The sequence below is a fragment of the Schistocerca nitens genome, chromosome 9, assembly GCF_023898315.1.
Source record: "Schistocerca nitens isolate TAMUIC-IGC-003100 chromosome 9, iqSchNite1.1, whole genome shotgun sequence".
Classification (NCBI taxonomy): Eukaryota; Metazoa; Arthropoda; class Insecta; order Orthoptera; family Acrididae; genus Schistocerca; species Schistocerca nitens.
This window is the reverse complement of record NC_064622.1, coordinates 12,724,120-12,839,890: the sequence shown is the minus strand read 5'-3', so window position 1 is coordinate 12,839,890 and position 115,771 is coordinate 12,724,120. Positions and strand designations below refer to the sequence as shown.

Here is a 115,771-nt window from a genome sequence, read left to right as displayed (position 1 = left end):
GATGTTTGGAAACGGGTACAAAAGGCGAATACGAAAGCTTTGGAAGGGCAGGAAGACGCAATGAAGCGGAAAGGAAGTTTACCACAGTATAGAGTGGGGCAGTGGGTGATGCTGTACAGCCCCTATACGCAAAAGGGAAAACGAAGAAGTTCCTCACGAGGTATCAAGGGCCATACCAACCTGTTGCAACCACATCTCCCGTTAATATAAACTTCAGCTGCCAACTAGAACGACGATAGTACACATTGGGCGGTTACGGTCATTTAAGGGTTGCCCGGATGTGATTCCATACGTGTCACAGGAAGGAAAGAGGAAGAAAAAGAGAGTGAAGAGAGGTGCTAAGCGCAGAGGAAACCAGGAAGATAGAGTACAGCATGAAGTGCCGTATGCTTTACGATCTAGAAAGTAGTGGACTATTTGGTATTTTTTTTGTTTTTGTTTTCGTGTCATGTATCATTGGGTTGGCGTGGAGTAATTGGACATTGTATTTTATAAAATGGCTCTGAGAACTATGGGACTTAACATCTGTGGTCATCAGTCCCCTAGAACTTAGAACTACTTAAACCTAAGGACATCACACACATCCATGCCCGAGGCAGGATTCGAACCTGCGACAGTAGCAGTCGCGCGGTTCCGTACTTAGCGCCTAGAACCGCTAGACCACCGTGGCCGGCTTGTATTTTATATGTGATTTCGAGTACTGCGAGCCTGCTAGGGGCAGCAGTCTTTTTGAAGAGGGGGGAAGGGCGATGGTGATTCCTGTCCTCAGGTTACTGAAAAGAGAAATGTAGCGTCTGATGTATGTGGAGTGTTGATGGAGGAGAAATCAAACGCATTTCTGGAGAAATAAATGCGTCGCAGAAAATGTTGCGGTAAAGCCGTAATAAATATGTGTTGAACGATGTCTGAGTCTTGTTTAAATTCTTAGTTATCGCCAGTGCTGGGTCAGGAAAGTCGTGTTTATTGCACCAGTTCATATAATGTAAATTTAAGGATGAAAGTAGTCACACAATCGACGTTGAGTTTGGATCAAAAATAGTGAATATGGGAGGAAAATCTGTGAAGCTGCAAATATGGGACACATGAACGGTGCAGTTATTTTTAGCCAGGGGGAAAGGAATAGACTGTCCAAGGAACATCGTGGAACCAAAATTGAGCTTGCAATGGGTCGGGATGTATTAGATCTTCTCCACCTACAAGAATTTGGTAGTAGTAGCAAGTTGTTCTGAGCAAGGAGTGTTTACGGAAGGGAAACGTATAGAGCTCGAGGGGAGCGGAATTTTAATCAATCAAACTAAGTGTAACATAATAGCACCAACCTTCCATCTGCCAGCGTCAGTTTCGGGAGTCACACAAATGAATGTTACGCAGCTACAGCTGTACTGGCCAGAAGCCACTTTAGAGTTTTGACCTTGTTAAATCGAACTCTGGCGCCAGGTCTGTTGAGATACGTAAACTAGTTCGTTTTAGAGCAGGAGGGGCGCGTATCAGCCAAACAGTTTGCTCAACATGTCGCTCAGTATAGTGAAAGGCAACGGCAAGAGTCATCGCAGCCTTAACTTCGTTATGTGTTGTTTTCTTTCTGATCAGGCGGAGAGCCACTTCTCAGAGGGATCCGGGGGTAGTCCAAGACCCAGTAGATTGGATACCGAGGGTGTAGGTAAGGGGTTGAACGAGCATTCAGCGGAGTAGTCATCCATTAAGGAATTTTTTATGTTTTTCCCCTCATGTCATACGCTTACGAGCACTAGCCCACATCTAAGTTTTCTAATAGTAAGTATGTAACGCCAGAAATGCATATCCTCCTATTTCCATCTAATGTACTATGATTTTTTTCCTTATTTTGTTACCTGAAGATATGACATTTCTGTGTCTTTATATATTGTAATTGTTTTACTATTTATATATGCATTTATGTCGATGTATAATTGGTTTGTTTTGTAAATATTATTTGTATTTTTACGCTGGGTCATGCCTAGGGAAAACTATGCTATCAAACCATTACATCGATAGGTCGTGTGGAGAACCAAAGTGTTTACGATCTTTGAGAGTGTGAACTCGGCCGCGCGGAGCGCAAGCAGAGGAGAGTCTGGCTGGAGGAGGGCAGTGGAGCAGGTGTGTTGTGTGACGCTCCCGCGAGTTGCCGCGCTTTCGGGGTTTGGCAGCGTGTAATTGCGCTCGACTTGCTATGTTAGTTTCTGACATGGTGTCGCGGACGGGAAGCGTTAGCTGGCACACATCAAGAGCCCGTTTTGGCTGGAGACCGTGTCGAGAAGAAGGCGCGCCAACATCCAGCTTCTGCAACAGCGACGGCCGACAATGAGTGACTGTCGCCAACTCCTCGATCGACGACTTCAAACCTTCAATCAACCAACAAGGAAGACTGGTAGCACATAAAGTTTTAGAACTGTATGGCAGACCTCAGCTTTTCAAACTGTTAAATTTTTCTCACTAAATTACAGCAACGTAGCATGAACCTTTGTTGCTCATTGTCCCAATTGCATTACCAAGCAGGGTCCCTTCCTTTTCCAGAATGAACCCGAGTGTCGTTGAAATTAAAACGCCAGCATTAAAGTAACATCATTCCATTTCACTGCTTTAATTTCAAAGCTCAGTCAGAGTATTCATAGCTGGCTACAATATTTAGATTACACAAGCACAAATTAAGAGTGCGAGTTTTGTTACCGTATTTTAGCTTACCTGTGACTGCAGCTCAGCTTGGTACATACTAAATTTTACTATTTTAATTGTTCAGAATCATTTAATTCAAGTTCAAAGTTAAATCTCTTATTTCTAAATTGTGTAGATTCAAGTAGCTTTTGAAATTATTGTTGAGTTACCCCAAGACTAACCGTATTTTACTGAATTTCGATGTGCTTCAGAAACAAAGCTCACTATTAATTTCAGTCCCTAAATTAACTTTCAATTTTCCGGTTTTATTAATTCTTTTGCTAAATTAAGTCAGAGTGTAGCGAAATTTATTACTTCTGACAAACTTTCAGTTTTCACACTACACGTGTCAGCCTTCAGTTGCCACGCTTATAGAGCTAATTATATGTGTAATAATCTTTCTCTTTCAGTTACTATAGTAATTGTCCATAAGACTGGCGACCGTAATTTCCCCCAAATCTCAAATATCTAATTACCACTAGTTAATTGTTAACATAATGGGCGCACATTTACTTTCTTTATTTACTTTACCCCTTTTCAAAATTAATTTCCACCAGTTTCTTTTTGCATTTTTCCTTTCATTTAGATGTAACCCTTTCCTCCCTCTTTACCGACAGATTAACTTCAGTGACGATTGCTTTTCCCAAATTTCCATTAGGTACACGCGGTTCATTTTTTAACTGTCATTAAGGTCGATAAGTGGGGAGGAGGTTACAAGTAAGTATGTCATAAGTGCCAATCCAAACAAGTTTAAGAGTTAGTTAAAGGACGACCCGGGGACTGGGTCTTTCCGAAGAGGGGCATAATGTAGCGGCACCACCGTTTAGAATAGGGAAAGTTAGTTTTGTGCGATATTCAGAGTAGGGTCTTTCCGAAGAGGGAAATAATGTAGCGGCACCACCGTTTAGGATAGGGAAAGTTAGTTCTGTGCGATATTCAGAGCACGGGTTACAGCCAGGTGCGTACGGGATTGCAGTCAGTTACGCATACCAGCAGTTGTGAAGGCAAATAGAGACTGCGGGGGTGTAGAACTGCTGGAGAGGCCGCACACAGGTTTCCGTGGCGCAAGTCACAGGTAGACGAGGACCACTGGCCAACCTAAGTGTTATGCATACGTGACGCGAAGCGGTGTGTTAGTGAAACAGAGGCAAGCAGCCGAGTATAAATAGGTATTGTTTTTTAAAGAGAGTCATTCAAGTGTGGCAGCTCTCCTGGATGGTGGGGCGTGTCACACCGCCAGGCTACTCGCAGCAGCAGATGGGGCGACAGCGACCCAGACCTCGGCGGGTCATTGGTTCGACCCTCTGAGGCTGACGCAGGTTCCGCAGCCAGCCAGGGTGGGCCACTCTTCGGCACGCTACCGTGGGCTGTTGCCTCGGCTCCTGACTCATGCCGGAGACTTCTGAGGCGAGGGTCACAGATTTGGACACCAGATCGTGGGCGGTCATTGCCACTACATTCTCAGCTACGCCAGCGAGGAAGAAGCAGCAGCAGGGACGGCCTACAGCTGCCGGAGGAGCAGCGCGGAGTCAACGGGGATGGTGGGTGCTGAGTCGGCTGCTGGCGCAGCCATCCTGACATCGTCGGAACTAGGCGGGCCGGCCGAGGCCGGCACAGCACAGCGTTGCATTGCACAGACCGCTGGGGTGCTTCCTGAGCATTGCAGGGCCCTGTGACACAGACTGAGGTGAATGGAGCACATTTGGAAAGTTCAAAAATGGTTCAAATGGCTCTGAGCACTATGGGACTTAACATCTGAGGTCATCAGTCCCCTAGAACTTAGACCTACTTAAACCTAACTAACCTAAGGACATCACACACATCCATGCCCGAGCCAGGATTCGAACCTGCGACTGTAGCGGTCGCGCGTTTCCAGACTGAAGCGCCTAGAACCACTCCGCCACACCGGCCGGCTTGGAAAGTTTTTGACGAATTTTAATACGGCACCTCCTGGCACCCACCCACTACATTTGGCGTCTGTCACCTCTACAGAGGCAACAGAAATGTTCGGCAGTCAGCTTCAAATGCCGGTCCTCTAAATTTTCTCAATAGTGTTTCTTGAAAATAACATCGCCTTCCCTCCACGGATTCCCGTTTGAGTTCCTGAAGTTACACAGGTAACACATTTTGTTCGAACCTACCGGTAACAGATCTAGCAGCCCACCTCTGAATTCCTTCGATGTCTTCCTTCAGTCCAACCTGGTATGGATCCCAAACACTCTAAAATACGTCGCACCAGCGTCGTCTATGTGGTCTCCTCTACAGATGCACTACGTTTTCCTAAAATTCTCCCAATAAACCGAAGTCGACCATTCACCTTCCCTGCCACATTTCTCACGTGCTCGTTCCATTTCATATCGCTTTGCAGTGTGACGCCCAAATATTTAAACCACTTCACTGTGTCAAGCACAACACTACGAATGCTGTATACAAACATTACAGGTTTGTTCTTCCTACTAATCCGCATTAACTTACATTTTTACAGATTTAGAGACAGCTCCCATTCATCACATCAACTAGAAATTTTGTCTAAGACGTTTTGTGTCTTCCTAGACTCACTCAATTTTCACACCTTACCGTACACCACAGCATCATCAGCAAACAACCGCAGATTTCTGCCCACCCTGTCCACCAAATCATTTGTGTATATAGAATATAACAGCGGTCCTATCACACATCACTGGGGCACTCCTGACGATATTCTTGTCTCTGATGAACACTCGCCGTCAAGGACGATATAATGGGTTCTATTACTTAAGAAGTCTTGGAGTCACTCACTCGAAATAGACGACAGAGGGATAGAGAAACAATTAAAATCGCTCAAAAGAGGAAAGGCCGCTGGACCTGATGGGATACCAGTTCGATTTTACACAGAGTACGCGAAGGAACTTGCCCCCCTTCTTGCAGCGGTGTACCGTAGGTCTCTAGAAGAGCGTAGCGTTGCAAGGGATTGGAAAACGGCACAGGTCATCTCAGTTTTCAAGAAGGGACGTCGAACACATGTGCAGAACTATAGACCTATATCTCTTAACGTCGATCAGTTGTAGAATTTTGGAACACGTATTATGTTCGAGTATAATGACTTTTCTGGAGACTAGAAATCTACTCTGTAGGAACCAGCACGGGTTTCGAAAAAGACGATCGTGTGAAACCCAGCTCGCGCTATTCGTCCACGAGACAGAGGGCCATAGACAGGGGTTCACAGGTAGATGCCGTGTTTCTTGACTTCCGGAAGGCGTTCGATACAGTTCCCCACAGTCGTTTAATGAACAAAGTAAGAGCATATCGACTATCAGACCAATTGTGTGATTGGATTGAAGAGTTCCTAGATAACAGAACGCAAGATGTCATTCTCAATGGAGAGAAGTCTTCCGAAGTAAGAGTGATTTCAGGTGTGCCGCAGGGGAGTGTCGTAGGACCGTTGCTGTTCTCAATATACATAAATGACCTTATGGATGACATCGGAAGTTCACTGAGGCTTTTTACGGATGCTGTGGTATATCGAGAAGTTGTAACAGTGGAAAATTGTACTGAAATGCAGGAGGATCTGCAGCGAATTCACGCATGGTGCAGGGAATGGCAATTGAATCTCAATGTAGACAAGTGTAATGTGCTGCGAATACATAGAAAGATAGATCCCTTATCATTTAGCTACAAAATAGCAGGTCAGCAACAGGAAGCAGTTAATTCCATAAATTATCTGGGAGTACGCATTAGGAGTGATTTAAAATGATCATATAAAGTTGATCGTCGGTAAAGCAGATGCCAGACTGAGATTCATTAGAAGAATCCTAAGGAAATGCAATCCGAAAACAAAGGAAGTAGGTTACAGTACGCTTGTTCGCCCACTGCTTGAATACTGCTCAGCAGTGTGGGATCCGTACCGGATAGGGTTCATAGAAGAGATAGAGAAGATCCAACGGAGAGAAGCGCGCTTCGTTACAGGATCATTTAGTAATCGCGAAAGCGTTACGGAGATGATAGATAAACTGCAGTGGAAGACTCTGCAGGAGAGACGCTCAGTAGCTCGGTACGGGCTTTTCTTAAAGTTTCGAGAACATACCTTCACCGAGGAGTCAAGCAGTATATTGCTCCCTCCTACGTATATCTCGCGAAGAGACCGTGAGGATAAAATCAGAGCCGGCCAGAGTGGCCGAGCGGTTCTAGGCGCTACAGTCTGGAGCCGCGCGACTGCTACGGTCGCAGGTTCGAATCCTGCCTCGGGCATGGATGTGTGTGATGTCCTTAGGTTAGTTAGGTTTAAGTAGTTCTAAGTTCTAGGGGACTGATGACCTTAGAAGTTAAGTCCCATAGTGCTCAGAGCCATTTGAACCATTTTTGATAAAATCAGAGAGATTGGAGCCCACACAGAGGCATACCAACAATCCTTCTTTCCACGAACAATACGAGACTGGAATAGAAGGGAGAACCGATAGAGGTACTCAGGGTACCCTCCGCCACACACCGTCAGGTGGCTTGCGGAGTATGGATGTAGATATCTGCGAACTTACTCCATATGCTCGTACCTCCTTCAACAGCATGCAATGCGGCACCGTGTCAAATACTTTCTGGAAATCAAGAAACCTGTATCAGAGGCTTGCCCTTCGTCCATAATTCGCAGTATATCACGTGAGAAAAGGGGAAGCTGAGTTTCGCATGAGTGATGCTTTCTAAAACCGTGCTGATTCGTGGACACAAGCTTCACAGTCTCAAAACGTTTATTATATTCGAACTGAACATATATTGAAGGATTCTGCAGCAAGACGATGTTAGGGATGTTGGTCTATAATTTCGAGCGTCCTTTCTTTTACCCTTCTTATACACTGGAGTCGCCTGCACTTTTTTCCAGTCGATTGGGACTTTGTGCTGGACGAGAGAGTCACGATGAACGCAAGGTATGTAAGGGGCCACTGCAGAAGACTACTCTTTGTAAAATAAAACTAGGATTCCATTCGGACCTGGTGGTTTGTTTGGTTTCAGATTTCCCAGCTGATTCTCTACACCAGAGGTGCTTATTAGCATGTTGCCCATACGGGAGTCTATCGGATGGTCACATAACTGTATGTTTGTACGACTCACCAGTGTGAACGATTTCTTGAAAGTGAAATTTAAAACTTCGGCTTTCGTTTGCTATCTTCAACTGACACACCAGACTGGTCAACAAGGGATCGAATGGAAGCCTTAGACCGGCTTAGCGATTTTACGTAGGACGAGAATTTTCTCAGGTTCTCTGCTAGATCTTTTGCTAAGGTATGACGGCAGTAGTTGCTGTATGCTCCGCGCATAGATCTCTTCACAGACGCACGAAGCTCTACTAACCTTTGCTTGTCATTACTTGTGCATTCTCTTTTGATTCGTTGATTGGTTGGTTTAAAGGGGGGGGGGGGGGGGGGGCAAACTGCTAGGTTATCGGTCCCTCGTTCCGATTAAAATTATTCCACAAGGGTGGGAGTAAAATAATCGAGACATACAAAACACAGCTGGAAGAAAGGAGAAAACCAAAGGAATGACATAAGGGCAGCAAACACTAAAATGGACAAAACCAGACACGAAAACCTTAGAGAGACGCAAGACATATGTAGAAGAGATCAAAACAAGAGAGCAGATTACCATGGCTGGCTGACCATGAGAATAAAAAGGAGAAGCCAGCCACTCTGCAACACATTAATACCTCCATCCTAAAAGCACTAGGGTGGAGGACACAGAGGGACAAAGGACGTGTGCTAAAACTTAGATCAAATGATAAAACCCACCCTCACGATTAAAACGTAAAACTAAAGCTGCTGTTGAGGCACTGTCGCTATACACCGAAGGTAGGGTGCTAGGAAAGCTAAAAGTCTGCCGCAGAGCAGCTAAATGTGGGCACTCCAGCAATAGGTAGACGACCGTCTTTTGTGAACCACAGCGATACTGAGGAGGGTCCTCACGACAAAGGAGGTAAACATGCGTCAGCACGTAAGGCCAATGCGGAGTCGGCAGAGCACGATTCCCTGCGACAGGACTGCGTGGAAGACTTCCACACATTCTTAGTCTCCTTAATGACGCAAAGTTTGTTGTACGTACTGTTATGCCATTCCATCTCCCAAAGCCGAAAAACCCTGTGGCGTAAGATAGAATGCAGGTCAGTTTCGGAGAGTCCCATCTCCAGAAGCAGTTTCCGCGTAGCCTATTTGGCCAGCCTGTCGGCAAGCTCGTTGCATGGGATTCCGACGTGTCCTGGGGTCCACACAAACACCACAGAACGGCGGGATCATCGCAGGGCATAGATGGACTCCTGAGTAGACGCTACCAGAGGATGGCGAGGATAGCACTAGTCGATAGCTTGTAGGCTGCTCAAGGAGTCAGTACACAGGAGAAATGACTCGCCAGGGCGCGAGTGGATGTGCTCAAGAGCACGAGACATGGCCGCCAGCACTGCAGTGAAAGAACTGCAGCCATCTGGCAAAGAGTGCCGTTCAATATGTCCTCCATGAAGATATGCAAAGCCTACATGACCATCAGCCATCGAGCCGTCAGAGTGAACCACATCATGGCCCCGGTACATGTCGAGAATCGAGAGGAAGTGCTAGCAGAGAGCTGCAGTGTTAACGGAGTCCTTAGGGCCATGTGAAAGATTCAGAAGAATCTGTGGCCTAGGTGTACACCATGGAGGTGTACATGTATGGACCGCGAGGAGAGGTGGTAATGGGAAGAACTCCAGTTCAAACAGAAGGGACCAGACGCGAACTGCAACTGACCTGGACCGCCGATGAGGGAGATGAACCACCGTCGTTGGGAAAAGGAGACGGTAATTTGGATGTGCAGGAGAACTATCAACGTGTGCAACATAACTGGCGGGCAGTTGTGCACACCTAACCTTCAATGGAGGGACTCCAGCCTCCACCAGGACACCGGTCACCGGACTCATTCTAAAAGCTCCTGTTGCTAGGCGAACGCCAGTGCACGTGGACTGGGTCGAGTAAACGCAACACTGAGGGCCCTGGCAAACTATAAACCAAGCTCCCATAGTCAAGGCGGGATTGAACAAGGGCTCTGTAGAGCTGCAGCAGCGTAGAGTGATCTGCACCCCAGTTGGTGTTGCTCAGGCAGCGGAGGGCATTCGGGAGCTGCTAGCACTTCCGCTTAAGCTGGCGAAGGTTAGGTAACCAAGTCAATCAGGCATCGAAAACTAGTCCTAAGAATCGACATGTCTCCACTACAGTGAGTGGATCGTCATTAAGGTAAAGTTCTGGTTCTGGATGAATGGTGCAACACCGACAGAAATGCACGACTTTGCAGCTGAAAACTACAAATCGTGGGCTAGAGCCCATGACTGCGCCTTGTGAATGGCTCCCTGTAGGCGCCACTCAGCAACACCAGTACTGGAGGAGCAGTACGAAATGCAGAAGTCATCCGAAGACAAAGAAGGTGCGACTGACAGCCCTACAGCTGCTGCTATACCTTTAATAGCCACAAAAATAGAGACACACTCAATATGGAGCCCTGTGGAACGCCATTCACCTGAATACGGTGGGGGGACTATGGGAGGCACTGACTTGGACAGGGAAAGTATGGAGCGACAGGAAGTTCTGTATAAAAATCAGGAGCGGGCCCCAGACACCTCACTCACACAATGTGGCACGGATATGATGTCGCCAGGTCATGTCGTTTGCTTTACGTATGTCAAAAAAGATGACAACCAGATGTTGACGTCTGGAAAAGACTGTTCGAATGGCAGACTCAAGAGACACAAGATTATCAGTGGTAGAGCGACCCTGGCAGAAGCCGCCCTGACATGGAGCCAGTAGGCCACGTGGCTCCAGGACCCAACCCATTTGACAACACATAATATGTTCCAGCAGCTTACAAAGAAAGATGGTGAGGTTGGTGGGCCTGTAGCTATCCGCATCAATCGAGTTTTGACCAGGTTTGAGCACTGGAATAACGGTGCTCTCTCTCCATTGCGATGGAAAGGCGCCATCGCACCAGATCCGGGTGAAGCTGACGAGGAGATGTCACTTGCAGTCAGACGAGAGATGTTTAATCATCTGACTGTGGATCTGATCCAGCCCAGGAGCTGTGTCGGGGCAATGTGCAAGGGCACTGAGGAGCTCCTTCTCTGTAAATGGGGCGTTATAGGGTTCACTGTGACGTGTAGTGAATGAGAGGACTTTCCTTTCCATCCGCCGTTTGAGGGTACCAAAGGCTGGGGGGTAGTTCTCCGATGCACAGGCTCGAGCATAGTGCTCAGTAAAGTGCTCGGCTCGTGGTCGTGCGGTAGCGTTCTCGCTTCCCACGCCCGGGTTCGATTCCCGGCGGGGTCAAGGATTTTCTCTGCCTCGTGATGACTGGGTGTTGTGTGATGTCCTTAGGTTAGTTAGGTTTAAGTAGTTCTAAGTTCTAGGGGACTGATGACCATAGATGTTAAGTCCCATAGTGCTCAGAGCCAGCCCAAAGTGCTCGACAATCGCATTTGCGTCGGTAGATAACACGCCATAGATGTTAATATCAGGGGCGCCTGTTGGGGTCTGGTACCCAAAAGGGTCTGATCTTCATCCAGACTTGGAAGCTGACGTATGGTACCCAATGGTAGACACATACCTCTCCCAACACTCCTGTTTCCGCCGTTTTATAAGCTCGAGAACCCGGGCACGGAGCCGCTTAAAGGATATTAGGTGCCCTAGGGAAGAGTGCTGTCTATGTCGCTGTAGAGCTCGCCGACGCTCTTTAATTGCCTCAGCGACTTCTGGCGACCACCAAAGGGCTGTTTTTCGCTGGGGACACCATAAAGAACGAGGGATCGTGTCTGCCGCCGCAGAACGTTCGTTGTAGTGACCTGCTCAACGACAACATCAAATTCAAATGGCTCTGAGCACTATGGGACTTAATTTCTGAGGTCATCAGTCCCCTAGAACTTAAAACTACTTAAACCTAACTAACCTAACTAACCTAAGGACATCACACACGTCCATGCCCGAGGCAGGAATCGAACCTGCAACCGTAGGGGTCGCGCAGTTCCAGACTGTAGCTCCTAGAACCGTTCGGTCACAACGACAACATCGATGGCACCACGTGGGGGAGACTCAGCGGTGACAGCTGAGGTGAAGGCTTCCAAGACTGCCTTGTTTAAAGCCCGTCTGGGTAGGCGTCCCTGGGCATGACAACGGGGGAGTGACAGGAAGATGGGGAAGTGGTCACTACCACACAGGTTGTCATGTGCTCTTCAGCGGATAGATGGGAGAAGGCTAGGACTGCAAACCCAGAGATCGATGGCCGAATATGTGCCATGTTCCACACTGAAATGTGTGGGGGCACCTGTATTTAAGGGGCAGAGGTCGAGTTGTGACAGTAAATTTTCGACCTCCCTACCTCGGCCAGTAAGCATGGTGCTACCCCACAAGGGGTTATGCACGTTAAAATTTCCCAAAAGTAGGAACGGTTTAGGGAGTTGATCAATCAGTGCAGCCAATACGTTCAGGGGCACTGCACCATCTGGAGGAAGACATACGTAGCAGACAGTTATTTTCTGTGTTGTCCTTATCCTGACAGCCACAGCTTCAAGAGGGGTTTGAATGGGCACAGGTTCACTACATCCTGAGTTCAGGACATAGACGCAAACTCCACCAGACACTTTATTATAGTCACTACGGTTCCTGTAATATCCCTTATAGCCGGGGAGAGCAGGGCTCCACATTGCTGAGAACCAGGTTTCCTGGAGGGCAATGCAGAAAGCAGGTGTAAAGCTAAACAGTTGCCGTAGCGCAGCCTGGTGGCGGAAAAAACCGCTGCAATTCCACTGGAGGATTATGTGATCATGAGACTGTGAAGGCATGAAACACTCAATGAGATAGTCTACGCCCAAGTGTCACCTGCTGCCACCAGATGAGTACCTATGAGATCGACATCCATTGTGTCTGAGGGCCCACCAAGATCTGGGTTCTCACCGGATGCCTGAATCTCCACCTTATCCTCAGACCTCAGACACAGAGCTAGTAGGTAGTGGTGGGTGGTGTTCGTTGCCAATGCAGTGCCTTGGTTCTTGGGGGTCTTGTTCTTTTTAGGTTTCTCTAGCTGCTCCTTAGGTTTGTCCGGCTGGGAGGGCTTCACTGATTTCAGTCTCAGGGACTGAGGAGGACCGTGAAGCACTATGACCAGCTACCTGTGGTTGCTTCAGCCACTGGCGGGTGTCAGCTTTGCCACAGGTAGGAATCTGGGAAGGGAGTGACACAAGGAATCCCTTCCTGGCCAGAGGACCTGTAGAAGACTTACTCTTCTCCGGCTGAGAAGTGGGGACTGATGTCCACCGTCCCCCATGATTTGGAGGGGGGGGGGGGGGAGGGGGGTGCTGCTGCTGGAGTAGGGTGTGCAGAGCAACAGGAGGAAAGTGCCCCCCTCCCACCCCACAATCAAGGGGGCAGGTGTAGTCTGATGGCTCTGAGACCCGACTGTATGTGGCAGAATGGAAGATGGTAGAACCGTCGTCATAGCGGCGGCGTAGGTTGACGTCTATGCAGAGGACATAGCCTCTCATATTTTCTCTTAGCCTCAGTGTAGGTCTGTCGGTCCAGGATCTTGTATTCCATTATTTTTCTTTCTTTCTGGAGAATCCTGCAGTCTGGCGAGCAAAGCAAATGGTGCTCTCCGCAGCTGACACAGATGGGAGGCAGAGCACAGGGAGTATTGGGATGTGAAGGACATCTACAATCCCAACAGGTGATGCTGGAAGTACAGCAGGAAGACATACGGTCGAACTTCCAGCAGTTAAAGCACAGCGGTAGACCATCACCTTGACCCTCTCGGGTAATGTGTCACCCTCGAAGGCCAAGAGGAAGGCACTGGTGGCAACCTGATTACCCCTCTGACCCCGGTGGACGCATCTGACGAATAGGACACCTTGCCGCTGTAAGTTGGCATGCAGCTCATCGTCAGATTGCAAAAGAAGGTCCCTGTGAAATATGATACCCTGGACCATATTTAAGCTCTTATGGGGCATGATGGCAACAGAAACATCCCTCAGCTTGTCACAGGCAAGTAGTGCCCGTGACTGGGCAGAGGATGCTGTTTCGATCAAGCCCGACCCTGACCACATTTTGGACAAACCCTCTATTATATCCACAGATTAACACCGATGTGCGAACAAAAATTTTTATTAGGTGGAGCAAGGCCACCGCTTAATTTTACAAAAAGATAAACTTTCTTCGAAAACAAAGGCTTCTTCTCCTACCAAAATTTTATAACAAGCCAAAGAATATGCCGCCTTATTGAATTGAAATATTAGCAACTGAACTGAATTTACGTTCCTTTGTCAGGTTTTCTCTCAATGCTTTCCGGCAGATGCCGAGGAAGTGGACAGGCGCAGACTCAGGGGTCGATGGCCGGCGTAGCGAAGACGTGGCACCTGGACGTTCTGGCCGCATCGAAGTATCTTCCACGCAGCAGTCTGCGGTGGGTCGAAAGACACCTGTTTCCCTTTCTTCCGGCTATTTAACATGGCGGCTCCAGTCTTCCTCCGTTGATTACGGAGTGATGACTGGCGGCCATTGGCGATCCCTGACTGGTGAATGGTGATATCATAGTGTGACCATCCATGCCAGAAAAAGGCTCGTGCGTGCGTGTAGTTAGTGGCTGATTGAATGTTTGATGGGAACGCCTCTAGTGCCAGCTGGCGGAATGTGCCGGCCCTAAGTTGCAGGCGCCGCTTAACTCTGCCGTGGTAGCCGACCGTTGCGTTTGTGTGGCTGTGCGCACCACGGCGTCCTCCACCTCCCCAAACTTGTCCTCTAAATGTTCCACGAAAAACTGAGTTTTTACTGACAAGAAAGACTCCCCATCAACTCTCGTACATAGGATGTACCAGAGTAAATAAGCTTTGCTGCCATCCTTAGCTTGGCATTCCTCCCATGGTGTGACTGGGGAGAGGGGGGGGGTGATTTGGGGTTGTATTTCTTAGCATTGAAGTTAGGCCTTGACCGCTTAGAGACCGGTGGTGTATCAACTCCTAGGCATACATGAGGAGTTAATGGCGCAGGCACCAGCAGAGCTATCCCTGTGGTCAGGGGGCTAGAACCAATAAGGTACATAGCGGCCCCACCACAACAGACTGGCTACTGTGCTGGTTATTAGGTGCAAATGAGTTAAGAAGTCAATTATTGTTGACAGCGGAGAAAGTGATACTGCACGGAGGATGGAGGAAAATGCACCCAGCAGGGTGACCTTGCCCAACAGCTGGAGAATGAGCGGAAGTGCAGATCCACGTTGCCAAAGGATGCGAGAGGTTTCAGCACATGATGGACACTACACACCAAGTAAGGCGCCCTTCCCGAGTTGGCTCGCTCTTTGGGAAAATTTTGAAAAATGGAGGTCAAACTGTACGGGGGACGATCACATAAAGTCCAAAATGTGTGAGACTCGTTTTAGTCACCTCTTAGCACAGGCAGGAATACCTCGGGCCTATTCTAAGCCCCAGACCCACAGCGGGGGTTCTCTTTTGAACCATGAGCGCAACAGCCTGTTTCCTCAGAATCTTACGAATTTCGTTATTAAACCATAATGGGTCTTTTCCATCCCTTTTCGACTTACTAGGCACATAATGCTCCAGACCACAATTTACAATCTGGTTAAACTTTGCCCATAATTCCTCTACGTCCAAGTTACTGGAACGAAATGATGTCAATTCACTGTCTAAGTGAGATGCTAACAACTGCTTATCTGCTCCATCTAGCACAAACACTCTCATAGCCTTTTGACTGATTTATTAACTTCCGTAACCATAATTGCTATAATGACATCATCATCGCATTGATTTAGAATCTTAATTGTTTTACACTGCCAAGGGACTGTAGATCTTAGTACGTGACATATATCTGAATTTGATATGCCCACCTGTTCAAGAGAAAAAGGGGTCATAACAGACAGACAGAAAAATGGACAAACAGAAATATGGCAAAAAATATTTTTTCATGTTAGATAATTACAAATTACCAATTTTCAGAAGTTTTCCTTTACCTTTACCGTGAAACCAGCTTCTTGCTGAATTTCATGATTCATGGTCATATACCAGTTGATAAGTAAACACTGTTCGGCCTTTTACACCTGTCTGACTACCACCCAGTTATTAGTCAGGATGAATGGGCATAAGCAGAGGGTGTATACAAGCAACACACAATATCCTGTTGCAGAGCATGCTTTACGCCATGACAGTCACGACCTCAGTGCCTGTTTCACCACACGCGCCACCTGGACTCTTCCCCCAAACACCAGTTTCTCACAACTCCACGGGTGGGAACTAGCACTACGAAATGTCCTTCGTTCTCACCACCCCCTGGCCTTGATTTCCATTAATCCCTTCCGTCTCAGCATTTCTTCATAGTAACTTGTGGTATACACCACTTCTAACAAACACCGAACAACGTGCTCCAGTACGCGGCCGCCAAATACATCGTTGGCCGCACTTCTCTGGGCGGTCCGCTGCTTCCATCGCTGGCTGCACTTCACTGGGCGGCCCGCTGCTTCCATCGCTGGTCGTCTTCACACGCACGCTCCCTTACGTGACTGAGAAATACATCGCTGGCCGCACTTCTCCGGGCGGTTCGCGGCTACCATCGCTGGCCGCCTTCGCGCGCGTGCGTTTGTCAGCACACAGCAATTGGCTACGCCAAGAAACATTGCGATTGGTTTTCCCTGGAAAACAGCGACCCCAGCCGACGGCTCCATTTACTAGCAAGCCTTATATAAACCAGGCCGCTGCCGCAAACGACAGTTCTCATCGGGAAGTGCAGTACGCCGTGTTCCAGCTGCTTGTGGATGACTTGCCGCACCACTCGAGGTTACCTGGCTACTCGGCGGAAAATCTTTCGACTTCACTTGGAGAGACTGAACTTCACTGGACTTGGGAATAATTACGGAACGTGCACCCCACCATGCACATTCGGACATTGGTATAACCAAACTTTAATTCTGCATTACTTCTGAGTGTGAGCCTGGGTAGACGCTTGGCTAACATAATTGTTAAAAAGTGATTTGTGATTTAATAAACCAGACTGAAGAGGTTATTGTGTTATTCCTGGTTATAACATAACTACACCTTTCTTCATTCCATTTTAGTTTTCTACATCTTTAATTTTCTGACTTATCTATTTTTCGCCGTCCCCCCTCCCACCTTTGTTGCATACAATGAACTTAGCTTTTCACTCTTAACTTGTGTACGTTGTTTTAGTAGCAATCTCTGTCTTATTACCCTGTCTTCCACCTTTAGGCTCTGAGATTTTCAAGTCTCGTCTAGTGCAGTCCTCAACAATCAGTCTCCTTCTCATCCCATCCAGTAAGTCTCCTCTAACTCGGGGTTCTGGGTGACTTTTCTAAACTGTTCCCCTTTCCCTAAACCTCTCCAGCCCTTTTCCCTCACCCCTCTTCTGCCAGAGGGAGGCACTGGCTCCAAAAGTTTGTAAAAGTTAAATTCTTTTGTGTGTATGATCCCCTGCCACCGCTTGGTGAGTAGACTTCTTTATCTACCCATTTCTATTACACCATCTGTAATTTAATAATTTTCTAAAAAATTTAACACACTGACTGCCATGTGGCCACTGGCAGTCAAGTCAGTCTCACCCGTAAATGCCGTGTGCTGGTACAGCCTTGAAGTGAAACATTAATCACTGAGCATGTGACAGTGGATGTGTTAAATGAAAGAGGGAAACATAAGCAGCTGTGAATACCATGTTTTATATACAACTGATAAAATAGACCACTTCTCAGTTTCCCAAACTGCAGCTGCCACACTGTAGTCACATGGTGCCAATCAATGACCGAAAAACACTAGTCATGATACAGAGTTGAAATAAATGTAACTTAGTGGCATGCCAGCAACTGATCCTACAGAAATGTGGTGATTTCTGTAAGCACCTTGGTGTCAACAAAACTGTAGTTGCAGGTGGAAACCCAGCTTATATACCACTTGCCTCAATTCCCAGAGAAAGAATGGAATACAAATCCCAATAAATTGTATGTCTGTAAAGCTGTGTTGTATCAAAATAGATTACACGTTCCATTTTTCAATGTAGCTGTAAATTTCAGCTTGATACAACACTTTATTATGTAAGCTGTGCAACTTGATAAGCCACTCTGAAGTCCTGGTCAAAATGGTAGCACTGCTGGATTTGTACCCAAGAAAGAGTGGTGCATATACAGCAATGGCATACACGTCGATACTAGTACAAGTGGAGAATAATCACACACCTGACAACTACCAGTAATTAATACTAGCTGAAATTTGGGCCCACATGACTTATTATCCACTGCCAAATTTTAAATATTACTCCCTATAGAATTGCTTTGTACACGGCACCCCATACACAAACTTGCTTTGTGAGCACATTAAAAAAGCTCCAGTTTTTTCTGTCCCATTTACGAGTATGGTAATTAATCATCTTCCGGCCAGCAACCTCACAACAGCACTCACAGAGACTGCTGTACCACTGCAAGTAGAATACATCATCTGCAAATAGCAGATCAGGTTCTGATGAGGACACTCCAATACTCCCCAACTTCTGAGGATGGTGGAGGAGGAGCTGGATGCAAAAGAGTACTGGGGAATGTTTTTAACTGTCTTCCCAAATGCTTCCAGTGCTTTAAACGGCTTATTGGACAACAGCTTTCTCTTCCAACTGTTTGACCAGGAAGTCAATGTGTCACACATACATTTCCTCAGGACATACGTCCAAGGAAGAACATCCCAAATGTGAACTGAGGACTGGATCTCAAATAGCAATAACAATGTTGGATCAACACCAGGGACAGTGCTGAGGTTAAATGTTTACTTTCTTTGCAGTGCAGGTATTTTTTCTTCTTAAATGTTAAGTTCCAGATTCTAGTCTCATACACAGTAAAAAGTCTGCACACAAAATCAGCTTCATTCTTTTCAGAGTGGTCCAAATGATGCATTTCCAAACTTTTTATGATCAGCATTCATCAATCTGTCATAATTAGTTCAAATGGCTCTGGGCACTATGGGACTTAACATCTGAGGTCATCAGCCCCTAGAACTTAGAACTACTTAAAGCTAACTAACCTAAGGACATCACACACATGCAAGCTCAAGGCAGGATTCGAACGTGTGACCGTAGGAGCCACGCGGTTCTAGACTGAAGCGCCTAGAACCTCTCGGCCACAGGGGCCGGCTCATAATTAGTAATCCATGTAAAATTAAGTATGCCCTTGCTTCTAATACGTCTACAGTGTCAGCTTTTCCATATACCTCTTATCATCAACCATCCGACACCATATTGAGCACATTGTTGCTTTCATCCATGTTTGTTGTTTACGGACATACTTTGTGTGGACTATTTTCGAGAAAAGTACAGCCGTGTTTAAATTTCGTCATTCCATACCTGAAACTATATCTGCAAATCTATATTAATTTTGATTGTTGATTAATTGTATATAACATAAATATTTTAATGGCATGGTATTCCAGTTTATTTGCTTGAATGAAACACACAGAACTGAACTACTTTAATAAGTTTTTATCCAGCCAGAGCCTGATTGAGACTGGTACAGCCATTTTCCAATTTTGCAGACAACCAACAGTACACATACACAAGCTATTATTACAGTAGGGTGACCAACCCCAAATGCATTTTAATGCTACTGTAGCGACCTCTTCTGTTTCCATCTAGTGTAATTGCTTGGTCAAATGTGACATCATTTGTCAAAGTTCAAAAATGGTTCAAATGGCTCTGAGCACTATGGGACTCAACATCTGAGGTCATCAGCCCCCTAGAACTTAGAACTACTTAAACCTAACTAACCGAAGGACATCACACACATCCATGCCCGAGGCAGGATTCGAACCTGCAACCGTAGCGGTCGCGCAGTTCCAGACTGAAGCGCCCAGAAACGCTCGGCCACACCGGCCAGCATTTGTCAAAGTGTTTGTGCATCATGTAACTGAGGCAGGATTTGTGCACCAGCCTGATACACATCTAGTAGTATGTGGGGAAACTGCCTAAAAACAACACACAGGCTGACCAGCACACTGTCCACGATGCTCACCGCCCCTTGTCCCAGAAGCAGACATTTTAATGAGCTCAGCTATCCGGGCAGGTACTTTAAAGACTTATATAAACAGAGCTATTCTACAGATGATATTGGCATCTGACTTATATTAGTATGCAAGAAGGTGAAACACAACAAAAACATTGCTGTGTTGACATATCTGCATTAGGCATGGAAGCTGTCCCTTGTAAGAAAAGACATCAGAGAGCAATTACACATTTAAATGTTCCTTTTATTGTAACATTCAAAAAATAAAAATAAATCTTACAGTTAAAATCATGCCATAAATTACCATTAAAGCCAGTAGTAAAATATCTTTGACTCCACATTGACCACAAACTCCAATGGAAGCCATATGTCACAGAAGTTACCATCTACATCTACATCTATACTCCGCGAGCCACCTTACGGTGTGTGGCGGAGGGTACTTATTGTACCACTATCTGATCCCCCCTTCCCTGTTCCATTCACGAATTGTGCGTGGGAAGAACGACTGCTTGTAAGTCTCCGTATTTGGTCTAATTTCTCGGATCTTTTCGTTGTGATCATTACACGAGATATATGTGGGCGGTAGTAATATGTTGCCCATCTCTTCCCGGAATGTGCTCTCTCGTAATTTCGATAATAAACCTCTCCGTATTGCGTAACGCCTTTCTTGAAGTGTCCGCCACTGGAGCTTGTTCAGCATCTCCGTAACGCTCTCGCGCTGACTAAATGTCCCCATGACGAATCGCGCTGCTTTTCGCTGGATCATGTCTATCTCTTCTATTAATCCAACCTGGTAAGGGTCCCATACTGATGAGCAATACTCAAGAATCGGACGAACAAGCGTTTTGTAAGCTACTTCTTTCGTCGATGAGTCACATTTTCTTAGAATTCTTCCTATGAATCTCAACCTGGCGCCTGCTTTTCCCACTATTTGTTTTATGTGATCATTCCACTTCAGATCGCTCCGGATAGTAACTCCTAAGTAATTTACGGTCGTTACCGCTTCCGATGATTTACCACATATGGCATAATCGTACTGGAATGGATTTCTGCCCCTATGTATGCGCATTATATTACATTTATCTACGTTTAGGGAAAGCTGCCAGCTGTCGCACCATTCATTAATCCTCTGCAGGTCTTCCTGGAGTACGTACGAGTCTTCTGATGTTGCTACTTTCTTGTAGACAACCGTGTCATCTGCAAATAGCCTCACGGAGCTACCGAAGTTGTCAACTAAGTCATTTATGTATATTGTAAACAATAAAGGTCCTATCACGCTTCCTTGCGGTACTCCCGAAATTACCTCTACATCTGCAGATTTTGAACCGTTAAGAATGACATGTTGTGTTCTTTCTTCTAGGAAATCCTGAATCCAATCACAAACCTGGTCCGATATTCCGTAAGCTCATATTTTTTTCACTAAACGTAAGTGCGGAACCGTATCAAATGCCTTCCTGAAGTCCAGGAATACGGCATCAATCTGCTCGCCAGTGTCTACGGCACTGTGAATTTCTTGGACAAATAGGGCGAGCTGAGTTTCACATGATCTCTGTTTGCGGAATCCATGTTGGTTATGATGAAGGAGATTTGTATTATCTAAGAACGTCATAATACGAGAACATAAAACATGTTCCATTATTCTACAACAGATTGACGTAAGCGAAATAGGCCTATAATTATTCGCATCTGATTTATGACCCTTCTTGAAAATGGGAACGACCTGCGCTTTAATACATCTATATACAAGTTACTTATCTCTTTCTTTTTGGTGTGCCCCAGCTCAAGTTTAAGTAGACTTGTTCAGAGTCAATATAAAGAGCATAAGAGTGTGTCTAAGACAATGAAACCTACACCAACACACTCTTAGCTGTGCTAAATGAGCCTCCAGTACAACTGTGTTTCAAGTACTTAAAGTGTATTTTTTTTTTTTTACTAAAACAATCACCCTTTACACAAGATCAGTACCTGCATAACACTTGTCCTTATATGAGCATGTGCTTCATGTCCTAATATGAGCTCAAAAAAAGCATTTTCTTCTTGTTTTGGAATGTTCAAAAACTGATTCATTTATCAAAAGAAGTTTATCTGCATAAAGAACATTCAGTAAAATTATGAAACAGTATTGACAGCTAATTCTTATCTTCAGGAGGTGAAATATTCAGTATTGTTGCTACGCACTTATAAATGTACATGACACTATCCCAGTTTTCAGAACTAGCTTTCATCCTTGGAAAGATGAGAGGAAATAGAAATAATGCAATGAAGTTCCTCAAATCCTCCATCTTTCCTCTTAGAGTATCCTGACTGCACTGATTCTAGAAAGCTTGTGATCATATATGGAGAAAAATCAAACTATTACTGTGATTAAATTCCTATTCAAAATACAAAAATAGATGTATAAATAACTGAATTATTAGTCAGACAAGTCTGGAGCCCTGTAGTTGTGTTATCACATGTGTACGTAAATAGATGAAAACAATTTCATTCTCAACCACATATCTACGTAAGCATGCTCTAATGTTACATTTCCCTTTGGACAATATTATCAGCCCTTTCACATTTTCTTGCTTTGCTTGTCTGTTTCACTGTAGTTGCAAAGTGGTATTGTCGACTGTTAACTGTTCGTTAACTCGTATATTGCAGAAAACTATGTTATCTGTATATATCAGGACTTCAAATGTAGCAGTTAGTAGCAAATATTAACGTATATGAATTATGGGTAAATGAATTGCCCATGCACAATAACGAAAGCGAACAATGGCTCTTGCTAACTGTATGTGGAAGAACTATTTTATTTGAAGTGATAGTTCGTGCATACCTAGACAGAGACAACAATTGCTGAAATGATCACTGATTTCCAGTGAGATGAGGAATTTAAAAATGTTGTATAACACTGGGTGAAAATTAAAAACAATGGTTACTAATCTGAGCTCAAATATAATTAGGCATCTCAAACAGAATGACTTCCTTAGTGTCAACCAGCATGTATTCCAAAGACACTGGTCATGCAAAACCCAATTTGCAGCTATGTAATACATTGCCTCTGCTCTGATCATTGCACAGTTTTTTTCATATTGGTATGACTACCAGCCAGCTGTCCACTAGGATGAATGGCCACCACCAAATTGTGACCAAGAGCACAGTGGACCACCCTATGGGACAACATGCAGCTGAACATCGCATTCTCGAGTTCAATGGCTGCTTCACAACATGGGCCATCTGGAGTCTCCCCTCCACCGTCAGCTCTTCTGAACTGTGCAGCTGCGAGTTATCCTTAAAATGCATTCTCCGCTACCGGAATCATCCCAGCCTCGACCTACGGTAACTTACTGTCCCTACACACTCTGCCCATTAGTTTCCACCCCCTCCATCCCACCACCTCCTTCTAATTCATGTCCCGTCACCCTCAAAGTGTGCTGCTCTGTCAACACACCAACCAGTCTTTCTCCCTTCCCTGCTCTGTTCCTTTTCCACTCCCCATACCTCAATCCCTCCCCCTCCCACAATCTCCCAATGCTGTGCCCCTGGCAGTCTTGTCCTGCCATCATCTAGTCCCTGTATGCTCGGCCAGGCTGGGCTGACTTCTCATCTGCCAACCGTGCCCTGCTACCCCTCTGCCTTCCCCATCCCATTCCAGACTGCTGCTTCACAACACAGCTGGATTCTGGGCAGAGCAGCTGAAAGTAGGGGTCACGTGTGTGTGTGTGTGTGGTGCACTTGCTCGCATGAATGTGTGGGCGTTTCCCTTCATAAGAAGGCTCTGACCGAAAGCTCAGTGTGTAGCAGCCTTTTCAGCATGCCTGCCTGCAACTCGATGTGTCACCTTTACAGTGAGTAGCAATCCATCCTTTTCATAATGTTGATATTCCGAGCTGGACTTCCCATTGTTCAACTTACACTTTTCTCAGACGACATCCTAAAAGTTGTGGTTGTGGTAACCAGGTAGAGACAGTATTTCTCAATTTCCGAAAAGCATTTGACTCGGTACTGAGGCAATCGTTATTAACAAAAGTACGGCCCTATGAGCAATCAAATCAAATTTGTGGCTGGATTGACTATTTCTCGGTAGAGAGGATGCAGCACGTCTCTTATACGTGTGTCACTGGTAGAGATAAAAGTAAATTCAGGCATTCCCCAGGAAATTGTGTAGGAACTGTTGCTGTTTATGTTATATATTTTTGACCTGTCAGACAATATTATTAGTGACCCTGTAATGACACAAAACGTTAACACACATTCAAAATGCCCATAAATCCAAGATGTTAACAAACAATACAATTTCCTTTGTTTTGTTTGTGAAGTTCTGAAATAATTCATTTTGAAGTATCTCAATATAAATGCCACTCTACTGTAAACATAAGTTAGTACCATCTGTTAGTGGTAAGGGGAACAACTTGTATAAATGCTTTTATTTTGTCACTGCAAAGTTGTAATTTTATTTTTTATTGTTTTTATGATATGTTTTCTTAAAGCCCTAAATAATATGCGCACAGAATACATAGTAAAAAAATAATCCGTATGCAAGCATTATTGTTAATGTTTGAAAGAGAAATGTCCTGGGTATGCTAACGACTTGTTTGTTGCTGGAAGAGTCAAGCAATCACAGTCTATTGCTAGCAATGAGTGTGTCAGTGTGCTTTGAATATAACTGCATGTGGTTGTTGTGTCCACAAGAAAACATGCAGCCCAACATATGTGATGTATCGAGATGATGAATGAAGACGTTTATCGGCACAGATTATTAACTGTAAACCTCCAAAACTTTCTAAAGCATAGTTCTAAATTATTTTTTTGAACTTTTTTGACTTTCATCAATTAAAGTGATTTCAGTGAAGTTGCCTTTTCTTGAATCATTATTTTAACCAGTCATAATGAAACATTAGTTATTGCATTGAAATGAATATATAAACTTGCTTCACTATGAAAACTTTTCTACTGATATGTGAAATGGTTATTACATAAATACAATCCTGGAGGATGTTCAATCACCGACCATACCTATGTCAACCTTCCAGTTTTTTCCCTCCAATTTCAAAACTGTGTACACCAAAGTAAAGTACTCCCACTATGTATGCTTACAAAATGTTCATCGTAATACTGGTGTCAGGAGTCTGATACGCTCACGGTCATTAATCCTATTTACAAACAGTATCTGAATAGTAGATCCCAAAGGCAGAGTTAGATCCCCACACCTTTTGCAGATGATGTCGTCATGTAAGATGAAGAAAGTTGCAGAAATATTTACTCAGATGTTGATGACATTTCACAGTGGTGGAAAGATTGGCAGTTTACTTCAAACATTGAAAATTGTTTGATTGGTCACTTTATGAAAGCAGAATAGTAGTATCTTTTGTGACCAAAATTCAACGAATCATGTGTAACACAGCATGTGCTTGCCACACATGTGCACTTCTCCCATTCACTACTGTGGATGCCATGGCCAATGACCAGTCACTGAGGGAAGGTCCGGGGCTTTGTTCAGCCTGGTGATGTCGGAGTGGCCTTCTGTGAATCTCCTAATGGGTAGTGGTCTGGACATAAGGGATCAATCTCGAGAAAGACTAATTTTCCCGTGGCAGCCAGTATTTTCTGACACCCATTGAGACAAAACTTCTGAAAGTCCTACCAGGAGAGAGCATTTTACAGAAACTTTGTCAGCGGAGCAGGAAATGGCCAATGAAGATGCCTACACTCTGATCTTGATTGGCCAAAAGGATTAAATGTTAAATAATTCTGCACAGCAGTCGGAGACGGTGAAGTTAGAGTGTCAGTCGGCATACCACGTGGTGACGAGTTGTGGGCCCTTTTGGGTGCAGCTCGTGTATTGAAGTGGTTATCATTTTGGAAATCGGGAGTTAAGTGCCCCACCCTGGTTAATGAAGTTACGTTTGCCGTATGGAGAGCCCACGAAGCATCGAAACGTGCATTGCTATAAGGCGGTGAGTAATTCTGCTCGGGTACTTCCCCGCTATTCTCAGTGAGTGTTGCAGTTCGGTGACTGTCGACGTGTGCGGTATAAAAAGGCCTCACAGCAGACTGTGAAACCACTAGTTCGCCGGAGGAGGTGTCAGAGGCATGCGACAGAATTGGCTAGGTTTACTAGCAGTCAATAAATAGTACTTGTTTCTGTGCAAATTTTAGTGGGGTGTTTTTGTGGGGCAATCTCCCTATCAGATGTGAAATACTTTCTTGTTTTAGTGTTGTGGAGATTACTGGCAAAAGCTGTTAAAGTCCAGTTACAGGTTGTGTACAAAGTGTTAGTGGTGTACATGTTCTAGTCCAGTTACAGGATATTGGAACATTCATGAGAGTAGCTAGCTACAGCATTTCAGCAGTCAGAAATTTAATCCTGACTCAAAGGTCAAAGCAGGGCTGGTGACCCATACAAACTGGTGCAGTACGGACACTGTGCAGTGGATTAATCTGAGTTTGCCAATAAATGTTTCCAAATAAATCTGCACAGCAGTGTGACACGTAATTCGTCTTGTGTACCACTCAGCGTGAGTGCATGCAGATCACGGTGATGACAGCAACTGGGGCTCTATGCCACACCATGTGAGCACAGACAACAGGCAGGCAAGGGGCACTTTGAGTCTGACTATTTGTGAGAATATGAAATGGAATGACGACATGGGCTCAGTTGTAGTGAAAGCAGGTGGCGGACTTCGATTCACTGATAGTATAGTGAGAAAAAATGAAGACAGTCTACAAAGGAGGCTGCTTATAAAACACTCACGTGCCCCGTCACAGAACATTACTCGAGTGTGTGGAAGCCAAACGAGAGTAGCACAGGCACAAATGCTGGAAAACCTGAGCTGGAAGACTCTCAAATACAGGTGCCAGCTTTCTTGAAAATGCCTTCTTACAATTTAAGAACTACCATAGATCACTGCCATGAGCTGACAGTAAATATTGTATCCTGTACACCAAAGGAGAGAAAAAATTAAATGCATGTCATCTTTAACTATCAATATAACACTATCTGTCGCATATGCTCACAAAAAATTCATACAATAAGATGTCACACACTCACATATGACATTTAAAACATATTATATGGCAATATAGAACCTATGGTGTCACTTAGCGTAAACACCGACAAAAGTCACTGAAAATAAAAATACAACACGTGACATTGTTATGTTGACAGTTAAATATAAAATACATTTCAAATGTTCTCCTGTTTGGTATACAGGATATCTCATGATGGACTGATACCTACAACAGGTTGTGGCATGGAGCTCCTAGAGCAGTGAACTATGACATTTTAAAATTTTTTCAAGCTGTGGGGTGCCCACCTTCAAAAAATATATTCTTTTTCTGCTAAAAACCACTGTGAAGTGAAAAATTGGGGAGTACACTAATACCCCCTTTGGGTATTGCAAAGATAATATTAGATTAATTACAGTGGCATAGAGACATTTAAGCACTCATTCATTTTACACTCGGTATATTAACGGAACAGGCGAAACCCTAATATGTGGTACATGTGAAGCACCTTCTGCCAATCACTTCACAATGGTTTGCAGATGCTGGATGCAGATGCACATCTAGGTATATAAACACTCAAAACAAGCAAAGACGAACTCTGAAAAGCAACTGGTAGATTTGAACAGAATTCCGGCTGTGCACGTTAACAAACTCACAGCATGCAGGTACCTGACTGCAATACCTCTAAACATGTCCACTGCACTTCGGGATTGATCAAACATCAGGAGGGTGGTGGGAGGGGGGAAGGAGTACATATCTACATCAATGTGGACAAGGCATGCCAGTACACTTACACACGTCTGCAACATCGTAGGAAAAACACCGTGCTCAATGATTAAGGAATTGTCCAGTATTTGAATCACATGATTTAGGAAATCCACATTAAATTTACATCTTTCTATCAACCACACAGTATAAACAATCGAATAAAGTGATAAGAATCTCTCTCTTAATCTGGTTTGTGGTCATTAAATATCTCTTCTATGACTAAAGGAGTATCTACATACAAAAAAAAGAAACTGTACCCATTACTCAAAATCACTCTTTTCCTTCCACACACTCAATTTTTTAATTATTAAAATACTTGTGTTTTGCCACAGAACTCAATAAATATAATATGCATGTATGCATTCAGCTCAATTGCATAAATGACAATCTTATATACAACAATAAACTGCAATTTTCAGTATAAAATCAGTCTCATTAGTTTCCTGGTGACATAAGGCACTCTGAGGGAAAATTATTTACAAGGGACAGTGTTTTCTTTTCAAAAATAGAAGAGTTCATAAATTACTACTATATACAAGAATTGCGTCTTCATCTGTGCCATAACTCAGCCTCGCATTGTTGAGAGACGTGAAAGGAATGGCACAAACACCTGAAACACACAAGTTCATGATGGTTTATACATGGCTAACACAGTATATGTTTTTCATTGATATAGAAAGAAAGTTTTCAATTATATCTCTACCTTATGCCTGTAGACCACAAGATAAAAAGAAGTACATTCTGTTATATAAATAAACTTGCAAAATATTTTACAGAATGCCCAACAAGGAATAACTTAAGCCAATCTGGAAACTATTGTTTTTTATGAATGTCACCAAGTAAATAGCAAAACAGACCATTTGCAAATTGTGAACGATGTTATGGAATGGAACAATTTTGAGAAAATTTGTCAGTTCAGTACAGATCATCTGCACGTGGTGGCTTTACACTGGAGAGCAATACAAACAAGTAAACTTCTATTTTTTTTGCATGTTATTTCATTGACCAATGACCTCTTTATATTCTTTTGTCATTTGGTGACCTTTTTACATTTTCAGTGATTTTTTTTCAAGTGCATTTATATTTGTCTACACTGAGCAATCTTTTTTTAACTGTTTAACCACCCCTATCTTTGTTTGCTGACCTTTTCCTCTGTTTGGTTAGCTTACCTAGTATACTATTTGGTAAGTGACCAAAGACTTTAGTGGCAGTATAATTCACCCCTTTCTGTGTCAAAGTTAGATTTAATCTTGAATTAAACAACAACAAAAATAAAAAAAGTACAAAGCAAAAGTTTGCCAAATGAAGGTAAAGTGGTCCACAAATGACATAAAAGTATCATTCAATAAGAAAAAAAGCTAACCAAACAGAGGAAAAGGTCAGCAAACAAAGATAGGGGATGGTTAAACAGTTAAAAAAAGATTGCTCAGTGTAGACAAATATAAATGCACATGAAAAAAAAATCACTGAAAATGTAAAAAGGTCACCAAATGACAAAAGAATATAAAGAGGTCATTGGTCAATGAAATAACATGCAAAAAAATAGAAGTTTACTTGTTTGTATTGCTCTCCAGTGTAAAGCCACCACGTGCAGTCATTTAAGAAACACAACATTTCGACAGCATGCATTGCCATCATCTTCATTTCAAATGACACCTGTAAAATAGACATCTTTGGTACACTGTACCTCCTTTTGTATTATTACTGACCCCCATCACTTGCCCCCTACCTTTCTACACACCAGGTAAGGTAAAGAGGTAGGGGTAAACACGATGGCCATATGCCGGGCACGAACTCTGGTCCCTCAGAGTTTCTGCCACCCCCACCGTGCACAGAAGTGGCTCTTGGGTGATGTCTTGAGCTAGCTGAGTGCTGGGCCCCCACACTTTACTGAGAGCGAAGCCACTGTCTCTAATGATCAGGCTGTCAGCCACTCATATTTTGTCAGCCTCCTTTAGGACACAGTTCCAAAATGATGAGGTCTATCTGAGTATTTCTGTTTGTTCACATTTCATTGAGTCCCGTGTAGCTATGCAGCATCACACTACAGCAGATCTTATGGTTTGGCTGAGTTCAGTGTCTCTCCTGTGCTCCAGTTCTTCAACTGTCCACACAGTATGTCCTCTATACATCTCACCGCAATTACACGGAATATGGTAGGTCCCAGTTCATGGTGCTCCCAGTCATGTTTCCATGTGCCCAATAGTGCACACATTTTCGGAGGAAAGCAGAAAACGCATTTAATGTTACATCGGGCTAAGATTTTGCCGATTTTGTTCAATAATTTGCCAGTACTTCAATTGCCAATGCTTGTCAATACTTTTTGGTATATATCCTCCTTGACATGTTTTATTTGTTGGGCCTAAACCTTCTACCTGAAAGTATGTAAGGTTTGTTTCTAGCCCTAGTCATTCTTCTTGAATACCTCTTCGAGATGGCTGAGCTCCCATGTCAGTCTTCTTTCAAACAATACTGTGTGGATCCTGTGTACCAGCGAACGTTACACACCCTCGTGCTGAGGATGTAGATGACAGCTGCTACAGGAGCCCAATGAAACATGAACATATGAAAGTGCTATGACATACCTCATTGTTTTGGGACTGGTTTCTAAAGGAGGCTGTTAAAATATGAGTGGCCAATGTCCTTGTCAACAGAGGTAGTTGTTTCGTTCTCAGCATACTGCAGGACCCAGCACTCAGCCAGCTGAAGTCACATCATCGGCTGAGGATCACTTCTTTGCCCAATGGGAGTGACAGAAGCACTGAGGCATCAGAGTGTGCACCTGTATTTGGCGATTGCATCCCCTCACCGCTTTTCACCATGGCATACAGTCAGGTAGTGGAGGAAGAGGTGGGGAGCAATAAAAGTATAATAGGAGACATAATGTAGCATACAACTTATTTTATAAGTATCACCTGAAGACCATGGCAAGGTACACTGTCAAAATATTGTTTTCCATAAACGTCTACACCTGCCTGGACATCCGGGAGAAATACAAAAAGTTAATGGGCCAGGAAAGCTTAAGATCTCACACAAATAGTTTCCTTCTTTGTTTATTCATTCACTCAGCCATTTGACATGTTGCAGTTGGCATTTGTTGCATCATTACACGTACGCCTTGTCATTTTGGTATATAGAACAGATTACTGCATGACATGTAGATGATGTTTCAAGTGTTTTAGGTTCTTCTTTACAGTTTATGACTAATTTCCTTTATCAAAACTGAATGACAGATATTTCAATTTTGTGCTTTTGGGTGCATCATACTTTTGGACCTTTCTCCAATATTTCTCTGACTGTAAGCCTAAAGGTATTAATATTCTTTAATTGGCCAATATTGTTTGGGAGGCAATACATCTACATACACTATGTGATCAAAAGTATCTGGACACCCCCAAAAACATACATTTTTCATATTAGGTGCATTGTGCTGCCACCTACTGCTAGGTACTCCATATCAGCGACCTCAGTAGTCATTCGACCTCGTGAGAGAGCAGAATGGGGCGCTCCTTGGAACTCGCGGACTACAAACGTGGTCAGGTGATTGCATGTCACTTGTGTCATACTTATGGACAAGAGATTTCCACACTCCTAAACACTGCTAGGTCCGCTGTTTCCGATGTGATAGTGAAGTGGAAAACTGAAAGGACATGTACAGCACAAAAGCGTACAGACCGACCTCGTCTGTTGACTGACAGAGACTGCCGACAGTTGAAGAGGATCATAATGTGTAATAGGCAGACATCTGTCCAGACCATCACACAGGAATTCCAAACTGCATCAGGATCCACTGGAAGCATTATGACTGTTAGGCAGGAGATAAGAAAACTTGTATTTCGTGGTCGAGCAGCTGCTCGTAAGTCACACACATCACACTGGTAAATGCCAAATGACGCCTTGCTTGATGTAAGGAGTGTAAACATTGGACAATTGAACAGTGGTGGTGGTGGTTGTTGGGATGTTTAAGGGGGACTAAACAGCTAAGGTCATCAGTCCCCCAATTGAACAGTGGAAAAATGGTGTGTGGAGTGATGAATCAGGGTACACAATGTGGCGATCTGATGGTGGGGTATGGATATGATGAATGCCCAGTGAACGTCATCTGCCAGCGTGTGCAGTGCCAACGGTAAAATTCGGAGGCAGTGGTGTTATGGTGTGGTCATGTGTTTCATGGAGGAGGCTTGCACCCCTTGTTGTTTTGTGTGGCACTAACACAGCACAGGCCTACATTGATGTTTTAAGCACCTTCTTGCTTCCCACGGTTGAAGAGAAATTCGGAGATGGCTGTTGTGGTTGGCAGGAGAGCCAACACCGTGTTACTAGAGGAGGCTGAAATGCACGCGTTTTAGCTCACACAGGCTGGCGTGAGGTCTGGAACAGGACAAGGAAATTAGAATTTAGAAAAACGGACGTAGCTGGTGGAATACTTAACTTTAATCCATTAATGATGAACGTCGGTCTTGACTGTACATGATTCACAATATCAATAGTAACTGATAATGGCGCCTTGCTAGGTCGTAGCAAATGACGTAGCTGAAGGCTATGCTAAACTATCAACTCGGCAAATGAGAACGTAAGTAGGCAGTGAACCATCGCTAGCAAAGTTGGCTGTACAACTGGGGCGAGTGCTAGGAAGTCTCTCTAGACCTGCCGTGTGGCGGCGCTTGGTCTGCAATCACTGATAGTGGCGACACACGGGTCCGACGTATACTAACGGACCGCGGCCGATTTAAAGGCTACCACCTAGCAAGTGTGGTGTCTGGCAGTGACACCACAATGGCGACTGCATCTTACAATACGATCGAGCACCTGTTCATAATGCACGGCCTGCGGCAGAGTGGTTACACGACAATAACATCCCTGTAATGGACTGGCCTGCACAGAGTTCTGACCTGAATCCTATAGAAGACCTTTGGAATGTTTTGGAAGGCTGACTTCGTGCCAGGCCTCACTGACTGACATAGATATCTCTCCTCACTGCAGCACTCCGTGAAGAATGGGCTGCCATTCCCCAAGAAACCTTCCAGCACATGACTGAACATATGCCTCCAAGAGTAGAGGCTGTAACCAAACCTAAGGGTGGTCCAACACCATGTTGAATTCCAGCATTACCGATGGAGGGCGCCAAGAACTTGTAAGTCATTTTCAGCCAGGTGTCCGGATACTTTTGATCACATAGTGTATGTACATCCTGATGTATGTTACACTTTTCTCATAACAACTTGTCCTGTACTGAATTACTGTTAGTTCCCAAAAGTTTCTTGTTTCATACCAATACACCTCCCCATTTTTCTGAAAGAATATTAGTGCGTACAGAAGGGGGGGGGGGGATGGAGGGAGAGGGAGAGGGAGAGGGAGAAGGAGAGAGATAGAGAGAGAGAGAGAGAGAGAGAAGCACTTGTCTGTATTATACGTACCTCCTTCATATTTTTTGAGCTTCCCCACAGTTCTATTTCTCATGACATAATGAATTGAAAGCGAGTAAGGACTTCAGTATCAACAATTCCAACAACTTCCATAATGCGTAGCAGACTTACTTCTGCTATTGATGTGCTGTGTCCATCTTAATTCATCACTGAAGTGGAGATACAGAAACTTTACACCCAGAATAGAATAGAAACTACTTGCTCAAGTTTGTTCTTATTGATTTTTAGCACTTCCTTATTATGTTTGTGTAGTTTGTTTTTAAAGGTCATGATGTTTGTTTCTTTTGTAATTCAGTATCATTTTATTACTTGTAAGCCAATCATTTAATCTACATAAAACTCTTTCAGCTCCACGTGTTGCAGCTTCTACAGTAATCCTCTTAATTAAAATATTGGTATTATGTGAAAATAGTATGGATTTGTGTTGGATATTATCAGTAAGATTATTAATATAAATTTTAAAAAAATATGGCCCAAGAACATTTCCCATGTCTCACTAGTATTTACTTCTCTTTTCATATAACATTTATATTTTCTGATACCTGTTCATTACATATGATTTTATCATTTGCATGCAGTGTCTCTCGTCCCACAGAATTTTTTTCTTTTCCCGAAGAATCTTATGATTAATTAAACTGAAAATGTGTGATAAGTGACAGATTACATCAATTGCTGATTCTTGCCTGTGAAGTGTATTTAGTACATAAGTAACAAGTTCTTTTGTGGCTGAAGAATTGAACTTATTTTTTAGAATCCACATTGACTTCTGAATAGGATATTCTGTCGCATAAATCAGTTTTTTAATCTGTTACACAAAATACACTCCTGGAAATTGAAATAAGAACACCGTGAATTCATTGTCCCAGGAAGGGGAAACTTTATTGACACATTCCTGGGGTCAGATACATCACATGATCACACTGACAGAGCCACAGGCACATAGACACAGGCAACAGAGCATGCACAATGTCGGCACTAGTACAGTGTATATCCACCTTTCGCAGCAATGCAGGCTGCTATTCTCCCATGGAGACGATCGTAGAGATGCTGGATGTAGTCCTGTGGAACGGCTTGCCATGCCATTTCCACCTGGTGCCTCAGTTGGACCAGCGTTCGTGCTGGACGTGCAGACCGCGTGAGACGACGCTTCATCCAGTCCCAAACATGCTCAATGGGGGACAGATCCGGAGATCTTGCTGGCCAGGGTAGTTGACTTACACCTTCTAGAGCACGTTGGGTGGCACGGGATACATGCGGACGTGCATTGTCCTGTTGGAACAGCAAGTTCCCTTGCCGGTCTAGGAATGGTAGAACGATGGGTTCGATGACGGTTTGGATGTACCGTGCACTATTCAGTGTCCCCTCGACGATCACCAGTGGTGTACGGCCAGTGTAGGAGATCGCTCCCCACACCATGATGCCGGGTGTTGGCCCTGTGTGCCTCGGTCGTATGCAGTCCTGATTGTGGCGCTCACCTGCACGGCGCCAAACACGCATACGACCATCATTGGCACCAAGGCAGAAGCGACTCTCATCGCTGAAGACGACACGTCTCCATTCGTCCCTCCATTCACGCCTGTCGCGACACCACTGGAGGCGGGCTGCACGATGTTGGGGCGTGAGTGGAAGATGGCCTAACGGTGTGCGGGACCGTAGCCCAGCTTCATGGAGACGGTTGCGAATGGTCCTCGCCGATACCCCAGGAGCAACAGTGTCCCTAATTTGCTGGGAAGTGGCGGTGCGGTCCCCTACGGCACTGCGTAGGATCCTACGGTCTTGGCGTGCATCCGTACGTCGCTGCGGTCCGGTCCCAGGTCGACGGGCACGTGCACCTTCCGCCGACCACTGGCGACAACATCGATGTACTGTGGAGACCTCACGCCCCACGTGTTGAGCAATTCGGCAGTACGTCCACCCGGCCTCCCGCATGCCCCACTATACGCCCTCGCTCAAAGTCCGTCAACTGCACATACGGTTCACGTCCACGCTGTCGCGGCATGCTACCAGTGTTAAAGACTGCGATGGAGCTCCGTATGCCACGGCAAACTGGCTGACACTGATGGCGGCGGTGCACAAATGCTGCGCAGCTAGCGCCATTCGACGGCCAACACCGCGGGTCCTGGTGTGTCCGCTGTGCCGTGCGTGTGATCATTGCTTGTACAGCCCTCTCGCAGTGTCCGGAGCAAGTATGGTGGGTCTGACACACCGGTGTCAATGTGTTCTTTTTTCCATTTCCAGGAGTGTATGTTCAAAGATTTTTTGTATTACTGGCAGAATACTAACTGGTCTGTAGTTTTCAGGTACTGTAGAGGGACATTTCATGTGGCTTGGGACACCCTAGCAAGTTTTAAATGCTTGGTATACAGACTTCCTGTGCGGCTTGATTAATCATGTTGGTCAGTGGTTTCAATAATAAATTTAGATGATAGTTTGATAATTCAATTTGAGATACCATACAAGTCCTGGGCCTTGGTGACTATCGACTATCCAGGATTCTTGTTACTTCTTCCCCACTTTTTGAAACTAGATAGGAAAATATTTACACCAATTGTTGGAATATATCCTTTGTTAGAATTTTGCGCGCACTTATAAATAGTCATTTAATGCTTTAGCTACAGTCTTTCATGCTATTATTTTTAAATTTAGCCTGTCCTTCTTCTGAATTCATAATAATCCACACTGTTTTCGCCTTGCCCGAGTTGATAATGACCTGGTCCACAGCAGTTTCTCTTAACACAATTTATAATGTTGGTGTAGATTTTTTCATAATCCATATAGTATCATTTAAAATGTAAGCAATTAGTTTTATATTTACTGCTTCTGTACAGTACTTTAAGCCTTTTGTTCAAAACACTGATGCCCTTCGTAACCCATTTGTTTTGTCTTTCTTGATTTGTTAAACATTTACTGTATTTTTGATGGGGAATGCCTTTTTAATAAATTCACAATATCTGGTTATGAAGAAGAAAAACTGTTTGCATTACCTTTGCCATAATGGATTTCAGTATCACCTTCATTAGCAAGATCATGGTTGACAGCAAATAGTTTATAAAGCATTTGTTGCTAATTAATAACCAGCTTCCTAGGCTTCAAATTTTGTTCAGCAGAGATTAGTCCAGGCTGATAATTTTAACCTTGTAGGTGGTGCAACAACAGTCGTGTGTATTCATCTTGGGTATTAATAACCGCTTCAGGTGTATGTTGGTCCTTTCTATTACTGTGCCACTACTGGTTTCATGGCATTGAAGCCACTTCTTCAGATGACATATGATTAAAACATTAGAGTGGAAAACCTCGGAATCTTTTATCCCAACATTCGTTGTCTGTCAAATCCACTATATTGGATTTTGGCAGTTTTTAATCCATGACATACAGTCTTTTAGCAGTGTTTTGTATTTGGCAGACAACGAATGTTAGAATAAAAGATCCCGAGCTTTTCCGCTCTAATGTTTTGATACTATGTCATCTGAAGATGTGACTTTAACGCCACGAAATTGGAAGTGGTACAGTAATAAAAAGGACCAAAATACAGCTGAAGCTATTATTAATACCTGAGAAAGATAATTTTAAGCTCCTGTTACAGCATGGTTATCAGCCCATACCGCCTGTACATTGGTGACAACACAGCCTATAGCAGTTGCACAGTTTGCAGTAACTCTAGTACAATCGTGGACTGTATTATGCAAATTGTATGAGATAAGCAGTGAACAATGATCCTCTTTCAATTTGGATACTTTATGGTAATCAATATTTAAATTACCACACCATATTACTTTCAATTATCTTCACAAGTGCTAACCTACTTTAATACGCAGTCAATTTTCTTTTCGAAATTGTCTTACCATTAATGTCACGTGACTGGTAAATGTTAATGATGATGATATATCTTGTATCACAAAATAAAATTTCAATCAATGAACATGCAAAGTCTTATTCGACACTGAATTTTGCTATTGTTCACCATGTTTATAAGCCATTTTTGCACATATGTAAGCTGACCTGCAAAAGTGTGATGCTAATGACCAGTTTTGTACCAGTAATCCCCAAATTCTTTGAAGAATCAAGCTACCATGTATAAAACAGCTTCAAACTTCTTATTATAAATGAGTTAATGTGTTAAATACTTGATAGTCTGCATGTTAAGTGAGAAAAAATTTGGAGAAGTTTTGAAATCATGTTTAAAGTTTGTGGGCAGTTGCTAAGAGCCCTCATTATCAAACACTAGATGGATACAGTCTGGGTAATTTGTGCTCTGTTTTACGCAAAAGCTATTTTTCTCAATGTTTACGATGTTGTGTCTCCCGAACCATGTTTCGTACAATGGCACAAATTTTGCCGGTACATTCGGTGGTGTATGTGGATTACCATCTGCAAAATGTGTTATGAATAGAGTCCAAAAGTAATAAATTAAAACACCATGTGTGATGGTCGGAAGCCACTAAGTGCTCTCATTTTCAGACACTGGGTGAATGTAATGTAGGTAATTCGCAAGCCGTTAGTTGTGCTGCCTACACAGTTTCTAACTTTTAGATTTTGACAGCATTTAATAAAGCACTTTATTGGATGATTGCTTTCATCAGGGCTATGCTCTCATCATCAGATCTTATACTTTTGATTTTTTTTTTAACTGATGGATAATATGTTGTAAAAATTCAAAAGCATAAGATCCAATGGTAACGCATAGCTCTGTCAAAACCGGTCAGCCCATAAAATGCTTTTTTAGCAATCTTGACTAGTGAAGTTTTCTTCAGTTACCATCAGTCAATAATACTATGAAATACTGAAAATCAAATTTTTGCTGTCCCTGGAAGCCATTAGATAGGCAACCTACAACTATGATCATGTGCCACAGGTTAGCTGTTTAATAGTATAGATGGTACACAGAGGTATTTCCTGTTTGTGAAGCCAGTGCCCAGTAAAATACACCGGTGTTAGGCAGTCTCCAACACTGAACACTCATTTTAGACTTGAAAGTTAACCCTTACAGAATGAATAGTTTGGTGCATCGGTGACAGTTCTCTTTTGGTGGCAGTGACTCTGACACAGTTGTCCATCAAATGCCATCATTCTGGTTGCTCACTTTCTTGTTTCTGATTCACGTATGAGTAGCAGCAGCATCCTTCCTCTCGGCTGCTGCGACTGCGGTTTTAGTGACATCAGGGTCGTTTAACTGATGGCTGCAGTGACATGTGAGGGTGCTTTTGCAATGTGAACCACTTTCTCCTGTGTTAGCTATTGCTGCCATCTCAAATTATTCCTTGCTCTCATCAGTATTTTCAGCTTCCGATGTGATCAGGATACCGGATAGCTTATTCTTCATGTGAACGCATAAATTTGGCACCAAAGGGAGCTTTTCCTGCATTATTAAGAGGAAGTCCATTCTGTGTAAAATTTCATCTTTCAGTACAGTCTTAACTGAGTGAGTGACATGTTTGGATACAATTTAGTAATTTTATGAATTGGTCTGCTTTCCCAATTTCTTCATTCATGCAAGATTTTTTTCATTAGCTCATATCTACGTGGAATAGTAGATACAGTCACGTTTACGTGTTTTGGCTCATCGAGTGTCTCTCTTCAAACTCTTCACGCTTCCACTGCTTTGCTGGAGTAAACATTATTTCTGTGGCCTGTAATTAGTAAACAATCACTTTGTTTTTATTCCCGAGGGCATGCAGCTTTACTATATGGTTAAAGGATGATAGCGTCCTTTTGGGTAAAATATTCCAGAGGTAAAATAGTCCCCCATTCGGATCTCGGGGCGGGGACTACTCGAAGGAACATCGTTATCAGGAGAAACAAACCTGGCATACTACAGATCGGAGCGTGGAATGTCAGATCCCTTAATCGAGCAGGTAGGTTAGAAAATTTAAAAAGGGAAATGGATAGGTTAAAGTTACATATAGTAGGAACTAGTGAAGTTCGGTGGCAGGAGGAACAAGACTTTTGGTCAGGCGAATACAGGGTTATAAATACAAAATCAAATAGAGGTAATGCAGGAGTCGGTTTAATAATGAATAAAAAAATAGGAGTGGGGGTAAACTAGTACAAACAGCATATTGAATGCCTTATTGTGGCCAAGATAGATACGAAGCGCACGCCTACCACAATAGTACAAGTTTATATGCCAGCTAGCTCTGCAGATGACAAAGAAATTGAAGAAATGTATGATGAAATAAAAGAAATTATTGAGATAGTGAAAGGAGATGAAAATTTAATAGTCATGGGTGACTGGAATTCGGTAGTAGGAAAAGGGAGAGAAGGAAACATAGTAGGTGAATATGGATTGGGGCTAAGAAATGAAAGAGGAAGCCGCCTGGTAGAATTTTGCACAGAGCATAACTTAATCATAGCTAACACTTGGTTCAAGAATCATAAATGAAGATTGTATACACGGAAGAAGCCTGGAGATAGTAAAAGGTATCAAATAGATTATATACTGGTAAGACAGAGATTTCGGAACCAGGTTATAAAATGTAAGACATTTCCAGGGGCAGATGTGGACTCTGACCACAATCTATTGGTTATGGACTGTAGATTAAAACTGAAGAAACTGCAAAAAGGTGGGAATTTAAGGAGATGGGACCTGGATAAACTGACTAAACCAGAGGTTGTATGGAGTTTCAGATAGAGCATAAGGGAACAATTGACAGGAATGGGGGAAAGAAATACAGTAGAAGAAGAATGTGAAACTTTGAGAGATGAAGTAGTGAAAGCAGCAGAGGACCAAGTATGTAAAAAGACGAGGGCTAGTAGAAATCCTTGGGTAACAAGAGAAATATTTAATTTAATTGATGAAAGGAGAAAATATAAAAATGCAGTAAATGAAGCAGGCAAAAAGGAATACAAACGTCTCAAAAATGAGATCGACAGGAAGTGCAAAATGGCTAAGCAGGGATGACTAGAGGACAAATGTAAGGATGTAGAGGCTTTTCTCACTAGGGGTACGATAGATACTGCCTACAGGAAAATTAAAGAGACCTTTGGAGAAAAGAGAACCACTTGTATGAATGAATATCAAGAGCTCAGATGGAAACCCAGTTCTAAGCAAAGAAGGGAAAGCAGAAAGGTGGAAGGAGTATGTAGAGGGTCTATACAAGGGCGATGTACTTGAGGACAGTATTATTGAAATGGAAGGGGATGTAGATGAAGATGAAATGGGAGATATGATATTGTGTGAAGAGTTTGATAGAGCACTGGAAGACCTGAGTCAAAACAAGGCCCCCGGAGTAAACAACATTCCATTAGAACTACTGACAGCCTTGGGAGAGCCAGGCCTAACAAAACTCTACCATCTAGTGAGCAAGATGTATGAGACAGGCGAAATACCCTCAGACTTCAAGAAGAATATAATCATTCCAATCCCAAAAAAAACAGGTGTTGACAGACGTGAAAATTACCGAACTATCAGTTTAATAAGTCACGGATGCAAAATGCAAACGCGAATTCTTTACAGACGAATGGAAAAACTGGTAGAAGCCGATCTCGGGGAAGATCAGTTTGGATTCCGTAGAAATATTGGAACACGTGAGGCAATTCTGACCCTACGACTTATCTTAGAAAATAGATTAAGGAAAGGCAAACCTACGTTTCTAGCATTTGTAGACATAGAGAAAGCTTTTGACTAGGTTGACTTGAATACTCTCTTTCAAATTCTAAAGGAGGCAGCGGTAAAATACAGGGAGCAAAAGGCTATTCACAATTTGTACAGAGTCCAGATAGCAGTTATAAGAGTCAAGGGGCATGAAAGGGAAGCAGCGGTTGGGAAGGGAGTAAGACAGGGTTGTAGCCTCTCCCCGATGTTATTCAATCTGTATATTGAGCAAGCAGTGAAGGAAACAAAAGAAAAATTCGGAGTAGGTATTGAAATCCATGGAGAAGAAATAAAAACTTTGAGGTTCGCCGATGACATTGTAATTCTGTCAGAGACTTCAAAGGACTTAGAAGAGCAGTTGAACGGAATGAACAGTGTCTATAGTGTCTTGAAAGGAGGATATAAGATGAACATCAACAAAAGCAAAACGAGGATAATGGAATGTAGTTGAATTAAGTCAGGTGATGCTGAGGGAATTAGATTAGGAAATGAGACACTTAAAGTAGTAAAAGAGTTTTTCTATTTGGGAAGCAAAATAACTGATGATGGTCGAAGTAGAGAGGATATAAAATGTAGACTGACAATGGCAAGGAAAGCGTTTCTGAAGAAGAGAAATTTGTTAACATCGAGTATAGATTTAAGTGTCAGGAAGTCGTTTCTGAAAGTATTTGTATGGAGTGTAGCCATGGATGGAAGTGAAACATGGACGGTTACTAGTTTGGACAAGAAGAGAGTAGAAGCTTTCGAAATGTGGTGCTACAGAAGAATGCTGAAGATTAAGATGGGTAGATCATATAACTAATGATGAAGTATTGAATAGGATTGGGGAGAAGAGAAGTTTGTGGCACAACTTGACTAGAAGAAGGGATCGGTTGGTAGGACATGTTCTGAGGCATCAAGGGATCACGAATTTAGTATTGGAGGGCAGTGTGGAGGGTAAAAATCATAGAGGGAGACCAAGAGATTAATACACTAAACAGATACAGAAGGATGTAGGCTGCAGTAGGTACTGGGAAATGAAGAAGCTGCCACAGGATAGAGTAGCTTGGAGAGCTGCATCAAACCAGTCTCAGGACTGAAGACCACAACAACAACAACAACAACAACACTTTGTTGCAGGTCATCAAAGAGGTTTCCACAGTTTTCCATAATAAGTCTCAATTTTGTGCCAGGTTTTACTGTACCGGTACTTTGTAGCCAAATTATCCAGTTGTTTCAAAAGTTTTTTTGCTGTGACTATTGACGAGACGACAAAAACTAAACTGTTTACTTTGATTCCTATGTTCAATCTTTTCTGCAGCATTTGTGCTTAATTTATTTGGAATACTGTATACCGGATTACCATTTAAGCAGTTGTCTGAAGATCCAATATTTTTCGAGACAAGTCAGAATCTTTTTCCTTAAATTTTGATTCACGAACTCTAACTGCACTATCATGTCAAAAGTTAAAAAGGGAGGGACAGAAAATATGCACTTACAAGCAACGAAATGGGAGAAGATCACTAAATGCAGAGCAACACTAGTCATACAAGAAAAACTGGTCTCGAAAGCAGGAAAAATTTATCACTGAACAGAGAGAGCAAAATGTTCAACCATGGAAGTGAATAGCCAAACAGTAAAAGTGGTTTGGCTTCTGAAAGACACGTATCTGCAAACGTGTGTGGGCTTAGAATTGGGGGATTCGAGGGTGAAACTTAGTCTTCAATAAAAACAAAACAACAATAACTGAGATAAAATCTGTCTGTGAGAACACAATTTTGCACACATTTTAAATGAAACCTGCAGCCGGGGTTACCACTCGGCTCCTCGTAACACACTCAGACCCTCCCAGACACACCGTCCACGATGCCACCGCTTGAGTTGCCCCCCACATTTGGACAGTAACACTCCTGAAATCACTAAGTGTGCAATGAGGATTCCTGTGGCAACATTCAGTCAGGTTCAACTTGTCCCAAGTTCACTCAATACAGTTCATGTCAGGAAACAATGTAGACTATGCCATTAAGTCGCCTCCAGCTTCCCAGAAAAAGTTGTTTGCAAGGTGAGGAGCAGTGTGTTCGTGCATTGTTATAATGAAAGATGACATTGTCACTGAAATGTTTCCTATAATCCAGACCGAGATCCCGATACTGCACGGTCTTCAAACCACCCTCGACAGTACCGAGATCGGCACGCACCGGAGGCTCGAAAGGTGACCGACCGGCTTTGCGGCGAGACCTGTGGCACTGTGTGCCTCGAGCTTGCCTCAGTATCCAGTCGCCTCTACACTCTTCCGAGAAGATTGTCAGGCATCAGACAGATCCTGCACTTGTAGGCGTAGAGAACTTGACACCACTGAACTACTTTCCACTGCATGTGATCACTACCACCGTTCTACACACAGCCCAGTGCTGGGGCATTTGTACCGTCGTTTGTCAGTCAACTGTGGGTGAAAATTAGGAAGCAGATCTCGAACACTTTGTATCTCATGATTTTGGTCGAATGTTCAGATGACATCACTGTGTCGTATGCCAATTCGGAGGGTCGCTTCCCTTGCCGAGGACTCTCCTTGCCGCACAGTGGTGACAAGTGCATGCAGGCTGAGTTCAGTTCGACTCTCTGAGGCGTATTGACCGACTGAGCAACATGACCTAAAGCATCCTGCTCATGGCTGGAAACACGGAGTACTCTGCTGAGCAGCATCGAGAATGCAGCTTTACCTCCACTACACAGATGATTATCTGTAGCGATTACCTGTGGTCAAAAGAGTACTGAAGAAGGGGTTTCTGATTAAAAAATCCGTTCGAGTCCCAAGGATTGTGCAGAACTTTCTTGAGCAATTTGCAATGCCACTAACTGAAGACTACGTGAAGCTGTTATCTCTCAAGAATAGAGTACCCTTCATAAGTGTGCATCACAAACGAGAAGAGGTGAATGAATGGACTGATGGAATGAACACTGATAAATTTTTGTTGTTCTTTCTGGTTTCCCTGTTTTCTTTTAGGAGCACATCAAGCTATGTACACACTATACCAACAGGTGGCATTCAAAGAAGGGAGACTATTATGTTAGTCCAAACTGTAACATCTGATGTTCTCGTCTCTGGCAAGAACTGAAACAGAGGTGAGCTTCTCTCTCTCTCTCTCTCTCTCTCTCTCTGACATTTACAGTGACAAATGATTTGACAAAGTACTTACGATCTTTGTATGTTGGATTGCGGTAGTAAAACAGCTGTTTAAGCAGGTTGTAGCCTATGAGTACAATATAATGACCTGGAAATAAATAAAAATTCCTTATGTTTTCTAAAAATTATGTACAGAAATTTAAACAAAACTACTTTAAATTCTTCACTTTGTGAGCAACTTGTGAAATAGATGTGAAAACAGTTTTTGGACAGCTTGCATTTCATACAGTATTAAGTGAATATTACAACTACGTTTGGAAATACTTCCCAAAAGTTAAACCTAAGACCGCTGTCAATATACTGAACTATCAGCACAAATTATTTACATTTACATCTTCTATTTTACGCAAACTGCAAATGCATAGAGATGTAAAATTAATTTCACAGTCTAATTAATCTACTGTTACTGAGACATTCAAGCTTGAAATAAAACAACAATCATTTTGATAGTATTTTTATAAATTAAAGCAGTATGTTTTACATTGTTTGATCAACAGTTCAACCTATTTTTAATTTTCCTGCATGATAATAATAATAATAATAATAAGCTACAGTATGCCAGTCATGAACCAATGTATCGCCTTACAAGTTTCAAGTGCAGGGAGAATGAAATCATCAGACAAAAACAGGTTACAGCTGGCACCCATTTATGGTGCTGATGAAACCATTTCTCATTTCTTGAGCATAAGAAGATGTAAGCCAGCATTTCAACAGCAAGAAAAGTGAAATCTGAGAGAATCAGATGCTTCTGTTCAACTTAGCACACAAGCAGTACATACCATAAAATAGTGCTAGGTACTGTATATACTTATATCATTCATTAGTTTTCAGTCAGCATATTTCCACTGTCAGGTTTCTGTGACTTTGCAGCTTTCTGATAATTGACTTGAAACAGTAGCTTGTCTGCATAAAGTTTTGTTTTAAATTTGGAAAAGGCATTGCAGAAACACATTAAATGTTGAAGTAAGTTTTTAGAGACAATGACAAAAACTTGCGACTGGAATAAGTTTTTCGAAAACAGGAAAACTAATGGCTGACTGGAACGTTTGCCGTCATCGTCAACTGGCATCAAACAGAAAATGTTCAGAAAGTGAGATACCTGATTATACAAGATTCTAAACACACCATCTGAGACATCGGTGACACCTCGGGAATGTCCTGGAACGTGTGAACATAATCAGTCATTTTGAACACAAACAGGACTATAGCAAAGCTCGTACCACAACTGCATCGAGACAATCAGAGGCACTGTCACGTGGACAGTGGTAGGCAACTGAAATGACTTTCTTTCAAAGGGTGTCACTGGCCAAAACTAAACAACAATTGTCGCACCGGAAGAGTCCCCTTACTTCGGCTGTCCACTGTCCACTGTGAGACCGAGTGCCGCCGGATGGCGATGTGGGTGCGCAAAGTGGTGAGGGCAGCATCGTAGCAGAGCAGAAAGCAACAGGGAATCGTTCCAGTGATGATATGGGCCGCAAATGGAGAAATCTGAGACAGACAGCCTCTACTGGTGTTCCAGTGTCGGCCGGATGACGCCAACAATTATGGTCGCAGTGGGCAGGGGATTGTTCGGACTGGATGGTGAATGCACAGAAATCTGTTGCTCGGTAAGACAAATCTCATTTGCCGTTACACAGGATTGGCTGTAGCGTTCGGATACACGGCTGCTCGAAGACACACCGCACCACAAGTGCACACCCTGCATCGCAGGTGCGGGCAGGTGGGGGGCAGCAGTGTTATGCTGCGAGGGACATTCACCTGGGCTTCTGGAGGACCTGTGGTAGTAACTGAACGCATCACTGCAACTACAGACTACACAAACATTATTGCAGTACAGTATGTCATTCTATTTAGAATCATTTTTTGTGAGTTCCATATCTTTGCTCATTTGCAGAGTTAGATTCGAGAGATGCCTGCACACAGAGTTCAAAAATTGTTGTTATCTTTTTTGTTCCACTAGCTGACAACAATACTTTGATCCACCCATCACCTCAAACCGAGAAGTATTAAAAATCATCTGACACAGCTGAAGACTTCCAGTTTTATTTTATCGAGTGAGTAACCATGTGGAACATTTTCCTTCGCTTTCCGTATCGCCTACAATGTAATTAAAGCATTTCTCTAACACGGCATAGCTTTCCCATTTCTTGTTAGCCGATGCAAATAACTTTCTATTAGTCACCAACCATGGGGTATTGTCTTCCATGTTTAATGGCCTATGTCAGTGTTTTTCAGCCCATGTCACAATACACACACCACCTCATTTCTGAAGGAATGATCAATAAACAATTTAAGACACACTGAGCATTGTTAGCCACCCCGTGTGGAAGAAGCCTCACGACTTGCACTATTTTGATTGGGATTAACTCGTGCTACAATGTTGATCTCTGGCACACTAGTGTAGAAGGTATCAAAAACCCAGCTACGTGCAAAATCTGTGCATTCTATACATTTATTTATATAAATAACCCAACACAATTTTTCCTTTGTGTGAAAAAACTTACAAAAGACAGGCCTGATTTGAATGAAATCTTCACGTCTATTACTTTGCTGTTTGTGCCCTTTTCCTATTATCTTTCACTGATTCAGTCGAGGCTTTTGTGTATTGCAATAAATTGTATATTTTTAGATATTAAGTGATACAAAAAATTCATGTTACACAGCTGCAAACTACATTTGTGCTTCATACAAATCTTGACAGATGTATCATTCCTGCCTGGTTTCGGTGTGCATTTACAGGAACGGAGATATCTTTCTGTACATTTTTGCAAGCTTATGCATATAATTTGGAGCACATTTCTTACAAAATCAATCATTATCAACTACAGTTGTGTCTTCTACAAATGTTCACAATAATGTCTTGTTCAAAAAATCATTTAACCATACTGCAGCATATCTACTAATATGGTTATTGCAATATTTTCACTTTTCTCATTTCACTGACATACTTCGTGCAAGAAAGTGTTTGAAAGATTACAACTGCAATGTAATACTCCCGCTTACAAAGTTAACTGCTGTCAAGTAAGATGGAGCATTGTACATATTACTATTGTATTTTGTGTGTTTTTCTGATATTTGTCATTTTTTATTAATTTATGTGGGACATACTTTCTTTTATCTCCAATTTCTCTCTGTCTTTTTTCCTTAATGGGGTGAATTTGATTTTGATTTTGACCAAATAATGATCTGAACCTGATGTCTGTTCCTCTCAGCACTTTAACATTTCGAATTTCTTTATGAAAAAATTTCTCGATGCAGACACGGTCTCGCTGGCACTCTCCTCTTGTCCAGTCAGGATGTTTCCATGTCATAAGATTCCTTTGTTTTCTTTTCAAATATGTAGATTTAGTTGAGAAGACTGTACCAGCCAGTCCCGACAGAACGATACAAGAGGCCAAAATCAGGAAAGACACATGTATGGGAGCCAAGGCTGCTCCTCATTAGCACTGATATTTAATTTGTGTAATTAAGAGGCAATAAGGGAAGTAAACAACCACCTCAATGAGGACATCTGTATCAATGGAAACTTTGGCTGGGAGAACTGCAGGACACTACACGCACACTTCGAGGGCTACCACTCCTTTCACACCAAATGCTCACTTCCCTACAGCTTGGGCATCCATGGCAAATGTATGTGCACCACCACAAAATCCTGCAACACCTATACTGACAACCTCTCACAACTACCCCACAGATCTTATTCACGAACAAATCTCCCATGCAGTATCCTTTGCTCACTCTCTGACTAATACAGTCCTTAGTTCCAAAAACTCAGAAGCCTCCCCCTCATCACTCAGTACCACTGACATCTTCAAACTCAATACTTCATTCTGCCAAGGCTACGACTTTCTCAAGTTGGGCCCTAAAATGATACCCTCTTTCTCCGATATCTTCCCTGCACCACCAACTGTCACTTTCCGTCACACTCCTTAGCTCTGTAACTTTCTAGTCAAACCTTTATGACGTTCCCAAACCATTATCCCTACCTCGAGGTTCCTACCTACGTAACCATCTCCACAATACAATGTGCCCCGTGCAGCCACGCACCACTACCTACTCCAGCCTCACCACTGTCAAATCCAAGTACACAGTTGCTGGATGTGCTCTTCAGCACGACTCAAGGGAAATGAATGCCTACTATGCCACACAGGCTATCTGGCATCTCCAACCTGATAATCTGAACATGGGAAGGTACCAATGTGTCATCTGGGATCTACTCACTTAGTTTGGAACACAGCTGTGTGGGGTTGCAAAATGTGAACAAATGAAATGATTAGAAGCACTAGAATGTGGTGTTACATAAGACTGTGGAAGATCAGGTGATCTGTTTTAGGAGTGAAGACATCCTGCATTGAGTGAACGAGAAAAAAATGCCTGACATAGAACACAAAAGAACATAACTAAATGAAGACTTAATATGGCCAGTTACAGATTATGAAACAGCCGCTGCCGAAAACTGTAGCTGAACAGACAGTGGAAGGAAAGAATTGCAGGTGCAGGCCCCGATACACCGAGTAAGAAAAGAATTGCAGGATCGAGTGTGTGAGGCAGTTCAGTGACAAAGCAGGCTGAAGTGAAGACAACAGCTGGCAAACAACAGGAGTGGAGAGACGAGATGCAGCAGACCGATCATATGCATCAATGATTGAAATGACAACAACGTATAACTGTCTTATCTCACAAATTCAATTCAATATTAAACTAGTTTTTAGTGTAAATCACCACCAAAGATAAACTAAAAATTCTCAATTTACGAATCATGTCTCTGTGAGGAGTTTTGCCATTATACATTACCCATTTGACACTATAAAAAAAAACTAGTTTCTAACTGAAAGAAAATAACTAATTGCAGGAATTAAATTAAAATACGAACTGAAACATTTATATGAAAATATGGAAAGACCATATAGGCTTTCTCATAAATTTGTTAATTTAACACTAACCTGCATATGCTGTAGGCCAAGGAAGGCAGCTCAGTAATTCATTTGTAAACTTCCTACATTTACAGTTGGTGCAAGTAAGGAGGCTTGCATTTGTCAGTAATATCACTGGCCCAAATTGAAATATGTGATTGATAAGATCGCTGCATGTCAGAGATGTTTTCTTTATATCTATCCCGTACTCCTCAGCATCGGCAAACTTTTTGTTTACCCTCTCTTCATCCTGCGAGCAGTCACCACTAGATAAACTGCTGAGCACTTTTTGAAAACAATTCACACTTAATATCCACTAATAAAAATTTATTTAATTATATGATTACTCACATTTTTAATAACCTTTTCATAAAATGCTTGTCCCTTATACTCTGGATGTACACCCATAGTAACTGTGCAGAACAAGTGTTTCACATTATACCGCCTCAGCAAGTAACACAGATCTATAGTCCATGTGCTGTAACCATAAAAGTAAGGTACTATCTATTCTTAAAACCCATTAAAAATAATTTTAAATGAAAGAATGAGATAGTTAAAATGAATCTTGTTCAATACTAGTATAGGAACACACCTCTTGTTGAAATCTTCTTCCTTGCATATTTCATTAAAATTTGCAAGAAAATGCTGATATCCATCACAAGGCAAAACCATTAACACACATGACACTCCACAATCCCAATAGAACCTCTGTCGTTGATGCACCACTTTCCGTTCAAAAACAGGTGGAAGACCTATAAAAAATACTGATCTTCAGGATTCTATGTTGGGAATGAGAAACATGTTGCCGAAACGACAATCGCCCACAGAACAAGATAAATCACTATTGAACTGAATGGAAGGGCTGTAAATGATCAGTCACAGGGAGCAAATTATATAATACTCATTTCTTAAATACAGTAGAAAGCATGGAGATAAACAGTTCAAGAGAAAAATCACAGCAGTATGTTGAAAAATTAACTCTCATAAAATTCAGTCATATGAACGGATCACCAACTTCTCATTCCAAAATTAAGTATAAATTCTCTCAAAAATAAGAGCTCATCTGGTTTCCCTGGTGTTTCAAACAGAGTTGAGGTTTGTTCCTACACAATACAACTGTACCAACCTGTTTCACTGTTGTTTTTTTCACAAAATTTTTGAGAAAGGGATGTGTTGTGACAGTGCCACGAGATTTAAAAGTGCCGCTACGTCAGTACGCGAACACGGCGATAGAGGCGCTCCGCAGCTCGGCCGAGCACGGGAGCGCCACCTGGCTATGAACGGCGCCGGCCGCATGTCACGGCACGGCAGTCGAATGACAGATACGGAGTTAATGGCATGTAACCCGCTATTGTTTCTACTTTTGTATATCCACGCACTTTATTAGTGGTTAAAGGTTATAACACTTTTTGGCGACGAGGTCGGATATTTTTTTTCCTGCGTTGTGGAATTGTGTGTTCGTGTCGGGGCAGACATGGAACAGCTTATGCAAGTGCTCATTGACCAACAAACACAGCTGACGGCTGCTATTCAGGCACAACAAACACAGCTGACGGCTGCTATTCAGGCACAACAAACACAGCTGACGGCTGCTATTCAGGCGTTGTCGACGTCGCTTACTCATCGTCTGTCTTCCTCTTCTCCGCCTCCGTTCCCTCCTTACGACGAGGCCGCTGAAGGCTGGGAGGATTATGAGAAGCGTTTGCGGCAACACTTCTTGGCTTTCGGTGTTGTCGACGCTCCTATGTGTAAGTCGTTATTTCTATCTTGGATTTCCCCATGGATCTATCAGCTGCTATCTCAGTTAGCCCCTCTGCGGGAACCTGCCTCTCTGTCCTTCCAAGGAATGTGTGAATTATTGTCTAACTATTACCGCAAAAACACCCACGTCGTTGCCGCCCGCGTGGCGTTCTACCGGTGTCGTAAACAGCCCCATCAATCTTACCGGGCTTGGGCGGCGGAACTACACGGTCTGAGTAGGAAATGTCAGTTTGTCACGGACACTCATCATGAGTCTTATGCTGATTCAATGGTTCAGGACACTATTCTACGGCTTGCTCCTGATAAAGAAGTTCGGCAACGTGCCTTACAACAGCCAAACCCGTCGTTGTCGGAAGTCCTCAGCATCGCTCAATCTTTTGAAGTGTCTCACACTGCTGGTGCGCAAATAGACGCGTGGTGTGATGTAGGTGCTGTACAGACCACTTTCGACGCGGACAATTTGCCTGTTTCACAGGAGAACGACGATGTGGCGGCGGTTCACTCGCGTCAACAACGTCGCGTTGGGCCACCACGCTCGCAGCGAAAACAGCAACCACAGAAGCAGGTTCGTTCCGCACTTCCTTCTTGTCCACGTTGTTTCGTACAGCATGACAGGGCCGCGTGTCCAAAACGTTGGGCCACGTGTAATTCATGTAGGAAAAAAGGCCACATTGCTTCAGTGTGTCAGTCCCCTAAAGTTCCTGTCGACGAGGACGAGGCATCGGACATGGATGTTAACTGTGTGCTTTCTCAAACAAATAAGTTGTTCGTTACTGTTCGTGTTCTGGATAAAGACATTCGCTTGCAAGTGGACACTGGCTCTGCAGTAACTCTCATTAATTCTCGCATTTATTTGGAGTTGGGTTCCCCTCCCTTGTCTCCCGTTACGCGAAATCTGCGAACTTATAATAAGTAGAAAATTCCTATCGTTGGCCAGTTTGATGCTTCCACTGCCTACAAGTCTGTTGTTAGGCCCCTCACGTTTTATGTGGTGGATCATGCGGGCACGGAAAACCTGTTCGGTTATGATGCTTTCCAGTTGTTCGGGTTCTCCATTGATGATGATGTGCACCTCATATCTGAGGATATTCCGTATCAACAGCTGGATGGATTGTGTTCTGAATTCTCGTCCGTGTTCTCTGCTGGTCTGGGTCGTGCCAAGGATTTTGAAGCCCACATTACTCTTAAACCTACAGCTCGCCCCAAGTTTTTCCGGGCACACCCTATTCTGATGGCGTTGCGTGCACCTGTCAAGGCTGAGATAGACAGGTTAACAGCTTCAGGGATTCTCCTTCCTGTTACCTCCAGCAAATGGGCATCGCCAATCGTGGTGGTTTCTAAACCAAATGGGAGTCTGCGATTGTGTGGTGATTTTAAAGCCACTGTCAATGTTCAGAGCCTCATTGACGCTTATCCTCTTCCCCGTCCTGAGGAGTTATTTACCAAGCTCGCTGGGGGCCAGTTCTTTTCCAAACTTGACTTATCGGAGGCGTACCATCAGTTGCCGTTGGATGCATCTTCCAAGGAATTTCTCGTCATCAACACTCCTTGTGGGTTGTATCAGTACCAGCGGTTACCATTTGGCGTCGCTAGCGCGCCGGCCATTTTTCAGCGGTTTTTGGAACAGCTCACGGCTTCCGTTCCCGGCTGTATCAACTATCTGGATGACATTGTTGTCACAGGGGCCTCCACTGAGGAGCACCTTCGCAATTTGCGTTCCCTGTTTCGGGTTCTGCACTCGGCTGGGTTGAAGTGCAATCTGGACAAGTCACAGTTCTTCCAACCCTCCATTGTTTATCTTGGTTTCCACTTGTCCCGTGAGGGTATACGACCTCTACGACAGCACGTTGCGGCCATTACCGCTCTATCCTGGCCGTCTACGGTCAAAGAACTTCAGGCATTTCTAGGCAAGATTGCTTATTATCACAAATTCATTCCCTCCGCGGCGGTGGTGGCTCATCCTCTGCATCAGCTGTTACGCAAAAACGTTCCTTTCTGTTGGTCCGACGAGTGTGAGCAGGCTTTTGTCTGCCTGAAGGCTCATTTGCAGTCGGCGCCTTGTCTTGCCACATTCTGTCCGGGTCAGCACTTGGTTCTGGTGACTGACGCGTCACAGTATGGCCTAGGGGCTGTTCTCGCCTATCGGTATGAGGATGGGTCGGAACGACCCATCGCCTACACTTCCAAGACCCTCAACGATGCCCAACGGCATTTCTCTCAAATCGAAAAGGAGGCGCTCGCTATCATTTATGCTCTAAAAAAGTTCAGCGTTTTTTTGTATGGTTCTAAGTTTCACCTCATCACCGACCACAAGCCGCTGGTCTCTCTGTTCAGCCCCTCAGCGTCGCTTCCAGATAAGGCAGCTCACCGCCTGCAACGTTGGGCCTTATACTTGTCTCGTTTTCACTATGAGATTCACTATCGCCCCACGACCCAGCACGCCAACGCTGACGCGTTGTCGCGTTTGCCGATGCGCCCCGACCCGGTTTTCGATCGAGATGAACTACTCTGTTTTCACATTGATGAGGAAGAACATCGTGCGGTCGAGGGTTTTCCACTTACAGGTTCGCAGGTCGCGTCGGCTACTGCGCGGGACCCGGTCCTGCGTCAGGTGATCGGTTTTGTTCAACGGGGTTGGCCAGACAGGACCGAGGGCCGGGCATCGGATCCCCTTCGCAACTACCATGCCTTGCGCCTTCGTCTGTCTGTTCGTGAGGGAGTTGTTCTTCTGGCCACGGATGGCGCATCTCCACGGGTCGTGGTGCCAGCCTCTCTTTGCAAAGATGTTCTCAAACTATTGCATGAAGGCCATTGGGGGGATTTCTCGGACTAAGTCCCTGGCCCGCAGGCACGTTTATTGGCCCGGTATTGATTCGGACATCGCCCACATGGTCGCTGCGTGTGGTCAGTGTACTCAACAACTGGCTGCACCCCGTACAATGCCCTCTCCGTGGCCTGATCCGGCGCAGCCGTAGGAACAGGTGCACGCTGACTTTGCCGGCCCCTTCCCCGGCACTTATTGGCTACTGTTGATTGACGCCTTCTCGAAGTTCCCGTTTGTTGTTCAATGTCCGTCGCCCACCACTGCGGCGACGATGCTGGCTTTGTCCAAAATCTTTGCGCTAGAAGGTCTTCCATCCACGATTGTCACGGACAATGGCCCTCAGTTCTCTTCGCAGGCCTTCCGTGATTTTTGTATTGGACAAGGGATTCATCATGTTACAGCACCGCCCTTCCATCCGCAATCGAATGGGGAGGTCGAGCGCCTTGTCCGCACTTTCAAAAGCCAGACGAAAAAATTCCTTAGTGATTTTTCCACAGATGACGCTCTGTTGCAATTTCTGAGTTCTTATCGCTTCACGCCTCTGGGTGATCGCAGCCCTGCTGAACTCTTGCATGGCCGCCAACCGCGCACTCTACTGCACCTGCTTCACCCTGTCAGGCCTAGTACTGTGTCCCCTAGTGCGGGCAAATACTCGGTGGGCGCTGACATGTGGGCACGAGGGTATGGATCTCGCCCTAAATGGATTCCAGGGGTGGGCCAGGCTCTTCGCGGCCGCCGGCTTTGTGAAATACGTACGGACGACGGCACGGTTGTTCGCCATTACGACCAGATGCGCCCACGAGTGGTGGCCACGCCGGTGCCACCGCCCCTTCTTTCGCCTCCACCAGCCCGAGAAGCCAGTCGTGTCACTGCTGCCGATCTTCCGGGCGTGTTGCTGCAGCCTACGTCGCTACCGCTTCCGAGTATGCCGGAACCGGCCCCAGTCGCGACGCCACCTTCTCCGGGACCCATCTCGCTGGAGCACACCCCCAGGTCCACGACACCTAGGGATGCTGCTCCGGAGTTTTCACCCATCATCTCGTCCAGGAGGCACGTTCCACGCGCAAGCTTCCGAGCTGGACATTTTCGACCATACTCTCGTGTTTCTCTGCGGGATCTTCTCGGGGCCTCCCAAGAGGCCATGGATGTCTCCGCACTGTCCGTGTCTCCAAGGAAGTGAGTTTTTTTTTTCAAGGGGGGAAAAGTGTTGTGACAGTGCCACGACATTTAAAAGTGCCGCTACGTCAGTACGCGAACACGGCGATAGAGGCGCTCCGCAGCTCGGCCGAGCGCGGGAGCGCCACCTGGCTATGATCGGCGCCGGCCGCATATCACGGCACGGCAGTCAAATGACAGACACGGAGTTAATAGCATGTAACCAGCTATTGTTTCTACTTTTGTATATCCACGCACTTTATTAGTGATTAAAGGTTATAACAGGATGTACTCTAGAATAGTATCTCACACCCGTACAAAGTCCCAATTTTTACACAGTCCAATCTAGCCACTGTCACGATTCATGATTATGATGATGATTATGATGATGATGAAATGATGAGGACAACACAAACACCAGTCCCCAGGCAGAGAAAATCCCCCAACCCAGCCAGGAATCAAACCCAGGACCACAATTTCAGTTTCAGACAGATTGCTCTACCGAGAATGTCATTTATATGTCCACACACCAGATATTACAAAGCATTAAATAATAATGAAATAGCACCGGTTGGTATTTTCTGCGAACTATCTAAGGCATTTGACTGAGTGAATCACAGTATTTGTCTAGATAAATTGAAGTTTTATGGGATTGCTGGTATAGCCAACCAACCAATAATGTCATATCTAAACAAAACAGTGCAGGAAGTTGTACTTTTTAATTCAACCGGTATAGTCTGGGGATATAATTCTGAGTGTGGAGAAAACATGTACAGGATTCTCCAAAGCTCAATTTTAGGTCCACTATTGTTCCATATATATGTAAACAATCTTCTGTCTACTATACAACAAGCAGAATTAGTTCTTTTTGAAGATGATACTAGTATTGTAGTCAATCCAAGCATACATAAAGAAACAGAAGAAATCATAAACAAAGTTCTTAAAAGTATTGTTGACTGGTTTTCTATGGGTTGTCTTGCCCTCAATTTTAAAAAGACACAACATATTCAGTTCTGTACATCTAGGGCTACTATACCAATGATAAGTGTAACACATTGTGAGGAAATACTAAATATGGTGGAAACTTCAAAATTCTTAGGCGTCCATATTGATGAGAATTAAAATTGGGAAAAGCACATTTTTGAACTCCTAAAACAACTTAATTCAGCCACATCTGCATTTAGAAATATTGCAAATTTTGGGGAGAGGGAAAACTACACACAGGAAACAGTTAAGCGGGTAGCGGAGGCTGTGTGGAGGAGATTCAGGGTTTTTTTTAGGTTAGAGGGTATCAGGAACCTACAGAAAGCACATCAGTCTAAAAGGGTAAAGGGCAAACAGAGGAAAGTGGACCTAGAATCAAACAGTATTGTAGTTGTAAATTTTCATAGCTGTGTTGGAAAAGGAACAGAGCTCCAAGTGCTAATACATTGAAGCACCAAAGAAACTGGTAAAGGCATGAATATTCAAATACAGGGATATTATGTAAACAGGCAGAATACTGTGCTGTGATCAGCACAATAAGTGTCTGACGCAGTTACTGCTGCTACAATGGCACCTTATCAAGATATAAGTGAGTTTGAACACGGTGTTATAGTCGGTGCATGAGTGATCAGACACGGCACCTCTGAGGTAGCGATGAAGTGGCGATTTTCTCATATGACCATTTCACAAGTGTATCATGAATATCAGGAATCCGGTACAACATCAAATCTCTGACATCGCTGCTCCAGAAAAAGAGCCTGCAAGAACGGGACCAATGACAACTGAAGAGAATGGTTCAATGTGACAGAAGTGCAATTCTTCCACAAACTGCTGCAGATTCCAATGCTAGGCCATCAACAAGTGTCAGCTTGCTAATCACCCAACGAAACATCATTGGAGCTGAAGGCCCACCTGTGCACCCTTGATGACTGCACAACACAAAGCTTTACGCCTTACCTGGGTCCGTCAACACCGACATTGGACTGTTGTGACTGGAAACATGTTGCCTGGTTGGAAGGGTCTCGTTTCAAAATGTATTGAGCAGATGGAAGTGTATGAGTATGGAGGCAACCTCATGAATACATGGACCCTCATGTCAGCAGGGGACTGTTTAAGCTGGTGAAGGCTCTGTAATGGTGTGAGGCGTATGCAGTTGGGAGTGATATGGGATCCCTGATACATTTAGATATGACTCCGACAGGTGACACATACGTAAGCATCCTGTCTGATCACCTGCATCCATTCACATCCATTGTGCATTCTGATGGACTTGGGCAATTCCAGCAGGACAATGTGACACCCCCACACATCTAGAATTGCTACAGAGTGGTTCCAGGAACACTCTTCTGAGTTTAAACACTTCCACTGGTCACCAAACTCCCCTGACACGAACATTACTGAGCATATCTGGTGTGCCTTGCAACGTGCTGTTCAAAGAGATCTCCACCACCCCCTAGTACTCTTACGGATTTATGGACAGCCCTGTAGGATTCATGGTGTCAATTCCCTCCAGCACTACTTCAGACATTAGTCGAGTCCATGCCACATCGTGTTGCGGCACTACTGTGTACTCGCGAGGGCCCCACATGACATTAGGCAGGTGTACCAGTTTCTTTGGCTCTTCAATGTAAAAAGCACTGGATGTAATGTAAAAAGCATTGTTATAAGTACAGAAAGCTGGCTAAAGCCAGAAATAAGTTTAGACGAAATTTTTACAAAGGACCTAACTGTGTTCAGAAAGAATAGATTAAATATAGTTGGTGGTGGAGCATTTATTGCTGTCAGAAGTAGTTTATCTTGCACTGAAACTGAAGTAGATAATTCCTGCGAGTTAGTATGGGTAGAGTTACACTTGAAGACCAGAATAAGTCATAATTGGTTCCTCTTACCAATGCCCTGACTCAGTTGAACAGTTGCTGAACAGTTCAAAGTAAACTTGAATCTCATTTCAAGTATGTATCCCACTCATACATTTGTAGTTCGTGACAACTTCAATCTACCCTCGCTATGTTGGCAAAAATGTATGTTTAAAGTTGGAGGTAGGTATAAAACATCATCTGAAATCATTCTGAAAGCATTCTCAGAAAATTATTTCAAACAATTAATTCAAGTGTCCATTCGAATTGTAAATGATTGCGGAATTATACTTGACCTCTTAGCAATAAATAATCCTGGGCAATCACGACAGATACAGGGATTAGTGACCATAAGGTTTTTGTAGAGAGACTGAATACCATAACTCACCAAAAATAAGTGCGAAATCCATAGATTTAAAAAAATCAGATACAAGTTCGGTTTAGATCTTCCAAAGATACAGATTCCACTCCTTCCAATGTGAACATGTAAGTGCAGATCAGATGTGGTTTAAATTCAAAGAAACGGTACAGACAGCTATTGAGAGATGGTACTGACAGCTATTGAGAGATATACATCAAATAAATTAATGAGAGATGGTATTGATCCCGCATGGTGCATTAAACAGATCAGAACACTGTTGTAGAAGCAATGAAAAAAGCACTCCAAACTTATAAGAATGCAAAACTCTCAAGACTAGTGAAGTTTTACAGAAGCTCGCAATGTAGTGTGAACTTTAAAGCAAGATGCTTTTAATACTTTCCACAATAAAAGTGTCTCGAAATATGGCAGAAAAACCAAAAAGGTTCTGGTCGCATGTGAAGTACACCAGCAGAAAGACACACTCAGTGCCTCCAGTGCACCCTAACAATGGTTCTTAGGGGTTGTGGGAGGACTGGGGGTGTGAAGTGACCTCTTTGCGGACTAGGTCTGGGGAATAGTGCCTGTCTGTGAAGGCCTTGGTGAGACCCTCAGCATACTGAGCAGGGGAGCTCTTGTCGCTGTAGATATGCTGTCCCCAGGTGGCCAGGCTGTGTGGGAGGGATTTTTTTGGTGTGAAAGGGTTGACAGCTGTCAAAATGCAGATACTGTTGGTGGGTCTAATGTGGACAGAGGTGCAGATGGAGCGATCACAGAGGATGAGGTCATGTGTCTAGGGGGGGGGGGGGGGGGTGACCTGCTGGGTTGAGGAGGACCAGGAGAAGCTAATGGGAGAGAAGGTACTGAGATTTTGATGGAATGAAGATAGGGTATCTTGGCCCTGAGTCCATATCATGAAGATATCATCAAATAACCTGAACCAGACTAAGGGTTTGGCGTTTTGGGAGGCTAGAAAGGTCTTCTCTAGATGGCCCATAAACAGGTTGGCATAAGAGAGTGCCATCCAGGTCCCTATGGCTGTGCTGCAGATTTGTTTTTATACCTTCCATTCAAAGGAGAAGTTGTTGTGGGTTATTATGAAATTAGTACGGTTTATGAGGAATGAGGTAGTGGCTTTGGAGTCTGAAGGGCATTGGCAAAGGCAGTGTTCAATAGCGGTAAGACCATGGGCATGAGGGACAAGTAGGGGTCCAGGAGGTAAAGGGGTGAGGATAATGGAGAGTCAATGAAGAAAGTTGTTGCTGTCTTTCATGTGGGGCGCTAGATTAAAAACAATTGGTTGGAGGAGTTTTTCAATATGGGCCAAAACTCTCTCAGTAGGGGCACAATAACCAGTCACAATGGGGCGTGCAGGATTGCTGGGTTTGTGGATTCTGGGGAGCATGTAGAAGATCGGTGTGCGGGCGTCATAGGGGTGAGGAGGGAAATGGATTCAGGGAAGAGGTTCTGGGAAAGGCCTAAGGCTTTAAGCAGGGATTGGAGGTTGTTTTGGACTTCTGGGATAGTATCACTCTGGCAGAGTGGAGGAATCAGATAACTGGTGGACGCTTTCTGCCATGTAGTCAATATGATCATAACAACAGTGTTGGGGCCATTGTTTGCAGGCAGGATGATTAGGTCAGGATTTGTTTTGAGGCTGTGTATGGAAATCCTTTCTTCTGCTGAAAGGTTCGTACTTTCAGGATGGGACCTGAGGAAGGATGGTGAGGCTAAGTTGGAGGCAAGGAATTCCTGAAAGGTGACCAGCAGGTGGTTAGATGGGAGGGAGGATCACAGCCGAGTGGTGGTACAAAATGGGAGAGGCAGAGTTCAATGTTGGAATTAGATTGGTTTTGGTTGGAGGGACTGGCGACAAAGAAGTGTTTCCATTGCAGGGCCAGGAGAAGGAGAGTACGTCCAATGACAAGTTCAGAATGGTTAAATTTGGGTGTAGGGCTAAGGGTGAGGCCTTTGGATAGAACTAAAATTTCTGTACATCTGATGGAACAGTAGATATCCTCGATGTACCAAAGAAGCTTAAACCACTTAATAAAGGTAAGGCCTCTGGTCCTAATTGTATACCAGGCAGGTTCCTCTCAGACTATCCTGGTGGCTCCATATTTAGCAATCATATGCAACTGATCACTCATTGATGGTTTCATCTGTAAAGTCTGGAACATTGCACAAGTCACACCAATACCCAAGAAAGTAAACAGGAGTAATCTGCTACATTACAGACCCATATCACTAACATTGATTTGCTGTAGGATTTTGGAACATACACTGTGTTTGAACATTACAAGTTATCTTGAAGAAAACAATTTATTGACAAACATCCAACAGAGATTCAGAAAATATCAATCTTGTGTAACACAACTATCTCTTTATTCTCTTGAAGTAGTGAGTGCTACTGACAGGGGACGTCAAGTTGATTCCATATTTTTAGATTTCAGAAGGCTTTTGAAACCCTACCTCAAAAGTAACTCCTAATCAAATTGCATGCATATGGACTATCTATCATCTTAGTTGTGCGACTGGATTCATGATTTCATCAGAAATGTCACAGTTCATAGTAATTGATGGAAAGTCATCGAGTAAAACAGAAGTATCATCTGGTGTTCCCCAAGGAAGTGTTATAGGCCCTCTACTATTCCTGAGCTACATAAACTATTTAGGAGACAATCTGAGTACCATTCCTAGATTGTACACAGATGATGCTTTCATTTGCAGTCTTATAAAGTCATCAGATGATCGAAACAAATTGCTTAACGATTTAGACAAGATATATGTGTATGGGGGCAAAAAGTGGCAATAGACTGTAAACAATGAAAAGTGTGAAGCCATCCACATGAGTACCACAAGGAATCCACTAAATTTCGGTTACACAGTTTATCACACAAATCTAAAGACTGCAAATTCAACTAGATACTTAGGGATTGTAGTAACGAATAGCTTAAGCTGGGATAACCACATAAATAATGTTGTCAGTAAAGCAAACCCAAGACTAGCAGAACACTGAAAAAATGCAACAGGTCTACAAAAGAGATTGCCTACATACACTATGCTTGTACATTCTCTTCTGAAGAACTGCTGTGTGGTGTGGGATCTGCATCTGATAGGATTGACAGAGATCATTGAAACAGTTCAAAGATGGGTAGCTTGTTTTATACTAGGGCAGAAAGTGTCACGGGCATATGTGACTTGACGTGGTAGTCATTAAAACAAAGGTGTTCTTCATTGCGACAGGATATCTCATGAAATTTTAATCACCAACTTTCTCCTCGGAATACGAAAATATTTTGTTGGCACCCACCTACATAGGGAGAAATTATCATCATAATAAAATAAGAGCTCACACGGAAACATTTAGGTGTTCATTTTCCACGAATGCTGTTCAAGATTGGAACAGTAGAGAGCTTGAAGTTGGTTCAATGAACCCTCTGCCAGGCACTTAATTGTGAATTGCAGAGTAATCATGTAGATGTAGGTGTGCATATAGATCAGCAAGTTGACATATTTTGCATATTCTCATTTAATAATGTCACATGGAATAAATGTTCTGGGGTAACTCGCCTTTAAGAAAGAAAGTTTCCATTGTGCAAAAACGTGCTGTATAAATAATATGTTGTGTTCAGCCACGACCATCTTGCAAACATTTGTTTAAGAAGTTGAGCATTCTGATTACTGCTTCACAGTATATTTATTCCCTCATGAAATTTGTCTTAAATAATCCACTACAGTTCAAAAGGAACAATGAGTTATGTAATTACGATACCAGAAGGAAAAATGACATTCATTCTCTGCATTAAGGTTGTCTCTGTCAGAAAAAAACGGGGTTCAAAATGCTGCAACAAAGATTTTTCATCGCTTACCCAGTGATATGAAACATCTGACAGAAACCACAGTAAAATTTGAAAACAAACTGAGAAAATTCCTTCAAGAAGAATTTGATCCGTAGGTCTCACTTTTTTTCTTTTTATAATATAAACTTAGAAATGTTCAGAATGTAACCAAATGTGCAAATTAATTTGAAATATGAATGTAAAATGACTCGATGCACAACATTAGACTCTACCGTGCGAGATGATCCATGGAACATGTAACTAAGCAACTAACTAAATCTTACAAATTGTTGAGTGTAGTAGACAATATTTCTTCAACATCAAGTATCAGCATATTTCTAAAGAATGAATGAATGAATGAATGAAAATGGATCAAACAATAACTGATGCAACATTTTGAAAGGGTACCATATACTCAATATATCTACACTCAGGCCAACAGTGACCTGGAACAGTGCTGTTTACTACAGTTTTAAAGCTTCAAAAGAAATCTGTTATGAGTACTTTGAAAATATCCCAAAGACAATTATACAGTGATAAATTAAAAGACTTAAAAATATTAGCTGTCATGGCAACATACACTATCGAGCAAAAGTATTCTGTCACCTGTCAGAGAACGTCATTAGTGGCTGTGTTCACCCTTTGCCTTTACAACAGCTCGAACACTATTGGGGACACTTTCGACAAGCAGTCCAAACGTCCGTGGAGGAATGGTAGCCTAGTTTTCCTCAGTAGCTAAAAACAGAGAAGGTAACAATGTCGAATGCTCAGGTCCGGAGTGAAGTCAACGTTCTGTCTCTTCCCAAAGGTGCTCCTTCCGGTTCGGGTCAGAACACCAGGCAGACGAGTCCATTTTGAGAACATTACTGTCCAAAACCCACTGCCTCACAGATGATGCTCCACGACAGGCTGTACTGTCACGCCAATACAATAATCGTGTTCTTTGCTGCATGCGGTCCAGTGGTGTCACTCTCTCCACCCCCTCACGAGCTGCCCAGCTCCGATTACAGAAACAATTCGCTTATGAGGAGCTGCTCAACAGTCATATTCCACTCTTTTTTAACATACTACCAATAGTCAGTATGTGAGGTCTACCTGGTCTCTGTTTAGCTTTAGTTGTACCTTTGCATTTCCACTTCACAATCACAGCACAGACAGTCAACTCGGGAAGCTTTATGAGGGTTGAAGTGTCCCTGACAGATTTTTTACTCAGGTGGCATCCAGTGACTAGTCACCGAGCTCTCCTGACGGGTCCCTTCTGCCGTCGCTGCTTCTCTACCGACAGCACGATACTCTCCGCCTCCTTTTGTGTGCTGGTGGGTTCCCATCTTGTGAAATCTAGAGGACAATTCCACATAATGCTGGGATGTCTGACATTTTTAAGCTGACAGTGTATCCTATTCTTGAAGTTACACAGAACAACCTTCTTCAACACAGAATTATGTGCTCATAAAAACTGCAAGCAGGAATAATATCCACACACACATCAAATGCTCAAAACTACTGGAGAACGATCTAATAAATGCAGCAAGCACTCTTTCATTTGCACATAACATTCTGTAAATGTCGCCGCCGAGTAGGACGACTGGCATCGAGGAACGAGTCAGGTTATACGTTGACGTGTAGAAGCTGCTACTGCAGGTAACTTCTGCAACTAGATGTTATGACTAGTGCCTACCCTTCAAACCAGTTATTATGGGACTTATTTCTGGCTTACTTTGCATATATAAGGGGATAAAGCAGGCAGTTTGACAAGAAAGTGACTGCTGTTCCTCTTATGCTGCTCGGCTGCTATTCGTATCTACTATTTGATACAACAACAAGCTCCTGGCAAAAAATAGTAAGAAAGTGATGTCAGTTCTCAAAAATAAATGGAAACACTGCCCGATTTTTGTTTGCCGCTAGAGCATTACGGTAAATATTGCGCAAGCGCACACGCCAGTTACTGACACACAGCTTTGGTTTGTTCCCCACGAGAAAATTTACAACAAGAATACAAGAACATAGCAATTGATAATTTATTTTTAACTCTTGTTGTCTTTTTAAAAAATAGGTATGGACCACTTAATAAAGGACTGGGCAGCTTACAGGTGTACAGCTGGTTCACAGTGCCCTGCAGGCATAATATTTCAACAGTCAGATACATCACCACTGTCAGCGACCCTGATGACGGTAAAATGTCTGATTGTTAAAACATTGTTCCTGTACCTAGCTCAATCGACTAATACACTATGACAAACAGAAGAATCACAGTCGATATATGGTTTGGTTGACCATGATGATTAAATTTTGGCTATAAAGTGTCCCCACCAGCTAAGTTTAGTAGAAGGAAAGGAAAGGCAGAGCTTCATAGAATCATAAATTCTCACTCAGCTACACTATTCTGAGGTACTGTAAGTTCTACACAATACCATCAATAAAGAAAAACAAATGTAATATGTACAAAAATGTGAGAGTCCAAGAATAGAGCAATGAAAATTTGGAGCATTGTTAGGCATTAAATGAATAAACTTGGTAAGGCAAAAAATGTCCAACTTACAGATGACAATAGTTACAAGACGTGTTAGGTTCAAATCACTAGCTACCAAATTCAATTAATACTTCCTAACACTAGTAGAAAAAAATGGGGCAAAAATGGGGCACTGAAACCAGATTTATTAGATTTTCGAACACCATCAAAAGGAGAGACTGATACTCACCACACAGAGGAGGCACTAAGTCGAAGATAGGTGTGAAGGAAAAGATTGCTAAACATTTCAGCTTTCTTTCACACACACACACACACACACACACACACACACACACACACAGTCAGTCTCCGGGCACTGAGGTCCGACTCTAGACTGCAGAAACATGGCGGAGACAGGATAGGGCAGCTAGGTGCAGTGTCGAGAAGCTGAGGGAGCGGGAAGAGGAGAAGTGGGAAAAAGACTTGTAGGTGCATTAGCAAGATAGAAAGCTTTTGGAGTGGAAGCAGGAAACATTGTAACTGATTAGACGAGAGGTATTAGTGAAAGCTGAGGCCAGGGGGATACGGGAACAAAAAATATGCTACAGGGAGAGACCCCACCTGTGCAGTTCAGAAGAGCTGGTGTTTGTAGGAAGAATCCAGAAGGCACAGGATGTGAAAAAGTCAGTAAAGTAAAGCAGAGTACATTGAGTGACATGCTCACCTACTGGGTGGTCCAGCTGTCTCTTGTCCATAGTTGGGCAGTGGCCATTCATGCAGACAGACAGCTTGCTAGTTATCATAGCCATGTCAAAAGCAGCACAGCATTTGAAGCTTTGTTGGTAGCTCATATGGCTGCTTTTGTCTCACTGCCTTTGATTGGGTAGGAGATGCCTGTTACAGGACTGGAGTGGAGTGGAAGGATGCATGGGACAGGTCTTGCATCTGGGTCTATTGCAGAGATGCGAGTTGTGAGGCAAGGGGTTGGGAGCAGGAGTGGAGCAGGGGTGGAAAAGGATACTGCATAGGTTCAGTGGCCAGCAGAGTACCACTGTGGGAGGAATGTGGAGGGTATCCATCATTTCAAAGCTCAACGAGAGGTAGTCAAAACTCTGGCAGTCAATGTGATTCAGTCACTTCAGTCCTTGGTGGTACTGAGTCATAAAGGGAGTGCTCTTTAGTGGTCGGACAGTGGGTGTGTGGGACGTTGTAAGTGACTGGAGAGAGAAGGCATGGGAGATCTATTTCTAGACAAGGTTGGGAGGGTAATTTTGGTCTGTGAAGACCTTAGTGGGACCCTTGGCATATTTGGAGAGGGGCTACTCATCACTAGAGATGTGATGACCATGGGTGGTTAGGCTGTAACTTCTTGATATGGAATGGGTGGCAGCTGTTGAAGTGGAGGTACTGTTGGTGGTTGGTAGCTTAGATGTGGATAGGGGTAGTGATGTAGCCATCTTTGAGGTGCAGTTCAACATTGAGAAAGGTGGCTTGTTGCTTTGAGGAGGATCAGGTGAAACATATGGGGGAGAAGGCATTGTAAGTTGTGGAGAAAGTGTTTCAACTACCTCTCATCGTGCCTTGAAATGAGGAATATCCTCCCTACCCTCCCACCGTGGTATTCCACTGCCCACTAAATCTATGCCACATCGTTTTCCATCCCTATTCCACCCCTGATCCCTACCCTTGCCTCTTAGCTCATATCCCTGCAGCAAACCCAGATGCAAGACCTGTCCCATGCATCCTCCCACTCCAGTCCTGTCACAGGCGTCTCCTGCCCAATCAAAGGCAGGGCCAACTGTGAAAGCAGCCATCTAATCTACCACAGAAGCTTCCTGCTTTCTATGTAGATCTGACAACTAACAAACTGTCTATTTGCATGAATCGCCACCACCAATTTGTGGACAAGAGACAGCTGGACAACCCAGTAGCTGAATATGCCACCCAACACATTGTGCTTTACTTTAACGACTTTTTCACATGCTGCACCTTCTGGTTTCTTCCCACAAACACCAGCTCTTCTGAACCACACAGGTGAGGTCTGCCCTTACAACATATTCTTTGTTCCCATAACCCCCCTGCCCTCAACTTTCACTGGTACCTCTCCTACACTCACCTACAACATTCCCTGCTCCGACTCCATGCACCTACCAGTCTTTCCCCTCCATCTCCTCTCAGCCTCCCAACACTGCAACTAGCAACCCTATCTTGTCTGCACATCCATGCACACTCCCACAGGAGCAAAGCTTCTTCCCCCACCCCTGCCCTGCTACCCTTCTCCCCCCCTCCCTGTCCCTCCCATCTTACTCCCACCACCCAACCCAGATTCCTGCTCATGTCAGACACAGTTGTAATCTGGAGTCATGCCCCCAACACCACAAGAACAGTGGCACGCTTGTATGAGTTGGGCTTGTGTGAAAGCGTGTGTCTTCTATTTGGAATGAGGACTTCTTTGTCCAAAAGTTTAAATGTTTAGCAGTCTTTTTCCTTCATTCCTTTGTGTGATTCAAAGTTATGCGTGCCACATACCATATTCAGAACAATCATTATGATGTGTATAATGTCAACTGAAGAAACACAACAGACTAAAAAAAGAAAATGAAAATGAAAGAGGGCAGGAGCATGTAGAGGAGCTATGGCTCAATTTTAAAAGAATAACTGACAATGCACTGGATAGATATGTACACAGTAGAACAGTTCATAATGGGAAGGCACCTCCATGGTATACAGTCATGGTAAAGAAACTTCTAAAGAAACATAGACTACTGCATAATAGGTGTAAAACAAAGTATAGGGCTATAGATAAAGAGATGCTGAATGAAATACATCTCACTGTCAAGGGAGTAGTGTGTAAAACTTTCATTGACTACCATAGCAGAATATTGTCAAGTGATATTTCACAAAATCCAAAGAAATTATGGTCACATGTAAAGGCTGTTAGTGCCACCAAAGTTATTGTCCTGCCCCTAGCAGACAGGTGTGTGTGTGTGTGTGTGTGTGTGTGTGTGTGTGTGTGTGTGTGTGTGTGACAGTAACTGAAACTGAGGGTAGCAATGCCCCTAGCAGACAGGTGTGTGTGTGTGTGTGTGTGTGTGTGTGTGTGTGTGTGTGTGTGTGTGTGTGACAGTAACTGAAACTGAGGGTAGCAAAGCATAAGCTGAAATGCTTAACTCCATTTTTCAAATATTCCTTTACAAAGGAAAACCCAGGAGAGTTGCCCCATTTAATTCTCATACCACCAAAAAGATGAATGAAATAAGTATTAGTATCAGCGGTATTTAGAAGCAGTTGAGATCGTTAAAACTAAACAAAGCTGCACGGCCCAATGGAAGCCCTGTCAGTTTTTATACTGAATTTGTGGCCAAGTTAGCCCCTCTTCTAACTGTAACCTATTGTAGATCCCTTGAACAGAAAATTGTGCCCAATTCTTGAAAAAAAGCACAGGTCACACCCATTTATAAGAAGGGACACAGAAGTGATCCACAAAACTACCGTCCCATATTGTTGGCATGAAATTGTCACACAATCTCATAACATATTCTGAGCTCAAAAATAATGAGGTATCTCAAATAGAATGACTTCCTTCATGCCAACCAGCACGGATTTCAAAAACATCGATCATGCGAAACCCAACTGTCACTTTTCTCACATGACATACTGAAAGCTTCGGATCAAGGCAATCATGTACATTCAGTATTTCTTGATTTTTGAAAGACATTTCACTCAGTGCCACACTTACACTTATTGTCAATAGTATGATCAAATGGGGCATCAAGTGAAATTGTGACTAGAACAAGGACTATGTGGTAGGGAGGACGCAGCATGTTATTTTGGATGGAGAGTCATCGTCAGATGCAGAAGTAACTTTCTGTGTGTCCTAGGGAAGTGTATAGGGAACGTTTCTGTTCATGTTGCACATTAATGATCTTGCAGACATATTAATAATAACCTCAGGCTTTTTGCAGGTAACACTGTTATCTGTAATGACATACTATCTGAAAGAAACTGCATAAATATTCTGCCAGATCTTAAGATTTCGAAGTGGTGCCAAGATGGCAACTTGCTTTAAATGTTCATAAATGTAAAATAGTACACTTCACAACACGAAAAGAAAAAAAAAATTGTAGTGTCCTCGACTAGAATACCAATGAATCACTGTTGGAATTGCCCATCTCATACAAATACCTGGGTGCAACACTTTGTAGGGATATGAAATAAGATGATCACATAGGTTCAGTTGTGGGTAAAGCACGTGGTAGATTTCAGTTGATTGGTAGAATACGGGGGAAGTGCAATCAGTCAACAAATGAGATTGCTTAGAAATCCCTCATGCAATCCATTCTAGAATATTGCACATGGATATGCAGCCTGTACCAGATAGGACTAACAGGGAATATTGAATGTATACAGAGAAGAGGTGCATGAATTGTCATAAGTTTGTTTGATCCTTGGCAGAGTGTCATAAAGATACTGAAGACACTGAACAGGCAGACTCTTGGAAACAGACGTAAACTACCCCAAAGAAGTCTACTAAGGGAGTTTTAAGAACTGACTTTAAATTATTTCTCTACAAATATACTACAACCCCCTACGTATTGCTCACATAGGGATTGTGAGGACCAGGGTAGGGTAATAACACATTCAATCATTATTGCCATGCTCCATACGTGAATAGAACGGGAAGAAAACAATAACTGGTACAATGGGTCATATCCTCTGCCATGCTCTTCATGGAGGCTTGCAGAGTATAAATGTAGATAAATCACCCTGTTGGCATTTTCTGTAACGATGCCATGGCCTTTGAGAGCACAGATAATAAAATTCCACTGGCAAAATTAAAATATTTAGGTATTTACAGGCATCCCCCTTGTAGGGACAGAACCACACCTCAGCAAGTAGGTGTGTAATGTTAACAAGTGACACCACAGGAATAAAACAAGTAGGGTAACATTAAATATGGAGTTTTGTAATGTTAAGTATGTATTGAAAATACACAAACATTCAAAACAGTAAGTGAACATCTTCCTGGTCAAGCCTCTGACATCCATATCTACATCGATACTCTGCAAGCCACTGTGAAGTGCATGGCAGAGGATACGTTCCACTGTACTATTCACTAGGTCTTTTTCACATTCCATTTATATGATCTTGGACTTTGGGTAGACAAAGTGTGCACACTGCTGCAACGAACATTGTTGTACAAGTGGAACACACTACAACTGAACTCTATATAGTGAGCTTGACAGTTCAGAATTTACAAATTGGTTTAGAAAAGTGCTAAAAATCTGCCTGCGACAAAGATAATTACAAGGGACAAACTAGGTTCACATTTCACAAGTGAGGTTCTTCAGGTATGTGAAGAAAATGATAAAGTTTGTGTGTATCCCAGCCAACACAACTCATTTAACACAACCTTCGGATGTGGTTTTTTTTTCTTCCCCCCCCCCCCCCCCCCAATCCCTTGAAGACTCACTAGAGGACAACACCAACTGATTTCAAAATGAGGAAGCCACAGTTCTCAACTGTACCAAACATAATGTTTCCATCCTTTCTTAATGAACTCATAAATTGTCTGGGGCATAACAACTAGATGAATCTCTGAAATGTGTTCAAGGTATGTGGAATAATACCACTCAAAAAAGAAGCTTTATTCTCTAAATTCTCAGGTGAACAGGATATGGAAGAAACAAAAGGAAGCTATAGTTGAACTTGTAGTTTCTTGTGATTCTTCATGCTTTCCTGGTGATCTGTTGACATCTTGGATATTCGGGAATCCAACCGGATGTTCGCGTCGTTCTCGCACGATATTTCAACAGCGTGCCTCGCTGTCTTCTTCAGGTGCTACCTGAGACTGGTCCTTGGGTCGATCGAGTCCAGTATTTATGCCTGGGAGGAGCCGGGCATTCCCTAATCGGTCCGTGCTGGGTCGAGTGTTCCATCTGTGGTCCGCACCCGCCAGACTCGGCTTCAACAGACCCCTCCAGTCGCAGATGTTCCGACTGCCGTCGGCGCCCGTTCTGGCCGTCCTCAACGGATGTGGTTATCGTCTGAGGTGTGTCAGACCCAGTCTGAGATGTTGGGTACTCTATCTCCTGACTGTTACTATGATTTCCACTTCTGTTTCATGCTGGGCGCTCCCTAATCGGTCCGCGCCGCGTCGTGTGTTCCGTCTGAGGTCCGCGCCCGCCAGACGCGGCTACATTGTCCCTCTCTGGTCGCTGGTGTTCCCTCCGCTGTCCGCACCCGGCCTGGCCGTCTTCTGAAGTCGAGTTCACGATCTGGGGTGTGTCAGACTTATTTACAGTCTTTACATGAAAAGAAAAAAAAACCAATAGCCCCTCCAAATACAAAAATTAAGAAAACCAATGTACACCCTGGTAAAGCTGTTCATGCACTGAACGGTCCAAAATCATTCAAAAGATTATCACGTGAAAATGTGTCTGCACTACATAAAAGTTCCAGTTGTCTCTAGGTACAAATGATCCTCAGCCAAGTTGTTCCATGTCACCCACAGCTAACGAAGAACTCTCCGATTCCAAGAAAAATCTTTTAGAAGTGTGATAATCCTGCATCAGAAGATGAGCTTGGTGTAATGAAATTGCCAAGGACTCTGAAAACTGATGAAAAGATCCTGTAGTTGAAGATTTGCTGCCCACTCAGTGCCAAGATCTTTTTCCAAATGACTTTGTTGTGGTGAAAGTAGTTGGGGGTAAAAGGGGAAGCAAACTTTTCACTACCATTTGTATTATTCATAAAGTTGCAACACAGGGAAATGTACTTGAAGTTATGGGGCTTCAATCCAGTGACTCAATGGAAACCACATTTGTTCCAAAACAACGCGGTACATTCACTGCCCCATTTTGTGATTCGATTGGCAAGCTGCCTCCATCACAGTTGCAGGATGAACGGCGTACAATTCTGTATAAATTTTCAAGGAGCATTTTAATAAAAGAAGTTTAATGTTTTTTGTCAATAAAAGTTTTCTGTAGTGTGTTTTAATTATATTCACAGAAATGTGTGTTTCACTAATACCTAGCTTGTCAACACTTTCAATACATCCAGTTTTCAATGGGGATCACTGAGATCCCTTTACAGGGCTCCTACCCATACTGCACTATACTAACATTTATCTCAGGACCATTTGCATGTGTTCATAACAAAACAAATTTGAAGGGTCAATTTACACCATGTCACAGCATAACACTGATCCCTTTCAATTATTATTTTTTTTTTTTACTAACCTATAAAAATATAACATACAGAGTGCACTACGGATGTTTATATAGAAATAATGAACAATAATAAAAATCGCTTTGAATATAAATCGGTATATGCAAGAGATGTTCTACAAAAACATCAAAAAGGGATCAGTTTTCCCCCCAGATGACAGTACAGGTCTCACAAACTTGAGCAATATTCCACGATGGGTTGCACAAGAGGTGTGGGCAATCTCCTTTGTGGACTAATTCCATTTGCCCAGTATTTTGCAAATAAACCAAAGTCTGCCACCTGCTTCACCCACAACTAAGCTTATGTGACCATTCCACTTCATTAAGTGTTACGCCCAGGTACTTGTATGAGTTTACAGATTCAAACAGTGACGCACAAATATTATGTATATAGTATCCTAGATGTTATTTTATTTTATTTCATTTTGCAAAGTGCACAATTTTAGATTTTTGAACAGTTAAAGCAAGTTGGCAATCAATGCACCGCTTTAAAATCTTACAAAGGAGTGACTGAATGTCTATCCAGCTTCGTTTAGACAGTACGTTGTTGCAGATAACTGCATCATCTGTGGAAAGTCCGATGTACTGTTAATAGTGTCCATGAGATCATCAATATACGGTATAACACGAACAGCAAGGGACCTTAAACACTTCCCTGTGTACAACCACAGTTACTTCAACATGTGTCAATGATTCTTCATGCAAGATAACACGCTGTGTCCTCCCACAGAGGAAATCTTCAATCCAGTCGCATACTTCATCTGATACGCCATATGAACATATTTTTCATAATAAGCATAGGTGTGATACTGAGTCAAATGTTTTTTGGAAATCTGGAATTCTCATAATTATCTATTTGTGTAATTAATGTTCTTCATAACTGACTGTTAGTGTACTTGACAGATGTAGCCTGGTGCTACTGGTTCTACTGCTTAATGTAAAATTTGATTCATTCCATGTCCCTGAAGCTCTCACGCATTGTGGCATTTCAGAAACATGATGTGTGAATAAATGTACAGTTGCACTTTTGTTTTGGTCTGTACCACAGAGAAATATTTAATTGAAAACTGGGATCATAAGTAATTCAGTAAAATATGTTCACTTTTATGTTACATTTGTATGTTGCGTGTGTATTCATAAAGAGTGAAATGTTCATTTTTACTAAATGTATGCCACCATTATCCGTTAATCTGAAAATGGGTTGCATCTGATCATGACCACAAACACATCATTTACAAGCCCTACATAGATTCCATAAACTTAACTCACTGTATGAATTTTGATGTTGAATTTCATTATGATCCGTGTACTATGATTTTAATTTGTTTATGGTGGATAGTGGGTGTATGGCCCACTATTTTTATAATTTATTTTTTCATAAGATAATCCCCCCCATGAACCGTGGACCTTGCCATTGGTAGGGAGGCTTGCGTGCCTCAGCGATACAAATAGCCGTACCACAGGTGCGACCACAACAATGGGGTATCTCTCGAGAGGCCCGACAAATGTGTGGTTCCTGAAGAGGGCAGCAGTCTTTTCAGTAGTTGTAGGGGCAACAGTCTGGATGATTCAGTGATCTGGCCTTGTAACATCAAACAAAACAGCCTTGCTGTGCTGGTACTGCGAACGGCTGAAAGCAAGGGGAACTACAGCCGTAATTATTCCTGAAGGCATGCAGCTCTACTGTATAGTTAAATGATGATGGCATCCTCTTGTGTAAAATATTCCAGAGGTAAATACTCCCCCATTAAGATCTCCATGCAGGGACTACTCAGTAGGACATTATTATCAGGAGAAACAAAACTGGTGTTCTATGGATCAGAGCATGGAATGTCAAGTTCTTAATCAGGCACGTGGGATAGAGAATTTAAAAAGGGAAATGAATAGGTTAAAGTTAGATACAGTGGGAATTAGTGAAGTTCAGTGGCAGGAGAAACAGGACTTCTCATCAGGTGAATATAGGGTTATGAATACAAAATCAAATAGGGGTAATTCAGGAGTAGGTTTAATAATGAGTAAAAAGATAGGAACGCATGTAAGCTACTATGAAAAGCACAGTAAACACATTACTGTACCAAAGATAGACACAAAGCCCACAACCACCACAGTAGTACAACTAGCTCCGCAGATGAGGAGAAGATTGAGAAAATGTATGATGAGATAAAAGAAATTATTGAGACAGTTAAGGGAGCCAAAAATTTAACAGTCATGGGGGCCTGGAATTAGATAGTAGGAAAAGGAAGAGAAGGAAACATAGTAGGTGAATATGGACTGGGGGAAGGAATGAAAGAGGAAGCCACCTTAGAGAATTTTGCACATAGCATAATTTAATCATAGCTAACACTTGGTTTAAGAAACAGGAGAGGAGGTTGTGTACATGGAAGACACCTGGAGACACTGGGCGGTTTCAGTCTGCTTATATAATGGTTAGACAGAGATTTAGGAACCAGATTTTAAATTGTAAGACATTTCCATGGGCAGATGTGGACTCTGGCCACAATTTATTGGTTATGAACTGCAGATTAAAACTGAAAAAACTGCAAAAAGACAGGAATTTAAGGAGATAGGACCTGGATAAACTGAAAGAACCACAGGCTGTAAAGGGTTTCAGTTTGAGCTTTAAGGTACGACTGACAAGAATGGAGGGAAGGAATACAGTAGAAGAAGAATGGATAGCTTTGACATATGAAATAGTAAAGGTAGCAGAGGATCAAGTAGGTAAAAAGACAAGGGCAAGTAGACATCCTTGGGTAACACAAGAGATACTGAATTTAATCAATGAAAGGAGAAAATATAAAAATGTAATAAATGAAGCAGGCAAAATGGAATACAAATGTCTAAGGAATGAGATCAGCAGGAAGTGCAAAATGGCTAAGCAGGAACGGGTAGAGGACAAATGTAAGGATGTACAAGCATATATCACTAGGGTAAGATAGATACTGCCTACAGGAAAATTAAAGAGACCTTTGGAGAAAAGACAACCACCTGTATGAATATAAAGAGTTCAGATGGAAAGCCAGTCTTAATCAAAGAGGGGAAAGCAGAAAGGTGGAAGGTGTCTAGACAGGAGAGATGTACTTGAGGGCAATATTATGGAAATGGAAGACGACTTAGATGAAAATAAGAAGAGAGATATGATTCTGTGAAATGAATTTGACAAAGCACTGAAAGACCTAAGTGGGTCATTCCATATCAAATCACCCAATAAAAAATAAATTTTACACCCACCTCCTGAGATTTTCATGAAATTTGGCTCAAATGGTTCTAATACCATCCTGACAACACCTGCAATTCTTTTTTGCTGTATATCTTACAGTTTTTTTTATAAATTTTTAAAGTTTTTATGTTTTGCATTTTCTGAACCTTCGGAAATGGTCAATTTAATTTGTATTCAAAACTTTAAATTTGCTTATCTAAAAAACTCTTTTAGATAACATCATGAATTTTTGCAGCAAGTTTATTTATTATACATATTTGAAGATAAAAATGATGCTATTAAAATATATTAATATTTTCTATGAAAAAAAATATATATGTATTTTTTTTTAACGGATGTTTTGTTTTATAAGAATTGCAATATCTAGAGTCTCAGACCTGATAGAATGCTCAAATCTGTTTTAATTTACTCTTAAACATATAGGCTACTTGATAAAACAAAAATAATGATGGCTTTTTAACATGTTTATTAATTATAGTAGATTACATTAGAATTATGTACAAAGATACTTACGACACTTATGTATAACCCAACTGATTGCTTGAAACATTGAATTTTTTGAGTAATTTTGTCTTTTTAATAAACATTAATGCTGATTCAAACTGTTTTTCCACTTCATCCAAGAGCTTTCAGTTCTTTTGATACAGTCTTTTTTGAAGTAATACATTCTCCCAGTGCCGCTTGATTGAGGTGCGTCTACTACACAGACTATGTGCTCCAAAGGCACTATGCAGGAATCTTCTCTTTCAGGCCAATAAAATGATGCAGCAGGTCCTGAAGGATGTAGAAATAGAATTTCTGCATCTTCTTCATGATTGAATATTGTTTTTACCAGTCCAAAGTACCAGTTACCATCATAATTTGCAGCCACATAGCTATTTATGGATGGTTCAACACGAACCCAATCAGAAGAAGAATGGAAAGAAAAGACTAAGGAGGGTTTTACACTATCTGTAGTCCTTCTAATTTCAAGGTTGTTTGTTGGAAGTGGTTTGAAGTTATGAAAACTTCTTGTTCCAGGAATGGTTCGGGTTGCTGAAAAACGTTTTTCTAGTTTTAACCGTAGCAAATAAGCTTCTTTTTTGTCAATAAAGTGAAAATGAATGTTTTCAATATTTTTTTCACAAAACTTATACACATTGATTGCTGTCATTATTTGTTCTTTGTCTGAAAGCTGTAGACTGGCTTTCCTTAAAATTCTTTTAATAGTTCCTCCTAGGCCATCACAAATTGACTTCCCATGACTTGTTGCAAAAAAGAGTGTTGGGCCTTTAAATTAAAGTCTCTCAAGTGTTCAGTCAAATTTTTAAAACTGTTTCTATTTTTGTACTGCCCAGCACAACCATCTGTAAAGTAGTGAACTGAGTCAATGTCAGTATGATGTAATGACAGCCACTTTGTAATTTCTTTTTGTACAAAGTTAACAAAACCAGTGTCATGTTCTTGGTCATCACTAATAAAACAGTGGTTGGAAACAAAAACATTGTTTTCCTCAGTTCTTAGAAAAACTCCAACTGGGTGTAGAGTACAACCACCTCTATTCCAGTGGTAACTTTGGATCTCATTTTGTATAACAAAGGAATAATTTTCACTGAAATCCATCACAATAATTGCTGTTTTGGGTGGTGGGTCTTCTTTCAATCTTTTAAAGGCTGCTGATTGGGATTTTGCTATAAATGAGTTCGGGGTCAGCTTTTCCAATGACCTAACCAATAAAGAAATGTAGTCTTCAACACTGTGTTAACCCACTGACTGATTACAATTTGTTCTTCTAAATCATAATATTCACTTAGTTTTTTCAGTTAAGCACTCTGTTAGTGCAGTATTTGCAGGACAGCTGTTGCAATGATGTAGCATGCAGTTTTGGTTTTCTGTGTTGCACACAAGCATCTTAATTAGGTCTTTATAAGATTCTTAAATTTTCACAGCATCCAGTAATAGTTTAACATTCTGGTGGATACTGCATACACATACAGTGTGTGTGCCTCCAGCACCAGCAAGGATACACCATTTAGGTCTCAAGAAACAAAATTTTGAAAATCCTACTTCTACCTCGGGATTCTCCTATTTGAAATAATAATAGAGTTCTCTCAAGTTACACAAAATGAGTCTTTTTTGCATGTACACATTTTCTTGAACACTTACTTTGTCTTTCGTTCCAGGTAGCACTCTGGAACTTTCATCCTTTTCATAAAAATCTGTTACAAGTCTTACTGTATTTTCAGAAAGAGTTTTACCTTTTTTTGGACCAGGAGTTTCCAAAATACCCTTTTCAGATTTTAGCTTTCTAGCTTGTCGCACCATGTACTCACTTACATTAAATTCTTTCATCACTTTATTTCGACTCCAAGAATCTGGAGCCAAGGTCAGAATTTGGATTTTTCTAGACCTCCCAACAGATGAAATCTTCTCTTTCATAAGAGAAATCATTACATCAAAATCCTTTGCTTTCTCAACCACACTTTTATCTTCTTCGTCATCATCAGAACTTGGTGCATCATATTTTAATGCTTTTGAAACCGCCTTTTTTTGCAGTCTTTTCAATACTGCTAACCTTCCTTTTAAAATAAGACCCTTTACTTTGTTCTGACAAGCCATGAAGCTTTATCGGTGTTAAACCAAAATAATCAAGAGCAATGTTTGTTTGTACGAGGGATTCATTTCTGGATTCCAATGATTCTAATTCAACCATGACTTCATCATCTGTTTCACTTTCATTGACTTCAACTCTTAATTTTTCCTCACAAAAGTTACGGCATGTTGAGCAAAGCTTTTGTCCGGGTTTTATGTTAATATTTTTTGTCAGTAATTGTTTAGAAAGATCCAAGCCTACACTTCTCAACGATTTTTTGATGGGCTTTTTGTGTTTTTTTAGTGGGTCTACACATGTTGTTTGATACTTTTCAAAAACATTTAAAAAGTAGTAGCTGTGGTGTGAACATATATTCTTAAATTCACACAGATTAATTCCAGATCGTAAGTGGATCAAATCTTTTTCTTCCTCACTCAATTCTGATACCAGTTGTAACTTTTTTGAAGGTGTGTAGGTTGTTTGGAAACAGTTAGATTTTTTAAATAACCCTACACTACAGGTTTGAATATCTGACATACTGATTTCACTTTTGGTCTGATTTACTGTTCTGGTTACTTTTATAGGATATTGGAAAAGAATCTCTGTAAACTAAGTAACAGTACTTACTGAGAGTTCGAATAAACTTAATAAAATACTATCCAAGCACTATTTAACACTGTAATAATTTTTTAGTTCAAAACAGGAGTAACAAAACAAAATTCAAGTGTACATTGCTACTCCAAGAAGACAAAAACTTATTTTCGGTGTCTAAGTCACTTGGTATTTTTTGTTTTTAAAATATAATTAATATTATTTTAAAAATTAGATAACTATTAAACAGGTTAAAAAGCCAACATAATTTTTCTTTTATCTAATAGCCTATACAATTAAGAGTATTTTAAAACAAATTTGAGCTTTCTATCAGGTCTGAGACTCTAGATATTGCAGTTTTTGTAAAACTAAACATCCGTTAGGTTTAAAAAAAAAAAAAAAAAAAAAAAACCTTGTAAATTTTTTTTTCATTTGGAAGATTTTAATATATCTTTATGGTAATTTTTTTTAACATTTAGATATAATACACAAACTTATTCCAAAATTTCATACTGATATCTTGAGTATTCTTTAATATACAATTTTTTTTAGTTGTGAGGACACGTTACGTTACAATTTCCGACTGCTGAAACAACGCCAAATCTAAAAACTTTAAAAATTTATTAAAAAAAACTATAAGAGATAGAGCAAAAAAAATTTACAAGTGCTTTCAGGATGATAAAAGAAGTAATTGTACCAAGTTTCATCAAAATATGACATGGTTGGTGTCAAGGCCTGGGTGACTTGACATGGAATGACCCAAGTTGAAACAAGGCTCTGGGAGTAGATAACATTCTGTTAGAGCTACTGACAGCCTTGGGAGAGCCATCAATGACAAAACTGTTCCATATGGTGAGGAAGATGTATGAGACAGGCAAAGTACCCTCTGACTTCAAGAAGAATATAATAATCACAATTCCAACGAAAGCAGGTACTGACAGGTGTGAAAATTACTGAACTATCAGTTTAATAAGTTATGGTTGCAGAATACTGATATGAATTCTTTACAGCAGAATGGAAAAAAATGGTAGAAGATCATTTTTGGTTCCAGAGAAATATACGAACATGCAAGGCAATACTGGCCCTGCAACTTCTCATAGAAGATAGGTTAAGAAAAGGCAAATGTACATTTATAGCATTTGTAGACTTAGAGAAAGATTTTGACGATGTTGACTGGAATATTCTCTTTCAAACTCCACAGATGGCAGGGGAAAAATACAGGGAGTGAAAGGCTATTTACGATTTGTATAGATACCAGATGGCCATTATAAGAGTCAGGTGGCACGAAAGGGAAGCAGTGGTTGAGAAAGGAATGAGACAGGGTTGCAGCCTATCCCCAATGTTATTCAATATGTCTACTGAGCAAGAAGAGAAGGATAAAAGCTTTGAGGTTTGCCAATGACATTGTAATTCTGTCAGAGACATCAAAGGACTTGGGAGAGCAAGTGAACAGAATAGACAGTGTCTTCAAAGGAGGATATAAGATGAACACCAACAAAATGAAAATGAGGATAACGCCTGCGCGGTGTTGGAATAAAATTTTTACTATGGTAAAACTGCAAATTTATCACACTGTATTTAGGTTTTGGCATACGTTACCGGCACTCAATTTTTTAGTGTTCCTATAATACCACTCATTGCGTTTTCCATAAAAATATTTTCATAATGTAGTGGCAAATAACACTACACAAAACGGTCCAAGGACCGAGAGAAACTTGAACATAATCTCAATTATGATGTATGGTGAAAATTATTTTAGCTCGACTGATAAATCTAACCTTTTATTCTGTCATTGGCAACACTTTCCATTTCAGCCACTGGTTGTCAACGACGAACTCGAGCATACTACTCAGATACCAGTCAGATATCAAGCAAAAGTTTATCGCATAGTAATCTTGTTTATGTTGCAAACGCGCGAGTTTTGTACATCTGTATAGGGCTCATGTCCACAAATCCTTTCACAAATAACTTAAACATTCCTTTTCGTTACTCATTCAATTAGAAAACATGCCACTTCAAATGATCACGTGTTTTCCCTAAATATGAAAACAACACATAAAATGTTCAGCGCGCGGGGTTGACACACAAACATTAAAGTCAGATGACAAGACAACGTGATTAGTACGCAACAACACATAAATAGTAAACATGCCGCTGTTCGATTGTTTAGAGCTCTGTTTCTTTAAATATTTGTTTCCGAAATCTCAAATATTTTCCTTATTTTAAAACCTGTTCGATGTGCATATATTCATTTTTAAATCTGCCTAACTATATTTCGTTTTCGTGTCAACCGAGTTTTCGCCAGTGAATATATAACGTCGTATCTACGTAGATACTTCCATTTAAGTTAGAAATTCGTCATCTGTTTTCTTAAATTAATTACAGTATATCGATTACAAAAAAGTATAGGACATATAGTAGGAAAGAATTCCGTATTTCGAACATATTTCCCTGCTCTTTTTTTTGTTGTTGCAAAGTTGGCTATTGCCGGAAGTAGACATTTTGTCCGTTGGTACGGCTTGTCGGCGTCGAAATAGGTAGCCGGGTTTATGTTGTATGTTTGTGCGAGGTTCAGTTTGTTAAGAAATCAATAACGTATCGTGCAGTGAAGTCTCGATTTATTACGTGAAAATGTCCATTGGTGTTCCTATAAAAGTTCTGCACGAAGCAGAAGGTCATATTGTAACATGTGAAACGAATACTGGTGAAGTTTACCGAGGGAAGTTGATTGAAGCGGAAGACAATATGAATTGCCAGATGACAAATATAACAGTAACATACAGAGATGGCAGAGTTGCCCAACTAGAAAATGTCTACATTAGAGGATCAAAAATTAGATTTTTGATATTGCCAGATATGTTAAAGAACGCTCCGATGTTTAAAAGACAAGGTAACAAAGGGACTGGAGGTGCTGGGAGAGGAAAATCGGCGATTTTGCGAGCTCAGGGTGAGTAAATTATATTCCGCATTTTAAGTCATTACTGCGCGTAGTTTCGAAAGTACGTGATCACAATTCCATGTTGCAGCTGCTCGTGGAAGAGGACGCGGGACACGTGGAAGGGGTGCATCATCATGGGGTGGTGGTGGTTCTGGTGGAGGCGGTGGCTCAAGCGGCAGGCGAGATAGACCATGAGCCACTCGTAATAACACAGGAGTACCCTGATAGGAACATACCACATGTTACAGCGGTCGTGGAACTTCCCGCACATATTGTGTCATTCAAGTTTACTCGCTTTGTACGTTTCTATTAGTCACTACTGTAACTGTTGCTTCAATGTTTCTATGCATAGGTATAGTGTTCAGCGTGTGTATGTGTGTGTGTTTTCCAATATAAGGTAGTGATTAATGTGTGTAATTCACTATTCAGTGTATGTTAAAGAGGGCACTGTTGTGAAAAAAATGCGAATCTTCCTTGTTTATCTGTATTCCGATGACTTCCCTTCAGGGCTACGTATTTTACACAATAAATTACTTAGAAATAATTTTGTTTTGAGGTGTTCTGATTTTTTTATTTTTTATTTTTTTTTTTCGTTACAAAAGGAAAAACTGCAAAGTTTAGTGACACTTGTAAATTTGAAATGTGGTCAGTTTTCAATTAGTAAAAGTACTTGTAGCAGTTTTTCGTTCAATGACCCACTCTACACAAATACATTCTTAAAATTGTTTTTGTATTGAAAATCAATTTTATGATTTTACTGTGCGTGAGGAATATTATGTATGCCACACATTATGCCCATTGTTATACATAAAATGCTGTAACATGATTTTGGCCTGTTGCTTTTGTCTGCTCTATATACAGTTTGATTTGCGGTATCTGTAATTATTGACCTGGTGACAGTTTATTGTGCCAGTGGTGGTCGCTCCTGTTGGTCTTATGAATTTATCTTGCTGTTTTAATTTGTATGATAAAAATATGTAAAATATAAAGTACAAACATTGAACTATGCTACAGATAATTATGTTACCACAATCTTTATTTGGCAGACACATATGTTGGGTCCACCAATTCTCAACCATATCATCACTTTCTGACATAACCTAGACCTCAGGCAATGCTACGGATCTGTCTCACCACTGATGGTGGGGGAGGCAGATTTCATGCACCAGCCATTACTATATAAGCTGTGAATGAGTGAAAATGAATTCTTAAGGGTGTTCAAAATGTATCCTGTGAATAATTTTCCATTCCAAACAAACTAGAAAATTTTTGTTGTGTGGCAGCTTATATTACATTTGTTTCAGTTTTTTTATAAATGTTGTGTAATGTTAGTACAAAACATCTATTTTTGTTTTTATCTCATTCCACTACCTAGACTAGCCTTGTATCATGTCATATTTGTTGCCATGTAACTTTTTTTGTATATATTTAATAAAATTGCAGCCAAATAGCCATATACAGTTACTTTGCTAAACATTTTACTTTTACATTTTTGCATATTCATTTATCAATTTCACTCTTTTACTGCACAGTTCTATGTGATATCGTTCACAGGCCTCGTTACAGTTCACATACACATGTTGTGGTTGGGTTGTGATAAGTTTTGTTTTTGCAGATTAGATGATGAAAGCCGTGAATAGAAAGTCTAGTTAAGACATGTCACTGTTGGAAGTTTGGTGCTCTCGATGAGCGGTTCGTCATTGCTTCAGTGCCATAGAACTCGGGCCATATTTTTTCTTGTTTGTCCTCCATGATCTTCAGTTGCTTTCTGGAAGCCCTGGTGTGTGGCATCATAGGCCTATATCGAAGTTTGATGTCTTCAATTAGGAATGTCTCTCTCGCTAGCAGGTACACTAGTTTAGATCTTGTTGTCTTTGAGAGACTTAGTGCTCTTTTTAGATAAGTCGACTTTACCTTTTCTAGTGTTTCTAGATTTTTCTGTCAGATGGTCCCGTATAACCTCCATCCCATAGGCCAGGATTGGCAAGATTTTTGTGTTGAATAATTTCATGGCTGTTTCTAGACTGAGTAGGCGGATGTTTCTGATGTCCTGTATCACTATTATTGCTTGGGCTGCACATTCTGTTGTACGTTTTGTGAAGCATTTGGCTGTTGGTTGCAATGTCACCCCTAGGTATTTAAGGTCTGAGATTTTTATTTTTTGTCCTCTGATGCTGATTTCCGCATTCTTGGGTGTTTTGCCTCCTTTTCTGAAAATTACCGTTTCTGTCTGTGTTACGTTTGTATAGTTTGTGTTCAGTGCACCATTTGTCTATTTTCTCAATGATTCTCTGCAGCTTCTGTATATCTGTTGAACCTACGGCTATGTCGTCAGCGTATGCATATACATATACATCTTCATTTTCTCCAATTTGGAGTACTTCTTCAGTGGCAAGAATGTACAGCAAAGGGCTCATTGGGTCACCCTGTAAGACTCCGCTCGATTTCAGAACGAGGTTTGAAAAAGAGAGGTTGTCTGATATTGTGATTATTCTTGCCCATACGCTGTCTTCTCCCATTGTGTTTTCCAGTTTTCGGACTGAGATCTCTTTCCAGTAGGTCAGAGGCTTTGGTAATGTCTATGAACACTGTGTAAAACATTTGTTTCTTTTGTAGCGCTTCGTCAATGTTATTTAGAAGAAGACTTACTGCCGTAAGTGTTGATCTTCCAGATCTGAAACCCATTTGTTGTTCTGGGAGATGACTGTCCAGAGGGTTGGATTTTTTGTGTAATTATCTTTGAAAACATCTTGAATTGAGTATTTTCCAAAGTTATGCCTCTGTACTTGTTTGGGTCCGTTGGGTCTCCTCCACCTTTGTATAGAACTTTTATTGTCGAGTGTCTCCATTGTTCCAAGTTCCAGGCATTTGTTAAATAGTTTGGTCCATACATGTTGGAGGGCCTCTTTTGCATCTTTTATATGTTCATTATATATATTATCGGGTCCTGCTGCTTTCTTGTTCTTCAGTGCTTTTATCACTTCTCTTCTTCATATAGAGGTCCCCAAATACTGTCTTTTTCCTTAGTTTGATGTTGTTTCTCTTCTTTGGGGGTGTTTTGATTCCTTGTTTGTTCAGTATTTTAATGAAGTGGTGTTCCCATTCCTTCATGCCTATATTTGGTGTATGAGCCAGTTTTCTTGGGTCTTGCTGCTATGTAGATGTCTTTCTCTGCTTCACCCACTTCTCTTTTTGCCTCTCTATGTATTCTTTTTTCTTCTCTTTTATTGGTTTTTTGTAGATTCTCTTGTGTGTACAGTTTGTATGTTTCCGCATCGTGCTGGTTTCTTAATCTGTGGAGCTGTTCTTAGAACAGTGTTCCTTTTGCTGTGGCATTCAGCATCGAACCATCTTTTTGCCGTCCTTGTTTTTGGGTTTGTTTGTGTCACTGAATTTTTTTAGGAGGTCTTCTGTTTGGTCTGTTGCTTTTTCAAGGTCTCCATTCTCTATTAAAGTTTCTGTTTGTGTTAATTGTTCTTACTGGTTTGTTAATTTTTCTGTATCAATTTTTCTTTGTGTGATTTGATGGGTCTTTCTTGCTGGCGGTAACGTGACAATATTTATTTTTATCTTCATTGGAATGTGCTTTCGCATAGTAGTAATGGAGTCATGCCATATTGGTTGAATACTTACTTCTATTTCTCCTCTTGTTAATGCGATATCAATAGTGCTTTTCCTATTGTGGCATATGTATGTAGGTATCTGTCTGTCGTTAAGTAGGGTGAAACCATCTTCTTCTAGGGTTTAAATGACTAGTTTTGTTTTATAATTTTCTGTGTCTATTCTGCAGTTTAGATCGCCTGCAATAGTGGTGGGTTTGCTGTCGCATTGTTTGAGTGTGACTATTTCGTCAATTATTTCTACAGCATTTGTGTGCGGTTTAAAATGGGCTGCAATTATATTTGTTTGTTGCTCCTACTAGCATACTATTTTCTTGTTTTGTGATTTTCTTTGGTGGGCGTCATCCAGGGTTTCAGTAAGATAGGTATTCCTCTCATGGGTCATCCTCTTTCTCTCTTCTTTGCCATTAGGTGATAATTGCCATGTAATTAAAACTCCTAAAGTTGTTCTTCAGAGCCAAAAACTCCCTTAAATCGTTGTCGTTAATTTATAGTTAGAAAATGTGTACTCCTAATTGACTTGTCTGTTAATTATGGTGTAGTCAAATTTTGAAATAGCCATGGTAATTTTGCTCTTCCCAGGCTTAGTGCTGATGGTTAAATTATTAAATAATTCACTTGTATAACAACTCCTCCATAAATCCATGCCAGAAGATTATGTAATGCTGTTTCATTTTGCTTTATTTAGGGGCACATGGTCCGAAAAATTTTTGTCTGTTGGGGAAGGAGTTTGTTTTAAAGAGTTCAGTTCATTACATTGTATCAAATATGATCCGACAATTCAACCACCCACCCCATAAGTGTCAAGTTTTAACCCATCTGCAAATTTCTTTTTCTTTCCTAATTTTTTGAAATTTATTAGTAAGTGGTTGAAATACCAAGTTAAGGTAGCCCAATAATTTAGTCTGTTGCAATAAAACAGTATGTAAGGCAAAGAATAATTTATGCGGTCATATATCTTGCTTTTGGGAGGAATGCTGTGATCAGTTGGTTGGTATATTATAACAGTAACAGTGTAGTAACAAAACAGCATTTTCAGGTAATCTAGTTTGATTATGGGACCTAGAGGCTCCCAAGAGATGGGTAAGTAAGAAGTCTGTTGAGTATACTCTTAAGGCTGAAATTATGCTACAGTTGGAATGTTGGATGTTTGAATGAATGCAGCTGGTATGAGGTGGTCGTATAGATTTGACTGAGTGGAATGAGATCTTGGGGAAGGGACAGTAAAATTTCCATGAAAAGAGAATATCCTTCCAAGAAGAATTCATTAAGTTTAGCCTAATGACATCATTAACTGGTGCAATTTTGTCATATGATGACATTAATTGGGCCCAATAATGATGCTGGGGACAGATAAATTTTGCTGGCCGCTTATCTCGGAGAGTCTTTCAGTGTTGTCCCCAAGTAGAGCGTTCCAGTTTGGCCCGAAAGTTTTCTTATATAGTGTCACCTTAAAAGCAAGGACTTCCTTATGTTGTATTCAGAGATTGATTGCCACATGCATAGTATTGGATGTTTCAGCACAAGTTTAGAAACACTCTCTTCTGGAGTATTACAGTCTTTGTGTCTGTTGGGGTCTTGTGACAGGCCCACTGCCACCTCAATCTGTGTACTTCTTTGGCAATCTTTTATTCTTTCCTTTTTCTGATCGTTTTTCTAATTTTCCTTCTCTGTGCATTTGTGCACACATTAATTTATGAGCATTTGCTTTAGTAAGAGTCGGTGTTCGTTGAATAAATGGTTACTAGTGAAACGCAAGTAGTGTACTGTTTAGATTCTAGATTTAATTGAACATTTGTGTTTCTGTGTCCTGAATGCTCTCTATCTCAGGCCAATTCTTTGTTGAATTTCCATCATTTGAATCGCATTTCCTGGATGATAAACTCAGAAATTCAGTTTTTCTCATATTCACCAACACATCAACTGCTGTAGGACCAACTGTCATTACCTGAACTGTAGCAGAGTTTTGCCTGGTCTTCATTTGATGTTGGTAAGTCTAAAGTGGTTCAGGTATTGACCATTGCTTTAGATTCCTCCACTGTGAAATTTCAAGTCCAGACACGTTGCTGTGTCTACAGTAACTGTGGCGATATCCGCCTTAGTTCCTTTAGCCTTTTTTGTCTTATCAGCAGGAGCCAAATAACCAAAGAAGTTTGCCGAGTAGTTTTCACTATCTTTGAGATATTCAAGGGGCTTGAACTGAGATGTTAGTGGTATATTTTTCTAAAAATACGTATGTAAGAGGGAGAATCACTACGATTGATCCTCCAGCATTAAAACTGTATTTCCTGCTTTTGTCACTCGCCTTGTTCTCTCGACATATCCACCCCCCAAAGCAACCTGCAACACCTCCCAGTATCATGTTGGACCTTCTTTTGCCTTGTGTAGTGCAGCAACTCGTCGTGGCATGGACTCGACAAGTCGCTGGAAGTCCCCTGCAGAAATAATGAATCGTGCCTGCCTCCATAGCTGTTCGTAATTGCAAAAGTATTGCTGGCACAGGATTTTGTGTACAAATTGACCTCTCGATTATGTCCAATAAATGATTGCTGGTTTGTCGGCCGATTGTGAGGCCAGATAATTCACTTGAATTTTCTGGAAATATGACATTTTTTGGGAACATGAGGTCCATGAATGGCTGCAAATGGTGTAAGTAGCCGAATGTAACAGATTTCCAGTCAGTGATTGGTTCAGTTGGATCAGAGAACCTAGTCCATTCCATCTAAACCCAGCCCACACTACTATGAAACCACCATCAGATTTCACAGTGCATTGCTGACAACTTGGGTCCATGGCTTCATGGGGTCTGTGCCACACTCAAAACCTACCATCAGCTCTTACCAACTGAAATCAGAACTCATCTGACCAAGCCACGGTTTTCCAGTGATCTAGTGTCCGACTGATATCACGGGCCCCAGAGAGGATGTGTTGTCAGTGGTGATAGGTAAAGCAATTATTTGGCATTCTCAGCACACTCTTGATACTGTGGATATTGAATTCCCTAACGATTTCCAAAGCGGAATGTCCCATGCGTGTAGCTGCAGCTACCATTCCACTATCAGAGGCTGTTAATTCCTGTCATGCAGCAATAATCACTTTGGAAACCGTATTACCTGAGAACAAATGACAGCTCTGCCAATGCAATGCCCTTCCTATTCCTTGTGTTGCGATACTATAACCATTTTTTTGAGCTGTCATGCTGGATACAGGTCCAGTTTTTTTTTTTTTTTTTTTTTTTTTTTTTTTTTTTTTTTTTTTTTGTGGCTACTTTGTCACAAGTATGAAAGGAGCTTCAGCAATGGAAAAACTTCTGACCGGAATGCATACTGGTCTGAGCTGCCAGAGGTGGCGGTCATGGGTACCTGAGATGTGCTTGCGTGTGTGAATGAATGTCTGTTTCCTTTTCTGATGAAGGCTGTGGCTGAATGTTTGCAACTTAATGTTTCATCTTTGTGGTAAGTAGCAATCGGTCTTTCCTTGTATTGTGGATATTCCAGCCTCTAGTTTCCATTGTTTGATTGGAAGTATAAAATGCTGGAACTTTACACTTAGATTTCCTCCCAGTTCTGTATAATAAGATATTTGCAGCTAGAAAACATTTTGATTTTAATGAAGTGCTCATGTAAGCTGTACTTGTGTATTTTGTAGACATTCCATAATCACACTTCAGTTGTTGTTGTGGTCTTCAGTCCTGAGACTGGTTTGATGCAGCTCTCCATGCTACTCTATCCCATGCAAGCTTCTTCATCTCCCAGTACCTACTGCAACCTACATCCTTCTTAATCTGCTTAGTGTATTCATCTCTTGGTCTCCCCCTACGATTTTTACCCTCCACGCTGCCCTCCAATACTAAATTGGTGATCCCTTGATGCCTCAGAACATGTCCTACCAACCGATCCCTTCTTCTGGTCAAGTTCTGCCACAAACTCCTCATCTCCCCAATCCTATTCAGTACCTCCTCATTAGTTATGTGATCTACCCATCTAATCTTCAGCATTCTTCTGTAGCACCACATTTCAAAAGCTTCTACTCTCTTCTTGTCCAAACTAGTTATCGTCCATGTTTCACTTCCATACATGGCTACACTCCATACAAATACTTTCAGAAACGACTTCCTGACACTTAAATCTATACTCAATGTTAACAAATTTCTCTTCTTCAGAAACACTTTCCTTGCCATTTCCAGTCTACATTTTATATCCTCCCTACTTCGACCACCATCAGTTATTTTGCTCCCCAAATAGCAAAACTCCCTTACTACTTTAAGTGTCTCATTTCCTAATCTAATACCCTCAACATCACCCGCCTTAATTCGGCTACATTCCATTATCCTCGTTTTGCTTTTGTTGATGTTCATCTTATATCCTCCTTTCAAGACTGTCCATTCCGTTCAACTGCTCTTCCAAGTCCTTTGCTGTCTCTGACAGAATTACAATGTCATCGGCGAACCTCAAGGTTTTTATTTCTTCTCCGTGTATTTTAATACCTATTCCGAATTTTTCTTTTGTTTCCTTTACTGCTTGCTCAATATACAGATTGAATAACATCGGGGAGAGGCTACAACCCTGTCTTACTCCCTTCCCAACCACTGCTTCCCTTTCATGCCCCTCGACTCTTATAACTGCCATCTGGTTTCTGTACAAATTGTAAATAGCCTTTCGCTCCCTGTATTTTACCCCTGCCACCTTTAGAATTTGAAAGAGAGTATTCCAGTCAACATTGTCAAAAGCTTTCTCTAAGTCTACAAATGCTAGAAACGTAGGTTTGCCTTTCCTTAATCTTTCTTCTAAGATAAGCCGTAAGGTCAGTATTGCCTCACGTGTTCCAGTATTTCTACGGAATCCAAACTGATCTTCCCCGAGGTCGGCTTCTACTAGTTTTTCCATTCGTCTGTAAAGAATTCGTGTTAGTATTTTGCAGCTGTGGATTATTAAACTGATTGTTCGGTAATTCTCACATCTGTCAACACCTGCTTTCTTTGGGATTGGAATTATTATATTCTTCTTGAAGTCTGAGGGTATTTCGCCTGTTTCATACATCTTGCTCACCAGATGGCAGAGTTTTGTCAGGACTGGCTCTCCCAAGGCCGTCAGTAGTTCCAATGGAATGTTGTCTACTCCGGGGGCCTTGTTTCAACTCAGGTCTTTCAGTGCTCTGTCAAACTCGTCACGCAGTATCGTATCTCCTATTTCATCTTCATCTACATCCTCTTCCATTTCCATAATATTGTCCTCAAGTACATCGCCCTTGTGTAGACCCTCTGTATACTCCTTCCACCTTTCTGCTTTCCCTTCTTTGCTTAGAACTGGGTTTCCATCTGAGCTCTTGATGTTCATACAAGTGGTTCTCTTATCTCCAAAGGTCTCTTTAATTTTCCTGTAGGCAGTATCTGTCTTACCCCTACCCCTTACCTCTACATCCTTACATTTGTCCTCTAGCCATCCCTGCTTAGCCATTTTGCACTTCCTGTCAATCTCATGTTTGAGACGTTTGTATTCCTTTTTGCCTGCTTCATTTACTGCATTTTTATATTTTCTCCTTTCATCAATTAAATTCAATATTTCTTCTGTTACCCAAGGATTTCTACTAGCCCTAGTCTTTTTACCTACTTGATCCTCTGCTGCCTCCACTACTTCATCCCTCAAAGCTACCCATTGTTCTTCTACTGTATTTCTTTCCCCCATTCCTGTCAATTGTTCCCTTATGCTCTCCCTGAAACTCTGTACAACCTCTGGTTCTTTCAGTTTATCCAGGTCCCATCTCCTTAAATTCCCACCTTTTTGCAGTTTCTTCAGTTTTAATCTACAGGTCATAACCAATAGATTGTGGTCAGAGTTCACATCTGCCCCTGGAAATGTCTTACAATTTAAAACCTGGTTCCTAAATCTCTGTCTTACCATTATATAATCTATATTATACCTTTTAGTATCTCCAGGGTTCTTCCATGTATACAACCTTCTATCATGATTCTTAAACCAAGTGTTAGCTATGATTAAGTTGTGCTCTGTGCAACATTCTACCAGGCGGCTTCCTCTTTCATTTCTTAGCCCCAATCCATATTCACCTACTACGTTTCCTTCTCTCCCTTTTCCTACACTCTAATTCCAGTCACCCATGACTATTAAATTTTCGTCTCCCTTCACTTCAGATAAAGATCTAATTGCTAGTAAAAAAATTAGATGAATTTCCTTGAATGAAAAAGCTTGTTATTTTGGGCAAGAGTGCATTTTTTCTTAAAAGCACATCTTTTCCTGGCAGGCAGAGAGAGAACTTTTCCATGCTGTCCATGCATTTAAATCATATTGTAATATATTGCATGTAAGCTTGCTTTTTAATAACTAATTGTAAACTGGAGTGTTCATTAACTTACTATGTGCTGCTAAAATCAGATAATTAATGGTTTAAAAATTTCTGCATTGTTATTCTTAATTTTTTAAAAAAGTGGTAATTGAAGATTGTTTGCAGGCAAAGCAGGAATAAGACTATTAGGACAGTGAGTCGATTGAAAAATGTGTAGTAATAAGCAGTAGCCTGTAAGGAGGAAAGCTTGAATGGTAACAGGTTTGTTTGACCCATGTAAAAGCACCATAGAGATGCCTGTCGTATGGGCTCTGAAGTCATACCTGGGGTCATTCCAGTGATTGGCACAGGAGGTTGAGAAGACAAGTGTAGAGTTTCAGCGAAGCTCATAATTTGCAGCATTATCCCCAGCACTGATTGTGACCCTTTGATTCTGAGTCAAGTGGAAGGGCTGAACCAAAGACTTCGAAGGTTCTGTTACAAGCTAGGCTGTAACTTTCTGGACTTGTGCCATAGGGTTGACAACTGTAGGATACCCCGAAATAGGTTAGGTGTGCACTACACAACAGAGGCTGCTACTCTGGTAGCTGACCGTGTGTGGGGTGCACACAAAGGTTTTTTAGATTAGGCAGCTCTCCATCCAATCCAGATGACGGTGGCTGTAGGAAACCCAGAAGTATTGGTATAATAGTGAAAGAAATGCCTCTCACAGCTGAGGGTATTAAAATCCTAATTGTAAACTGCCAAACCAATCGCAACAAATTGCCAGAGTTTGAAGTGGTCATGAAAAGCAGTGAAGCTCACGATACTAGGTACAGAAAGCTGGTTGAAACCTGAAATTGATAGCAGTGCGAGTTTTGGGGAAAATTTAAGTGTATGTTGAAAGGCTAGGCAAATGGGAAATGGATGTGGCGTATTTGCCGCAGTAAGTAAGAAACTCAAATCCACCAAGGTAGAAATTGAAACTGCATGCGAGATTGATTGGGCAAGACTCAGTATCAGGGGTGGGCATAAAATGATTGGATCCTGCTATCACCCACCAGACTCATTTCCTGGTGTAACTAAAAACTTTAGAGAGAACCTCAGTTCAGTTGTACGGGCGAGTTCTCCAATTCTCCTGCAATCATCAAAGTGGTGGGCATGGTAGGTATCCTATGAAACTTTACTAAATTCCTTCTCTGAAAAACTACATAGAACAGATAGTTACGAACCCCACTCATGATGGAAATATATTGAATCTAATGGCAACAAATAGACATGACCACTTTGAGGTTGTCCACATCAAAACTGGTAGCAGTGGTTGTGGCAACAAAGATTATCAAAGTGCAAAGGATAACTAAACCAAGCCTAATGGTATATATGTACAGTAAACTGGATAAAAAAAAAAAAAAAAAAAACTGTAGTGTCATATCTCAATGAGGAATATGAAACTTTCAGCACAGGGCAGGAGTATTTAGAGGACCTCTGGCTCAAGTTTAAAAGAATAGTTGACCACGCACTGGATAGGTATGTACCCAGTAGAACATTTCATAACAGTAGGTAACCTCCATGGTATACAGTCACCACAAAGAAACTTCTAGGGAAACAAAGATTACTGCATAATAGGTGTAAGACAAAGCACAGGGCTGTAGATAGGCGCTCCATGAAATGCGTTTGGCTGTTGAGAGCAAAGTGTGAAGCCTTCAATGACTGCCATAGTAGAATATTGTTAAGTGATCTTCCTCTGAACCTAAAGAAATACTGGTCACATCAAAGTTAGCATCCAGTCCCTAGCAAATGAGACAGGAACTGAAATTGAGTGTAGCAAAGCAAAAGCTGCAATGCTTAACTGTGTTTTCAAATCTTTCTTTACAAAAGAAAACCCAAAACAATTGCCCCAATTTAATCCTCATACCACTGAAATGATGAATGAAATAAGTATTAGTGTCAGTGGTGTTGAAAATAGCTGAAATCATTAAAACTAAACAAAGCTCCACACTCCAATGGAATCCCAGTCAGATTCTATACTGAGTTTGCAGCTGAGTTAGCCCCTCTTCTAACTATAATCTATTAGAGATCCCTTGAACAACAGTCTATGCCCAGTTCTTCAAAAGAGGCACAGGTCACACCCTTGTACAAGAAGGGTAGTAGAAGTGATCTGCAAAACTACTGTCCAACGTGCTTTACATTAATTTGTTACAGAATCCTAGGACATATTCTGAGCACAAACATAGTGAGGTATCTTGAACAGAATGACCTCTTCCGTGCCAACCAGCATGGATTTCGAAAACACTGATCATGTGAAACCCAACTCTCACGTTTCTCACATGACATACTGAAAGCTTAGGATCAAGGCAACCAGGTAGAGGCAGTATTTCTGGATTTCCGAAGAGCATTTGACTCTGTATTGCACCTGTACTTATTGTCGAAAGTACATTCATATGGGGTATCGAGTGAAATTTGGGACTGGATTGAGGACTTTTTGGTACGGGGCGCACAGTACGTAATCTTCGGTGGAGAGTCATCGTCAAATGTAGAAGTAACTTTGAGTGTGCCCCAGGGAAGTATGTTGGGACCCTTGCTGTTCATATCGTATATTAATGACCTTGCAGACAATAGTAAAATAAGTTTTTTTTTTTTTTTATTTCAATGTGGTGCAGAGATTGGCAACTTGCTCTAAATGTTCGGAAATATAAAATTGTGGCCTTCACAAAATGAAAAAAAGTGTAGTATCCTATGACTATAATGTCAATGAGTCAATGTTGGAATTGGCCAAGTACCAAGGTATAACACTTTTTAGGGATATGAAATGGAATGATCACATATGCTCTGTTGTGGGTAAAGCAGGTGGTGGACTTCAGTTTATTGGTAGAATACTGGGGAAGTGCAGTCAGTCTACAAAGGAGATTGCTTAGAAAGCCCTTGTGTGATCAGTTCTAGAAAACTGCTAAAGTGTGTGGGACATGTACAACATACAACTAAAAAAAATTTAAAAAAAACTACTGGAAGTCTCTTGAAGATAGATGTAAACTATCCCAAGAAAGTCTATTAAATTTCAAGAACCTGCTTTAAATGATTGCTCTATGAATATACTGCAACTGCCTGTGTATGACTCACATAAGGACCATGAGGATAAGATTAGAATAATTGTTGCATGCACAGAGGTATTCAATCAGTGCTTTTTGGAAATCAAGAAATACTGCATCTACTTCGTTGCCTTGAGCCTACTGTTTTCCCCACACTCCATATGTGAATGGTACAGTGGGATATTCCCTCTGCTGTGCACCTCATGGTGGTTTGCAGAGTATAGATGTAGATTCTGAAAAAGTATAACTGCCAGACATTTGAAGATAGACACTATCCTACAAAAGCCTGCTTACAGAGTGTGTATGAGGAACCTAGGAATATACAACCCTGTACATATCGCTCCAGTAAGGATTGTGAATACAAGATTAAGCTAACTACAGCGCACACCAAGGTACCTTTCGGAAATCAAGAAATACTGCATCTATATGACCACCTCAACCATCTCTCAGGATGTCAAATGATCAGTGTTTTAGAAACCCCACACTGGTTAGCATGGGCGAGATCGTTCTGTTCTAAATACTTAAATATTTTATGTTCGATCAGGCTTGCAGCATAGTATACATCATAATATGCCTTTTTGAAAATGATAGGGCCAGACTGGCTGCAATAAGTTTAATATGCTTTATGACAGATTTTTTGGTTTTGTTACCATTCACAAGTAACAGCTGTTACACATAATATTAAACTTATTGCAGTTAGTCTGGATCTGTGTTAAAAATTAAAAAAAAAAAGTCATTACTTTAGAGCTCAAAATATATTCCAGGATTCTACAACAAATTGATGTCAAGTATATTGCCTCCGGGTATGGACTCCCTTCTTGACTAGCTGCCATCTGTAACGAACAAAGACAAAAAAGCTGAGCAAAGTTTCCATCAATAGAATAAAAGAGGTGCCTTACAACATCCACACAGAACATGATAAAAAATGACGATGAAAAAGATAGCTATAAAACAAAAAAAAGTGGCCCATGAAATTCAAAAGATATCTAGAATAAACGATGAAATTTTCAGTCTGCTTTCAACATAGTCTTCACTCCTTAATGACAGGAATAATTTAAAGGAATGACATGTTTGGATTCCATAATAAACTGTAAGTCTCCTTTCCCCAGTAGCATTACTGGGATAGATTATGGAAGTGCAAGTTGCCAAAGTGACACCCAATTGAAAGACTTCCAAAGCCCATTGAGCCAGACACATCATCATCATCCAGACTGTGATGTATTTCTTCATTTACTGCCAGAGTCAACTTAGACCTAGGAGGGTCACCTTCCTGGATTTATGGGGGGGTGATGCTTGAGACTCTAGTACCAACAATGACAATGAGTATAACTAGTCATACTATGTAGATTGTTGTATAGTATACACTGATTGTCATCCTTATCCACTTAAACCACAGATCACCAATGCAGTGTACCCCTCCATTAGCTGTGTCTGCTCAACCACTACAGTGCGCCACTCTGAACTACAAGTATGAATGATTGTGGGTAGTACTATATACATTGGGTTTGATTTTTTACAACACATCTCACCACAAAATAAAGTATGAGGCTGAAGCTAGTACATTTTCCCAACTGCTAAAATAGATGCCTATAAGATTTACTGGGATGAGCCACAAGCACAATTGTTATGAATTTCTTTTGCATAATGTATATGCTGTTTATAGTTTTTTGTGGCTACACTAAATGTTTCAATGCCATACTGTTTTAACAATACAAAAATAGGTAAGTGGTGTTTTTTTTTTCAAAGTTATCTAAAACCAGTTAATAAAGTTCGTAGAAAACATTGTTGCTGTTTCCTTTAACACTTCTCTTCACTGCCAAAAGATAATACTTGTACCATTTGTAAAAATTCTGATTTCTGAACCAAATAAAATAACAGTGGTTAACACACAGCACCAGTAACCTGCCCAGAATGCCACGCGTGTTAAAAAGAATGCTTACGGGGTGGGCAGGTGCGCTGTGTGCTGGCCCTGCATCACATCTGCCTTACGTATGACAAGGGTCGGTGTTCCAGCCAGCCTGGATGTCAAGATTAGGCAGTTTCCCACATCCCACTAGCAGAACTGAGTCCCACCTCAGTGACATGATTTGCGAACATCTAAATAACTCCAGAATGAGATTTTCACTCTGCAGCGGAGTGTGCGCTGATATGAAACTTCCTGGCAGATTAAAACTGTGTGCCCGACCGAGACTCGAACTCGGGACCTTTGCCTTTCGCGGGCAAGTGCTCTACCAACTGAGCTACCGAAGCACGACTCACGCCCGGTACTCACAGCTTTACTTCTGCCAGTACCTTGTCTCCTACCTTCCAAACTTTACAGAAGCTCTCCTGCGAACCTTGCAGAACTAGCACTCCTGAAAGAAAGGATATTGCGGAGACATGGCTTAGCCACAGCCTGGGGGATGTTTCCAGAATGAGATTTTCACTCTGCAGCGGAGTGTGCGCTGATATGAAACTTCCTGGCAGATTAAAACTGTGTGCCCGACCGAGACTCGAACTCGGGACCTTTGCCTTTCGCGGGCAAGTGCTGGTAGAGCACATATCAGTGCACACTCCGCTGCAGAGTGAAAATCTCATTCTGGAAACATCCCCCAGGCTGTGGCTAAGCCATGTCTCCGCAATATCCTTTCTTTCAGGAGTGCTAGTTCTGCAAGGTTCGCAGGAGAGCTTCTGTAAAGTTTGGAAGGTAGGAGACGAGGTACTGGCAGAAGTAAAGCTGTGAGTACCGGGCGTGAGTCGTGCTTCGGTAGCTCAGTTGGTAGAGCACTTGCCCGCGAAAGGCAAAGGTCCCGAGTTCGAGTCTCGGTCGGGCACACAGTTTTGATCTGCCAGGAAGTTTCATATCAGCGCACACTCCGCTGCAGAGTGAAAATCTCATTCTGGAAACATCCCCCAGGCTGTGGCTAAGCCATGTCTCCGCAATATCCTTTCTTTCAGGAGTGCTAGTTCTGCAAGGAGAGCTTCTGTAAAGTTTGGAAGGTAGGAGACGAGGTACTGGCAGAAGTAAAGCTGTGAGTACCGGGCGTGAGTCGTGCTTCGGTAGCTCAGTTGGTAGAGCACTTGCCCGCGAAAGGCAAAGGTCCCGAGTTCGAGTCTCGGTCGGGCACACAGTTTTGATCTGCCAGGAAGTTTGATATCAGCGCACACTCCGCTGCAGAGTGAAAATCTCATTCTGGAAACATCCCCCAGGCTGTGGCTAAGCCATGTCTCCGCAATATCCTTTCTTTCAGGAGTGCTAGTTCTGCAAGGTTCGCAGGAGAGCTTCTGTAAAGTTTGGAAGGTAGGAGACGAGGTACTGGCAGAAGTAAAGCTGTGAGTACCGGGCGTGAGTCGTGCTTCGGTAGCTCAGTTGGTAGAGCACTTGCCCACGAAAGGCAAAGGTCCCGAGTTCGAGTCTCGGTCGGGCACACAGTTTTAATCTGCCAGGAAGTTTCATCTAAATAACTTTTGCTCACTTGCAATGAGTAATATTGCACACAGGCATTTTGGGTTCACATATTCTGAACCAGGGAGTAAAGGGAAGGTGACAGGAATGGCATCTGGCCACCCTTTAAACTAATCATCCCGCATCTGTTAATAGTCGTGCTGACCCTGTGCTGCTGGGGAACAAAGGTATGAGAAAAAGGAGAACAACATAAATCATGAATAGCAGAAGATGAACCACTGGTGAAGCCACGTGGACTATAGTTTATAATTTTCCCAGTACGGGTGATGTGACAACCTACGACACGGAACCCAAAATTTTCGGGACTTGTGCTGCCATCCGGAAAGTAGGAGTAGATCTTTGCACTGCTAGGTAGTGAGAGCTGCATATCTGACGAGTCAGTGCGCGGAGTGGCATTCAGATGGGAGGACGTGTTGCATGTCCACAGTGATTTCCGCAGTACTCCGTGTTTGGTGTGTGGCGATTTTACGATGGATCCACGAACAGAACAGCGTGTGCAAATCTCGGGAAAAGTGCTACGGAGAGCCTTGCAATGGTTCGACAAGTGTTTGGGGGACAGACGCATGTGTTTGAGTGGCATGCCTGGTTCAGGGCCAGCCATACAGATGTCGAAGATGGTGCTCACACTGATAAGCCTGTTAGCCACACAACGCCAGACATTGTTGCCAAACAGTTAAAACAATTGGTTCGTGTGGATCGACGTCGAACCATTCAAGACCTTGCGGATGAAGTGAGCATTGGTTATGGGACATGTCAACGAATGTTGACCGATGAATTGGTCATGCATCGTGTCACTGCAAAATTTGCGCCAAGGATCTCGACTGCCAATGAGAAGGCACAGCATGTTGAAGTGTGCACGGACCTTTGTCAGACTGCATCTGATGACCCAACCTTCTTGTCACAGGTGACAAGAGCTGGATTTACAGTTATAACCCAGAGGAAAAGCAACAATCATCCCAGTGGAAGAGCCCGGGCTTTCCAAAACCCAAAAAAGCGAGACAGGTGAAGAGCATGATTATCGTTTTCTTTGATACTAAGGGAATTGTGCACAAAGAATTCATCCCACCCAGCCAAACGGTGAATTCTGCATACTACTGCGACGGCTCCGTGAAAATGTGCGGCGATGACGGCCCGAACTTTGGCGTCAAGGGAACTGGCTGCTGCATCATGACAACGCACCCTGTCACACGTCCTTGCTCACCAGGACCTTTTTGGCAGAAAACAACATGATGGTTGTACCCCACCCACTGTACTCGCCAGATTTGGCACCTTGCGACTTCACACTATTCCCAAAGCTGAAACTTAAGTTAAAAGGCCATCGGTTCGACACACTCGAGAGGATTCGAGAAGCATCGCTGGCAGTGATAAACACCCTCAAAGAACAGGACTTCCAGAAAACATTTGACCAGTGGCTATAGTGCTGGGACCGGTGTGTACGTGCAGATGCGAAATGCTTCGAGAGTGATGGTGACCATTAGTCCAAAGGTAAGGTTTTTCAACAGATGGCAGCACCAGTCCTGAAATTTTTGGATAGCACCTCGTATGTGATTTACTGGAAACACCAACTAGATTTTCTTTTTTATAAACAAGAAATAAACGAAGCACATACTGATCTGTGTGTCTCCCCCTCCCCCCTACATTGCTGAATAGTAAAATGGCCTAGAGTTCTTACAATAAACTAAATATTTACATCTATTCTCTGCAAACCACCGTGAAGTGCATGGCAGAGGGTATGTCCCATTGGATGAGTTATTAGGGTTTCTTCTCATTCCATTCGTGTATGGAGCATGGGAAGAATGATTGTTTGAATGCCTCTGTGCGTGCAGTGATTATTCTGATCTTATCCTCGCCATCTCTACATGAGCATTACATAGAGGGTTGTAGTACATTCTTAGAGTCATTCATTTAAAGCTGGTTCTTGAAACTTTGTTAATATAAGTTCTTGGGATAGCTTACATCTATCTTCAAGAGTCTTCCAATTCAGTTTTTTTACCATCCTGTGACACACTCCCATAGATCAGACAAACCTGTGAAATTCATACTGCTCTTCTCTGCATACGTTCAATATCTCCTGTTAGTCGTATGTGGTGCATGTCCCACAGACTTGAACAATATTCTAGAACTGGTCACACGAGGGATTTCTAAGCAATCTGCTTTGTAGACTGATTGCACTTCCCCAGTATTCTACCAATAAACTGAAGTCCACCACCTGCTGTACCCATGACTGAGCATATGTGATCATTCCATTTCATATCCCTAAAAAGTGTTACACCTAGGTACTTGTATGAGTTCGCAAATTCCAACAGTGACTCATTGACATTATAGTCATAGGATACTTTTTTTTTATGTGTGAAGTGCACAGTTTTACATTTCCAAACATTTAGAGCAAGTTGCCATTCTCTGCACCACGTTGAAATCTTATCAAGATCTGACAGAATATTTATGCAGCTTCTTTCAGATAGTACTCTGAAAGGTGGCTACACTGAGTCACAGCGGCAGAGATTGCGCCAAAGATTATTATTCCGCCGCCTCCACTGGTGCAGTAGTAGTTGAGAGGATGTCGAGGGCAGTCGTTGTTCTGTTGGGTGAGAGAGTAGATGCTGTTCGGTTGGTGTAATGTATAGATGGAAGAAGTTGCAATTGTCACAGTGTATTTGAGAAAGGAGATGGGCTTTTGATTTATGATGCTGGTGTAATGGAAAATTTTCGTCAATATATAATGAGGTAAAAAGGTATTACAGTTTTCTTTAATGACAATGCCTCTTGCTCACAGGTACAGTCAACAAAGCATCTGGCTCTTGTTAATTTATTAAACTTGTAATTCTGGTTTCTATGTGCAATTATAGTATTTCTGGTTTTTCAATTAGTTCATTGTAAATCGTGTTTAAATATTTTGTCATATTGAGAGAGAACCAAGCCAGATACATGTACATTGAGTCACACTACCACATACAGAACAGTCACACTTGTGCTTTGTTGTTTCATAGCTTTTATAGTTGCAGGGGACGTAATTAATCAATTGTGTTAATGGAAATTCCTTGTCATTCTTTATTTTTATTTTATGCAGTCAGATTGTGTGCTAATACTAGTCAGGGCCAACCGGTTACAAGACTTCGTAATCGGTCACACAGCTACTAAAATTATTGCATTTATTCATTAATATTTTTAATCAAGCCACCTTGCAACTCCATTATAGGTAAATGCACCATCTGCAAAAAAGACTCTCCATCCAAGATAACATACTGCATCGTTCCTACCAAAGAGTCCTCAGTCCAGTCACAAATTTCGCTTGATACCCGATTTCATCGGACTTTTAATAATAAGTGTAGGTGTGGTATTGAGTCAAATGTTTTTCGGAAATCAAGAATCACTGCATCTACCTTCCTGCCTTGAACCAACACTTTCAGTATGTTATGTGAGAAAAGTGCTTAGTTAGGTTTTGTATGATTGATGTTTTTTGATTCCATGCTGGTTGGCATGGAGGAAGTCATTCTGTTTGAGATACCTTATTATGTTTGAGCTCAGAATATGTTCTAAGATTGTACAATTTGATGCCAATGATATTGGAGCATAGTTTTGTGGATTGCTTCTGCTACCATTATTGTAGATGGGTGTGGCCTATGCTTGTTTCCAAGAACTGGGCAGAATTTTCTGTTCAAGGGGTCTATAATAGATTATAGTTAGAAGGGAGGCTAATTCAGCCACAAATTCAGTGTAGAGTCTGATAGGGCTTCCATTGGGCACAGGAGCTATGTTCAATTTTAGCTATCTCAGCTCTTTTCTAAACGACACTGACACTAAAACTTATTTCATTCATCTTTTCAGAGCTGAGAGGATTTAAAAATTTGGGCAATTCTCCTGGGTTTTCTTTTGTAAAGGAACATATGAAAATGGAGTTAATCATTTCAGCTTTTGCTTTGCTACCCTCAATTTAAGTTCCCGTTTCATTCACTAGGGACTGGACACTAATTTTGGCGCCACTAACAGCATTTACATACAATGAGAATTTCTTTGGCTTTTGTGAAATATCATTTGACAATGTTCTGCCACGGTAGTCATTGAAGGCGTCATGCATTGCTCTCTTGACAGCCAAACACATTTCATTCAACATCTCTATCTATAGCACTGTGCTTTGTTTTACACCTATTATGCATTAATCTCTGTTTCAGTAGAAGTTTCTTTACAGTGGCTGTATAATACCATGGAAGCTCCCTCAGGGTTTAAAAACAGATCTTTCAATGTTTTTTTGAAAAAAAAAGTTTACAGTAAGTTTGTATGACTAATTTTGTTTTGGGACAGTGAGACAGGCACTTAGAATGTGAGGACCATTCAAATTCTGAATGGTGTTCAATGAACACTAAGTAAATGCACAGCAGGAATTACCAGATGAGAGGGAAAAAGTAATGTATCAGAGAAAAGACTATAGATAAAACTGAGGTAAAGTGGTGGTGGATAGGGCATGTAGCCAAACAAATGGATGGTAGAGGGACTGAGAAAGTTATTTGCAACAGATAAAAAAATGGCAATGACAACATTTTTTTTAAAATCTTGGTTGCAAACAGGACACTATTTAGCCACCGCAATTTAAATAAAATGACATTTAGAGCCATGTAACATATAACCACGATCTGATAAACATTCATAAATGTGAGTTCAGGATAAAATGGTGAGACACATTCAATGAGAGTACCAGATACAAGTGACAGTAAACCACTTATTTGTACGAAAGCTTGTGATTCAGTAACATCGATGAACATCATTCCTTTTAAGAATGGAAGATCCTCTACGAAATAATGACAATATTACCAAAGGATAGATTGGCACTCACAATATAGCGGAGAAACTGAGTCGCAGACACACACAACAGAAAGACAGCTAGACAAGTAAGCTTCCAGACAAAAGGCCTCTTTCTGAAGTAGACAACACAGTTAACACACATGTGATCACTGCGTCTGGCTACTGATGTCAGACTGCGAGGAGTAGTGCATGGTGGGAGAAGCAATATGAGAGGAGAGAGGGAGGGATAATGTGTAGGGATTGGGGACAGTAAAGTGCTGCTTGTGGGAGTGCTCAGACACACGGTGGGAAGAGGGCAGGCCGGCTGGTGCAGCCTGGGCAAGGGAGTGGGAACGGAGGGAAGTAAAAGAATTGTGGGTGCGTTGGTGGAACAGAAGGCTGCGTAGTGCTGGAGTGGGAGCAGGGAAACGGATAGGTGGGTGAAGGACATTGACTGACAAAGGCTGAGGCCAGGGGGTTACCAGGAGCGTGGGATACATTGCAGGCAGAGTTCTCTCCTATACAATCCAAACAGCTGGTGTCAGTAGGAAGGGTCCAGATGACAGAGGCTGTGGACCAGTCACTGAGCTGAAGGACGCCATGTTAGGCACTGTGATTTGATTTGATTTATTGCTTATTTAGAGACCTGTTGCCTTACATTTTATAGCAGGTCATTCATTTTACAGCTTTTCATGTAAACTACAAGACATATTCCATATTACAAACAGCAATTATTGTTTTCAGCAATTATAATGGAAGTAATAATAAATTAAAAATACATTAGAAATTGAAAGAAAAGAAAACACAAAGAATATTCAGATTTTAAGAAGGTATGATGAAAGTTGATAGGAAAGACTTGGATTGTGTGTGTGTGTGTGAGAGAGAGAGACAGAGAGAGAGAGAGAACAGTGTGCTCAGCAACTGGGTGGTCCAGCTGTTTCTTGGCCCAAGTTTGTCAGTGACCATTCAGGCAGACAGCTTGTTGGCTGTCGTGCCCGTGTAGAATGTAGCACAGTGGTTGCTGCTTAGCTTGTAGATCACATGTCTCGTTTCACATGTAACCCTCCCTATGATAGGGTAGCTGATGCTTGTGACCAGACTGGAGTACATGGTGGTGTGAGATTTTTATATCTTTGTGAGCTACAAACTTGGCTAAGGTGTCATATTTACACCTTGATGGATCTCCAAGTACTGGGACCTACAGAGTGGTTGCCAGCGACCATGTCTCAAGAGCTCCTATAAAAAATTGTTTCTGCTGCTTGTGGAACACTTACACTGGAAAAAAAATGTGATTTAAATCACAATTTGAGACATCTTCACAATGACAGTAAGATGTCCCCAATTTAAGTGGGTAGGAAAGGATTCATGGTTGACACCCATCTGCAAAATAGTTGATATTTTTTTTTCCTCGCGTGTTTGAACTCCACGAACCATGCCCATCTCAGTCTGTTTGGCTGTATATTAGCATGGCTTTTACCCCATAGTTGTTGATTATCAGCCCTTTCCACCTGCCACAAAGAATTGCTTGTCATTTGATTTATCTGCATAGTCTGTGTATGGGAGTTTGATGTTCATAAGTTTTGTCCTGCCAATCACATCTCTTACTAGTTCATCTGCTTTGTCATTGTGTATGATGCCAGAATGTGATTTGATTGATGCCAGAATGTGATTTGATCCAGACAAATTCTGTAATGTGACCAGGCTTTTTTCCTTGATAGTAGTTACCTACTTGGTCCAGGGCTTACTTGTGAGTTCTTTTGTTCCAATGCCAGTAGCTTATAAATTTTAGTATGCTTAACGAGTCAGTGATCATTACTGCTTTGGAGACTGGTAGAGAGAGTGTGTATTTTACCATATGCAGAACAGCAAATGTTTTACTGTGAAACGTAGAAGTCTCGCCTCGTAGTTGGATCTTCCTTTTTTCAGCAGTTTATGGGCAGGAAAAAGTGTGTCCCATATAATGTTCCATATCCATTCTTGAGCCATCAGTATAAATTTGATCATAGCCTGCCCACTTCTCTTGGGGTGTGACATAGGTGAAAATTGCCCATATCCTTTTCTGTTGCTGGGACAATCAACATATGTGAAAGGAATGAATTGAGAAGAGCCATAATGGTGATATTAGAACACTGGAAGGATTTCAGTGTGATGAATTTTAGCTTGCAGGTGCTTCCAGTGTTTGCACTGTTCATAGAGAAGAAAAACTGTTTTCCTTGGGTGCCTATTATTCCCTATGTGTGAGAGAGTTTCACACTTTGCAGTCAGTGGATGGGAAGTATCTGCCATTTGTTCTAAAACATATTGATCACATGGCAGCGTCCTGTATAGATGTAATGGGATTTCTGTTGCTTCCAGTTGAAGGATGTTAGTGGGGGAGGAAAGCATAGCACCGAGGCAGATGCGTAAACTTTTGTACTTTAGTTTATCCAGCAGCACTGTGGTAAATTATGCATCCAAAATGTATACAAAAGCATATCAACGCAAAATATCAGGTACGTAGAATGTTGGGGTGAGCCCCCATCACCACCACCAGCACCACCACAACCACAATCACACCCTTGTCACCGATCTGATGATGTTAAATGCCATTTTGCATGTGGCAACAACAATTTGAATATGAGGTTCCCAACTCATTTGGTAGTATCAAGAGAATGTCAAGAAATCTAGCCTGTGACTTGACTGGTATTTTATATGCAGAAAGACAGACACTTCAAACATCCTGATAAAGTTCATTTTATAAAAGTTAAGTTACCAATTTTTCTGGAGAAATCTGCAACCCACAGCTGTGGAAAGTTTGATCCAATTCACCCAGGCCACACTCTGCCTGATTCCGTCTGTTGCTCAACACATATAATCAAATTTTGTCTGCATACTGGAGAATTTTTACAGGAGGAAGATTAATTCTCTTCAGCTTGACAACATAGAGTGCAAATAGTGTGAGAGCTGAGGATTGTTCCTTACACAAGAACTGTTTTACAGAGTCCAATTAATTTATTCGAGATGTGAATCCAGTTTCTTATTAAACGCTGGAACAATGTGCCATTTCTCAGTCACACAGAACAGTCATTTCCCCGAGAACTGCAACAAATTTCAAGCAGGGCAACTTGTCACTAAATTGATATACGACTAACATGTTACTCTGTACAGTCCATTGGCCTTCCTACTACCAAGTTGTTGTTGAATTCAACAGTCACTTGTATCCACATCTGTCTTTTTTGGACATGTGTCCTTGCAGAAAGCAAGAACTTTAGGGCAATCTCCTGATTCAGTTTATGTAAAATCAATAATGGATTTCCATCTGTTGACCAGCTGTATATATGAACAGAACCACTGATTTTTTTTTAAATTCCAAACTTATTGAAAACTTCTTGTGTAACTGTTCTTACAGATGTTTTAAATTCATTTACCTTTGGTCAGCAGGTTTTTACTTTTTTTGATTGTGCACTAAACTCTGTCTTCGGGAATATTTCCTAATTTTGATACTTGATCTGAATAAGTCTTGCATTGTACAGAATCATCTAACATTTGGCCTATAGTACTCTATAATGTGTAAAGAGAGTCTCCACTGATTGTTCAATTAAAAGTCAATTGTCATCCTTACTTAGCAGAAATATTTCCCTACCAATCAGGATTGTTTGTGTTTTTTTTTTCCCTCGTATTTGATGACTCCTGTAAGTTTGTCCAAGGGATTTTAGGTTAACTCACAGAAGTCACCAAATGCAAGCAAATGGTGAAGGTCAGCCCACCTGACAGATAGGATAAGATGAGTCAGAACACTTCAAACAGCCTACCTCGAGGTTCAGTTCATGCCCTTTAGTTTTCAACTTATTTACAGGGTGATTCAGAAAGAACGAACAGACTTCATTTGTTTATTACAGACAAACTAATAAAGATAGAAACCCATTATGCATGTCACTGGCTAGAGGAAGGATCAAAGTTTTGACACAGCTGCACTGTTGTTTGTTTGTAGCAATATAGCAACTACACCACAAGAGAAGCCATTTTGTGTATTGGAAGTTGCATGAAGTCAGTACATTGTTAAAGTGTAACATGCATTCCACCTCAATTCAGCAAGAAGCCACCTGTGCACATGCATATTCATGACTGGCACAACAAATTCTTGGAACTTGGTTGCGTATGTAGAGGGAAGCACACCAGTCAGCTGTGCCCAGGTGATGAAAATGTTGAGCGTAACATACCTGTAATGTGTTCACGTGGAGCCCTCGGGACTGCACCGAGAGGGCAGGCCAGGAACTCCAGTTTCCTCAGACAATGATGTGACACGTACTGAAATGATGACTGCATATGAAGCCTTAAAAGTTGTAGTTACTGCAGCAATCACTTCCTGGTGACCATAACAGAATGTACAAATTTTGCATTTCTTTTCTCAAGAATATGGCAGAGGGCACTTTTCCTGAACAAAACACCTTTTCAGACAAGTTGATATTTAATCTATCAGGTAAAATAAACTGCCACAATGTAAGAAGTTAGAGGTCACAAAATCTTGGCATCGTCCTCAAACGTGAAAGAGACTCACAGAAACTGAATGTGTTTTGTGCCGTTTCTGTTCACAATGTTTATTTCCCTTTATTTTTTTCAGAAGAAACTGTGACAGGAATGTCATAGCTGAATATGCCGAAAAAATTTGTTGTTTCCTCATCTTCAAGAAGATTCCAGTGATTTCATTTTTGTTTGTGACAGTGTCCTATCCAACTTTCAGCTTGAGGTGCAGTGTTATCTTCAACAATATCCCACAATAATGGATTGGAAGAAATGGACAAAAAGATCTTATTCATTGTTTTCAGCCTCCCAAGTCACCAGACCGCATACCTTGCAATTTTTTTTCTGAGGGAGTGCCTATAGCAGCCACTCTTCAAGGTCTGAGAAACTGATCTGTTGAAGCTGTCAATTCAATAAACATGAGCAACGCATTATCCTCATCTTGAGTGTATGGTATAGTGCCTGTGCAAACATAAAACATTGCATCTTCCTCTGTCCAGTGATATGTGCAATGCATTTCTATCTTTCACAGTTTGTCTGTGATAAACAACTTAAATCTGTTTCTTTTTTTTCCCCTTTTTGAACCATCTTGTATATTACCATTTACCCAACACACAGTAACAAATTTGTGCCAGTGATTTAGCAATCACAAGATAATCAAAGTCATTTGAACAGCTAGAAGCTACTCTGAATAGTGATCAGCATACTCTTCATGAGAATTACACCAAATGGCTCTTGAAACCAAATCCTTCCAAATCTGTAAGTATCACTATCCACTTCAACAACAAAGAAAGTAGCAGGAAATTGAGCCTTAAATTCAAAGAGGAGCCAATTAAACACAAAACGCTCCTAAATACTTAGGAATTAAATTTGACCATACACTTTCTTACAGAAGCACCTAGAAATAAGGAGCAAAAAATCTAAAACCCAAGAACACTATACTAGCCAAACTATCAAGCAATTCACGAAAAAGCAAAACAAACACATTGCGCACATCAACACTGACACTGGTATGAAATACTCAAGAATACTGTGTCCCAGTCTGGGCAGAGTGCCCACACAAAAAAAGTTGATGCGGAGCTTAGTGAGTTGACAAGGATCACAAATGGACCACTAGCACCAACCCCCGCAGCTGGGCCACCAGTGGCTAGTATCCTACCACCAGACATTAGATGCCAGGCTGCAATAAAAAAGTAGCGGAAGAAGATATCCAGTCAATGTGATTGCCCAGTTTATAACCATTTACACACAAAGGATCGACTGAAGTTGAGGACGCCTCCCTGGAAAACCACTCAAAAAGTATGAGTGTTTGATGAAGAAGGGGATTGTCAGGAACAACAGTGAAGAAACACTGCACAAAATGAATCCTTTATTGCTAATATGATTAGATTAGGTTAGATTAGATGACCAAACAAGTTCCTGGTTCTGACCTTACAAGTTGGTTGTGGACAAGATTAAACACAATAAGAAATGGAATGGGTTGCTGTAAAAGCTTAATGACAAAGTGGGATCTATCAAATGATCCTTCCTGTGAGTATGTTGAACTTAAAGCTATGGATAATGGTTTAAATTGTTTAATTGTATGGTTTCAAAGGAGGATAAGTTAAAGACATCCACAATGTCTCCAGAAAAGTCCTCCAGTGACTGAATAATTGTCATGTGCTATTTGACTGCAGTGTGTGAAGTGTATGTCTTAGCTCACTAACAGATTTTTTTCCCCATGAGGTTTTGTGCTTTGCAGTTCATATGTGCTATCTGTCTGCAGGTGTATAATGTATTTTCGTTTCTACTTAATTTTTTTTGTCATATGTTGTTTGGTTTATTATGATTCAGGTTCAACCAATCATGCTATAAGAGCCTTATGATCAAGTGATTCCTTCATCTACTTTCAATGAACTGAAGTTTATTTGCAAGAGATCTAAATGAGTGAGTTGGATCACTCATGGCATAATATTCTGGGGTAATTCACCAGCCTCAAAAAAAAATCTTAACTGCTCAGAAGAGAGCAGTCAGAATCATGTGTGGGGTTCCTCCATGAACCTCATGTAGAAAACGTTTTACACAGTTAGGTATTCTGACCACACCGTGTCAGTACATATACTCGCTGATGAATGTAGTTAATAAAGACTATGCTCAGTATGAAACAAATTGTTCATACCATAACTACAATACTAGAGGTAAAGATGATCTACATGTTGAACTAAAAAATTTAATACTTGTACAGAAGGGAGTAAAGTATGCTGCTATAAAGACTTTTAATGCATTGCCTAATTATATTAAATGTACCAGAGAAAATGAAATGCTGTTCAAAGGTATGTTAAAAAAATACCTGCTTGACCATCCACTGTACTCGTTAGATGAATTCTTTTCCAGAAGTAATGCCCTCCCTTAATAATGATGTATTTAGTCTCTTAGTTATTAGATGGACGATACAATATTATGTTAAATGTTATAGTGTTAATGTTATAGTTATAATGTTATATTGAGAATTGCTATACTAGTTAAATGACAGCTTGTAAACGAGAAAAAGTGATACTTATTAATATCTATATCATTGTATTATATTACTATTCTGTAGCATTAATTGTATTTGTACAATTGTCTTGACACGTTCCACATCCAGGCGAATCACTCGCATGTACGGATCTATGGAATACGCATACCAAATAAAAATAAAAAATAAAAAACTGATCATTTGTGAAAGAGACATATCACACCAACCCTTATTTCTCTACCATCCACACTAAACGTACATCATCTACTCTTTTGCTGAAAAATTGAATCTGCCCTTATTATTGTGGCTCGATCAGTAAATTTATTCTTTCTAGACGTTTTCTCAGAAGCATACAGCTGTTTTCATACTTGATTTACAAAAAATCAACAGAAAAAGCAGTTACAATTTAATCACCCAAATTGTGTAAAGTTACCTCTCTCTTTCTTTGCAATAAGTAAGGTACCACCATTGGCTTCCAAACCAATTTCCTCACACATGTATCAGCCAGAATTAACATTTTCATTTCTCTTTTTTTCCTAATTCTGCCACATTATTGGTCCAAGCACCACGTGGCTATTATAGTTGGAATCATGAACAATGGCAGTCGAGTTCAGGCTTGTTCTGCACATCTACATCATACATTCTCTGACAGCCAATGAGTGTTCTGTAGTGTTCTGAGCACTCTGCTGTGAATGTTGTATGCAATGCGAGCACTATACGCAATTGTTAAGAGTTATTTAGCGAATTTTTATTCCCTTTGTTGTGAGTTGTCTTGGTTGATGGTGGTGGTGTACGACAAATGCTACGCAGGCAAGTGAGAGACATAATTTGTGGGAAACATGCTTTCATCATGCACAAAGCACTTGAATGCACATACCACAACAGTCACTTGCAACCGACAACAATGCAATCCCTGTTCTTGTCTCGGCCTGCACAACCCACCATCATTCGTGGATTGGACTATAGCACCAATAAAAGCACAGGTAATCTGGGACTTTACTACAGATGCCCTTGCGGTGAACTATGACAAAGTTACATTTTCCTCCCTGATCTGAAAAGGTTTTCCATTCTGTTGATTATTAAAATAAGAGCTTCCATCTGTTCTACAGATGAGTATGTCTAGACTACAAACACTCAAAATGTCAATATATAATCAGGTACCCAAGTAGCTGCTATCTGGATGTAGTGTACATCTGACCTGTTCAACTCAAAAATCTGCATCTAAGATTGTCAGAGAATCAGCAGAGCTGCTGGTTTAAACTGTCCTCTGGCACAAAATTGAAGACCAACAATGGTTCTAGAAATAGCACTGCAAATAATATCTCTACCTCATTCTGGATGTATCATGCAGGTGTATAGATGAAAAATCTATTCACCATGTGGCAGCAGGAGAACACACATATAAAGGATATATTGCCATGTAATCTTTGTCTGCCTGGGTGGTAATAAATTATGTACATAAACCTTCCTTGTAAATCAGTCTACCTGTTAGTGAAACTGTATCAGAATCCCTACAGTAGCTCCTGAGATTAGTCTCAATATGCAGACAGAAAAACATGATGGGAGGCTGAAGTTCACAATATGTATAGATACTATGAGTGGAAATGGTTTGATAAGTGTTTAATTAAAAAGAGGAGGAAAAGTCTACACACACAGTGCCAACAACAGAAGTTTGATCCTGAATAAATGTATTACTATAGAAAGCAGTGTATGCAACTATGGACCTTTGAGTCAGGTCACAACAGACTTTCAAACATAGTGCCTTACCTATGTGCCTCACAGACTGATACACCATCTTTCTTCCCCTGGCCACCAAACACACAATCCAGATCTTGACCAATTAACCCCATCAAATATGATTCCCAATACTAGTGTCCCCAACACTGGTACACAGAGTGATGTTCCAAATATCCTGCAAATGCTTCACAACAAACTAATTTGTGATTCAGCTGGCTTCTATAAATAAATGTTGTTTACAAACACTGATGAAGAAAATATCTTTTTCATTGCAGTCGTTAAATTAGGCAATGTCATTGCAGAAACACCTCACTGTTACACAGGCAAGCTTTTAATATTGTCTCTTACTGGGCATGAAGTGTCAAGTGAGTACTTGACTGAATGCTTATGGCATGTAGTGTTGTTATGGATGAGTTTGAAATGAAAGCAAGAGGCACATAGCCAACTTTGTTCAAGCAGCACAGAGGGGATGACCTAATTTAAACAAGTGGACCATCGTCAAGAGTGTGACATGCCCTCACCACAGAAGATACTGGAAGAGATCACAAGCTTGACACTGCCATCCTCTCCTCTTGGTAACCAAATATAGAAACAGAAAATATCTTTCATCATCAAGAGTCAAACAAGGTGGTTCCAAGTTTAACTTCACCAAACTAGTGTACTTAAACATCTATAGTAACATACACGATGTTTCCATTCCAGTGGCTGTTTCTCTTAAACTCCTGATGAGATCTGGTGCAGCTATACTTGTCCAGCCTGATTGGACCTATGGTAGTATCAGATATCAAACAAAAATTTGTCACTGGATTGAGAATTTCTTGGCATGGAGGATGCAGCATGCTATTACGTATGGAGAACCACTGATGAAAGTTTAAGTACATTCAAGTGCTCAGCAGAGAACCATATGGAACTCTTGCTTTTCATGTTGTATATTAACAATAGGTAGACAATAATGATAGTAACCCCAGATTTTCTGCAGATGATGCAGTTATCTATAATGAAATATATCTGAAGAAAGTTGAACAAATATCATGTCAGATCTTGATAAGATTTCAGTGTGGTGCAAAGATTGGCAACTTACTTTAAAAATTCAGAAATGTAAAATTGTGCAGTTCACAAAATGAAGACAGATATCCACCTACAAACCCTGCCACAGTGACCCTATTCCAGAAATCCAGCAAGATCTCCAGTCTCTCCTCAAATCCTTAGGTCCATCCCAGAACATCTCCCCAGAGTCCATCTCTCTCCTCGCCTCCACTCCCTGCACTCCTACCTTCTACATGTTTCCTAAAGTCTATAAACCCAACCACCCAGGATGTCATGTTGTGGCCAGTTACTGTGCCCCCACTGCGAGAATCTGTGCTCTCACAGACCAACACCTTACCCTCCCGCATAAAAGACACAAACCATTTTCTCCATCGACTCTCCACAATTCCTGTTCCTTTACCATGCACTATTGATGTCACTTCACTTTAGACTAATATTCCTAATGCTCATGGCCTTGCTACTACTGAACACTACCTTTCCCAGTGACCATCTAATTCCAGCCCTACAACCTCCTTCCTGGTCACCATGACTAGCGATTTCATCACCCACAATTACTTCGCCTTTGAAGGCATCAATTAGAAACAAATCCGTGGTACAGAAATGGGCATGTGCACTGCAACATCCTATACCAGCCTATTCATGGATCATTTAAAATCATCATTCCTAACCACCCAGAATCCCAAACCCCCCACCTGGTTCAGATTCACTGATGACATGTTCTTGATCTGGTTCAAGGGTGAGGACATACTATCCATATTCCTCCAGAATCTCAACACCTTCTCCCCTGTTTGCTTCACCTGGTCCTTGTCAACCCAACAAGCCACCTTCCTTGGTGTCAATCTCCACTTCAAGGATGGGTACATCAGTACCTCCGTCCATATCAAGTCTACCAACCACCAGCAATACCTCCACTTCGACAGCTGCCACCCACTCCATATCAACAATTCCCACCTACACAGCCTAGCCACCTGTGGCTGTCACATCTCTAGTGAAGAGCAGTCCCTCTCAAAATATACCAAGGGTCTCACTGAGGCCTTCACATGCCAAAATCATCCTCCCAAACTTGTTCAGAAACAGATCTCCTTTGCCTTATCTCTCCATCACCCACCACCTCCCAAAGTCCCTCTGTCTGGCCACAAAGGAACATTTCCCTGCTGACTCAGTACCACCCAGTACTGAAGCAACCGAATAACATTCTCCACCAGGATTTTGACTACCTCTCGTTGTGTCTCGAAATGAAGAATGTCCTACCCACTCTCCTTCCCACCCCTCGCTGTGCGAGGGGTGGGAAGGAGACCTACACAGTATCCTTGTCTGCCCCTACTCCTAATTAAACATTATTTATTCCATCAAAGGCAGGGCAACCTGTGAAAGCAGTCATGTGATCTACAAGCTAAACTGCAACCACTATGCTGCATTCTACATGGGCACGGCAACTGAAAAGCTGTCTGTTCACATGAATGACCACCGACAAACTACGGCCAAGGAACAGCTGGACCACCCAGTTGCTGAGCATGCTGCCCAACACAGTGTTCTCCAATTCAATGACTACTTAACAGCCTGTGCCATTTGGAGCCCTCCTGTCGCACCAGCTTCCCTGAATTGTGCAGGTGGGAACTCTCCCCCTCCCATACCCTCCCCCACCCCACCCTAGCCTCCTCCTTACCCCCACCAACCAGATTGCTTCTCCCATCATCTGTAGTTGCTCACAGTCTGGTCTCAGTGATCTCGCATGTGTGTGTGTGTGTGTGTGTGTTTTGATAATATCATCATTATCGCATCCTGGATTTTCCATTGCTTGAAGATACTGCAAAAATGGAGCTGTGCATCACAAAAAGAGTTGTCTTACAATTCCAAGAAATCTGTCTTCAGAGAAGGAACAAAGACTGCATTAGCGCCAACAAGTATGCTGACAGAATATAAGTAAAGAGAAAGATGTAGAAGTGTACAGAGATTTGATATTCCTGTGCAGTGTCTGTGAGAGAAGCATGGAGTCACTATCTACAGGGAGGGGAGATGCTCAGAATAAAGCACAAAGTCTAGGCAACTACACTGTGTGAGGAAGATGGGGACTTTCATTCTCCTTACATTGTAGTAGTCAGCGTGCTGGGCTGAGCTGCTCCATGCCATGCAGTCCTCTCTAATAGAAGTGTGTAGACTCTTGGCTTCTGGCCTTATGCTGAGTGACCATCAACAAATAAATTCAGATAAGAGTGCAGCCTGTCATTGTCAGGAAATAGGTGGCCTGGGCCATTCAGCTGCGTCTGCCTGCAATCCTGCTAGCAGAATTCCTCCCACTACATGCAAGGTGGTGCCCATCACCATTAGCTGTTGCCTCATCTCAATGAACATTTTTACCTTTCATTGTAAAATTATATGATCATCATCATAGTCCATGCTTGCTATTTATAGCCTTATGTCTATTTGGATGTTCTACTTTTATAGACAAACCTACATTTTACTAATGAAAATTTTATCTCTGGTCACTTTTTATAATTATTCTCCTGCGTTATCACATTAGTTTAACCATTATCTTTTTTTTTTGTCATCATTGAGAGTAGGAGAAGGGAGAGAAGGAAACATAGTAGGTGAATATGAATTGGGGGTAAGAAATGAAAGAGGAAGCCATCTGGTAGAATTTTGCACAGATCATAACTTAATCATAGCTAATACTTGGTTCAAGAATCATGAAAGAAGGTTGTATACATGGAAGAATCCTGGAGATACTAGATGCTATCAGATAGATTATATAATGGTAAGACAGGGATTTAGGAACCAGGTTTTAAATTGTAAGACATTTCCAGGGGCAGATGTGGACTCTGCCCACAATCTATTGGCTATGAACTGTAGATTAAAACTGAAGAAACTGCAAAAGGTTGGAATTTAAGGAGATGGGACCTGGATAAACTGACTAAACCATAGGTTGTAGAGAGTTTCAGGGAGAGCATAAGGGAACAATTGACAGGAATGGGAGAAAGAAGTACAGCAGAAGAAAAATGGGTACCTCTGAGGGATGAAGTAGTGAAGGCAGCAGAGGATGAAGTAGGTAAAAAGACGAGGGCTAGTAGAAATCCTTGGGTAACAGAAGAAATATTGAATTTAATTGATGAAAGGAGAAAATATAAAAATGAAATAAATGAAGCAGGCAAAAAGGAATACAAACGTCTCAAAAATGAGATTGACAGGAAGTGCAAAATGGCTAAGCAGGGATGGCTAGAGGACAAATGTAAGGATATAGAGGCTTATCTCACTAGGGGTAAGATGGATACTGCCTACAGGAAAATTAAAGAGACCTTTGGAGAGAAGAGAACCACTTGTATGAATATCAAGAGCTCAAATGGAAACCCAGTTCTAAGCAAAGAAGGGAAAGCAGAAAGGTGGAAGGAGTATATGAGGGGCTATACAAGGGCGATGTACTTGAGGACAATATTATTGAAATGGAAGGGGATGTAGATCAAGATGAAATGGGAGATATGATACTGCGTGAAGAGTTTGACAGTGCACTGAAAGACCTGAGTCAAAACAAGGCCCCGGGAGTAGACAACATTCCAATAGACCTACTGACGGCCTTGGGAGAGACAGTCCTGACAAAACTCTACCATCTGGTGAGCAAGATGTATGAGACAGGCGAAATACCCTCAGACTTCAAGAAGAATATAATAATTGCAATCCCAAAGAAAGCAGGTGTTGACAGATGTGAAAATTACCAAACTATCAGTTTAATAAGTCAAGGCTGCAAAATACTAACACGAATTCTTTACAGACGAATGGAAAAACTGGTAGAAGCCGACCTCGGGGAAGATCAGTTTGGATTCCGTAGCAATATTGGAACACTTGAGGCAATACTGACCCTAAGACTTATCTTAGAAGCTAGATTAAGGAAAAGCAAACCTACGTTTCTAGCATTTGTAGACTTAGAGAAAGCCTTTGACAATGTTGACTGGAATACTCTCTTTCAAATTCTGAAGGTGGCAGGGGTAAAATACAGGGAGCGACAGGCTATTCACAATTTGTACAGAAACCAGAAGGCAGTTATAAGAGTTGAGGGGCATGAAAGGGAAGCAGTGATTGGGAAGGGAGTGAGACAGGGTTGTAGCCTCTCCCCGATGTTGCTCAATCTGTATATTGACCAAGCAGTAAAGGAAACAAAAGAAAAATTCGGAGTAGGAATTAAAATCCATGGAGAAGAAATAAAAACTTTGAGGTTTTCTGATGACATTGTAATTCTGTCAGAGACAGCAAAGGACTTGGAAGAGCAGTTGAACGGAATGGACTGTGTTTTGAAAGGAGGATATAAGATGAACATCAACAAAAGCAAAACGAGGATAATGGAATGTAGTCGAGTTAACTCAGGTGATGCTGAGAGAATTAGATTAGGGAATGAGACACTTAAAGTAGTAAAGGAGTTTTGTTATTTGGGGAGCAAAATAACTGATGATGGTCGAAGTAGAGAAGATATAAAATGTAGACT

General features: G+C 41.8%; 2 protein-coding genes across 2 annotated transcripts; one reads left to right on the top strand and one right to left on the bottom strand.

Moving 5' to 3' along the window:
* Nucleotides 1-27,720: 27,720 nt before the first annotated feature.
* Nucleotides 27,721-79,513, bottom strand: LOC126203190 (protein GUCD1). Its single transcript, XM_049937433.1, has 6 exons — nt 79,157-79,513; nt 49,133-49,292; nt 48,892-49,018; nt 48,571-48,790; nt 43,638-43,712; nt 27,721-28,054 (listed from the first exon to the last, which is right to left on the bottom strand). Exons 1-6 carry the CDS (start codon nt 79,185-79,187, stop codon nt 27,960-27,962), a joined length of 708 nt encoding a protein of 235 aa, XP_049793390.1. The 5' UTR covers nt 79,188-79,513; the 3' UTR covers nt 27,721-27,959.
* Nucleotides 79,514-79,865: 352 nt separating this feature from the next.
* Nucleotides 79,866-81,319, top strand: LOC126203019 (small nuclear ribonucleoprotein Sm D3). Its single transcript, XM_049937257.1, has 2 exons — nt 79,866-80,325; nt 80,405-81,319. The coding sequence occupies exons 1-2, from the start codon at nt 80,010-80,012 to the stop codon at nt 80,509-80,511; spliced, it is 423 nt and encodes a 140-aa protein (XP_049793214.1). The 5' UTR covers nt 79,866-80,009; the 3' UTR covers nt 80,512-81,319.
* The last annotated feature ends 34,452 nt before the right edge of the window (nt 81,320-115,771 follow it).

Coding starts and splice junctions, on each gene's coding strand:
- LOC126203019 (XM_049937257.1), top strand. CDS start 80,010: ATGTCCATTGGTGTTCCTATAAAAGTTCTGCACGAAGCAGAAGGTCAT. Junction 80,326..80,404: donor GGCGATTTTGCGAGCTCAGG/GTGAGTAAATTA, acceptor TCCATGTTGCAG/CTGCTCGTGGAAGAGGACGC.
- LOC126203190 (XM_049937433.1), bottom strand. CDS start 79,187: ATGGAAAGTGTTGCCAATGACAGAATAAAAG. Junction 48,791..48,891: donor ATGAAAAGGTTATTAAAAAT/GTGAGTAATCAT, acceptor GACTGCTCGCAG/GATGAAGAGAGGGTAAACAA. Junction 43,713..48,570: donor TTGGCCTACAGCATATGCAG/GTTAGTGTTAAA, acceptor ATTTATTTCCAG/GTCATTATATTGTACTCATA.